This window comes from Cibotium barometz, chromosome 18, assembly GCF_041138505.1.
Source record: "Cibotium barometz isolate CiBa-2024 chromosome 18, ASM4113850v1, whole genome shotgun sequence".
Taxonomy (NCBI): domain Eukaryota; kingdom Viridiplantae; phylum Streptophyta; class Polypodiopsida; order Cyatheales; family Cibotiaceae; genus Cibotium; species Cibotium barometz.
Window position 1 is genome coordinate 20,669,533 of NC_141063.1, and position 124,651 is coordinate 20,794,183.

At 43.6% G+C, this 124,651-nt stretch overlaps 2 protein-coding genes across 9 annotated transcripts; one reads left to right on the forward strand and one right to left on the reverse strand.

The window, feature by feature from the left end:
• Positions 1-18,876: 18,876 nt before the first annotated feature.
• Positions 18,877-21,941, reverse strand: LOC147629056 (uncharacterized). Of its 7 annotated transcripts, XM_086812284.1 has the most exons (6): positions 21,081-21,824; positions 20,240-20,984; positions 19,961-20,128; positions 19,814-19,879; positions 19,598-19,666; positions 18,877-19,380 (listed from the first exon to the last, which is right to left on the reverse strand). In XM_086812284.1, the coding sequence occupies exons 1-6, from the start codon at positions 21,473-21,475 to the stop codon at positions 19,312-19,314; spliced, it is 1,512 nt and encodes a 503-aa protein (XP_086668410.1). In that variant the 5' UTR covers positions 21,476-21,824; the 3' UTR covers positions 18,877-19,311. The 7 variants fall into 7 exon arrangements, with proteins under 7 accessions (XP_086668410.1, XP_086668407.1, XP_086668411.1 ...); XM_086812281.1 differs by having other exon boundaries at positions 20,291-21,941; XM_086812285.1 differs by having other exon boundaries at positions 18,877-19,444; positions 20,291-21,850.
• Positions 21,942-64,373: 42,432 nt separating this feature from the next.
• LOC147629057 (uncharacterized) lies at positions 64,374-114,692 on the forward strand. 2 transcript variants are annotated; one of them, XM_086812288.1, is made up of 8 exons: positions 64,374-64,628; positions 65,170-65,351; positions 65,438-65,690; positions 88,274-88,426; positions 89,662-89,712; positions 89,830-90,031; positions 113,895-114,223; positions 114,323-114,692. In XM_086812288.1, exons 1-8 carry the CDS (start codon positions 64,530-64,532, stop codon positions 114,596-114,598), a joined length of 1,545 nt encoding a protein of 514 aa, XP_086668414.1. In that variant the 5' UTR covers positions 64,374-64,529; the 3' UTR covers positions 114,599-114,692. The 2 variants fall into 2 exon arrangements, with proteins under 2 accessions (XP_086668414.1, XP_086668415.1); XM_086812289.1 differs by lacking the exon at positions 88,274-88,426.
• The last annotated feature ends 9,959 nt before the right edge of the window (positions 114,693-124,651 follow it).

A 124,651-nucleotide genomic window follows, 5' to 3' on the forward strand; every position in this document is an offset into this window, starting at 1 on the left:
GACTACACACTATCCCGCACATTCGACGTCCCGATGGTGGCGAAACTTTGCTGAGTGGAGGATTAGCAGACCCATGGAGCCACTCGTAAAGTTTCACCCACATTGGACGCCATACAAGTGTGATGCCCCACCCAAACCCGCTATTTTTTGCATAGGGGACCCCTTGGGCATTATGCAAAAAATAGAATAGTGGGTGTGGCAATGCACCATCCCAGCCAACCGGCGTCCACCAATGGTGGTGGTGAAACTTTGCAAGTGGAGGAGTAGCAACCCCATGGACCCACTTGCAAAGTTTAACTTGCACCAAATGCCATACGAGCGTGATGTCCCACTGAAACCCACTATTTTTGCATAGGGGACCCCTTGGGCACTATGCAAAAAATAGTGGGTGGTAACACACCATCCCACCCACAGTCAATGGTGGTGAAACTTTGCGAGTGAAGGGGTAGAAACCCCATGGACCCATTTGCAAAGTATCACCTGCATCATATGCTATACAAGCGTGATGCCTGACCCAAACCCACTATTTTTTGCATAAGGGACCCCTTGGGCACTATGTAAAAAATAGCGGGTGGCAAAACACCGTTCCATTGAAACATTGCGAGTGGAGGGGTAGCAGTCCCATGGACTGACTTGAAAAGTTTCAGCCCCATCAGACACCATATGGGTGTAATGTCCCACCCAAACTCGCTATTTTTTGCATAGGGACCCCTTTGACACTATTTAAAAAATAGTGGGTGGCAATACACCATCCTGCCCATCCGGTGTCCACCAATGGTGGTGAAACTTTGTGACAGTGGAGGGGTAGCAGACCCATGGACCCCCACTTGTAAACTTTAACTCGCATCGGATGCCATACAAGCATGATGTCCCACCCAAACCCGCTATGTTTTGCATAGGGGACACCTTGGGCACTATGCAAAAAATAGTAGGTGGCAACAACCCATCCTGCCCATCTGGCATGTGATGGTGGTGAAACTTTGTGAGTGGAAGAATAGAAGTACCCACTTGCAAAGTTTCACCCGCATCATCGGATGCCATATGAGCGTGATGTCCCACCTAAACCCAATATTTTTTTGCATAGGGGATCCCTTGGGCACTATGCAAAAAATAGCGGGTGGCAACACACCGTGGTGAAACTATGTGAGTGAGGAGGTAGCAGCCCCATGGACCCACTTGCAAAGTTTAACCCACTTCAGATGAAATATGAGTGTGATACCCCACCCAAACCCGCTATTTTTGCATAGGGGACCCCTTGGGCACCATGCAAAAAATAGCGGGTTGGCAACACACCGTCCCACCCATCGGGCGCCTAATGGCGGTGGTAAAACTTTGCAAGTGGAGGGGTAGCAGCCCCATGGACCTACTCGTAAAGTTTAACATGCATCATATGCCATACGAGCGTGATGTCCCACCGAAACCCGCTATTTTTTGCATAGGGGACCCCTTGGGCACTATGCAAAAAATAGTGGGTGGTAACACACCATCCCGCCCACAGAGCGGATGGTGGTGAAACTTTGTGAGTGAAGGGGTAGTAGCCCCATAGACCCATTTTCAAAGTATCACCTCTATATGAGAGTGATGCCTGACCCAAACCCGCTATTTTTTGCATAGGGGACCCTTGGGCACTATGCAAAAAATAGCAGGTGGCAACACACCATCCCGCCCACCACAGAGCGAATGGTGGTGAAACTTTGTGAGTGAAGGGGTAGTAGCCCCATAGAACCATTTTCAAAGTATCACCTCTATATGAGAGTGATGCCTGACCCAAACCTGCTATTTTTTGCATAGGCGACCCTTGGGCACTATGCAAAAAATAGCAGGTGGCAAAACACCATCCCACCCATTCAGCATCCAATGTCGGTGAAACTTTGCAAGTGGAGGGGTAGCTGCCCCATGGATCCACTCGCAAAGTTTCATCCCCATCGGACACCATATGAGCGTGATGTCCCACCCAAATCCGTGCTTTTGTGCATTGGGAACCCCTTGGGCAGGCACTATGCAAAAAATAGTAGGTGGCAACACACCATCCCGCCCATTCGGCGTCCAATGGTGGTGAAACTTTGCGAGTGGAGGGGTAGTAACCCCATTGACCCACTCACAAATTTTCACCCATATCTGAAGTGATACAAGCATGATGCCCCACCCAAACCCGCTATTTTTTGCATAGGGGACCCCTTGGGCAGTATGCAAAAAATAGGGGGGTGGCAACACACTATCCTGCCCATCTGGATTCCGATGGTGGTGGTGAAACTTTGCAAGTGGTGGGGTAGCAGCCCCATGGACTAACTCGCAAAGTTTCACCCTCATCGGAGGCCATAGGAATGTGAGGCCCCACTTAAACCCGCTATTTTTTGCATAGGGGACTCCTTGGTCACTACGCAAAAAATAGCAAATGGCAACACACCATCCCACCCATTCGGCGTCCGATGGTGGTGAAACTTTGCGAGTGGAGGGGTAGCAACCCCATGGACCCACTCGTAAAGTTTCACCCTCATCAAAGGCCATATGGGCATGATGTCCCACCCACTCGCAAAGTTTCACCTCCAAACCATTAACAAAAAGATACAAAATTTATGGGCACAATTGAAAAGCCAACTCATAATATATATGGGTAGAAGATACAAGCTGAGAGAAAGATACAAGATAAAGGGGAGTAAATATAACAAATAAGTGGGAGGAGGCTCCAATATGAATCCGCAGACTCTCTAGCTTTGTGGGTCTCCAAGATGCTCACATGCTTGTGTTGGGCTAAGGACCACCATGGGGGGCCTCTCGCCTTGCTATTAACTCACCAAAGCATGAGTTTCACAACAAGAACTAGATGAAAGTATATAATTGCCTCCTTGATCCACTTGTACTGTACAAACTCAATGTAACCCTTACGCATCTGACCCTGCGCATAGTAGTGACCTGCAACTATCATGCCATGGGCATCAAATGAGAATCTATAATCTTCAGTCACATCACACTCAAAGGTGCACTTGGGCCTAGTGCACCTCAGAATGTAGTAGTCCACCTCCTCCTCATTGCCCTCCTCGACAATGACAACAAAAACATCACCCACTGTCAAAATATATGTCAAACAATCATGATCTTCCCCCTCAGGTGTAGTGTGAGAGGATCAAAAGTGGTGGAGGGTAATGCTCCTCGCTCTGGCCTCAACACCTTTTGCAACCAAGGATCAACCCACTCTCTTATCTCACACAATGAGTAGTTACCATCGATTCATGGCTTGAAAAAGCATGAACAACGCTGTGTGAAGATGGTGGGGTCATCATAGGATGTGATCCTACCATCCACTGTGGCACAATCTAGAGAAGCACCATCAAGGACACTACTGTCAACACACCAAAAGAACCTTTTGACAATCCTAGCATCTCATTGAGGGAAGGAAGAGCTAGCACACTAGTGTTCAAATGCGGATTGCACCAATCCACTACATGTTGTGCATCTTGAAAGCGCTCACTGTGCGGTGGAGTTGGTCACGTCTGAGGGCGCATTTGACACACGCACACTTGCACCATCGTGCTCCCCCTTTCCATGCCCTGTCTCAAAGCATTAATGTACCACACACACATGCACATCATCTTAGTGATATACGTGCACATGATGTGATTGACACATATGCACATGATGATGGTATACGTGATACTTATGTGTGTGAGTCAAATCATGTGGGCATGATCTAAAGGTAGAGATGGCAGCAAGCATCATCACTTTTATGCCTATCATGTTTCATCTACGGATCATGTGGACACTCTAGCTGATTGTGGTGACATTCTAGAGGATAGTGTGTATTTGATTAGTGATTATTCATTGCACACTTGAGGTTACAAACAAGCCACGAAAGGCATCATATAAAACGTGGTACCTTACAAAGACACGTGTCACGCTGCCTCGAGTAGCGCACTAACCAAGGCTTGGAAGCCTCAAATGAATGCTAGATGATGGTGATCTCAGGGTGTGTAGACTTGAACTCAAAGTACAACTCTATCTGTGTCATCTCAAGAAAGACAACCCCATGCACTATGTAGTCCCCAATGACAAACCCTATGTCGCAATGCCTTCTTGTACTCTGGCGATGCATGATAATACTCCTCCCAAAACCTCTCTATCATCTCCCTCATCTTAGGGGACCAATAAATGACTGCATCTAGGTGCATGGCCACTACTAGCCCATAGAGCACTCTCAATCCCACTGTCCAAGCTCTGTCTCCTCACAAACCTTGCATGAAGTGCCCGATGACAAATCTGAAGTATGCAAGAAGTGGTGCGCTGGTAGGACACTACTGGAATCAAACGCTATAAGGGCACGTCTTGCAGCCAATCAAACCCGCCATGCATTGCAATGCTCGAGCCCTTACTTTGCGCTCATGATCTCTTCTTCTCCTATCTTCCAATGCAAACCCTTGCTTGCTCCTCATGAATAAGGTGGATCGGGGGATCCCATTGCCTATTACTTTTTCTACTCCTATGACTTTGTGAACCCGTGCTAAGATGTAGGAAAAAAGAGATTAAGCATAAAATTGAAGATAACTACATTTAAAGTAATACTAGAACAAGATTAACATATGCTTGAAATGGAGCTATCTCCAAAATTGGTGAAGCTCTAAGAATGAGGGAGACTTAAAAAATTGGCTATATATACCAAGCTAGTTAGCATTTCATTGGTTAAATTAGATTAGAAAATCTAGATTAGAAAATCTAGATTTCTGCCAATTTAATTGGTTAAATCTAGATTAGAAAATCTAGATTTCTGCCAATTTATCTAATCTTTTTATAGATAATGATATTTTTTTATTAAATACTAAAAAATATTAAAAGATAATTATAATTTTTAGAAATGATGAATGAATTAATTATTTTAAGTAACAAATATAATTTTTTGTTTATTTGATAAATAAAATTTATTTTTTTAATACATCAAATATATTTAATTAATAAATAATATTAAAATTTCTTTAGACATATTTCAAGTTTTCTTCCAAAAATATTTTCAAAATACTTATTTTTTTAAATAGTAAGAATTTATTTAATTATATCATAATATTCACTTGATTGAAAAATAAAAAATCTTTTTTTAATAATATATTTTGTTCACTAAATAATATTTATTTAATAAAAAATTTATTTATTTTTTTCTTTTTTTGGAGGAGAGCCTTAAAATTATATTACATAATTTTATTTTGAATGTTTTTATTAAAAATATTTTTTAATAATGATTATTATTTATTTTATATTAATAAAATCATGAAATATAACAGTGAGGTGGCAGACATTTTACCACGTGGCAAAATTTTGTTGACAATATGGCCACATTTTAGACATATTTGTCTAACTTCTCACCATTGGATCTTCAATGATGAGCTTTGTATTTGCTAAGATCTTGAATAGAAAATCACATGTTGCTTTACAATATAAAGGAGTGAAAAAATATTTATAAAAAATAGTTAAGTAGCTAAAAATTCCCAATAAATCAAGTTAAGCTCTATGCAATGTGTTACATTCATGTACGAATTGGGATGATCATTGGGCTTGGGATGCATAAGTACTAAGCATTGTATGTGTGACATATACTGCAGTAAAGAAAGTTGAAAAATGCAAATGCCAAAACTTATGTGCAATGAAACAATTGCTAAAATAAATTGGATTTCCAATCAGGGGGTGCCATTTGAACACCCACTATATGTATAATGTGCCCCAAACACCATGTCACTAAATTCTAAACATAACTACAAGAGATTGGATCTTTAAGTTGTGAAGATGCCTGTTTTCAGGCTAGCTTCATAGAATCTAGCTGTCAAAAGTGGTGCCCCTTATCTTGCAACCACTCATTACTTAAAACAAATAATACGTATGTGCATATCCATAATTTATTTAATCATACTAAACATAAATAATTATAAATTTAACTTAATCAACAACACAAAATAGATTCATCTAAAGAAATCGACAAGTGAGAAGCAAGCTTCAAGCACAGGATGCCAACTTCTTTATCAAAATTTACTGAAACACTTAATCCTCCTTTGCCAAAAGGCAAAAGAAGCCAAAGGTTTCATTTTTTTTATTTTAGCTCTCCATAAAGACTAGACCAAGGAATACTATGACTTTTGAAGCCAACACTATGAGGAGATGCTCGCAAACCATTGCTTGTATATAAAAAGTTTTGTATGAAATCTTTTTTTGCATGGAAGGCTTTTTAACAAAACAAAAAAAAAATCATATACGAAAGATCTTTTTGTACCAAAGCCTTTTGCATGGAAAAATTAATAACTTTTATTATTCTAAATTTTTGAATGCTTTTTTGTGTGGAAGGCTTTATGAAAGTTTTTTGTATAAAAAAAAGTGAACATTATTCATAATTCAAGCCTATACTTGAATAACAAAAAAAAAACATAAGTAAATTATTCAAGCCAAATAATGTAACTTAAGAGTATAAAAGAGGGGCCAACTTTCCAATGTGTAGTTATTAGTAGGGCCATCATCTAGCTTTTTCTTAGACCCTCCCTTTTTTTCAATCTTGGGTGTGTGTGTGTGTGTGTGTGTGTGTGTGTGTGTGTGTGAGAGAGAGAGAGAGAGAGAGAGAGAGAGAGAGAGAGAGAGAGAGAGAGAGAGAGAGAGAGAGAGAGAGAGAGAGAGAGAGAGAGAGAGCTACTAGGAAGAGGTAAGGTACTCCATGCTATTGCCAATGGTATCATGCCACCTTGCGATAACCTCCTTGCATAACCCCACAAGAGTATCTTTCAATTGTGTGTACTCAAGGAATGTGTACTATTGTATACTCTTGTTTACATCCATGATGGTTATGCTAAATCAGGCTATTTTGCATCCATTAAAAGTTAAATCCATTGTCAAGTTAATTTTTTGCTAATGAAAACTTTTTGGGACATGCACTTGATCTCTATGCTCACCTTCTCCCACTTCACCTTTTATTCACCTCACTTAGCCTCCAAAGTGGTATAACCCATGATGGAGAGCTATAATGCATATAATAATAATCACAATGGAGAGATGCAATGCATATTACAATAATCAGTGATCATAAATATCCATAAAGCCGAATTAATATACTAAGCCTCTCTCTCTCTCTCTCTCTCAGGTTAGCAAAATTAAAGGTGTACTCAAAGAAGAAGGGTATTGTCTGGCCACTTTAAAGCCCACTCTAAATGAACCTACCATTGATTGAGAAGAATCTACAATGGAAGCTTAAGTCATCTTTTATCATTGGAAACTAAGTTATCTTGGCACTTCTAATTTGTGTAAACAATAATGTGTGGCCATAAACTTTCATGAAACAAAACAATGGACCAAAAGTGAGGTTCTTAATAAATCATGGTGTTAAAGAAGTGGGTGTGTAGACATCGACTAGGATCGAAGAGTATCTTTGGATACTGCTCATTTCTTAAGTGAATAAAAGTGTGATGAATGCTTGTTGCTAATCACTAATCAAGTTCCTTAATCATACTTTTTTTAATCTACTCAAATCTATAATTTAAGTTTAAATTGAACACAATTAAGTGTAGAGCTCCCTTAGCTTCATGTTAAAATAGGCCTATGCTATTGACTCCTTTTTGTTGATTGAGATGCTTTAGCCACTAATATAGCCTAATCAACCTTAATCATGATGTTAATCTAGGGTAAATTTTTCAGCAAAAAGAAGGCATGAGGTTAGCTTACCCTTTCCCACCTTGCTTGCATAAAACTCCTCAACACACAGTCAGGTCTGAAGGCAAATGGGGCACAATAAAATGACCTTTTTTTTATTTATACACACTTTTCTTAGTTATTTGACGACTTGAAATGTGGGAAGTCACATAGTAAACAATGGGCTCATAGTCCAAACCTTGTTGCATGAATAAGGGAGGAGACAATGGCCAAAATAAATTGTGGTCTGTTAGGGATAAGTTGGTAAACGAATACAGGGAAGGGTTGCAACTTGTAAGATTATCTCATAAAGGTTCGTAGAGGAAGATGAAGAGTCAAAGGGTATTCTCAACTTATCCATTGATTTGATAAAAATTTCAAAATGGTAGGTAAAGAGCATGTCTAAAAGAAATTTAACCTATTAAACGTAGCCATTTATATGGTAGTGATGTGTGGACATAGGCTAATAATGGGCCGAGGCATGTTTTCCCTCCTTAGGAGGTTTTTTTCCCCAAGTGTCTGTATACACTCTTATGAGTGAGTCTATAAGTGACCTTATCATGTCACTTCACTTGTACTCCACTCATGCTCATCAATCTACTTTGAGTTTTGTGCTTCTCTCTCTCCTTACTTGTTACACACGTGTGTGTTACTACCTTTATCTTCACTCTCAACAAGTAAGGCTACCTTTTTTGCTTCATTGAAAATCAAGAGAAATTGTACATGTTTACTAAAAACAAGTTAATTAAAAAAATTGTAAAAAATGAAAGTTATAAATTTAATATAACTTACTTAAAAATAAATATTTCTTATTAAAGAAACATCAACATGAGGCCCCCTTGTGTACTAAGGAGACCCCCTTGTGTACTAAGGAGGCCCCCTCATGTACTAAGGAGACCCTTCCTTTCATGTGGGAGCTCTTGACAGGTGAGGAGATAACCAAAATCGAACAAGATAGATCACCAATAGGTGGTTTGCCTCCTATAACACATGAATAGATCCGTGGAAAACCTGCACTAGGTGTTTGCATTATAATCTAATTAAAGTACCAAAAAGTATTTAATCCACTTACATTTATAATCTATTTAAAGTTCCAAAAAGTAGATAATCTACTTACATTTATAATCTACTTAAAGTTTCAAAAGTACATAATCCACTTATATTTGAAGAATTAATTGTGTATTCTCTCTCTCTCTCTCTCTCTCTCTCTATCTATCTATCTATCTGTGTGTGTGTGTTGGTATCTCCCTCTCTCTCTATGTATGTATGTCTCTCCATACACACACATGCACGCACGCACACATGTACATGTATATGTACATACACATACATGCACACGAACATGCATGCGTGCATGCAGATAAACACACACACACACATACATGTACACGAACATGCATGCGAGCAGGCACACACACACACACACACACACACACACACACACACACACACACAATGTATGAGAAAATAGAAAATGCCAAATGGTGATTTTTATCATGCTTGAATTTCTTTATTATTGGCCCATAACTAGTAACACGCTAACATATCGAGAGATGGGTGGTTAATTTTTCAATTGAAGTAACAATCATCATTTGCATGTGCATGTTTGGTGCATTTGAATGAGTCTGGAGAAATTTTGCAAGAGTTTGGGGAGTTGAATGTTAAGAGATATAGGACTTCAAATTTTAAGATATGTTTTGCATTTTTCATGTGTAATTGCTTGAGCATAAAAAGGAGTATATTTGTAAGGGTAGGTAGTATTAATAGGGTATATAGGCTATTGGCTAGTTTATAGCTTATTAGGATTTACTAATATAATTCTATGTAGATAGCTTGAAGAAAAGCAAATATTATATGGTATGTTAAATGAAGCTTTTTTGCTACTTAAATGTATTGTATACTACTGGAGCTATGCCACATGGTGATGCATGGCATGCCTCCATTCCTTTATTATTGGCCCATTAGTAGCAACATGCATGGGTGATTCATTTTTTAGGCGAAGTCTCAATTAACATTTGCACATTTGATGCATTTGAACGAGTTAAGCAAATTTGGAAGAGTTTGGAGAGTAGAATTCTAAGAGATAAAAGAAACGAATCTTCATTAAGATTATAGGGGGTTATAATATAAATACAAAGGTACTAATTGCACTTTTACTAATTTGAGAGAGAGAGAGAGAGAGAGAGAGAGAGAGAGAGAGAGAGAGAGAGAGAGAGAGAGAGTTTAAATGATTAATAAATACTTATCTAGTCTATAATCTATCAACACTTACAACTTAAACGCATACAGATACAACAATTGCTTGGCAACCCATCACATTCAAGTGCACCTCACTCCCACCTAGCTACCCACTTACCCTTCCCTTTCTTTCCAAACCCCACCTACCCTTCCCTTACTCTCTTGTGACTCTCTCATGCTAGGGTAGCATGGCATGTGTAAATGCTTTAATCAAAGAATAAGGAAGAGAGAGAGAACTTGTAAAAACCTTATTGACCTTATATAACCATCTTTGAAGGGCATTTTCTCTTCTCTAATGCCACATTCATATAGACTATTATACAAGCTATATCATGAGAGGTGAAGTCTTACTCTAGGATTGGCTTCTCAATACAATAATAAAGATCCCAAGTTTCATCTTTCATGGTTAATATAAATAGGGCTATTGAACCTCTCTTTACAAATTTCATTTGACCTCCTATGATCAATTTTTGCAAAGGTGATTTGAATTGTTCTTAACATCAAACTTTGTGCTAGTTGCTTTTGGTTATGCATTGCTTTTATCATCTTCTATGTGTAATTTAGAATGTGGGAATAGTTCCATAGCATTTCCACATGTTTTATAGTGGGATGTTTGTGTGTGTGTGTGTGTGTGTGTGTGTGTGTGTGTGTGTGTGTGTGTACGTGCGTGCAAATATTATGCATGGAGAGAGCTCATGTAGCTTAATAACTACTTTTCAAATGCCTTATTATTAAAGATCTCTTTAGGAGGATTCTTCAATCATCGTGTAGTTTTGTAATTGAATTCTTTGATTCTTACATGATTTTTTTGTTGTTCATTAAACACCAACAATACACATGAAAAATGGTCCATATTTCAAAACCTTCTCAAAATAAGTTGATTAGCTACTACACATTAATTTTACATACTATATTAACATGTGAACAAGATTACAAAGGTAGAGGGAAATAATTTCATGAGAACATAGAGATATCCTAGTAGCTATATAGACTCTTGTGTAAGCACAAGGCATCATAAAAAATGTTGCCTACTAAAAAGGAACCCTTTGCATTGTTATTAACATTGTGGTATCAATTCATTCACGTGACTACTTATAGCAATAGTTACAAGAATTATAATTAAACGTTACTGGCCACTTTTGACAACTCACATAACATCAATTTTTATTATGTAACATATAAATAAGATAGATCATTATTGATGTAAGCTAAATAGTTGTAAGTTAACATTTGGGTCAAATTCCTATCATACAATTGTAATTATATTGACATTGTTAAATGCAATTGTACACATGAAGTTGTCAATGAAGTTTGACAACTTCATGTTATTGTTTGATGAAGATCTTGGGATTTTTTTATGTACTATAAATCTTTCCCTCTTTTAGAAAGGTGCTCAAAATAAGATACTATTTCATAGCTATATTTGTACACACTTTAAAGTCTTGGGATTTTTTTATGTACTATAAATCTTTCCCTCTTTTAGAAAGGTGCTCAAAATAAGATGCTATTTCATAGCTATATTTGTACACACTTTAAAGTCTACAAGTAGTTCATCTTAGTTTTACAAAGCTTGCAAAATCAATCACATAGTATTTTGAACTATTCTTGCATCTTCTTTTTTGATTTCTAACATTTCTTTAGGGGTCTAACTTTTCTTTCAGGGGCCCAAAGGAATAGATAAAGGAACACCAAAAGTCTTTGCATTTCTTGAAAAATAAATGTTGACCTAAATAGACGATGGCATTTAAGTTTTAAATTTGAAGCCTAAAGTAAGGTCTCATCAAATTTGAAGCCCAAAGTAAGGTCTCATCAAATTTTTTGAAATTTTCCCTCTTTGCCCATGCAATGAGAAAAAGTTGATTTTGAACACTTGTAACAAGTGTTGCACATGTGGGTTTTATGGGCAATTTTGAGGTGGATGCTTCAGCATTGTGCATTTGCTTTACCTCTTTTGGAGTTGGGTCTTCTACATGTCTCTTCTTTACCTCTTTCGGAACTGGGTCTTCTACATGCCTCTTTCCCTTGTCATGGGAGGTGCCTTAACCTCATCACCTTGTGTATCTTTAGTTCTTTATGTATTGTTTTTGGGTTTTCATTTTAAGATATTTTCCTCCATCCATTGTGTAGAGTCATTTCTTTTGTAGACTTTTTGGTTTTTTGCTTGCACCTTGGCTTGTAACCAGGTGAACACATTTAATGGGACCATGGACATAACTATCCATTTTGCACACTTAAGATATTGAGTGTCTAGTATTATGACGTATCTTGCAATAAAGAAACTCTCCCCAGGTAGTCTATGAACATGTGATCTCGATGGCACATCATTCACATAGGATTTATAAGGTGCCAAGTGCTACAGGTGTTGAAGTACTGTAAGTAAGGCAATTTGCCTCCTTAGCAATTTTATTTAACCCCTTGGATTGTTTCTATTTGGGACAACGAAACTTGATCTTTGTATGAGGTTTCTTGGATTTGACATGACATTTGTACAATTGTTGCATATTGTGATATGCCATGACCCAAAATTTTACAATGATTATAGTATAGACAGAGTTTCATGATGAGGTTGTTTAATCCCATGAGGAAAAAACATCGCTTCATATGTGTTGCAAGCGTCTTGAGTTTTTCCTAGCCCTCAAAATGTGAGTTTAGAGTTTTCATGTGCAAGATGTAATCCCTTATAATTTCCTCAAAATTTCACTATATCATGTATTGTGTCTCGCTGCACTTCACCAAGGCCTAGAGAATCCATAGATAAAGGTTATCTTTAAAGTTCTAAAATTTACCTTAACTATAGGTATCAAAGTGATGAACAATCAACCGAGCTTTCTAACTAAGCATAGATTCAATGTATGTACCTTGGTGGAGGGTAGTTCATATCATTAGGAAAAATTTACACCAAAAAAGGGCCGTCTAAGAGCTTTATCTCGATAAGTAAGAGAGAGGTAAAAAATAATGTTAAATATTCTCTCTCTCTCTCTCTCTCTCTCTCTCTCTCTCTCTCTCTCTCTCTATCTCACTCAGACTCTTTGGGATCACATTTTACTAGAGCTTTCTCTCTGCAGGTAGAGTAGTAAAAAGCAATGTTAAAATATTGACTCTCTCTCTCTCTCTCTCTCTCTCTCATGTAGACTCTTTTTGGGACCACATTTTACTAATATTATAATTTAATTTCTAATGCTACTGACATTTTAACTATCTTAAATGTCTAAATTTGAACAATTTATATAATCTAGCTTAGTATTTTGAATTTTTGATAGATTGAGCAATTCTATGAGTATTCTTTGATTACAGGTTTATTTTCGATAATTATGTTATTTCTTAGTGTTTTAATACTAACAACTTCATATGAATTCCTAGTTTCCCTCATTCTCTAGCTATCAACTTAGTATTCTTGGTATTTTATATAATCTAGCTTAGTATTTTGAATTTTTGGTCGATTGAGCAATTCTATGAGCATTCTATGATTGCAAGGTTTATTTTTAATAATCGTATTTTTTCTTAGTGTTTTGAAATACTATCAACTTCCATAAGTATGAATCTCTAGTTTCCCTCCTTTCTTTAAGGGTATCTCTCTCTTTCCCCTACGTTGTCACATTAATGGTGATAGATGTTCCTGATCAATATAGATTAGGGTGGGAAAAATGGATTAAAGAGACGAAGAGTGTGTTGGTTTTCTGGTGCCACAGAGTTGGAACCAAAAAACCATCTTACTGAAGAGTGTGACAAGAAAGATTAATGAAGAGTTTGTTGGTTTTCTGGTGCCACAGAGTTGGAACTAAAAAACCATCTTAGTCTTCATTAATCTTTCTTGTCACTGCAAGTTCAAAGAAGAACACATCTTCTGGGATCAATATTCTATAATTTTTTATAATTCTTGAAAGTTTCCTCTATAGGTTTCTCAAACTTGTATAAGAATTGTAAAATTGTAGTAATTTTTCAAACCATTGGCATAGTATTGTGTTAATTAATTAGAGTACTGAGACCAAGATAAGGGTTTGTATGTCAAAATGGATAGAATTCATCCTCTTGTATATTGTTGCTCTAATATCTCTCTTGACTCATGCTCTCTAGGTGCGAATCTCTACACCTCTTATGTTGTCAATTCAAGGAATTGTAAACCTAACAGGTATTGCTAAGCTTATCATTAGTCAATCAGGGAGTTGTAAACCTAAGAGGTACTGCTAAGCTCATCATTAGTAATGTTACCTCTATGTCACACAATGCAAGTGACGTCGGAAGTAAGTCGTCTGATTAAACCAGCTATACACTATTTATAGCTCAAGTAGTGCGAATTTTGAATTTCCCCATGTAAACTTTCCCTATGTAAGTTTTTAGTGCCATCCTTTTGTACATCCTTTTGTATACTTTTCTCACTTTTTAGCTATAGCAAGAGCTATTTTTTAGGCAATGTAATCTTTTTGCTTTCCCCATACTTTTCTTTGCTCCATGCAAACTTTTCTTTCATCCATGTGAATATTCTATTGTTCTTTTCTTTTTGCTATCACCAGTAGAGCTACTTTTTGGCTTTCCCAATACAAACGATTCTACAAACATTTTGCTTTCCCAATACAAACTATTCTTTTCTTTTTGCTATTACACATGTAAAGGGGGGGCATGGTTTGATGACTTTAGATTTCATAAGGAAAACCAAGCGAGTAATGATATTATCATAAAGAAACTTAGCTGTAGCCGCAACGTCCAGCATGCTTAGCCCTGGTAAGGTCCAAAAAATTCAGAGTTGCCTGCACTAGCTTACACAACATTTGTAATCTAGGATTGTCCATAAAAATGCCTTGACCTTGTTTTTACCAAGTCCTTGTCCTCATAAAAGTTTGTCAACTTGTAAAAACAATCTAAAAATCAAGACCATCTTCAATAGATATTAAGATTGCTAGCTACCACACAACTTGCCCTATCGAATCTACTCATGAATTTGATCAACCTTGAGGGTTCCACTAAAGAATAATATGTAAGTAGGCCAATCATAAAACTTTTGTTATAAATAAAATTCTTGTACCTAATGTAGTGGTTTGGGATAAACCTTGTGGTAGATGAGGATTTTTTGTCTCTCAACTTTCTTTGCCAAAATCAACCATGTTCTCTAATGCTTAATGTGTTGATAGAGGATGTAGCCTCACAATACAAGGGCCAATGATACATCACTTAGTGGTGAGATATATTTATGTCTCATATTCCCTATAAAATCAAGGGCTGCCCTTTTGCCCATGACCTTTTAAGCAATTAGAAAGGTGCCATGTAGGGCATCAATGGCTAGCCTTGGAAAATTTGGAAGCGTGAGGGTTCCTTTCACGCACAAAGAAAAGTCCCATTGTGGCTCAACCGTGCCTTTGACAAAACCATGGATGCACTTCTGCTCTTCCCAGAACCTCATTAACTATAAATTGGAAAGCATAAATCCTCCCCCAAGAATGGAGATGAGCACAAGACAAAAGGAAGATTTCCATCCTGAGTGGATCCACTAAATTATTATATGTTGCATTATGTGATTGTGGACAGATGTATCAAACCTGTAGCTCGTCCCTAGATCAACTAAGGAAATGGTGGAAAAATACATTCAGAAGAATTTGAAAATTACCTTTGCCCTTCTCATGATGATTAATGAAGGATAAATGTCTCAACTCTTCCCACTGATGAATGCTAGAATAGTGTGATCAGCCCATATGTAGCATTCACATAGAGAACATGAGTCAATGTTTCGAGTCTTGTTTTTGGTCCATTCATATATGGAAATCCATGTTCGCTTGGTTCTATAAAGCATTTGGGTTTAATCTATCCGATATTTAATGATTGGGATTTTAACTCTCAAGAAAATTTTAAGAGTTGGAACCATAACTTATCTAAGGAAGATTTTTAAAGATCCAACCATAACTTTATTCAAGATTTCTATATCTCAAAGGTTGAAGGACACAAATCTCATACAAAGGCAGTGCAAAATTCAAAATCTGAACCCGCAAAGATTATGGACCACCCCTTTAGTAGCCCTATACCAACTATATAAAGGATATAGGTGAATGCATCCAAATAGAAAGCAGATGGGGGGATCATCATTTCATTGCCTTAAATAGAGAGGATATGAACGGTCATCATTTCATTGCCTTAAATAGAGAGGATATGAACGGTCATCATTTCATAGACTTTTTCAAGCATTAATCACTACACATGGGGGGTCATCATTTCATTGCCTTAAATAGAGAGGATATGAACTGTCATCATTTCATTGACTTTTTCAATCCTTAATCACTACATACTAAAATAAAACCTCTAATTCTCGAAAATTTGACTGAATTTATTTAATAGAAATACAAAAAAAACATTTTGGTGCCATAATAAATTACATACATGGGTAACGACCTGCGTGTGTGTCCCGCATGGGTGCGACCTGCTATCAATTGACACGTGCATATCGACTCTTCGTTACGTGCGTATTGACCTGGTACGTGCCTCGAAGAGATGGATGGATATGTAAGACAACGTTTTTATAACCTTGTCCTTGGAAGCCCCACCATGACCAACAGATGGACATAGCTACTTGGGGTTGGGCATCCATTGTGGTGACATAAATGTCCCATGGTTAGGTTGGGTGCAAGTCCCGGGTTCAAGCCCCACCATGAGTAACAGATGGACATAGCCACTTGGGGTTGGGCGTCCATTGTGGTGAAGTAAATGTCCCAAGGTTAGGCTGGGTGCACGTCCCGGGTTTAAGCCCCACCATGACCAACAGATGGACATAGCCACTTGGGATTGGGCGTCCATTGTGGTGAAGTAAATGTCCCGAGGTTAGGCTGGGTGCAAGTCCCGAGTGATTTTGACAACATAGATGCCCTCGGATAACACGGCTCTCGCAGTGCTTATCCAAGAAAAAACCATTTTTATAACCTTGTATAAAGGGATTCCCAATTATATAAATTTGTAAATATATTGTAACATTTGTGATTTAAAAAAAGACAGACTAGAAGATTTTGTAGGTGTGTATGCTCACTCAGTCTCGAGACCTTGAATAATGATCATTAGATCTTTTTTTTCCCACTAGTGCCACACCTGCTTTTGATGTACTTAGCTCTATGCCTTTATGCTCATCCTTAAGAGTGATCTTGCTTCAAGAAGCTCTAAATGGTTTTTTTAAAATTCCTTGCAAGACATTGAAACTCCTCCAATGCTAGAGTTTTTTTATTCCTTTGATTACACCACCAAGAAGCATTTGCTTTTCTCTTACTTTTCTCTTTGCTTTCTGCCATAGCTCTAGCTACATTATATGGGGTTTCCTTTCCATGCATTATAGATCAAGCCAAAACTCCCTTTTCAATCCTTCAACTTGTTTAGAAAAGCCTTCCAACTTTGATTGGCAGCTCTCCCTCCATTGCTTTTGTAATGCAGCAGTTTCCTTCCAATCCCTCCATGGCTTCTTTCTTTTCACCGATGTTAAGGAGTCCCTCTTCTAAGCCTCCTTTCAGAGCTCATCTACTTGCACTCTCTTTCACTTCACTTGGTCATTCATTTCCTCGTTCTTTTTGCTCTTTTGCACAAGGATACTACCATCTTCCCATAACTTCCTTTTTGCACAAGGATACTACCACCTTCCCAGAACTTCCTTCCATGGCTTCTTTCTTTTCACCGATGTTATGGAGTCCATTGGACTCATCTCCACCCTATAGGTTGTTGCACTAACTACAAAAATCAATGAGGATGGATCTAATGTAGATTATGTTGACACACTCAGCAAGCATTGAATGAGCTTGTAGCTAAGGAGTTGTAGTGGATACAGAGAGAATCCCCCAACAAGATACCAAATCATGCTTAAGCTTGTTACTTTAGCTTCACTTTTTGGTTGTTTTTATCAAAGTTCTCTACATGTGAAGAAGTACTACAAATATTACTAATGTAGAAGCATGTGTCGTCTCAGTGTTATGATGCTCTTTGGGGATGAGATAAACCTCTTCCCTTCATTGTTGGTATTTCAAGTATAGTGTGTTTGAAGTTTGATTCATCTTACTACCATAAAGCCTTGTATTGTATAACATGCTTAAGCAAAAAATGTATCCTAATTAAGGTACTTACCCATGGAGAGTCACTCAAACAAAGTTCACTAAGATTACCACTCCACTTGGTATATGCTGCCATAATCTTTTACCATTCCAAAAAATATTTGGGGGGGTTTTATTATGCATGCTTATGTGATTTGTTTGAAGAGTACCATCCAACAACACGTCATTAAGATTGATGCTAGCTACCTTAAAACTAACAAGACTTGCTACCTGGCTAAGGTGCAGAATGTTCTCTCCTATAGGAGACAATTTTAAGTCCATTTTACATGAGTAACGAGCTATGTCATTTGATATGATATGCTGGACTGAAGACTTTTGTCATCCTTATGAGCTTAAATCAGAAGAGATAGTTCTGAAAAGGGAGCCTTAGGGTGGCTGCAGAGTGTTCTCACCTGCCCTGGGGGCAGGCAACTGCGTTTAGCAAGTCTAAGGCTTTCTTTTTATGAACACAATGGGACGGGTAGAGAACTGGACAGGCAACCGTCCATTGGGGTCATTTGCCATAAAAAGGATGAATATATTTGGTGCAAAATGGCTTCCACAAGAGGACTCTGCAATGCAAGGATGCCAAGGCTTCCTATGCCTAATGTGAGTGCCTTGGAATGGTCTCCTTACATTTGCCATCACTAGATGTGTTTAATTAGCATTTGCCCTGACTAGATGTGTTTAATGGACCGAGGAGCATTTGTCATGACTAGATGTGTTTAATGGACTGAGTTAGTGTCTAGCTTTGGCAGGTTCAAGCAAGGCCTCAGTTAAATGTAATGCCAATGAACACACCAATGTAATGCCAATGAACACACCAAGGGCAGTGACCACCTTGCAGCCCGGAAAGCCGGTGAAGCAGAAGAACTGCTATGATCATTTACAGTAGGTTTTCTCATGAGCAATGATGAGCACAAGGAAAGAGAAGACATACTCAGACTTGCCATGTAAGCTTACAACTCATAATGCATTTCTGCAAAATCTATCACCATTACAACTGATGCAACTGTGCCCGAGGGCAACAGGCCTTTTTGTGTATCGTCAAAGAAAAAGCCAAGTACAACTATGGGGAGTGTGGTATTCGACCTAGCAAAGTACCCGCAACTACACAGCCTTTACACATACATCACTGTTATCAAGCAGCCATTCACCTAGTCTTGTGGAGGGATATCAAGCTAGATGCTCATTGGATATATAGCATCATAGCTTGAATCCATACATCAACAGCCTGCCACTGATTTCACAAACTAGTAGGCTGTGACCCTATGGGGACACGTTTGTTATAGTTGTTTCTACAGTTGGAAAATACAGGGTTTTCCCAAGAGCTCCATGTGTAGTAGTATGCACAAATATTTCCTGAGATGCACCTTGGAAACTACTGTGATGAGGTTTCTTTATGTCTGCTGCAAGAGCATTCACACTTTGATCGACTCTCTGTTAACTCCTGTGCCACCAAGAGGTAGAGAGCATAACATTGAACACCGCACAGAGGAAGAGAATCAAAAACTCTACACACAAACAAACAAGCACGCATGTACATGAACACATGCGCACGCACAAACACACACACTCTCTCTCACACTCACACTTGTGACTCAACGACAACCTCCCTTTCTTATCATTTTTAAACTGAGACTGGAATAAAGGCATCTACATGATACCTGAACCTGGCGTTGTAGATACTTCACATATTCCACAGCCTCATCAAGCATCTCTGCAGTATTAGTTTGCTGTAGATAGCCATAAATGGGGATAATCAGTAAAACTAAAGCCTGCAATATGCTGAAAGGCAATCATAAAACTTGTCTCTAGGCTTATTGATAAAATAAGGCCTTGATCCCTTGAAGGACAATGCACCTATTATGAACTATATTAACCTTGTCCATGTTAGGTACAAGCTCCTGCAATCGCTTCATACGCTCACTGATCTTAGTCCTTCGAACCTGTATGATTTCGCATGCATGCACACATTGAGAAACTACCCGAGGATGGACAAAACTTGTGATGAGGGGAAGAAAGCAAACCCGCTCAGCAATACTCCGTGGATGAGTAGCGCAACCGCGCTTTGCTCTGGTACGGCAGGGTACAGAATCAGGTGACAACTTGTCTGTAAAGTACACATTCTCGGGGCTGGTAGCTGTGGGCAGCCCAAAGTGGTTTAGTAAAGCACCATGCTCAAGGGCATCGCCTTTCTGCCACACACCAGACAAAACTACTCATCCACCATGAAAACAGATGCATGGAAAACGCACAAACAATGAGTAGACCTAATGCATTACCCTAAAAATAAGGTGCTGTACTACCATAAGGGAAAATGTGCCAATGCCGGAAGAAACATCAAGGATTTTGCTTGCCTGGGATTCCATCAGCGTAGAGCCTGCATAATACTTTTCTTCTGAGTCTCTGACCCTCTTCCTGGCAGCGTATGATGCATTTGCGGATCCTGCCATCACATTACCAGCTTCATCCCAGGCATAGTTTCCAAAAAAAGGCGGCCCTCCTCGTCTCTCAAAGCTGCCTTCCTCTGAAGAATTACCTGATGAGGAAGGCATCATGAGCCTTTCATTATCATCATTCAGCTGTGAGAGAAAACCTGCAGGAGAACTACTGTGCCGCAAGAGACCGTTTTTGGTTACATGCGCCCCGTGGACAAGCTCATTGCCATTCTCTGAAGGTATGTTGCTTGGCATTAAGGAGGTCCTTACAGAAAAACTGGAAGCCAACCCTGGGGCTGCTCTGACGTTCTCTATAATACAATCAGATGCTGGATGTATGACAGGTGTAGAGAAGCAGGAGTTCGAGTTTTCCACGCGTTCACCTTTAACATCCATACCCATTCCAGGAAGGAGCTCCCCCGGGATCAGGCTGCCATTGGCTCTGGCGGGCTTAAAGCGGGAATGAGGAGAGATGAGCCTGCCGTTGCGGTCCGAATCGTTGTTGGCTCCAGCAACCACAACACCCCCGGCTGGTCCCTCGTCTCCATTACTGAGGGGGTGAGCTCTATCAATGGAGTGGAAAGCCCCCTTTGACTCTAACTGTGAGACATCACTTGGGAAAAACCGGCCAAGCTCAGCATCTTGGTTTAAGAAGGTACCCCCCATTCCAACAATGCTAGCAAGCATAGAACTAGGTGCAGAGTGGTACCTCATGAGGCTAGGGGTGGAGACCCCACGAATGTTTTCATGCACAAAACTCCGCAGTGCTTGCCCCAAGTGTTGATCATCTTTGGGAGGCCCGGGCACCATGCCCGTGTCATCGCTGACTCTCCGGGTGTCTGCTGGCATGGCGGCTGCGCTGCTGCCATTCTGCGACCCTGCCTGCTGCTGCTGATGCAGGTAGAACTGCCGTACCGTCTGCTGCTGCTGCATTTGAAAGGCTGCTTCGTCCGGCATGGCGGAGCTCTGTGCAAAACGCTGAAGATGAGGTCTGGCATCAAACCCTAGCCCATTAGCAGGTAAATGGGCCATTCCTTGGCTACTACTACAAAACCCACTACTAAAGCCGCCATGTGGAACCTCAGAAGACCCAGATTGCGCCATCAAAAACCGAAGATCAGTAGCCAGCAAAGCCAAAGCCAGCACCGCTACAGCAAGAAAGCCATCGATGTTTCAGCCACGGCGAAAGCTCACAAAGCCTCGAATGCACGTTTCGCCTCTAGATTTGGCGACCAGTTAGCGGAGAAGAGCTGGTGCTAGGGATTACACATCATTACAGAGTGCAGTTCGCCACAGATCTCCGCCGGACTAGCGGGGAACATAGCGGGATAGGAGCCAGCGGAAGGGGAGGTGATCCGATCTCGGTACTCAGCGAGTGTCTCCAATTTGGCCGGGCGTTTGGCGGCTCTCCAGCGACCGGCTATCGCCATGAAACCGCTAGAGTTGACGGCAGCGCGACCGGGAGAGGAATAAATTGTCAATTCAGGATTTAGCTGCTGGATTCTTTTTATGGGCAAAAATTATGGCAGCATGCCAGTACTGTCCTCGTCAGTCCTTCGTTAGCAGAAGCGGTCAGCGGTGCCGTTATATAAATATCTTTATTTTTTCATTTTCACTTCAATAAAACAAAAAGTGTTCACGTTGATAAAAATATTTCTAAAATTCTCTTTTGCAACAACTCCGGACCATTTTCCCACGTAGGCGTCGCGCCACCTCAGCAACGTATCCAAGCTGCCAGCGTGGCAAGTATGGGCGGCCCTCCGCCAAATTTCGCGGCGCGCTAAATTTGGCATGCACACGCCCTTTTGACTGTGTCCAATCAAATTAAATACACGAAATAAAATTATAAAATGGTTAAATCAAATAAAATACCCTATGGGTCCCACCACCCCTTTCGCTTTTCGCAGTTTCCACTTGGTTGACTTGGCTCCACGTGGGTGCCATTCCGTACGTTCGTTCCTACGTGGCGTCGAGACTCAAATTCTCAATGGATGCTGGCCTAACGTTGTAACGTTGGCAAACCCCTATATATTTTAGTCATTCCCCCACGTGCCCCTTCACGTTTATCTGCATGTCTTCTTAGGGATCTTGGCTTGAAAGTACAGAATACAGTTTGTACACACGTTATCGCCCACATATACAAGTGCCATCGCTTGCACAGGGGAGATTCGACCCCAGGTTAATGTTATCGCCCCGCCGACATATACAAGTGCCATCGCCCTACATAGGGGAGATTCAAACCTATAACCTAGGGACTCCATCTAACACGTTGTCGACAACTTATCTACATTTCTCTATTCCGCCATTTTCAACAACAATAAATAATAGCACCCACAACGTTGTTTTTCTCCCTTGAATATAGCTTGAAATCTCCCCTTGAATATAACTCGAAATATGATGCGAAATTTTCCCCCCTATCCCAATGAGAAAAAGGACAAGGTTGGAGTATGGTCGAGTTTCCTTAATCAAATATTTTTGATTCGCCGATTTGATAACTAAAAACAACAAAATTTAAGTCTGTTTTCTTCAAGATGAGGTCGAATTTTTGCCACTTTTTTTGAATTTCAATCGATGCAAAATACACTAAAGGTTGGTTTTTTCCAAGCACTAAAGTAATGCAGCCTTCACTTGCTCACTTTAGTAAGAGATCTATTACAATCTTGCTTTTTTAGTATTGTGGGCAGTTGTTTAAATCATATGCATGCAAAGCGTCCTTTTGCACAACAAGTTTATCCCCTCCCTCAAAGTAGGGCTACGACACCAAAGGGACTCAACCTTTCTCTCTATGGCTCTCTCTCTCCATATGTCTTGTCCTACAAAGTTAAGGAGAATAGGGTGATGCTCTACTGGGGAAAGCCCTCTCTCTCTCACACTCCAAGGAGGACGGGCAGCTCAAAGAGAGTCCCTTTCTCTTTCTCTACAAAAGGAATAGGGGTTGCAATCTCTCTCTCTCTCTCTCTCTCTCTCTCTCTCTCTCTCTCTCTCTCTCTCTCTCTCTCTCTCTCTCTCTCTCTCCGTAGGTTGTACGATGATGATGGTCCCACTTTGTATCATATGGCTCGGATTTGACATTCCACGCTCATAGCTCTAGTCTTTGTTTTCTTTTGTACCATGATGAGATTACACGCTCATAGCTCTAGTCTTTGTTTTCTTTTGTACCATGATGAGATTACATGGAGGACAATATTTTATCACTTTTAGTCTCATAGACCCACTGGGTCTTTTGAAGCCGTATATAACTTTCTTTCTTTCTCTCTTTGATCCTTATCAGTCTATGTAGATGCAAAGGAAGGGAACACATGTTGCCAGAGAGAAGCTTTCGTTTTTCTTCTCTACACTTGTCTCTTCTCTTCGCTCTCGTATATCAAAGAAGAGAACCACTTTCTCTTTCTACGGCTTGGAGGGAAGGCATATACATGTCAAGCAACTAGAGAGATGGGGATTCTAGAGGTGGGTGCTACATCAACGTAGGACTTTTCCCTAAGGTCATAGGTGTGGGCTCGAGGTGTGTGTGTGGCTAAGGGAGGAGCCAAATTTGCCAGCCTTTTGGAAAAGTCTTAAGAGGCTAAGATTTGACCTTGGTTTCCATTAATTAATGCCCATTTTTTGAGCATCAATTAATGCATTTTCACTTTTGAGTAAATAATGCTAGTGAGACCACTTCCTCTTTATTATACTAGGGAATATACTAATGAGATCAATTCCTCTTGATTTAGCCTTGCTTATTGAAAATTCCACATAATTATTGGAATCCTGCTCAATTCCAATTAGAGAAGCCTCAACTAACCATGTTGAATTTTTAATCCACTAGAGGATAAGATAAGGGGATGGGGATGAGGCTACCCTTTCTCGAACACTGACTCTTCCCCCACTTCCTTTCTACGAACTTTATGAGACAATCTTACAAGGCGCCACTCTTCCCTCCATTTTTTTACTCACTCATCTCTGATAGACCACTATATATTTTGTCCCTTGCCTTTTCTCTTGTTCATGCAACAAGTTTTGGGCTCTAGTCCCAATGTTCACTACATGAATTCCCTTACTTTAAGGCCCGAAATAACTAAACAAAGCATGTGCAAATAAAAAAATAAACAATTTTAATATTCATCAAACTTTTTTTTCACTTAAGTAGTACACTCTATGTTTCTAGTTGATGCATGCACACCCACTTCTTTAATGTCATACTTTATTAGAAACCTCACTTTTGGTCTGTGGCATGGAAGTTTGTGACCACACATGACACAAGTTAGAAGTGCAAAGTTAAACTTAGATCCCCATGATGAAAGATAAGTTTTCCTTCCCATTTGAATTCCTCTCAACGGTAGCATAGATACAAAGATTAACCCATGTCCTTCTAAGTCATTTTTCAATATCGTACATTCATTATTCTACACTTAAAGAGTGTCGTACTACGTTCGCCTTCAATACATATGAGATAATGAATACCTTATAAGATGCAGTGTATCGTGTATGCACTTTTTAGTGTGGGCTATTGATGACCACCAAAAAAATAAAAGGCATTTTAAATCATGGAAGATATGAGAAAAGGCCATAATTGTACCAATAAAAGTAAGTGTTCTTTATATCTTCACACATTTATAACCATTCTTCTTAGAAGATATGAGAGAAGGTCATAATTGTACCAATCAAAGTAAATGTTCTTTACATCTTCACACAATTATAACAATTCTTTAAGCTTTTTTCTCACAAATGTAGAGTTACAATATCAATATCAACAAGGAGCGTCACATTTTGCAACCAACGACCAACAAGTGATGTTACATGTAGACAAAGGGTTCAAGTCTTCAAGATAAAGCCCATTGATTCCACCTTTGTACTTAATTTATGACTGTATATGCCAATTCAAGGTAAGTGTGTTAATATTAGATAAGAACATGTTACATTTGGTTGAATTTTGATATAATGAAAGATTATAACTATTTAATTGGTTACAAGGTAGTAGGCATTCTATTGTACGTTAGAGCTTTGAGATATATGGTGGACTGAAAATAAAGTTATAAACAATCATAGCCATATTTCTAATTTGAAAATGCCACCTTAGCGTGAGTTTAGATTAAGTTTTACTCAAGAACATTGTGTTTGCTAAGCTTTCTTTTTGTGCGCGTACATCATGGCTATCTTGAAATCCTAACAAACTATCATGCATACAACTTTCATAATTTTATGATGTCATGCCCCTCGCACCATGATCGTGCATGGCACTAGCATTAAAAATTTACGATCTTTTTAGTTCGCATGATTTTGATTATGAATCATGTCAAATTTTCACAATTATAATACACAAAATAGGAGAGTATGTGATGTTTCCAAGCAATAATTTTTAAAACTTAAATTGGAGCAACTAGAGTCCTTGTGTTTAGGCTAACCATGCTAATACAAAGAAGAAAAGCTTGCAAGAGTCAAAAGTGAGTTTCTTTATCACAAGATCCTACCATCAATTCTTAAATTTGAAGCCCATTTCAAGCTTTAAAAGGCCTTTCTATGCCTCAAATGTAAGTTGAATATCTACCAAAGGTCATAATCATAAAGTACATAATTACTAAAGCATCAAATTGAGGCCAAAGCATAATATGTGTAACATTTTAGAGGATATAAGATCTCTCTCTCTCTCTCTCTCTCTCTCTCTCTCTCTCTCTCTCTCTCTCTCTCTCTATGTGTGTGTGTGTGTGTGTGTGTACATACTAAAAGAGATTTTTTGATATAAATATACATATCTCTCTTTATTCATATGTGTTTATTATTAAACACATATGTGTTTATTATTAAACACATATGTGTTTGATATAAATATACATATATGTGTTTATTATTAAACACATATGTGTTTGATATAAATATACATATCTCTCTTTATCCATATGGATTACATATAAGTCATGTAACGTATTGATTAGTGAAGCTAAAATATATGGGAAGGCCCCTAACAGTCCAATGAGGCACTAACACGCAACCCATCACCCCAGGATGAGAACTGCATGAGTAATACATTAAGCAAGCTCAAGAAACTGTGCTTAGGATTTGTAAATGTCTGACTGGATCACCTCTTCTATTTGAACAACATAATTTCAAATCAATAAAAGCAATCCAAACACAAAAAGAAGAGGAGTACCGATTTCCCTTTCAAGTGAGAGAGTTACTATTTCCCTTTCAAGTGAGAGAGTTACTATTTACTGAAATTAATCCTTTGGGAAAAAGTCAAAAGGAAAAATTATGGGGATGATACTACAAGCCAATATTTACCAGAGCGAAAAAGATGAAACACCTCATCATAGATCTATATTGGGCGATTAAACTCTTACCTTGTGAAGATGATGATGTAGCTTCCATCTTTGCATAACTACAATGAACCCAAAATGTCAAGACTTGAAAGGCTCCATAGAAGAAGGGTATATTCTAATGCCACACACGTGAACCTTTGAAGGATTCACAAGCTTCTAAACAAGTCTCATTAAGGATGGGGAGTGGACCTATAAAGCAATTATATACACTAGGTGACATATTAAGAATTCTTGGTATTGTTGAGAAAAGGAGTGAGGATAATTATGCTTTTGACCAGTGAGTGAACCAAGGAAAGAAGATTCAATGATTATATCTAAAAGTGAATGGGAAATTGAAATTGAAATTGAAATTGAAACTAAAGCTAAAACTAAGACATCTAGAGTCTATATCAAATTTTGGCTAGATTTCCTAATAGGAGAAAAATTTGAATGAAAAAAAGTAGTAATTAGTCATAAAAGCAGTCACAATGTCGTATCCAAGGAAACTTGAGTATCTTTTGGATAACCCACAATCAACCCTAGGTACATTACCATGATAGTGGGGAATACATTGAAATTTGGGGCTATTTCACGATTCTCATTGGTTGAGGGGATAAACATGGAATGTGAGTCCTCGGTTAGTCTTGATGACCTTAAGGAAATAATGTTGCATGGCCATTGGATAAGTAGTTCTACTCGATTGACCAATCAATGTAAACTATCACCTTAGAACACCTAGTGATCACATTCACACTACTCTTATGAGAAGAAGAGCCGTTTGGAAGCTTCATAACATGAACACATGGAGTTTGAATCTCCAATGCTTGAACTTGACCTTGATCTAAGTCTTCCTAGAATAAAGGTTGGGATCAAGGCGTATAAGCTCAACTTTACCCATGGTGTGAACATAATCTCATGATATGTGGGAATTGTTAGGCTGCCAACCTACACTCTACAAACTCATCTTAAATAGACTCCCTTCACAATGGAGATGACCATGCCATGTTTGGAGTACTTTGAACAAACAATCTATATGCAAACTAACCCCTTAAAATGTAAGTTCTTTGTGCTTGAGTATGTGTTGGAAGCATATTTAATTTTAGGATGTGCATGGATTATTGCCACCCACTAAGCATAAGTGTGCTTCCTTCACTGGCAATACATTCACCTTGAACGTTAATAATACAGAGTTGGTGGTGGTACCATTTTGTGACAATGAAGATCCAACACTGAGATCTAACAATGAATGAGCTCTATGATGCTCAATGCAAAAGAGGCTACTAGCTTCTTAGAAAGCCCCTTTATGTGAAGACACATTTTCTCCATCAACAACCCTCTCTAGAAAATTCATTATTCGTTCATTCTGACATTAGCATTGAAGAAACATGCTCCCATTTCCAACTTAATAACCCCTCAGTCCAGAGCCATTCCTAAACATGCCCCACCAATCATGTTGACACCAACAAAAATCATGTCTTACTCTGCAAGGGTAATCCTACAAAAATTAAATCTTACTCTGACAAAGGGTAATCCTACAAAAATCATGTCTTACTCTGCAAGGGTAATCCTACAAAAATTAAATCTTACTCTGACAAAGGGTAATCCCACAAAAACCTCTACATCAATGGAAACTCTTCCCAAGAATATAGCATCTTTAATAACTGCCTATTGCAAGACCTACCCCCCCATGATGATGCCTCTCTCTAAGAGCCTTGACCAACCTCACCAAAGGAGAAAAAGGTTTCTACACCAAAACTTCATCATCGCTAGCCCCTCTTGTAAATATCCCAAAGTATCAACGACAACCCCGAAGGTCGTACAAAGGTAAATCCTCGGATGTTGACATTGGTAAACCCTCTATAGACCCAAGCCTCATCATCAACACCACTACACAAACCCACCAACACTAATGCTTCCTTGCAAGCTCATGCCAAGAAGGGTACCAAACCTTCATCTCCACTAAAGAAGGTACTCCACCACAAAAAACATTCTCCATGTATCTACAAAGTATAAAAGATAGGTGGAAACTGGTTGTAGCCTGAAGGCTACTATAAGGATGGCAATCCAATTTGGCTACATCGCCACTAACCCAAACGTAGGCCATTCTCAAAATGCAAATCTCAAAAGTTTGGGAAGAAGGGTACCCAACTACCACTAAAACACACAAGGGCCTGACCACCTCCTCTCAAAAGAGCTCCAAAGAACTTGTTGTTGCAAGTTCAAGGATACTATGAAGATAATGTTGAAATGTGGACTCTAAATAAATCCACAAGATGCCCTAAGATTGCACAAAAAAAGATAGCATGGCACCAACTCCCAATCCAAAAGGTTTAGAAAGGACGGGTGCTCATGTGCCTACTACATGATCAAGGGTCTCATGAAGACAATTCCTTCATATACAGGTGCCTAAATAAATCAGCAAAAAGAAAGCCTCACCACCAACCTTAGCGAGACAAGAGAACAAAATCATAACATGGTGTGGAAGCCAAAGCATAACAAGAAGTAAACCATATGAAATCTCTCCCAAAAATTGAGGAACCACAAGAACCTACTTACACTTAACAAGGGAAACAACATGTAAACTTGCATGCTACCTCACCACTTGATGAGGGGCAACTCCAAGCTTTAATATCCTTGTATCTATCCCATCCATAATGGAGTTGACCTCATACATAATGTATATTAACCCACTTTTTGAGTCAACTGCAAAAACTTATTCTCTCTCAAAGGAGGGTAGCCACAAGAACACAATTTTAGGTGTGCAACGAATATTGTCATGGTAACTTAATAGATTGGATGGAAAAGGACTTAAAATATACAAAGGATGAACGAAAAAATGTTCTTTATCTACATTTTCACCATGAAAATTGTCATAAGGAGGGTGATAAAGTTGATGGTCATCTATAAATTATACTTTAAACCTCTCCCTAGCCTCATCATCAAGCCTGATCTTCAACTCAAATCTACCCAAAGTAACCTTCATGAGTTTTTCATGTTATGAAAATCACCCGGTTTTTCACATCGTGAAAAATAAAATTGGTTTTCATGACATCAAGAATAAAATTGAAAAAATGGTGATGCACACAAATTGTCATTCTATGCAAATAATTCCTCATGTCAATTAACCATTTTTCCAAGAAATTATTACCATGTTAAACTCTAGTTTTTCCCAAGAAATTATCACCATGGTAAACTCTAGTTTTTCACATCATGAAAAATTATCTTGGTTTTTTAGGTCAACATCAATCATGGAAGAAACACTAAAAATTTGATTTACCACTTCTATATAACTTACCTGATGTTAGAATTAGTCAACAATCAAAAGGGGACGAAGTCTTAGCACCATGAAAAACTACCGTGGTTTTTCACGCTAAGCTATATTATCTAGTTAATGATATATTATCATAATGTGTTGTACTAACATGGGTCATACAAATAGCACCAAAAAGAAAGCAATTGGTTCACTGCAAAAAACACATGTTTTTCATGTCGTGAAAAACTAGATCTAGTCACGTCACAAGGAGGTATACATTAACTAAATCTAGTCACGTCACAAGGAGGTACACATTAACTAAACTCTTGTCACGTCACCAAGGAGGTAACCATTAACTAAACTCTTGTCACGTCACCAAGGAGGTAACCATTAACTAAACTCTTGTCACGTCACCAAGGACGTAACCATTAAGCATCAAAAAGTGCATCTACATGGATATCTCTCTTCATCATGCCCAAATAATATTAACTTAGACACCATAAAAAACTTTGGTTTTTCACACCACAAAAACTAGACTAGTCTTTCACGCCACAAAGGGTCTTCCAAAAAATCAACATACTGACCAAGGGGAGTACTAACATCATATCAAGAAACCTCCACAAGTCATGCCCAAGGTTAGGAGATCAATATTTGACCAAATAATATCATCTACATGGATATCTCTCTTCATCATGGGGGTACAAAGAATCCCAAATAATATTAACTCAGACACCATAAAAAACTTTGGTTTTTCACACCACGAAAACTAGACTAGTCTTTCACGCCACAAAGGGTCTTCCAAAAAATCAACATACTGACCAAGGGGAGTACTAACATCATATCGAGAAACCTCCATAAGTCATGCCCAAGGTTAGGAGATCAATATCTCACCACATAATATCACCACGAAAAATTATGGCCCGTTTTTTTCCTCTCCAAAACTCAAACCATTCACAGAGAAACACACTTTTGGGTCTCTTGAAGCCATCCAAGCCTCTAACTGATGGTGTCATCTTCTCTCCTTCAAGCCCTCTCTTCCTCTTTGTCTTTTAGTAATTTGCTTCACCTTGCTATAAGGACTCACATATCTCTCACACAATCTACTCTCTCTTGTTGGTGGTTGGCCAACCAACCCATTTGGCCGCCGCCTAGATTGTCCCATTTTGTAACAAACTATTATGGGTTAAGCTTTGTAAAATAACTTATAATAGTTTCTTACTAACGGTACCCGGATGGATGTAAGTAGCAACAAAGGGGTTTATTCCCAGATGTGGATTAGAGGATGGAGAACTTAGTGGATAATTGAGCTAAAGAGTTCATGAGCTAAGTTTTGCTAGTGTATTGTACTATTGGGAGTTCAAGCTATACTGAAGAATATCTCATGGGTTGGTCTCTAACTTGTCTCTATTATGCACTGTATAGTTTTTATCTATTTTGTCTCCATTGTATGTTAATTGGATTTTTGTTTGGATGTGAACTCCTATCTGGAATTATGAAGGACATAGGAACTAACCTGCTTGTAGTCACGACTAACTCCCCAAGTGTAGGCAGACTGGTAGCTCAACAAGCCAACGTTAGCTTATCGCATTGGGCATAGTTAAATTAGTCGGCTACTCTTCATCAGGAGGTGATGAAGGTGGTCCAGAACCATGCAAGTGTTAGGTCTTAACCAAACTTCGACACTTTTGGCAATCCTGCTAGGGAATGGTATGCCATGAAGGGGAGTACAAAGGTAGAGACCAGTTCTGAGGTTAGCTCTGCATAGGAAGTCTGAATAGAAAAGCTAGTCAAGGTAGATCAAGAGAGGAAATGCAGATGTCCTTGTGTCGGGTACGTTCATGAGGGAGTCATAGGACTGCGATGGAGAGTGCATGGAGAATGAAGAAAGCTCGAGTGGAGTGATACGATACCACCGCAATTAGAGGCCTCACGAAGTGAAGGGTGATTGCATTGTCCAAGAAGACTTCCAAAAGGAATGCCGTGCTAGTAAGAACGGAAGAATTAGCAACCTCTGAGAAATCAAGGGGGAGAGGGAGAGCACCAGGAGGTTTAAGATAGGAGGCAGGAAGATCAAGAAGAAGAAGAGCTAGTAGAGCTGTGGGAAGGATGTCTCCTCTCAAATACCCAAAGTTTAAGGGAGAGAGTGAGGAGGATCCGGATTCTCACATCTTTGCCTTCGAGATACCTTCTCGGCCACTCGAGCTTCACTGCCACACCACAAAAGACATAGTACTTTGCGGACAACTCTAAGGCCACCAATAGGTACGCCCAATATGGTATGGAGCACTTCCAGATGTTTGAAGAATTAAAGAAGGATTTCCTAAAAAGATTCAAGAGAGACAAGACCATCACGGAACTACTGGAGAAGCTACAAAGGCTGACTCAGAAGAAGAGGTCAACAGAGGATTATGCGGTAGAATTCAGAGCACTGCTAATGTGCCTAGACCATCCCAACAAACCTTTCCCAGCCACACTGAGTCAGTGGTTTGTGAGAGGATTGAGGGAAAATCTCTAGACGGTGGTAGCCTTATATGATTTGGAGACTCTCACCTTTGGACAAGTGGTAGAGCAGGAGCAACCAGAGCTGAGGGGATCTTGAAGCAGACAAGCAAAGACCCTAGGAAGGACAAAATAAAGAAGAAGGAAGAAGAAACTTCCGAGTCGGATTTTGGAGAAGACACCTTAGAATGAGATTCCAGCCAGAGATCGGATGAAGAGAGAAATCACTAGAAGAAGAAGAAGGGCGGGAAGCAAGTGGTGGATGTTCAATAAGAACTAAAGGCTGTCCTAGCCAAGGTTGCCAGAGGACATGCAGGATTCGGACTGAGACCGGATGTCTGGTACACGAAGTGTAACAACCAGGGTTATACAAAGGAAGAGTACCAGATGAAAAGCACGTAGCAACCATGCGCTATCTATAGAAAGAGAAATCACACCACTAACACGTGTTTTTACAACACTTGGAGAAGGAATCCGAGAGTGGTGGAAAGGTAACAATGTCAATCACACAACAGGTCATCCCAGTTGTCAACCAAGTCACCACCGATTCTCAACACAACAAATCCTGTGGAAGAGGAGGTGGAAGATTTGGACAGAGGGGAGTCGGGGGCTGATATGCTACTACTGCAGTGCCCTAGGGTATAGACAAAATGACTGCCCCATATTACAATGCCATTAGTAGGAACTGTAAGAGGCACGGCCGCAAAGAGAGGCAAACCCAGCACCAACAACGAAAATATCAAGAAAAGCCACTAGTGATGGTTGTGACAAGATCACAAGGACTTATCAAGACAGTGATGGGTGAGAATTTCGAGCTGAATTAGAAGCAGAAGCCATAATAGTGGGTAGGGCAACAGAGGGTTCGAGAGAAAATCACCAAGCTGGTAGAGTGTACAAGGAATGGTGTAGATAATGCATGAAAGCCCGCTCTTGTGTGGGCATGCTAACAAGGATCCAGATAGGACAAGCCTGGTTAAGAAGAGGGAAGAAATTGCAGCAGGCAAGAAGCGGCTATGCAATGATCAGACGATTGAAGAAAGGATGTCGAAGTGTCAATTGGAGTCCATTATAGCCCAGAGCAGCAGAAGCATCCTGTAAAAGGAAATGGAAAGAAATTCGGACCATGTCTAGATAGGAAAATTGACAAGGGAAGGTCAGGAAGGGGAAGGTTAGGAAAAAGAAAGAGAAGCAAAGGAGGAAGAAGGAAAAGTGTAGAGAGGCCAGAGTATGCCTAGTGAAAAGGAAAATTGACAAGAAAAGGTCAGGAAAAAGAAAGAGAAGCAAAGGAGGAAGAAGGAAAAGTGTAGAGAGGCCAGAGTATGCCTAGTGAAAAGGTGTGGAGCAGCAACCCCGTGGAGGAATACAACATATGGGAGGATCTTAAAACAAGATGAACCTGAGACATTACATTGGATAAAATGTTGAATATGGTGCCCAATTATAGGCCAGAGTATGCCTAGTGTGACAAGGTGAGGAGCGGCAACCCCGGGGAGGAATACGACGTATGGGAGGATCTCAACAAGATGAAGCTGAACATCACATTGGATCAAACTAGTATTGGACCCGCACGTTGCTATGGCATCTAGGGTTCCAAAAAAGAACCGGTTCACTTTAACATAGAACCATCTTCAAGAACCGGAGAAAAAACAAGCTTGGTTTCTCCAAGATTTAGGCCATGTTTTCAGTAAACATAATACATCATTTCAAGTGACCTCATATATACATATCTCAAAATAACATCCATGTCTCATAAATTTATAGTGAGAACAAATATCATAGTAATGTAGCATACAAAGACACAAAAAAGGGCCAATATTACATATTCACAAAATGCATCACAAAATTATCTAAGTCAACTATATAAATATCCATATAAGTCACCAATCTCAGTCTCGGTAATGTCAGAATCATCAAATTGAATTCTTCTCCTGTGAGAAGGATCATTCATCTATATCCTCACAATACGCTCTCTATTGTAAGGTGGTGATCCATCCCCCACATGCTCTACTATCGACGATGAATGAAAAGGACCTGCACAAACAACACAACGATAAATAAAATCTCAAAAGGACCTGCACATAACGACACATCGATAAATAAAATCTCAAAAGACCATATAATAAAAAAACATAATCAAAATTACCTTGTACAATAGAACATTGAGAGGATGGTACATGAGGAGCTCTAGTATAAAACTCATAACGAATACCAATGATCATGATGGATGTAAGAAACAGCCAGTTATCATTGGGTATTGAATACCCCTCAAAAGATGCAAAGAATCTCTCTCCGAAAAAAACAAATGCCCCACTCTTCATCTGGAACACTAATTCTGTACATCTCGATGCCTTCGTTGTCGACAACTCTTACCATAAAGGTATCAATGTCATGCAACGTCCTAAAATCAAAGTATAACAAATAGGTTATACAATTATCAAATAGGGTATACAATTATTTATACATAGGTTTAAAAAATATTTATACAATGTCTCCCTGGCCTAATAATTATGCTTATACTTACCCATCCCTATAGGCATCAATCATAATCCCTCCTACGTGACCTGCAGTAATAGGAGCTGACCATAGCGGTGGCTCTATACAGATAGACATCAGTATAGAATGTCATGTTCCATACTTTGTAATCAAGAAAAGTTACGCGAATATAGAGAATAACTAACCTACTATCCTTGACAAAGGCATGTCCAATGTAAAGATAATCTCAGACATGTATGTCAAAACATAAACAACAAAAATAAGTACTTTTACCATGGACAAATATGTATAAAAAAAGAAATCACAACAAAATTAATCAAAATGCAGAACTTAAATAAGAAACCTAACTTGTCACTCTGAAGTCTTCAAGATCTCCTTATAAACAATGTAGTTTGTCGTAGGTGTATAACTTTGAAGATCATCAAATGAAGACTCTACATTAGCATTATCCTCAAGTAACACCTTCGCAACATGAGGAGATCGTGCTTATGAGACAATGCAACATACAATTTCCCATGAGTGAACATTGGAGTCACCAAATACAACCCCAAGACATTTAGGGTTTGGCCTTGCAATTTGCTTATTGACATGCCAAATGCCAGCCGCACGGGAAAGTGTCCCTGTCTCATGGTGAATGGTAGTTGGGTCTCGGTGCATATAAAGGTGATCCAGGGAAGAAATACTCTTGCACCAACTTTAGTACCAGTAAAAATGACTTTAGTCTCCAAGACTTTAGAGTGAAAGGCCTTACATATCATCTGTGTACCGTAAGTTATGAAGCAAAATAAGAGGAACTTCTAACTTTAAAACCAAGTAGTGAGGTGGATATCCACATCGAAGGTCGATTGCTTTAAAAAATTCCGTGGAATATAGGAATGAATTTTCATCATTTTCAAGAATTGAATTTGCACTGAAATATTTCTTAGGCTCACCAGTCATCATTGCATCCAAAGTTGTCTTATTCACAATATCCACTTGACTGTTTATCGAAGCAAGAATAGCACGCTCACTAAAGTATGAAGCATATGTCGTAGTGATAGCTAATTCAGAGTATACCCAATGTACCAAGTCTTTAAGGGTCAATCTTGTAAGACCATATTACTTGATAGTGCCACCATCGGATTATCATCACTACAATCCACTCTATTCCCAATATTCATGATCCACTATTTAAACTCATTGCATCCATTAGTATTGCTTGATTGAATACACATATTTCCAGTTAACTTTAGAACTTTGATAGAGTTCCATAGAAAGGAATGACAATGATGCATTAACAATATCCTCACATCTTCCCTTCATAATAACAGGCAAGATTTGTCTAAAATCTCCCCCCATTAATACAACCTTTCCACCAAATGGCTTATCTGAGAATAATACATCTTGTAAGCTCCTATCCAATGCTTCAAAAGCATAACGATGAATCATTGGAGCCTCATCCCAAATAATGAGCTTACAAACTCTCAAAACCTCTGCAAGTTGTCCATGTACAAGGATTTTGCAAGTTGAAGAATTATTTAGCTCCAGAGATATCTTGAATCTAGAATGTGCAGTACGTCCATTCGCCAAGAGTAGAGAAGCAATACCTGACAATGCAGTGGCCAGAGCAACATGCCCTTGTCCATATAATCATGCAAGCAAGCAATTATACAAATAGGTCTTGCCCGATCCCCCTGAACCATCTAGGAAAAAAATGTCGCTTGCATCTATCGCTCGCAATTACATGCATTACAACATCAAAAGCAATACGCTGGCTATCTATTAATGTTGACTCCATAGCACTTGACAGGTTAGATTGTTCGACAATATCAAAAGCTCTCTCTTCCAAAAGCAATCTGTTTTCACCCAAGACTTCCAAATTAGTTCTGTTTAGTTCAAGCATTCCTTCAAAATCTACCAATGTCCATCTCTGAGCACAAAGACTTTCTTCTAAATGCAGTAGCATTTGAGTTATAGCTAATTGTTCTCAATACTAGTGAACTGACCCTTGCTTCTCGATAACTGGTATAGAAAATCTTCTATCATTGCTTCTCGAAATATCTCCCACAATATTCCTAGATAAGAAGGCTCACAAAATAGCAATATAGTACCAAAAAGACATCTCAATTGCAAGGCATTTTGCATGGATGATGCTTCCTCCATACATGCAACCCATTTTGCATGGATGATGCTTCCTCCTTACATGCAACCCATTTTGCATGGATGATGCTTCCTCCATACATGCAACCCATTCAGAATCATCTTCCAGTATCCCTCTAGAAATGCAAATTGCCTTGAAGGAAGGATAGATGTGACCATTGAGTGAATGCAGATCTTTAAATGACTTAGATCCTTTGCATATTGTAAGAAGTAGGCGAACATAGTATGCCTTGCCTAGCGAAGGAGCTACAAAGCACATGCACCCTATAGTGTTTCCAATCTTTCTTTTGGTTCATTTCTTGAACCCGGAGTTCCAAACCCATTGTTGAGGGAAATCAATATACAGTGTATTGTTTGCTTTAGGATGTTGTTGATTACAGGTAAACCATTCAATCAAAGTAGTCTTGCCTACATTTTCCCTCTGAAAAACATTTGCAATATTATCATCATCTTTGAAGATAACATTATGAACCCCATCTTAAGTGTATCTACAACCGTTGCACATCACACTTCTCATTGTGTAAATCATTCTCAAAGAGTCTCCAACATACCTCCGATGTAGAGACATAACGTGCATCCAAATACCTCTCAATCTCATTGACTACGCAAGTAGAATTCACATCACCAACTTGTACAGTGCTAAATCTTATTGTTGCTCTGTCATGCCCCTTGTATATGTACTTGTAAAGATATTTCATTGCTGCTATTGTTGAGCATATTTCCACATTTATATGAGCATTATATGTGACTCAAAGATAAGGGTTATATGGCACAACCCATCTATTATCAACATTACACGTTTTCACCACAGTTCTTCCATCGTTTTTCAACGCATATACACAGGGTAACCACTCTCATCCACAATAGTCTCTTGTGCAAAAACTCATGGATAGTCCCTTGTGCATTTCCCTTTATCCATACAAATTGCACTTAGATTGAATGGCCTACATGGCCCATGGATATTACAATGCAACATGACATCATGCAGTCAGGAAACATTTTCTTGTCAGGCAATTTGGCACATACTAATCTATCATAGTCTTGGACAGTCTTAGGTTTATGGGCACTATCCAAGATCAATAACGTGTGTGAATGAGGCAATCCTCTTTTTTGGAACTTAATGACACTCACATAGCCAATCATCTTACCAATAAAGAGCTCCTTATTCATGATATTTTTCATCATATCTGAATGTTTTTGGTGAAATACTCTAGTAGTCAAGTCAGGCCGGTCACATGCATTTTGCCTTAAGAGTAAAGCATGTAATGCCTCTAGCCACTTTGGGTTATAGGTGAAAGTAATGAATAAATTGGGCTTGCCCTTTGAACGAACAATTGCCACTTTGGGTTATAGGTAATGAATAAATTGGGCTTGCCCTTTGAACGAACAATTGCCATAACATCCTGATAAAGCCGATACATTTGTCGTGGCCCACCAATAAAACTGGAAGGTAACACTATTCTACTTCCCACTGTCCTTCCTACGATACCACTTCTATTTCCTTATACATAAAGCATGTCCACTAAACCACTATAAACCTCTGAATGTAAATTTTTTGTTTATGGCATAGCCAAGATAACCGTGACTCTTTAATAGTGCAATAGGCATCAATCATAAACTATTGCAACAACCTTCCACCACGTAGCAAGTATGCATTTTTATACTGGACGAATTTGCCAATCGGTAAGCATAATATTGTCGTTGAGTCACACAGTGACCATTTCTCAATGCACTCACTGGTACATTAGCATAAGGGATTTTCAAGTGCCATCTGTCCTCCCCTCATGAAAATAACATAACATACAAAAGAGGCATGTAGCACCTATGCACATTAGAGATGTGTTTGCATGTTCCTTCTCGAGTATGCAATAAAATATCACGATGACCAACATTATGATTATCACCTTGACCAATCATGATTCCAACAATTTCAGAAGCTATTGGCATTGAGTAGTGCTTAGATGTGGATTTTGTCTCACATATAGTCATTTTCAATTCCAAACCCGGATTGTCACTCAACATTCTTCCCAAAATCTTGTGCAAATGGATTAGAAGTGTACATCATGGATTGAAGTGCTTCCAGGGTCGTGGATTCCAATCCATTCATGACACCTAATAGATTTTATAATTCGTGCTTAGTATCAAATATATACAATTGTACAAACTGTGGCTTAGGATTGTACATATTATTGGAGACCAAGGACCCAATCAAATGATAAACACTCCCATGCACCTTGAAAGTATAGACACTACTATTGCGAAAGAGAGAGTCATCTATTCGTGCACCCAATGATGCAAAATCCAACACACTATTATAAGCCCTAATGTTTACCCGAAATTTTTTACTTGTAGTGTCACTACCAATCAAAAGAGACCTTAATGGCTCAAGTGGTTTAGTGAGTGAAGGAAGAGATACACGCCCATGCTTACAAAAATATTTGCCAAGAACTTGTCCACAACTCATCTTATTTTAACTTGCCGATAATTGTGCTCCACAAAACCCACACTCATGTGTCATCCCTCCTAATGAGTGGCTTAAAGTGCACGAATATGCCAAGGGCCAAGTAGCTGCATGTATACCTTGTACGGGCGGGAGTTCATGGAGGATAGACAAAATCCCTCCCTTTCTTTTATCAAATACATAAGAGGGAATTTCTCTAATACTCTCCCTTATTATTATATTAGCAAATGGCACTTCTGTTTCTTCATGGGTAGAAAAGGAAGACATTGTAATTGCATTACCCGCATTTACCCTTCTAGCCGCATTATAAGGGGTCCTATTTCTAGCAATGGAGTGACAATACCTTCTTGTAAGTCTTAAACTTTCAGCCAATGACATCCCTAAATAAACTCCACTTGCCATTTCCCTTGTTATTTCTTTCAAAAGAGTCCTATTCCTAGCAATCTCACGGTGGAAACTTCTACCACTCTTGTTGAATATCCTTTGATCTTCACCCAAGGCAATTCAAGAGCTAAGATTATCTCTTCTTATTATAGTAGCAAATGATACTTCTCTCTCTTCATGGACATAAAATAAGGACATTGTAGTTGCATCACCCTTATTTGCAAATTATAATACACTCTCATCCTCTGCCACTACTCTCTAACCATCTACCAATATATAATTATAAATAAATAGTTTATTTCTTTTATTTAAAACAAAACAAATCGTTAAAAAAACCCAAATCATTTTACACTTTCTCTCTCTCTCTCTCTCTCTCTCTCTCTCTCTCTCTCTATATATATATATATATATATATATATATATATATATATATATATATATATATATCTTTATATATATATATATAAAGATATTTTTTTAAAAATGCCTTTATTAAAGAATTTAAACTTGGAGCATGAGACCAACATGGAGCTGAGAACGTGAGCAGGAGACCAACGTAGAGCAAGAGACCACATGGAGAAGCAGCAGCAGAGGCGACCTTGAGTTGGCATTGCTCGCAACATGCTGGGCTGGAGGAGGCAATGGAGCACTGTGAGTTGGAGTAATAGGTGAGCACTGGACCTGCGAGTGTGGAGTTCACGACCAGAGCACTGGACCCGCGAGTGTGGAGTGACAAATGGAGTTGGAGCAGATGGTGAAATACGTGGACCCAAGAACGTGGAGCTGTGCTGGAGCAGCATGCAAAATGGATTGGACCTGCGAGCGTGGAGCTGGAACAGCAGGTGAAATGGACTGGGGACCTGATGAGACTGGAGCTGGAATAGATGGCGAAATGCGTGAACTTGCGAGCGTGGAGCTAGAGCAGCAAGTGAAATGGACGTGACCCGCGAGCGTGACCCAGCGACTAGAGTTGGAGCAAATGGAGCTGATGGCAAAATGCGTGGACCCACGAGTGTGGAGCTGGAGCTGCACGTAGTGTAAAGCTCACGCTTTTTGGCCACGTGGACCGTGGTAAAGGAGCAATAGGCGTGAAATTCAAAATGGTAAAATTTCCTCCTTTTTAAATGAACGCCTCCTCCTTTGCCCATGTGGAGGGAGGGCCACTCTCCCTTTATCTTATATAGATGCTGAATCTGGTGCCCAATTATAGGCAAAACCTACTCTAGGCCATAGTGCCAAGAAGATGCTTGCGCAGGAAATGGAGAATTCGGTCGCCCCGCAGAGTGCAGTAATGTGGAAACAGTCTAGGACGGTGACACAATCGTTTCGGAGGTGACGATAAAAATCCGAGGGGAGACATTGTCAAGGGTCACTCTCTTGACACATGGAGTTTGAATCTCCAATGCCTGAACTTGACCTTGATCTAAGTCTTCCTAGAATAAAGGTTAGGATCGAGGCATTCATGGAAATCAAAACAATATACGCTCAACTTTACCCATGGTGTGAACATAATCTCATGATATGTGAGAATTGTTAGGCTGCCAACCTACACTCTACAAACTCATCTTGAATGGATTCCCTTCACAATGGAGATGACCATGCCATGTTTGGAGTACTTTGAACAAACAATCTAAATGTAAACTAACCCCTTAAAATGCAAGTTCTTTGTGCTTGAGTTTGTGTTGGAAGCAGATTTAATTTTAGGATGTGAATGGATTGTTGCCTCATCCACTAAGCATAAGCGTGCTTGCTTCACTAGCAATATATTCACCTTGAAGATGGGCCTGAAGCAGTTTGTAGAGCTGCCTTGGGAGGAGCTCCAGCACAATTTCAGAGTTGGGGAGGAACAGTTGGAGCAGTTCCACAAATCCAACATTATTACAATTCCCTCGGGAGAGAAGAAGGAATTCAGTCCCTTATATGTTAGCAGAGGTATTCCAATTGTCGATAGAGGGAGAAGTGAAGATCAAGCCTACAATGGATGATAACTTGATCAAAGAATTCAGCCCACTAGAGGAGTACAAAATAACATGCACATCGGACGAAGATAGGCAAAAGCAGATGCGGTTTGTGGTGGAAATGATAAATCTCACCAACAAGCCTTATGGCATGTCCAGGAAAATCGTTGGAATGGTGAAGGCTGCTGAAGCTAGCACAAGAGTGACATGGGCATAAGTACTTTATCACAACCTTAAGAAACAAATCAAAAAGCTCACAAAGCCCAGCACAATGACTAAGATTGGGCCGTATCTCAATGCACTGTTCAAAGCAAAGGCCTAACCAGGAGCTGAGAAGGATAAGGAGGAGGGCCCAAAGGAGAATGCACCAAGCTCAAATCCCTCTGGAAAACCTTAGGATCAAGCCACCTCAGGACAGGGGAAAAAGAGATTGCTTAAGTTTGGAGATAAAAAGATCAGCAAAATAAGAAGGGAAGGATGTCTAAGGAGGAGGTGAGCAGAACTTTAGAAGTGACAAGTGACCAACAATTAAAGGAGGACTTGGCCGAGCTGGGTAAGTCTACATTGTCCTAGAGGTTGGATCATTTGTAGGAGGTTACCTTCACCACAACTCCACAGCTGGAGACATAGCCTCGACGGCCAAAACTCTCCACACCTATCTTGGCACAGATGATGCCAGCTTATACAAGTTCTCCAGACACAATTGAGATGGAATGGGTGCAAGGAGCCCTTAATTATCTATAAATATGCATGAATGATGGGCTAAAAGAAATGACAAAACTATAATCCATCATCAAAGAAAAAGATGCCTTACAAAACACGATGAGCCAGCAGGAACCTCTGAAAAAAGAGCTATGTAGAAGAGGGGCATAATGATATGCAAAGACAAATCAAGGAGCTCCAGAGTAGGCCAACAAAGGAACGAAGACAGAGGTGGAGGAGATGAAGGAGAACATGGCCATGAAGAACCAAGAAACAATGCAGATGTGCAAGATGAGCTAAATCAAGCCATAGAAAAGCAGGCAAGGATGGAAGGACAAGTCACCTTGATTCGCGAAAAGCACATCAAGATCAAAGGGGCGTCTAGAACAGGACCAATAAAGACAAGGTAGAGCTCATGAAAGCAGAGGAAAGATTGGCGGTACTGGATGCATAAGAATATCCATAAGTTTACGAGCTGGACACAAAAAGAATGGAGCAGTGGGAGGGTCACACAGTGGATGACCTTAAGGAGGTGTGGAGAGCTTATTTAGAAAAGCTGACAACAGTAATGCAAGCACCCACTAATTCTTGCAAACAGTTCGCTCCCCACACCATTCAAGAGACGAAAATCTAGACGAAGGGTCTAGACATCCAGATCTAGCTTCAACCTCAGGCCTAGAACCAACAAAGGTATTAGAGGCACTAGCTATTGGTGGAGTGGAAAAAGAAGCTGGTAGCAGCAGTAGGCATAGGAGGCATCATCAGAGAAGAGGAGCTACACAAGGGAAATGAGTAGCTGTTAACAGGACGTGGAGACTTGGAAAGGAGGTTCTTTGTCCTGAAAGGAGAGGGGAAGAAGCCGACTATTGTGAATGAGATGGGAAAGGGAAGGAAATTATACTATGGACCAGCTGCACAATGAACCTCATTCCTGCAAATGAGCTAAAAGAGCATGCATGGGCGGCCACAAAGAAGCTGGATAAGAAGGCAAATGATGAGGATGCTCCAAGGGTCGAGATAGAAGAATTTGAATCCCTCATTGAAGAATTCAAAGAACAGTAAAAGTAGGATGGCAAAACCATCAAGGCACTAAAGAAGGAGGTGGAAGCAGGTACACCCACCACTAGGGTAACTAGAGGCAAGGGTGGAAAGATGAACATTGCATTGACAAGAAATGCAAACATTAGGAAGAAGGCAGAGCAAATGGATTCTATGAAGAAAGCCCATGCTAAGGAAATAGAGTCCAAAGAACAGATGCTTCAAGACTTCCAAAGCTGGGTCAAAAGAGTGAAGAGGGCATGAGAAGACATGAAACGGAAGCTACAGGAAGAACTGGGCCAGAGGAGCCTAAGTGTCTGGAAGGAAACTACTCTAAAATGCATGTAGAATTTGGTGTAATCGGCACAACAGGCAGGTGCCATGAGGCCTTCCAATTGGGATAACGTCGCAAAATTCATGAACTAGTTGGAAGTGCCTAAGGTGGTAGGACAAGGCCAAAAGCGAGTTCCCGAGCAGCAGCAGTAGCTGGATAAGGCCAAAGCCCGTCCCTCAGATCCAGAGCCATGCAGGGAAGCAGTGGGATCTTATGACTCATGGATTCGAGTGAGGAGGCAACGACTCATTCAAATAGCAATGCTGCTAGTGCCCCTCACCAACGGAGTCATCTAGAAAATAAAGAAAATGGGGTGCCATGATTAGAACTATCTGGAAGATTGCCCTATGGCGAAAGTGGAGCTGAGGCGGTAGAAGGGGGCCAAAAGAGTCAGAGCAGACTATTTTTAAAGAGGATATTATCACTCCAGAATAGATAGAGCCTTGGCTGGCATGGCAGTAGATGCTATGAAAAGGGCCAAAGTAAAGTATCCAGAGCCACGACCCATCGACGTACAATTTAGACGAGCAGATGAAAGAACAAGGCTCACGCATGCCTGGGTGAGCAATAGGAAAAGAGCTTATGAGTCCAGGTATGCCCAAGACTGGCCAATAAAATTTGTTTTAGTGGCCTTGCTGGACAGGCTAAACCAAAAGAAGGTGGATGAAACATGCCATAGCAATCTGGACAACATGCCATAGCAATCTGGACACCATCTGGATCTGAATTTTTAAAAAAAGAATTCAAAGCTGCAACAGGAACAATGGGCTTCACTGGATGCAGCATCCACCGTGATGGTCGCTAAGTGTTAGTGAGACCAACTAGCCTGTTTGGCCACCCATGCCCAGGTCACCGTGCCTAGATTGTCCCGTTTTGTAACAAACTGTTATGGGCTAATCTTTCTTGCTTTGTAACAACTGGTAATAGTTTCTTGCTAACGGGTAGTACCTGGATGGATATAGGAACAAAGGGGATTATTCCCAGATGTGGATTAGAGGATGGAGAACTGAGTGGACAGTTGAGCTAAAGAGTTCATGAGCTCTAAGTTTTTCCAATGTATTGTAGTATTGAGAGTTCAAGCTAATGTCTCATGGGTTGGTCTCTAACTTGTCTCTATTCTGCACTACATAGTTCTCTCTATTTTGTGTCCATTCTATGTTAATTGCATTCCTGTTTGGACGTGAACTATCTAAAATCATGAAGGACATAGGAACTAACTTGCTTGTAGTCACACGACTAACTTCCCAAGCGTAGGCAAATCATTAGCTTAATGCGCTAGGGTTGGCTTATCGCATTGGGCACACTTGCATTAGTCTCACTGCTCTTTAGGAGCCAACTAGGTGGTCCGAAACCACGTAAGTGTCGGGTCTTGATCGGACTCCGTCATCTCTCACACATAGAGAATGGATAGGAACATGTGCTAAGTAATTATCTAATCTCTACTCTCAACTCTCTCAATTATTTAATCTTTACTCCTAACTCTTTCTCTCTAGAAACAATAATAAGCAAAGAGAAAGTAGAAAACTAGAGAATACATCTAGCACAAAGGGGGATTGTGTGCATTCATTATGAGACAATGTATTATATACAATTGGAACTTATTCATACTTGGGAGCCCAAAATGCCTAATATAACTAAATGAGTTTGTCTATGGTCTAATTTCTCATAAATGTTAATTTTATAGTGCCTTTGCATGACCTTTGTTTCTTCACTCTCTTATATGTGGTGGAGAGCGTCTAGTTAACCCAAAATAGGGTTAACACACTTGTGATTTTATAATGGAAGATAAAAATTAAGTATAATAGAAGAAAATGATAGAGAGGAGAAGAATATCTTGCACTAGGAAAAGATACAAGGATGCCTACATTTTACAAATGTGCCTACAATCATACATTACCATATAGAGGGATGCCTACATTTTACAAATGCCACTGAGGTAGAGAGGAAAGCTTTATTCAGCCCCACTAAGTTGGCAAAGCCTCACTAGACCAATGTTAGGCCATTATACCTCGTCAACCCTGCCAAAGCAATTTGCACATATTTCTCATTTTACAAGCCCAACCCCTTTAGAGGTAGACACAAGAGTATTGCTTAGACTGTCATGCTATTTATTTATTTTTTCTCATTAAGAGTCATGATGAATCAAGATTCAAGATGTTGTGACCATTAATGGAGTCTTTGTATCATCTACTTCAACATATGTTATCCTCAAACTCCTTGGCTATCTTGCAACAATATTTAAAGATTTTGGTCTCGATAAAAGCAGATGGTTATGCATCTTTGGGTGTTGTACTCCCTTACAAAAGCATGGCAACAGTTAGTTATTAGAACTCTCCTCCTGAAGTTTGCATTGAGAGATCAGGTGTTTAAGTCAAAAGGCATAATCTCTCATTGAGTCATGCTCTTGTTGCTTAATGTTATGGAGATATGCCATTGGACTTCATTTATTAGCACTTGATGTAAAACTTGGCATGAGCAGGTTTTAAAGCTGCATCAAGTTAACTTTATCCTCAAGCTTCAAGGTTTTATACCATTGGTGAGCCTTACCATCAAACGTTAAGGAGATATTTGTTAGGTCACCTATCGCTCCCCCACATATTTCACATGTTGCCTCAATGATTTTTATATACTAAATTGGGTCTCTGTCACTCGTAAATCTTTATATCAACTTTAATATATGATGTGGCTTCATTTATGTTGGCCTTGGTGCATGAGCTATGCTTAATTCTCTAGCCATCCTCTTTCTATTTCAGTAGTCATTCTTAGTAGATCGACCACTCCATAAGCTGTGCTCAATTTCCTAGCCACCCTGCTTTCTATTTTGACAACCATTCTTAGTAGATTAGCTGCAACAATAGCTATGTCCATTGATGGGTCTGGTCTTAGACGACCAGTTGTGTTGGGTCTTTGACCAAGTCTTACCGTATTAATTTCTCCTCTTCCTTATCCTCTACGCCTCCCTTGGTTATGCACATATAGAGGAGTGCGGTATATTGGTTCTTAGAATTCTTCAATTGACAGAGCTCTTACATGTGATTTTGCAACAATGTTGTTAGCATGTGTGAGGAAATTTGCATCAGATAGACAACAAGTTATTGATGTCTTCTTTTGTGTACAATTGGTCGACGGTCCTCTTAGTGTGTCAGGATTAGAGTCCACAATGTTCGATTGTGTAGCTATCTCTCAACACTCCCTCCTTCTTCCGAAATTGGTTTTAATAATGGTGGCATACCCTCTTCTAGGGCTTGAACAAGTTCTTGTGCTTGTGTAGCCGCGTCTTCTCGAAGCTTTAGCTAAGGCTTTGTTAGCTCTAGAAATCATAATCTCTCACTGTTTCTCCATTTTGCATTGACTTACCTCATCTTCTCAAAGCTTTAGCTCAAACTTTGTTGGCTCTTTCATGGGAATATTTTAGTAGAATGTCATGACAATCCAAGTGCAGGGCACCCGGGAATTTCTAAGACCTATGCACTTGTTAAAAGACAGTTTTATTGGGAAGGTTTAAAGAAGGACATCTAGAATTATGTTATAAAATGCCCTAAGTGCCAAGTCAAAAAAGATGAGTGCCTAAAAGTAGGTGGAATATTACAACCACTACAAATACTTGAGGGTAAGTGGGAAATTATTTTTATGGATTTCATACTGGGACTACCTGAACAAATAGAGGGCATGTTTCGGTGTGGGTAGTAGTGGATAGGTTAACTAAGTTAGTACAATTTATACCAACTAAAAAAGAAGTAAAAGCACCAGAATTGGATAGAATGTTTATCCATCATCTATACAAATTGTATGGATTACTAGCAGATATAGTAAGTGATCGAGATACAAAGTTTACAAGCCATTTTTGGAAAGAAGTGTTCAAAAAGTTGGACACCAAACTTAGCATGAGTATGTTTGAACATCCAAAAAGTGATGGGGATAGACATAAAGGGTTAATCAAGTCCTAAAAGATATGCTTCGAGCATATGTTAATCATAAGCAAAACAATTGGGATGAGTATCTTCCATTATTAGAATTTGCTTATAATAGTGCTAAACATTCTGCACCAATTTTAGTCCATTTATGCTAATGTATGGATTTCGACGTAGAGCACTCATAGCAGTTGGGTTACTAAAAGAAAAATTGTAGAGTGTAAAAGAATTTCTCAAAGACATGCAAGACATGTTAAAATGTTGCAAGAAGCAACTTTAAAAGGGCACATGATCATTCTATTAGTTATGAGAAAGGTAAAAGAAGACCAATTAATTTTGAGGAAGGTGATTTAGTTTATGAAAAAGTCAGAAACTTTAAAAGTTTCAAAGTTAAGTCCAAGGTATTGTGGTCCTTATACAATACTTAAAAAAAGGTATTGTGGTCCGTATAATACTTAAAAAAATTGGAAGTGTAGCTTACAAGGTAGGTTTTCTTGAAGGATCCAGAGTACATCCTATGTTTCATGTTAGTAGACTGAAACACAAGATGAGATACAATGATAACATCATTGGAAAAGAAGAAATAGTTCATTTTATAGAATCACCTATTCTTCCACAACATGAGCCTAAAAAAATTCTTGAATATTGAGAAAAGAAAACTAGGCATTCTGTGCTTAAAGAATGCTTAGTAAAGTGGAAAGATAGACCAGAAGAGGGATCAACTTGGGAAAGAGTGGCGACATTAAAGAAAACGTTTCTTGAGTTTGTTTTCGGACAAAAAATTTTCTTTCAAGGGGTAGGAAATGTTATGAGATTGATAGGAAGCACTGAAAGATAAGACTAAGAAAGATTATTTATATGTAAAAGGCTGCATATAAATAAGGTTCAGGGGATTTCAAATAGGAAATACCTAAGCAATGGTTAATAGGCATTAAAGCTAAAGTAAAAAGGGAAGTAGATGGTGCACAATGGAAGCCCAAGGGACACAGAAGTAGGCGCCCCCTTCTTCTAGGGGTAGTTAAAGAGGCATTGGACAAGGTAAAGGAAATGTCTAGCCAATGAAAGATCAAGGGGGTGAAGTTGGAAGGTCATGCATCACTTAGGCCTATATAACCATGAGTTTAGGGTCTATTTGGGATATGGTTGGGTGGAGAATTAAAGTACTAGTCTTACAAGTCCTGAAGTTTATAATGCAAGTAACATTACAAGAGTCCCCGCTGAAGAGATCTAGTTCTTTGCAATAGCGCTAGGTGGCAAAGCGACTAAATCGTATGCTCAAGACGGTCTGGACCACTTCTAGACCTTTGAAGTGTTGAAAGATGTATTCTTGAAGAGATAAGACAACCACTTAAGTGATGGTGTAAAAGCTGCAAAGGTTGACTTAGAAGAAGTTGCCAACTGAAGATTATGCATTAGAATTTAGGGCATCACTCATGGATCCAGTAGCCACACCTGGAGCCAATGGATGGCATTTCACTTAACATTCTCGTCTACAGTAGCATTAGTTGATTTACGCACTCTAAAATTTGGGAAAGTGGTCGAGAGAGTTTTAAAGAAGGATCCCAAGAAGAAGAAGAGGAAGATTGCGAAGGCCAAAGAAAGAAAGAACTATCCTCAGATTCAGATTTTGGAGAAGAAACTTCTAAAGACACCAGTTCATATTCGAAGGGCCATGAAGAAGAGTGAAAGCCCTTAAAAAAGAAAGAGATTTTCATGAGGAATTGAAATCTGCCCTAGCCAAGATAACCAGAGGACATGCAGGTAATAGTGGATTTAGATTGAGACTGGATGTCTAGTGCACAAAGTGTATGAACTAGGGTCATACAAAAGAGAAATGTAAAATACCTCCTACCCAATAGTGTGCCATCTCTAACAAGACCAATCAAAAAAATAACTGGTGTTATAACAACACTAGGAAGAGGAACCCAAGGGTGGCAGAAAGGCAGCAAGGACAAGCTCAGCTTGCTAGATGTGAACTAAGTAGCAACAACAACACCATAGAATGCCCATCAATTTAGATGAGGAGAAGGTGGAAGGTTTGGGCTAAGAGGAGCAAGATTGACGTGCTATTATTGTCATGCACCTCGGTGTAGAAGGATAGACTGCCCAATCTGGCAAAGGCATCAATAAGAATTGCAAAATGCATGATAACAATGTGCCAAGAGGACTAGTGCCAACTGTAAACATGGTAAGAGTGGATGCAACACCTTGGAGATTGTAAGAGAATTCCCTATAGGTGATGGTTGTAATGAGGTCACAAGGGCATGCATTGAAAAATTCAAGAGACACTAGAACCAGAGAAGTTAAAGCCAAAAGAATGGGTGAGAGAGTAGAGTAGGTCACCAAGCTTGTCAAAGAAGCACAAGGAGTGATCCGGATGATGTAGGAAAACTCACACCATCTGGAGTCTTGTTGGGAGAAATCCGTGACCTGACAAGAAGAAAGGAAGAAATAGCAACTGGAAATAAACCACTTTTAAGGTAGAATTGAATACTTGGGTCACATAGTCTCAGTCGAGGGCATTCAAGTAGATCCAAAGAAGATGGAATCCATTATTACTCGGCCTAAACCTTGTGATACACATGATTTTTACGATCATTCCTAGGATTATGTAGCTATTATAGGAATTTTTTTAAGAACTTTATATACATTGCATATGTGTTGATAGATCTCCTAAAGAAGGCTAAACAATTTCATTGGACCGATAGACATGATAAATCCTTTCAAGTTTTGAAAGAATATCTTACTCATGCCCCTGTGTTACAACTTCATGACTTTACTAGACCATTCTTTGTAGTTGTGACCAATGCAAGTGGCTATGGCATTGGGGTAGTCCTTATGCAGGATGGCCATCCCTTAGCTTATGAGAGCTACAAGTTAAATTCCTAATCAATAGAGTATTAGACAATTGATCTCTCAACCCTCAATTTTAGACACACATTAAATGGGCATCTTTTATTTAGAGTATTAATCCAATTACAGAATATCATGTGGCAAGGAAAATGAAGTGGCTGATGCTCTAAGTAGAAGACCTAGAATCAATAATATCTTTGCCATAGACACCCTTTGAGCCATGAAGGATTCATGGCTCAAAGGGTGATGCTCTAGGTAGAAGACCTAGAATCAATAATATCTTTGCCATAGAGACCCCACCCTTTGAGCCATGAAGGATTCATATGAGCATGATTTGGATTTTTTGGAGCCTTGGAACTCTCACTCGACTGTTTAGACAAATTATTTTAGAGGAGATGCATGAGCCTCCAAACATGGGTCATAGAGGGGTATTCTCTACATTACATGTTGTAGTTAGAGAATTTTATTAGCCTATGATTAAAAAGAATGTAGCTAGATTTGTTGCCGAGTACATGACTTGCCTCAAAACATCAAGAGACACAAAGGTAAGACTCAAGGCCTATTGATGCCATTACCCATTCCTAATGAACCATGGGAGCAGATATCAATGGAGTTCATTACAAACTTTCATATGACTGTGAGACATATTGACATGATTTGGACTATAGTGGATTGCTTTAGTAAACAAACCTATTTTATTCCATGACATTGATGTCATAACAAGCCACACATTTGTTTATCAAGAAAATCTTTGTACATCATGGCCTTACCTGAAGTCATTGTGTCTGGTCATGATTCAAAGTTTTACAATCATTTTTGGACTACACTCTTTGATAACTTAGGCACTAAGTTGAATTTCATGGCTGTATTTCATCTAAAGTTTAGTGGACAAATAGAATTTATTAATAGTATGATTTTGGACTTACTCAGAGCCTATGTTTCATCATCCCAACTTACTTAGAGGTTGATTTTGGACTTACTTAGAGCCTATGTTTCATCCCAACTTAGAATTTGGGATAGCACATTCACCTTCTTCAGTTTGCTTACAACCATACACCTCATTTAGCTCTGGGGGGCCATGCACCATTTGAGATTATTTATGGGAAGTCTTTACACATTCCTACCTCTCTCCTTTCTCATAAAGTAGAGGCTGCTATAATGAGTTTACTCATCGAGATTTTGAGAACAAATCTCAAGAAGCGTATGCTAAACAAGCAAACAAGAGGAAGCATAAAGCCATATCTTTTAAAGAAGGTGATTATGTTCTCTTAATAATTGAAAAGTGACATCTCAAGAGTGTTGAGAAAAAAATTGGCACCATGATTTTATGGACCATTTAGGGTAACCAAGAAGATTAATAACCTTGTACATCGATTATATCTACCATCACACTTGCCATTCACAATTCTTTTCACATTAATTTGTTGAAACCATTTCCTTCACATCCTACTTATGAAGAGCCACCTCTAATTGTTAAATCAAGAGAAAATACTTAAGCTTGACAAAAAATCATTGACCATACACACTACCACACATGGGAAACACTTACACCACTATCTTTTGACTTTCAAGGACCATCCTATTGAAGATGCTTGGCGAATACCTTAGCGATACATTTGCACTTGTCCAAACCTCATCCGCTCATATAAGCAAATATGTAATTGAGGATAATTGCAAACTCAAGCAAGAGCAATGTTAGCTAGATCCTTCTATGGTAAATTGGGGACGCATGAAATACCATTGCACCATGCTTGTATTTGATATCATGAAGATGAGTGATTCCATTACTAAACGGGCTATTTTTATTAGTATTGTGGGTGATTCCATTATTAAATACTAACGGGCTAGTGTTATTGGTATTACAGGGGTGATTTCATGTTATATATTAAGCTAGTGTTATTGGTATTACAGGTGATTTCATGTTATATATTAAGCTAGTGTTATTGGTATTACAGGTGATTTCATGTTATATATATTAAGCTAGTGTTATTGGTATTATAGATGATTTCATGTTATATACTAACCTAGTGTTATTTAGATGTTATTAGTGTTTATGTTTGTGCCTATTGTATGCTATCATGTTGGGATTGATTGTGAGGATTCTAATTGATTCTATGTAACTAACATGGTTTAGTATTATTAAGTAATAGTAGGTAATGAGCACTATGACTGTGACAACTAGGATATCGTATGGGTGTAGGTGCATAGCATATATCATGTAGAGTTACTTGATTGTGAGGATTCTAATTAATTGTATATGTATCTAACATGGTTTAGTATTATTAAGTAATAGTAGGTAATGAGCACTATGACCGTGCCAACTAGGATATCTTATGGGTGTAGGTGCATAGCGCATATTTATCGTTTGTAATATCATGCAGAGTTACTTCATTTATGCCTGCCCATTTAATAGTTGGGATGTGATATATTTTGTGAACATGTGAATGCAATTAATTATGGTTGCATCCTTAGTTACAAGACTTATGGTTATTTTTGTAACTAACCTTGTTTAGCATTATTGAGTAATAGATGATAAGCACTATGATAGTGCTGACTAGGATGGCATATGGGTGTAGGATTGTGCATAGCACATATTTATCATTTGAGATATCATGTAGAGTTACTTTATTTATTGTCGCCTATTTCATATTATTGGGGCGTGATATATTTTGTGCACATGTGAGTGCAATTATTTATAGTCACAACCTTAGTTACAAGACTCATGGTTATTTTTGTAAAAGACAAGCCCAATTTTGTAAGAAAAGCTATTTATGGCTCCTTGGGCTATTTTAGAAGGAATATAAAAAATACCCTTGTGTGGGAAGTGGCACCACTCACATCAACAAGAGCAAGGGGGGGGGGGGGGGATGGATTTCACCCAATGCTTGTCTTGTATCAATTTTTCTCATGCTTTCATGTTCCTTTTCCATGTTGATTTATTTGCACACATCATTCTAGTTTGAAAGGCAAGTGAGTGGTGAGAGATTTTTCCTTGTACCAGGATCCTATCAATACATACCAAAGGTCTTGGCAAACCATCCAAGCCCATGTTAGATTATGGTGGAAAGACATTGCTACCATTCATGATTAGAGAGAGAGAGAGAGAGAGAGAGAGAGAGAGAGAGAGAGAGAGAGAGAGAGAGAGAGAGAGATATTAAGTGTCTACTAAAGACTCGAGACCCCATAAGACCAAAGTGATACAATAATGTCCATGGCATATCTCATCATGGAATGGAAACTAAAATAGAAACAAAATATAAACATAGCTATTTCACTGGGGTGATACAAAATTGTCCATGGAAACCCATCATGGAATACCAAGAACATAGAAATATGAGAGCAGCATCAGCCCCCCCCCAATAGATTCTCCAAAATACCAAGCATGGGGCTAATGAGGATGACCAAGAGGTCTCCCTCAGCTATGTCACGTGGAAAGGTAGCTCGATGGCGGTGGAGCATGTCTTGGATGTGGAGTTGTTGAGGGGATCATGGTTGACGACCAAGGGCAGGGGGCGTCGAGCAGGCGGGATTGCGGAGGCCTTGTCCAAGGTAACTCCTCTTGGGCGAGGTGGGTTTGGAGCAACTCAAGGTGGGTCCACAAGATCCACTATATCGGTGTCCTCATGTTATGTGCACATTATGTGCATATACCAGGAGACCAACCCACCCTAGGCATGTGAGCATGGGAGCATGGGAACATGCTCTAGTGGGGCAAGGTTTAGACCTAACCTTGGGCTGAGGTTAGGGTCAGGCAACCAAGGGTCACACATGGAAATGGAAGGCCAAGAGTCACTTTGGAAATGAAAGGTCAAGAGTCACTTGAGTGCTTTCCTATATAATAGGAGCATGGGACACTCTCAAGGGATGTTCTCTTGTGTGTAGAGCATAGTATCTACTCTCTTGCCATTTCATGCTAGAGCTATGTGTGCTGCTGGATTGAAGGCATACCTCTTAGTGGTATGGGACACCAAGGTTAGGTATGTGGTTCTTCATTATGTTGATGTGTGCACCCTTGGTGGTCAGGTGAATGAGTATATGCCTGGATTATGCGTGTTTATGCATAGTGATTAGCTAGAGAGATCTATGGGATATTAAGAGTGGTATCAGAGCCATCTCTAGTTAATTTTTGGTGTTTTTTCTCCTCTTAATTCTCTCATCATACCAAAATTTTAGCATTTTTTAAAAGTACTTTTTTTTCCCAAAAAGAGACTTCTATTAAGTATGAGAAAAACATACAACAATCACAGCTATAAACCGGAAAAGAATAGAATCACCCCAATATGTAAGGTGATTTCAACCACTGAGGAGCATCATGATGTCATGTAGACCTGTGGTTCTAGAGGAAAAGAAGATGCCATGGTCCCATTCTCGCATAAATATCACACGCTTCATCTGCACAGAACGAGAGGGCCCCTGAATGCGAGCCCAAGTGGCCATAAGAGTGTGGATGATATCACCCCATATAGTACTAATGCACTGAGACCCAAAAATCTGGACACCCTCAATAGCCTCCGTGCATCTAGCTCTCCAGATTTGCCATGCTGTAATACTGGCAATAATCTCCCAACTGGTGTCAATCCTCTGTCTAGAGGGTGTATAATCAGAGTGAGGAGGAACATCTTACAATAAACCATGCTTGGCAATACCTCTACGAATGAAAAAAGCAAAATCTGTACACTGCCCTCATAAAAAAGCTACGGACCGGCGGACTGGGAGAGCCAAGCAATTGCCCCCCAAGTCACATGCATGGCTCGGCCACTCAATTTGCCCATAAGTTGGGCTACTGGACCCCAAATCTGCTGTGTGCAATGCTGCATCCCCATAGACAATGTTGTACGGACTCAAAATCTGCCGCACATCTAGGACATGAAGGTGCTACACCGAAAACTGATCTCCACTGATTGGTGGGGAGACCACCATGTAAGAATAACCAAAAGAAATATCCTTCTGTATGAGTGCCAAAGTCTATGCCAATATCTACGCTGTATCACTGGAGAACTATCATAGCTCTCCCAATGAGGCCTGAGAGTAGGAATCCTATGCATCTGTCGAGTGAGGAGAAGCCTGGCATTCCGAATGGTGAAACTGAAAAAAGGAAGGCTTTTCAAAGGATCGAAGGCATCAATCCACTCCCACTCTCCTAGATCCCATTGAAGATATCTGATAGGACTGTCATATAGCCACAAACACCAAGAGCCACGAGTCACTATCTGAGGAGAGAAGGGTCAATGAACCAGTGCTTCCCCGAGCGACCAACAATCCTCACTAGACTAAGCTTAGTATTTGGGATGATCTCCTCCATACTACATCTCCTCAATCTCCCACCAGGCATGATAGAATAAATGAGGCAATCTGTATCCTCCTGGCCCGCGGGAGAGCAATGACCTCTAGAGGTATGCCTATCCTCGAAAAAACTCCTAGCCAACTCGGATGATAGTCTCCGTGAAAGGTCCCAGAAAGCCACTTATGCGGAATAGCTGCATTAATCTAATCAATACGAATGTGAGAGCCCCTAAGATGCTGAGTGGATGCAACTCCGGAAGACTCTTAAAGGTTTTCCAAGCAAGAACTGTGTATGTGCATCTCTCCCATCCTGACCATTGCATATAACGAGATGCACCAAGTGGCCGACCAACCTCATCCCTAATGAACTCGTTCCACATAATAGGTTGTCAGTCAGCCTCGTCCAAAGACCTAGGAAGCCTTTGTCGCAAAACATATCTCATGCTTCTCCATGCTCTGACAATGGCTGCAATAAGAGGGGAAGATGGTGCCCTAATATCAGCCTCAGTGAACAAAAAACGTGTGCTGGGCATCCATCTCTCTCGACCCTCGATGTACATCTGGAAATCTGAAATAAGAAAAAATCCTTCCAAGGCTCCTCTGACCACAAGTTTGCAAAGCAACGCCCTGCACTGAACATCTGGATCGATAATATTCAAGCCCCTCTCTCCTTTGGGCTGAATAACTGTGAGCCAAGCTACCCTGGCACGAGTGTCTGAGGTGCCATCCAAGCCCGACCTGAGAAAATTGCGGATCAATCTCCGCAATTGGCCAATGCACGCACAAGAGAAGAACCAACAAGAGGTAATAAACCAAGCTGAGGCAAGCAAAACCTGATTAGCCACTAAAGCTCTGGAGGCTAAATCTAGTCTCTTGGAGATCCAATGGAGCTTCTTTCGGATACTCATAAAAGTACCGAAGCAAACTGCTGTGCAGGAGAAATATCAATCCCAACTTGGCATCCCAAATATCTAGCAGTGCATATCCTCTGCTGATCCAAGTAAAACCAAGCTCTGCACCACCCCAATCAATTCTCAATGAATCACTAACCCAAAAACCAACAGATTTGTGCCAATTAATGAGTGCCCCTACTGCCAAACGAAACTCCTCTAGTGCTACCTGGAAGGAACATAAGCATATATGTGAAGCTTCCAAAAACAGGGCTGTGTCATCAGCTAACTGAGAGTCAACCAACTCCTCTTGACTACGAAGAGGCAACCTCAATCCTAAAATACCAGCAGTGGAGTGGAGAAAGATGCTCATGGTCTCTGTAACTATGATATATAATAAAGGGGCTAATGGGCTGCCCTATCGTACTGAGCGAGAAATTTGAAACCGCTCTCCTCTATCTCACCGCAAGCAAGAACTCTACTATGGGCATCACGATACATGCATGAAACTCCCTTGATCCATCTTTGAGAGAAGCCCATATGACTAAGAGTACCCTCAAGGAAGTCCCAATCCACTCTATCATAGGCTTTCTCAAAATCCAAGAGCAAAATGGCTAAGGGATGATTGCTTGCTTTAGCCCATTCGACGGTCTCCCAAAACAAGAAAATGTTATCAAAGATGCTCCTACCATGTAAGAATCCATTCTGGGTATCATGAATAACATCCTGCAAAATTGGCTGCAACCTGATGCTTACTGCCTTAGCAAGAATCTTGTAGGCAGTCCCAAGTAAGGTGATAGGTCTCCACTGGCCAATCAATGTCTTATCCCCGCTCTTAGGAATAAGATAAATAAGCCCCTCAGTGAGAGAAGAAGGCATAGAACCTATGTCCCACATCTCCTGCAAAGCCAATGTGATCTCAGCCCCATATCCATAGGTCCACCTGTGACTGCACAATGAAGCTGGGTTTTTACGGTTTGTTTCTGTCGACGTGGAAAAAAACCCCCAAGACCCTGAATGTTCCAAGAGACAATCCTCATAAAGAGTTAGAGTAGGAATGACCAGATCTCATGGTCGACGAAGGAGCCCCTTTAGAGGCGGAAGTACGTCTCACATAGGTAAGGGAGGGAAAATCTGACGATGTAAACCTTACCTCTCTCTCCCACTCTGGGGAAAAGCCAGGGCTAGTCCTTAGAACTGGAGAGGTACCATGATAATGCGAATGTGCAACATCATCCTCAAGGGTACAATCATCCTGTAAACTGTAATGCAGCATCCTCCTGTGAGGGATCCAGATCATGTGCCTGCAAGGCCTCATCCTCCAAAAAAGGATCAACATCCTGTGAGGCAAGAGCTGCATAGGGGTTAGGGTGCTCCACAGGGGGTGTGGGTGAAGGGGCAAGTATAGGGGTCCGAGGGTGCCTGCCATCCCTAACCACAACCCAACGTTGTGTGGTCTGTTGTGGCAAGGAGCAGCTGGAGTCTCGGCATCTGCAGAAGGCCTCTGATGGGTAGGACCACGCCGCCTCCTAGCATGGCCCCTCGATCTAGGACAATCTCTAGCAATGTGACACTGTCTCGATGACAAATCTGACACTGGTAAGGTCTGCCTGCAATCTCCATCCTCTGGTGGAAATGAGATCCGTCAGGTCTCTGAAGCATAACATGATCATCAATAATCGATGGATCAGGAACAAGCATAAGGACCCGAGGTACAGCCGCGAAAGCTGAGGCGAGAGAGCTCGGGAGGATTGGTACCTCTTGAACCTGGCCAAAGGATGCTCTTATGGAAGCTAAAAGCTTCCATTAGGACTGAGGAAGAGCAGGAAATCATAGTGAGATCGGGGTAAGGTTTGATTCTCCACCACTGGATCAAAGCCCACCTGGTACTGAAAGAAGAAAATCTTCCTAGGACCAAGAGGAAAGGGGCTGCTAGCCAAAGCCTGAGAAGTAGCTTCTAAAGAATGAAAGTCCACCTGGAAGAAGCCTTGACCAAGTAAACGAGTATCCTGAAAGTGCACAATCAGCTCCGAAGGGAGAGCTGCTAGAAGCCATTCACGGGCCTGCAAGACGAGAGGAGTAGGAACCATAAACTCTCGCAACAAGGGTAGTCTGGGACCTTAAGGTCAATGTTGTGCTGAAGAGAGGTGAGCTCGTCTTGTGAAAAATTGATGATTCTCCCGGCCAGTGGGGGTGATGAGAGATTGGCTGCGGGGCGGCAGAAAAAGCCATAAGACCAATCAAGAAAAGTGGGCGGTCGACTTGAATCCAGATAAAATAGCTGCTGGGAAAACAGGAGCAGAGAAAAGGGGGGCAAAGGCGGGGAGCAGTTGGGGAAACAAGGGCAAAGGGGCAGGCAGAGGGAGCAGAGGGGCAGGCGGGGAGCAGTTGGGGAAACAAGGGCAAAGGGGCAGGCAGGGGCAGCAGAGGGGCAGGCGGGGACTGAAGAAGGTTGGGGGCGGGTAGCAAAGGGGATGGCGAGGCAGCAAAAGGGGCTGGCAGGGGTAGCAAAAGGGGCTGGCGTGGGTAGGCGGGGGGCACCAGCAGAGGGGCTGGTGGGGGCAGCTGAAGGGTAGGCGGGGGGCAGTTGAAGGGCAGGCGGGGGGCAGCTGAAGGGCACGGGGGGCAGCAGAGGGGCTAATGGTGGGGGTAGCTAAAGGGCAGGTAGGGATTGAAGAAAGGCTAGCGAAGGGCAGGAGGGGACTGAAGAAAGGCTAGTGAAGGCTGCAGAGGGACATGCGGGGGGTTGCAGGAGGGCAGGCGAAGGTAGCAGAGGAGGCAAGCGGGAGCAGCAAAGGAGCAGGCAGAGGCAACAGAGGGCAGCAGCGCAGGTTCACGTCACTTCAGCACATCGCAAGCGCAGGTTCACGTCACTTCAGCACATCGCAAGGGCAGATCCAAGCTTATCTCTTTGATTGTCACACTATCTTAAAAGTACTTTTTTAACATTTACTATGCAAAAAATGTGATTTTTTAATTTGTTTTGGTGGCCTATGCATTGGGAACGTCAATATGGCGGTTAGAACGCAGTGCTACTCGACTTGGATGGATGTATCGACGTTGCGGGGAAATTCCGTGAGTGAAAATGCCATTTTTCTCTTTTATGGTTAAAATAAGCATTTTATGGATTTTTTAACCAAAATACCGCACATGCTATTGTGGGCATTTTTTTGGTAGAAAGGATTCTCTACATTCCTACAATTTTTAGGAGTTTATCCTAAATTTTTAGGACATTTTTGAGCATGAATGTGGTAATTAGGCTTTTTTGTCACGTTTTTATAGGTTTCCTGTGCAGGCGTGTGGGCTGAATTTTGCTGAATTTTCTGTTGAAAATCAGTAATAGATTTCATACTTGCGCATTGGGTTCTCTCCCATGTGTGTCACGATGGATTCTTCACTCTTTTCTGGATTTTCTCCCTTCTTCCTTCTCCTCCGCATGGGAACACCCCTTATGTGGGTGAAATGGATTAATCTCTAACAGAGGAAGAGAAGAAGAGATGAGAGTAGTTGAAATGGGTGATGAGATGGAGAAGTGGAGGGGAAAAGAGAAGCTTTTGCTTCTCCTCCCTCCCTCATACAATCGTGCACAGCCCGGGGGGGGGATTTTTTCCTGGCCGGAGGCAAGCCTACACCCCCCCCCACATTTCTTCAAAAAAATAAAAATAAAAAAAGCTTTGTTAAGCTTTGATTCAAAGCTTTTAAAAAAAATCTTCAATTTTCATATTAAAAAATAAATAAATCTTGAACCCTTTGGCCTTTAGGGTTCAATTTTTTTTTGACCTTTCAAATTCCAGGAGTTACTTGTCTTTTCGGTTTTCGCGACTTCCGAGGTGTCTGTTCGGGTTCCGAAATGTTTGTCCATTAGTATTCTCGTGCGTTCGGGGTACAATTAAATTTCTGAGAAATTTCTAAAAATTTGTGAAAAATTATACAAACGTCTTTTCCAATTTTTGGAATATTCGGGTTTGTCCTCTGGCATGTGGCGTGTCCGTTTGGGCGCCCGTGATCGTTTGATTTTTGTAAAAATCTATTTTTTGCCCAGAAAATTAGAAATTCCATTAAAATTATAGATTTTAATTGGATTTAAGGATTGTCAGTCGAAATTAAAAATTTCATGATCCATGGGATTCTTGGGGTATTTTTTTTATAATTACCAGACTTAGGAAAATTTCTAAAAAATATTTTTGAAATCCTAGAAATTGGTATTTTTTGTATACCAATTGTATTTTGGTGAATTTTATTGCTAATTGTTTTTTGGAAAATTTAGATTTGGAGTGCCATAAGATAGGATTTTGTGGAGTTCAAAACTAGTAAATTTTGAGGCCCTAAAAAAATAGAAAAAAATCATGATAATTCTTTTTTCTCGAGAATTTAATATTTTCGGGGTTATTTAGTGTTAAAGTACGTTTTCATGTGCTGACATTAGATAGATGCGGGTTATTCACATATTATTAATGCGAGTATGCCTCGTATTAGTAGTTATTTCTGTTTACTGGGTAGTGGCATATGTAATGCTCCTCCGTCGTCTCAACCTCTATGTGACATAATTGACAGATCCTCTCCTCTTTGGGTCTCTGTATGAGCTTCTCGGCTTTGAAGACGCGCTTAGCTCTACCTATCTCCAGTTTGAGATGACAGGATGAAACTCGTATCTAGCCAATTGCAATCCGCAAGGCATGGGACATGTGAACACTCAGGTAGCCCAACTGTTGGATGAATCAATCCTCAGTGAGCATGAGCACGTGATCTCTGTAAAAGTGCATCTTCGTTGGGAGTAAGCTCAAGGCTACATATCCTTGTGTCACTCTGGCATGTGTTGTGGGAAGCATGGTGAAGCGCGGGGCACCGAAAGTGACCCCAAGGAAGACATAGGATGAGACAATCTCCATAGGATCCTCTCTGTATGTGAAGCTCAATCTCGATGTGAAGGGGGGGCGAGAAGTATTGAAGACCATTACCTTGGTTTTACCAAGGTTAATAGATAGGTCCTGTTGAGTGCAGAAGTTGTGTAAGGCATCCAACTGTCTCTGAAGCCCCTTGGATGAATCTGAGAGAGAGAGAGAGAGAGAGAGAGAGAGAGAGAGAGAGAGAGAGAGAGAGAGAGAACAACAAGCTAACAATTTTCTTGCATTATTCGTGAAATGAATACAATGGCTTATATAGGAGTTGGGGAGGTTACAAATGACATAAGCAATGATGTTTTTGACAAATGATCTTCCTCCTATGATTTCTCCATGTTTCCACCTCTTTAGGGATACTTTTTGACCTTCTATGGATCATACACCTCATCTATGGGTGATACATACCATGTTTCCACCTCTTTAGGGGTACTTTTTGACCTTCTATGGATCATACACCTCATCTATGGGTGATACATACCATGCTTTACACATATTACATACCTTAGGCGTTAGACGGAGACAAGTTTTGGCTTACATTTCTTACACCCCCTTAAGCCAAACTTGTGGACAATGATTTTTTTGGTGCCAACAAAACTAGCCAACAACAAGATTTTTTTGGCTTGGCCTGACAAAAGGGTATACACACATGGTAGGGACACAATTTTTGACAAGACCCTCCAACAAGAAGTGTTTCCCAACAACAAGGCTTGGGCCAACAAGGGTAGACAACATTTATGTACTACATTGGGTAGGTCTTCATGAGAGAGAGAGAGAGAAATGAAATGAAATTTTATTATTGTCTTCGAAGGACCATAATGGGTCCATGAGACACATGTCGAACATACATGAGAGAGAGAGAGAGAGAGAGAGAGAGAGAGAGAGAGAGAGAGAGAGAACAACATGCACTAACAATCTTCATGCACTATTTGTGAAATGAGTACAATGGCTTATATAAGAGTTGGGGAGGTTACAAATGACATAAGCAATGATGTTTTTGACAAATGATCCTCCTCCTATGATTTCTCCACATTTCCACCTCTTTAGGGATACTTTTTGACCTTCTTTGGATCATACACCTCATGTATGGGTGATACATACCGTGCTTTACACATATTACATACCTTAGGCTTTAGACTTAGGCTTAGGGAGACAAGTTTAGGCTAACACCCCACAACATGAGGGATACTTTTTGACCTTCTTTGGATCATACACCTCATGTATGGGTGATACATACCATGCTTTACACATAGTACATACCTTAGGCTTTAGACTTAGGCTTAGGGAGACAAGTTTAGGCTAACACCCCACAACATGAGGATAGGGTTGCGTGGAACTATCTTTTTCATGCCTCATTGCAACCTAACATGGAAATATGAATCCCTACTTGCGTACTTGCATCATGTAACCTATCTAGCATTGTTGTGCCAAATCTACTTAAGTCGTCTATAAGCCGTCTTGTCTCCACAACTATCATCCAATGTTCAAATTGGGTATATCAAGGAACTCCTCAAACATGACTATACTAGAACATACACAAGGTGGAACATTGATTTTTAATGGGACCAATCAAGTATCTCCCCTTTCCTTAAAGGTTTCAAAAGACAATAAGAGGTGGATTTAAAACTTTTGAGAAAAAAATATCATTTTAGATAATAATAATTAAATACCAAACTTTCTCTCACCCACGACCCACACTTATAAATGTTAAACTTCAGCCTTGCCATACTTTAGGGAAATTCACCCACCAACAATGTGTAATATATGATGACAGTTTAAGAGAAAGGACTTTGTTTCATAAAATTACAAAGCTTTTACACACATAAGGGTTTTTTTAATGAAAAAATAGCTGTGAAGAGATGTGTCAAAATTCAAAATTCAAAGATTACGGATTTTGAAAATACAACTTGCATGAATGTGCTATCCCGAGGATGGCATTTAGTAGATTTCATGTGGTTATAAGCTTTTCACAATCTGGCATTGTAGCCATGCTCATTGTCTATATCATCATATCTACAAGGAACCTCCTATAATCAAATCCTTACCCATATATGCAAACATTATCTTAAAGGGAGACAAGTCACAGCAATGGCTTATGCTTGTTTAATAATGCTCACTAACTAAATGGAAGCATTCATGGCTCATTATAAGCATTGTGTACTCCCTTAAGCATGTGTGTGCATGTCCGATTTGGTTGGGTGTATAGGGCCTTTACACAATTGCCATGGAAGAAGGGCTACGATATAACTGTTCTATTATTTTTAAATTAAATGGTCTAACTAGATGTTAAAAACAATAGGGTTGGCTAACATTTAAAAGTGGCAAATATAGAATCTTTCTAATTAATGAATTTTATTTTTCCACTCATTGTGTGTCCCTACTTTTGGTGAGAAAACAACTATAAAGGTCAATCTTGATAATTCGCCCGTTGGTTCATGAGGTCGAAAAGGTCCATCCTGTAAATTACCATCGCCATTCAAAACAGGAAAACCGTTCACTCTATCGAAACTCAAAGGTTGAAAAAAAAAGTTAGGGGATTTACAGACTCATGAGTATGCCACAAAGGGGTAATCTCTACCACCAATGATTATGGACAAGGGATTCAAAAGGCCCAAAGGGCCCCTTTCACCCTAGCCATTAATCTTGCCCGTCCATCCCGAATGAACACACCCAAGTGTGAAAAGACGAAGTTTTTATGGCATTCCACTACAAATAGCAACGAAAATAACCGCCACTGGAAGGCCGGCTGAATCAGGCAGTGTGTTGACAGTCCTGAAGCCAGCCATGGCGACCACCAGGTCGATTCTGCATGTCCTGGAGATCTATGAGCAGTCTCGCGTTGCCTTCGTTCAGGCTGTTTCCGAGCTTGCCACCAAACCGCAGGTTAGTGTACAACTGTTCCTAATGACATTTTTCCATAAAACTTAAAACCCTAGTCTTACATACCATGTTTTGCCATATATTTGGATACCCTTGGATGTCATGGGTTCATTTTGATTTTTTCCATATAATATTATGGGTACATTTGGATATTTTCCATACCATGTCATGGGTACATTTTAAAAATTTCCATTTTAATACCTATGGATATCATGGGTACGAAAAATCTACGTTGCTGGTTGGATGCCATGGGTACATTCCCATAAATGTTGAAAGCCTAGATTTCAAATTTTTGCATACCTTGTTATGGATGCACTTGGGTGCCCATGGATGTCATGGGTACGTTTTTACATGGATGCTTATGGATGTCATGGTTACATTCTGCATTTTGATATTACCCTAGGCATTTCCCTGTGATTCCATGAATTTTTTTCCGTGTCATGTTGCACTTGGATGTCATCTTCTGCTTCTGAGCATCAATCTACCACATCAGTGATTTTTACATTAAATTTTATCAATGAAAAATGAAGTTTTTTTGGGACAGAATGTGGAGGTGCTGCACAATGCCGGGGCAATGCAGTTTCTCAAGCCCCTCTTGCTGGACAGTGTTCCCCAGGTTCAGCAAACTGCTGCTTTGGCGCTCGGGCGTCTCGCAAATTACAGCGAAGAAATTGCGGATGCAATCGTGTCTCAGAAAATCCATCTTCAAGTTGTTCAATCGTTGAAGTGAGGAGCCTCCTCATATCACTGCTCTTCAACCAACAATTTGTTACCATAGTTTTGTGTACCTTGGTAACAGTTAGTGCTTTCAGGGAGCAGAATAGGTACAGCAAAAAACCAGCAGCTCATGTGTTAAATGCTGTTGCCAAGCACACTCCTACTCTTGCCCAAGCTGTAGTGGACAGTGGCTCCTTGGAGCAGCTGGTGTTTTGCCTTGAGGAATTCGACCCTGCTGTGAAAGAAACAGGAGCTTCTGCACTGGGGCATATTGCTAGACACAATGCCAAGCTTGCTGAATCTGTGATAAATGCTCGAGCAATACCGCTTTTAGTCCTCTGTGTGCAGGTCAGATTCTTTTTTGACTCCTGCAATCCGGTTATTTGTGGAGAGAGAGAGAAATGAAATGAAATGAAATGTTATATTAACGTCTTCAAAAGGCCATAATGACCTATGAGACCAAAAAGTTACATCATGGTGGATCTGATACAATGTCTGGATAAAAAACCAGAAAATGAAAAATAAAGATGATACTACTGGCACCTAGAAAATGAAACTGGAACTGGAAGGTAAACAGAAACCCTTATAGGGTGTGAATATAGTGAGGGGGGGGGGGGTACGCCATGGAGGTCAGTGGAGTACAGTGAGGGGATACAATATCATGTGGGACAGGGGGGTACACTATGGAGGTGCCTCCATCTCATAATATGTGCCGCATCGGACGCTGGCAGATCTCCTAAATATCCTCTGTGGTCAGCACCCTGACTGGGTGTCCCGCATGTCTCGCAAGAATAATCCGAATCTGCCGCTGCAACCTCCGTCTATGCTGGGATGCCCTCCTCCGTAGTCGTGGGCGTCTGGACCACCCAAGCTCAATTGCACGATCAATCAGTGTACCGCTGGTGTGGGCGGTATCCATGTCCTGTTGCTGCTGTGGTCCATCTGGCGTAGTGATGGCTGGACTAAAGAAGTCTGTAATGTGCCTTTGAGTCTGGCTCTGTGTGTGCCTAAGCAAGCTATCTCTATATCTCCGCAGCTCAAGCAAGAACAATCCCAAACACCTCTGGTCCTGGTACCTCATGACTCTGGAAAGTGGTCCAAAACCCTCTCTGAATAAACAGTGGAAACGACCACGTATCTCATAGTATGCAGTACAATGGCATATATAATGCAGCTCTGTCTCTGGCTCCCCATGGCATACTCGACATATCCTGGCCTCAGCTGGTATACCTCTATATCGGCCAATCTCAATCTCAAGCTGGTGTGAGGATATGCGAATCTGACCAATAGCACATCGTACTGCATGAGACAAGTGTACATCCATGTAACTGGGTCTGATCACAAAACCATCTGCTGTGAGCTGAAGAAAATGCTCTCTGGAGAAAGCCATCTTTGTGCCCAGCTCCTCAGTCGGCTGTATCCATGTCCTCCTAATGTCCAGCTGAACTAAATCCTGACGGATGAGTCTGGTAATCTCTGTCCGTGTGAGAGTGAGAGAGGGTGCCTCCAGAGAATACTGGAAGGGAGGCAATCTGTCCATGCTAAAACCATGTGCCTGGAACCAAGATGTCATCTGTCCATACCAACAAGCCGTGTCTCCCTGTAAAGCTAACTGTCGGGAGGACTCAAGGGCGAGGCGTGCATATCTGTCTCGGGGGAGATCCCACAAGCCATGTATGTAGGAGACTGATCTCGTAAGAGCCTCAATCACTGGAGGGGAAGCTGCCAGCTTTGCTCGAATAATCTCATGAGATACCAAGGCCTTGGCTTTAATAATCCTAGCAATCATAGATACCAAAGGCCTCTCCATACCTCTCCACCCGCCTGCGCTGTGATGGCCCATTGAAGGTCCCCATATCTGCACTCCATAAAGCATAGCTGATGTCACTAGAGTGTCAAAAAGCCAAAGTTTCATTCGAGGTTCCTGAAACTAAACTTGCGAACACATCCTCTCCAAACCACCCAGGGCTGCATGTGCTCTAGTCAATCTAGTCTCTGCTGCTCTCCTCATCGAAAACACTGGCCCACTGAATACTATCCCAAGATATGTATATGCATCTGTATACTACACAATCTCCTGCCCATATGTAAATGTGGGAGCTGATCGCCTAACCCACTGTGGCGTGGTGTTAAACACCATAACCTTGGTTTTGCCAAGGTTGACAGACAATCCACTATCATGTGCAAACTCATGTAAAGCATCCAGATGACGCTGCATACCCTCAGGGGAGTCAGAGATCAACACAATATCATCAACATATAACAATAGTGGGATCCATGTACCTGCTAGCTGGGCTCCTCTATCCCCCAATCTCTCAATGTAGTCAGAAGCCTCATCCACATACATACCAAACAATGAAGGAGATAACGGGCAACCTTGCTTCACTCCTATAGTGGAGTGAACCAAAGTAGAGACCCCCTCTAGGGTGCATACCTTTCCTCCAACAACTGATCTATATAAAGCCGTAATCCCCCATATGAGCTCTGTGGGTACCCCCATCTCCTGTAATCGCCTCATCAATCTGGCTCTGGGCACTGTATCAAATGCTTTGCGGAAGTCCACAAAGCTACAATAAATCCATTGCCCATGTGACCTGCCCTCCTCAATAATGGCCCGCAGAGTCAAGATGTGGTCAAGAGTAGAGAAACCTCTCCTGAATCCTGCCTGTCCCTCTGCTCGAATGCCCTCTCTCTCTGCCCATCTACTCAACTGCTGCTCAAGAATGGATGCATACAATCATGCTAGTGTGTGACTAATCATAATAGTGCGATAATTCCCTGGCTCCATAGGGTCCCCTGACTTGAAGAGAGAGAGAGAGAGAGATCCAGCCAAATACGACCTATGGGACCAAGATAATCTTCTTGAATGAAGACATTTCGGACGCATGGTGCATACTTGAAGAAAAGAAACCACCTACGTTAATCACATATCATCTAACATGAGAAGCCAATTTGCGACGTAACAAATCAGCCCATACCATACTATCACACATTCCATGCCCCACTTCAGCCATCCTCTTCAACACTACAATGTCACCAGGGCCCTACGAAAGCTGCACGATGGTCGGGCTGCCATGAGGATCTTCGTGAGGAACACTTTGCACATGGACATAACATCCTAGCTCCCATTCCTGCAGAACTCTTTATGATATGGCCTTGTGTGGAGGCTTCCTCCCTGCTTAGACCACCAACACTATCGTCCCTATCCATAAAACAGGAGATCCCACTGACCCTACAGCTACAGGACCATCATGATAGGCCAGATGATGGCCAAAGGTTTATGGGGCAGTAATGGAGGCTGAAATGAGTTTTTTGGTAGAGAGGGACAGAGAGCCCCAGGTCAGGCAAGCTTCAGGAGGAATCTACTCTGGATAATATCTGCACTCTCTCTGAGCCATTATCAAGGCGGCAAGGGCACAGAAGCAACATGTGTATTGTTGTTTTGTGGATTTCAGGCAGGCCTTTGACTCCGTCTGTCGATTGACTGCCTAGGGGGGCTTCCATTTCCATTGGACATGATATTGGGGGTGATGGTTTTATATGAGCCCGTGAATGGTAGGGTCGGGCACCAAAAGGCCTCTTAAGGGAAATCAACAATACTATTGGGGTCAAGCAGGACTGTCCGCTATCTCCTACATTGTTTTGGCTGTATATAGATGCGATCTCATCATTTGTGGACAGGTTTATGATTGGCTCAGACAATTGTGCCCTTTTTGGTATATGCGGATGACTTAGTCTTGGCCTCTGATTCTGCACAGGGGTTACAGAGACACCTTGATGCATTGCAGGTTTTGTGATGAGAGAGACCTCACGGTCAATCTCGACAAAGCCAAGTTCATTATTTTTAGCATTTCCTACCGAGCTGGCTGTTTTTTCTATATAGAGCCAAACGCCCCCACCATCAGGGATCCCGACCTTCCACTTGTTAGCTACAGATCCAAGACATACTCTGGCATCATGGAAAGGCCCCACCACAGGATAGGGACATCATCATAGCTCTGTGCTTTATTTTGGAGGAGGATGGTACTATTATTGGATAAGGCATGCATGCCTCACATGTATTAGCCACATGGCTACTTGTACTACTTTCTGCAGATGTTCACAGCATAGTTTTAATTCTAATTTTCAGTTTTATGGAGCTATTGTGTTACTTTTGGTCTCATAGGTCCTTTGGGTCTTTTGAAGGCATTAACATCTCTCTCTCTCTCTCTCACGCGCGCACACACACACACACACACACACACACACAAAAGATCGTAATTATGTTTGTTGCTAGTTGTTTTTTCCATGATATGGTTACTTCATGGAACTATTGTATCACTTTTTGGTCTCACATACCCTTTGAGTCTTTTGTAAACATTAATGTAACTCTCTCTCTCTCTCTCTCTCTCTCTCTCTCTCTCATATATCTGTATGTTGTTTAGGTAGCCAGTTTGTTCATCTTTTCTTCCATACAATTACTTCATGGATTTATCATAACACTTTTTGTCTCATAGAGTCACTCACTTGAACAGCCTGGGTTGTAATAAAAGCACACCTATAATTCACTTGGACGGGTGTGAACACTCTCGGACACGCCGCCACTTAACTTTCTTTGGCTTAGGAGTGTGGCATTGATGGCTTGGTTTTAGGGCCCCACACGGAAGGGTTCTCTTCATAGTAACCTTGAGCTACTAGGATCCAGCAGGGCTCGGGTTGTGGGTAAAACTTTGGTGCTTTTGGGGATCCCGCTTGGCATGCTTCTTCTCATGGAAAGGCTTTTGGTTAAACAGTGGCTGCTGCCAAGTTTTTGCTTGGACACCATAGATTCCTATGCTTTGGGTATCCACTCTTGCTTAGGGACGCCCCTGAGGGGTTGTTGAGATTCAATGCTTGGAAGGTGGTCTTCATCTTCCCGGCAAGGTTTTGGATCACCATTAAGGTTTGAGGGGGTAGTCGACGTGGCGAGGCAAGAGGAGAGTTGAGTTTGAGGAGTTACCTGTCACATGATTTTCAAGCACACACATTAGGAAGTGCTGGACAGAAAACTGAGGGCACATTGTTCTCCAGTTGCGGGGCCCGTTTGAGGGTCCATACGGTCTCAGTGGCACAAAGCATGCCTAGCCTCTCATAAAGTGACACTAGACTGGGGAGGACCACTTGGGTGGCCAAATGGTGACATCACCTATTAATAAATAGGTCCTTTCACATTGGTATAAGCCTAACATCAAATATAATGGTCTATTATGTGAGGCCTAGGGGGCACCTCCAAGCGAAAGCATCAAAGAGCTGAGTGGCACTATCACTTGTGGAAACTATTGCAACAATGCCGATGGTGAGAATCTATCGGAGATGGACACCCCTCCTGAGCCATGTACCCCTCCTAATGTGTGGGTCCTACCTCGGAAATCTGTCTCTCACTCATACCTTGCTATGTATGGTAAACCCCTCTTATGGCTCTGATGAGTCTCTTTATAGAAAATGACACCCCTGCCTGTGAGAATCTCGCTCAAACCTCCTAGATTTGACCACAAGGTGCCATTGCAATTCCATATTGCTAACGTGAGGTGTTTGGTCTCATAGACCCACATCCCTATTTGGGATAGCACTTAGTGATAATGACCCTACCATCTCTGTAGATAGCCCACTTGCCCACTCTATGGCCCTCGTGAATTGTCACCATCACCTCACGCCGGTGTGCCACCTGTGCTAGGATGAGATCATCCCCCATATACACCTGTGTGCCCTTGAGGGCAGCCCATCTGTCTAAGAAAGCATGTCTGCTGGTGGCATCATGGAATCTAATGATGAGGGGCCGCTCTTGTGTGATATCCTTCCCTGCCCTCCATGTATCTACAAAGGGGCGGGGGGTAACTCGGGCATACCATTCTCTAGGGTGGCCCTCGAAATGGTAGCTGTCTCGAGGACTCTAGGGAAAGCCTTGGGTACCTGTGGGGATCCACAAAATCTGCCCGGATAATCTACGGAAGACTCGAAGGGTCTATGAGAGAGAGAGAGAGAGATTTAAGTCTACGAAAGACTCAAAGGGTCTATGAGACCAAATGTAATACATGTGATCTGTGGCTAATTGTATGCCAACAAAACATGAAAGGAAGAAAGTTAGCTATCCAAAAAACATAACCCACGTACTACGTGAGTCTTGCATGTACAATGTGATCAACCCAACCAGCCATGTAATATGCTCATCCTATAATAGTACCATCCTCTTCCATGACAGAAGAGCACAGGGCTGTGATGAAGTCCACTGCTAGTGGACCATGTCTCTAGAGAGTGTCCTGGATCTGCAATTGACAGGTGGAAGGTCCGGATCTTTGGGGGCGAGCTGAGAAGGTATTGGGGATCTCTCTCTAGTGACTCCACAGGTCAGTGGGGGGGGCAAAAAATCATGTGTTCTGGTATGGTGATTGCCTGTGTGCTCCCTTTGTCCACGTGGGGCCTGAGTGGGCTCCTCTGTTGCAGGCTAAGGAAGTCTAAAGAAGTCTATAATGGGAAGAAAGAAGAAAGCAAGAAAGAAAGTTGTATTAATGTCTTCAAAAGGCCAAAATGACCCATGAGACCAAAAGGTTACATCATATCCATGAGGTACATCATCCTGGGTACAAAATAGTAATAAAGAAAGATAACAAAAATCTAGAACTATAAAATCTGATCTAGGTACATGAGCAGAGAGCTCTCATATCACCCTAATACATCCCTCATGGGCCATTGTGACATGGTGCTCAAGGTGGTAAAACTGAGTTGGCGTGAGAAGGTCCTGCGATGATGGGAGATGATGGCCCGGATCCTCCTGTGGTGGCGTGGCCGTGGACGAGGGCCATGGCGTATGGGGCATCGAGCTCTGCATAACTCAGTGGCTTTGTCGAGTGTCACACCTCTCGACCAATTTCCTGCACTAGCCTGTGGTTCAGGTATGATGGGTGGATCGGCCCTCGGAGTGCTGGTATGGAAGAAGTCGGTGAGAGCTCTCTGTGCTCGTCCTCGAGCAAGTACAACTGATCTGGATCTCACTAAGGACTCCCTGTGTCTACGGAGCTCTAAACCGCTCTCCGACGACTTCAGTACCCCATATGACTCCATTTGAGGCATACTTTGGCAGGAAACCCGATGTCTCGCACTTCCGTGTCTTTGGGAGTGATCATAGTAACCAGAAACGGCGTTTCCGCCCCCTGGAAACAGTTCGGACGTTTCCGGAAACGGCAGACCGGCGGAAACACCGTTTCCGTACATTTTTTTTTGCAGGTTAAATGGGGGGGGGGGGCCGCGTGCGTTTTTTTCATTTCGCTCCTCCTTTCCTGCGCTTCTGCGAACCCTGCGCCTATCACCACAAGGGCCCAAGGCTCAAGGCCAAGGCCCTAAGGCTCAAGCCTTTGCCCCCACAAGGGCCCAACTTCCAAGGCCTGTACTCTGCAGCAGCTTGCTCTCTAGTCTCACACGTGGCTGCCGGGCAGCCCATTCTTCAAGGCTTCAAGGCTCAAGCCCAAGCCTCCAAGGGCATGTTTTTTACATGTCTAAAATAAATTCAAAAGAAACTCCGTTTCTTGCCGTTTCCGACCTCGCGGAAACTCGGAAACACCGTTTCCAACCCGGTCCGAACCGACCCAGGTTACTATGGGAGTGATGGGTATGTACATATTCCGAAGAAGCAGAGGGGGAAGCTTGACTCCAAGTCCCGCAAGCTGGTATTTGTGGGGTATAACTCTCTTTCCAAGGGATACAGGTTGTATGATCCAGATAGGAATGAGATTGTTGTCAGACGGGATGTGGTCTTTGACGAGCATGTTCCAGCATCCACTGTCGAGGAGCCGCCACTTCTTGGAGATCTAGAGGAGTCTGATGATGATTCCCAGTCTATCATTCCAGTTGATCCACCTCAGTCCTCACAGGAGGTTGAGCCCGCAGCTGAAGTAGAGCCCCCGCGACCACAGGAGGCTCCACGATCTGTTCGAGTACCTAGGTGGTTGTTAGACACCCTTCGGGAGTCAGGTGTCACGGAGCTACCCTCCGAGTGGACCACAGAGGACGGCCCTCGAAGATCACATCGAGTCCGAGATAAAAGCAACACAGCGGAGCTTCTTCAGGTGAACTATGCTTTGATGTCTCATATCATGCGGGATAAAGAGCCCACTTCCGTAAAGGAAGCCCTTTCACAGGATACTTGGAGGAAAGCCATGCAGGTGGAGCTTGATGCCATCGAGAAGAACCACACTTGGGAGTTGGTACCGAGGCCGTCGAAGCGGTCAGTCTCATTGGTGTCAAATGGGTCTTTAAGACAAAATATGCGTCTGATGGGTCGGTGGACAAACACAAAGCCAGGCTTGTGGCTAAAGGTTATGCTCAGCGGCCAGGCATCGACTACGAGGATGCCTTTGCACCGACAACGCGGATGTCCACGATTCAGACTGTTCTTGCCCTTGCTTCTTCTCAGAGGTGGCCCGTGTATCAAATGGATGTAAAATCTGCGTTCCTTAATGGTGACCTGCAAGAGGAGATGTACGTTGAGCAGCCTCCAGGCTTTATTGTTCCAGGATCGGAAGGGATGGTTTATAGGTTACGTAAGGCCTTGTATGGTCTTAAGCAGGCTCCCAGGGCTTGGAATCAGAAGATTGATTCCTTCTTTATTCGGACTGGATTTCAGAGATCGGTTGCAGATCCGAACCTATATCTCTTTCGGGAACGCGGCATGGTCACGCTTATCATCCTTTATGTGGATGATCTCATTCTCACCGGCGGTCATGTGGAGCACATTGGAGTGACGAAGGCTGCCTTGTCAAAGGAGTTTGAGATGACCGATTTAGGCTTACTCCACTTCTTCTTGGGATTGGAGATCTGGCAGACCCAGAGGGGGTTTTTTGTCTCTCAGCAGCGGTATGTTCATGAGTTGCTTGAGGCCTTTGGGATGGAGAACTGCAAGCCTATTACTTCGCCGATGGACCCGAACACAAAGTTAACCGTTGCAGATCCTTGTGAGCCAGTTGATGCCTTGCAGTACGGAAAGTTGGTTGGTTCATTGATCTGGTTGCTGAACACCAGATTGGACTTGAGCTTCTCCGTGGGGCTGTTGAGCTCTTTTATGCAGACGCCATTGAAGTCTCATTGGGACGCAGGATTGTGGATCTTGCGGTATCTGCAGAGTACGAAGGATCTGGGACTCTTTTACACAGGAGGGAATGGAGTCAAGCTCCAAGGTTGGAGTGACTCAGATTGGGGAGGAGATCCAGACACGAGGAGATCTACTTCAGGATACAGTTTTACCCTCGGCTCAGGAGCAGTTTCTTGGAGCAGCAAGAGGCAGCCAACTATTGCCCTTTCTTCGACAGAGGCAGAGTATCGGGCTGCTTGTGGTGCTGCTTGTGACGTGAGAAGATCTTGGCTGGTGACATCTTGCTACTTTATTGTTCGACGGAGGACAATGCGGCGGACCTCTTCACGAAGTCTCTACCTCAGGCTACGCTCAGGCGGCACTCCAGCTCCCTTGGGTTGGTTTCACAGCCAGGAGCTGAGAGGGGGTGTTAGAAGTCATCTCCTGTCTATATTTATACACTAGGGCCTCTGTTGTGGGTGTGCCCGCCCTGTATAAGGTGTTTTATCATTTTTCCACACTCCCCGTATTTTTCCCTATTTTTTTCCATTTTTTCTAGTGGTGGGGAGGGTTGCCAAAGGGTGGCAAGAGCACTCCAGGGCTGGCCGACTGTCCCAACAGCAATCCTGTGGCTGGCCGACTGCACACAGGTGATGCGTAGGCCTCTGGACTGCTGGCCGACTGCATTCACACAGTCGTGGGCATTTTTCTGCTAGCCAACTGCATTTATGCAGTCGTGGACTTGTACAGTGCTGGCCGACTGCTCTCCTAGGGGCATATAAATAGGCCCCTTGCCCCCACCACTTCCTCATTCAGTTTTCTCGGGATCTTGTATATAGAGAAGAGTTTACACACCTATCTCTCTGTGTTTCTTGTGCTGTTTATTTTCTGTAGTCTACTTGCTCTTGTCTACCCAAGTTTGGTTATCATTTCCGCTGCATATTCTGACATTTCTCACACTCGGGAGTGCACATGGGTTGGTCATATACAATGGCTTATCGAGATGGCAAGGATCAGATGCTCTCACACACTGGAACTCTAAAGGGGGAGCGAGAACAGTGGACTACTTGATGGGATCTCCTTCATTCATACATGATGTGCGGGGTTTCACGATTTCCAGTAGGCCCATTGGCATAGCAGCTAATCATGCATAACTGAGTTTCACACGAGTAGGTAGATCCCCGAGAGATGGGCCAGCCACTCATCTACCTAGGTACCCGAGATATCAGTTTACACGTGAGAGTTGGGGTTTACCGAGATGCAGTATCTGATGGCTTGTTCGCTTTAGACCGCATAGCCCTCTAGACGAGATCACGAGAGGATTGGCAGGTGTACTACATGCATCCACCCCATATGCGTTTCCCTGCACTATGATCCCTTCCGCTCACCCCCGCACCACTGCCCCACAGAACAATTGGTATGATGATGAGTGTCGTGAGACACGAGCACAGCTACAGCGTGAGATTGCCATTGGGTCTCACACTCATAGACAGGCCAGGATGATCTGCGGAGGAAGAAACGAGCCTATCTGGCTAAGCTAGAGGAGGAGATATACCAACTCTTCCTGGGGAAGGATAGCACAAGGGCATGGAAGATGTTTCAAGAGAGACAGCCTGGTACTCCGATTACTGCACCTGAGGCATGGCATACTTATGCTAGAGAGCTATATGATGCACCACGACAGCCCCCCCACCCCCCCTCCACTGGGAGCTAGACCGCCGGCTAGCAGCAGCTTTTATATTATGCGGATGGTGCTAGATGCGATAGACATGTTACAGAATGGAAAGGCACAGGATCATGATGGGCTGGTTGGAGAGCACTTCTCATATGCACGAGACACTTTGGCTCCGCTCATCGTACATGTGTTTAATCGTGTCATTTGTGAGGGTTTCCCGACAAGCTGGACAGAGCATATCATTGTACCACTCTTTAAGAGTGGGGACCCCATGGTACCAGGCAACTATAGGACGATCATGATTGGTCATTACTTGGCCAAACTATATGGCTCTATATTGGAGTCAGAGCTGAGCCGATGGGCAGAGAGGCATGGTCATCGAGCACATGGACAAGCTGGCTTCAAGAGAGGATTTACTACCTTGGATCACATACTGACACTTCGGGCACTTATTGAAGAGGGCAGGGCACAAAAGAGAAGGATATACTGCTGCTTTGTGGACTTCCGCAAAGCCTTCGATACCGTACCATGTGCCAGGCTTATGCATAGATTGCATGACATTGAGGTACCCGAGGATATGCAGTGGGGGATATATGCTTTGTATGAGTCTGTGATAGGCAGAGTCCGAGCTCCACAGGCGGCGGACTATCTGAAAGGGTGACCAGCACGATAGGGGTGAAGCAGGGATGCCCGCTATCGCCCACCCTCTTTGGACTGTACATTGATGCGGTCTTTGATTATGTATACAGATTGGGAGGCCCAGGGGCATGCCTGGCAGGGGTGTTGATACCCATCTTGTTATATGCTGATGATATTGTTCTAATCTCAAACTCTCCGGAGGGATTCCAGAGACACCTGAATGCATTACAGCCTTTCTGTGTGGATAGAGATCTAACAATGAACCTTGGGAAAACCAAGGTTCTGGTGTTTAACACCACAGGCATGGGTGACGAGATCAGAGCCTCAGTTCACTTTCCGAGGGGAGCCGGTAGAGTACGTCAGGTCATATGTCTACTTGGGAGTTACTTTCACAGGACCACGTTTCTCCCTAAAGGAGGCAGCAGCAGCTAGATTAGCTCGAGGGCATGCAGCCTTGGGGGGCACTTGAGAGGCAGTGTGCACACATACAGTTTTAGGAGCCACGCACCAAATTGTGGCTATTTGATACACTTGTGACACTGACCCTCCTGTACAGAGCTCCAATTTGGGGGCCCAGTATACATCACAGATCTCAGAGAGGGACAGATGAGGGATGGAGGCAAATGGAGAGACCACTGATTATGATGATTGCCCGCATGATTCGGAGCAAATCAGCAGTACCACATGAGATTGTTCGGGCTGAGTTGGGTGCCCCACTGGTAGTGACCGAGGCCCTATTACCTTTTTACAGCGGCTATGGGAGCTCCCTCAGCAGAGGTACTCCCGATTGGCATTGACCTCATCCATACAGTTGGCAGAGGATGGAGATACTCATTGTTGGTACGCTCAGATGAGATCATGGTTTGACCTACATGGTTTGCAGATAGAGGCACTACCACCCTTTCAGTACAGTTTGGATTGTCCATTTTTGGATCTCACCCGCTCAGATCAAAACCGCGTGATCAGGATGGATATCATCAGAGTGGACACAGAGAGGACATGGACTAGCCCCCTTGAGCCCTTAGGCGAAAATGGCTCATTACAAGAGCCATTTTCTACACCTCTCACCAGATGATTTTATCACCCGCCCGGCGTACATGGATGTACACCTATCACATGGGATACGTTGTGCCATTGGACAGATCTGGACCTCATCACACCAGCTGCGGATTGAGACAGGGCGATATGTGCATTAGATCTTGGATGACCGCATTTGTCAGCTATGCTACCAGGAGGTAGAGACAGAGGAACACTACATTTGCCGATGTATAGTCTATTATGAGATCCAAGGGAGATATCACTGCCTCTTCCGAGAGGGTTTTGGGCCATTACGCAGGGTCATGGAGTTTGAGGATCAGAGATGCTTGGGATTGTTTCTACTTGAGCTGTGGAGACACAGAGAGACCCTCTTGGCAGACAGGAGGCCGAGTCATGATGTACATAGACAGAGGACCCTGACAGATTTCTTCGGCACCAGCACCAGCACCCCAGCCCACACACCTCCTGATACCTCCTCCATTGGGCCATCAGGGCACCAACCACGCTCCCAGGGAGTCACCACTGATAGAGCAGTTATCTTATGTCGTGCTCGTCGGCCACATCCACCAGGATCCCAACCACGGCATCCTCACCATCGCCAGATCAGAGCCATTATTGCTCGGCATTGGAGGCGCCTACCTCGCTTCTACTACCTCTCCATTCTAGATAGCCCCATGGCGGAGATACCTGATCTAAGGAGAGGGCAATACTTCAACTGATCAGCATACATGGATCTACCTGATATACATTTTTCAGTATTTTCCAATATTTTCTACTCAGTATCATCTCAGAGTCTTACAGTTCTGTTCTTATAACTATAGGACAATCAGTTTATTGTACTTTTTAGTCTCATTTAGTTGTTCTCTTTGATGAGACACCAACTTCACATGTACTCTCAGTTTTGGTCTCATAGGCCATTATGGTCTCTTAGAGACGTTAATATATCATTTCATTTCTCTCTCTCTCTCACTTAATATGAGATACGGGGGAGATTCCATTGCCTCTTCCGAGAGGGATTCGGACCACTCACACGGGTGATACAATTTGAGGATCAGAGGTGCCTGGGCATGTACTTGATGGAGCTCAGATGACACAGGGATGTAGTGTTGAGGCAGCATGCTGAGAGACAGCCCCGGCTCCGACAGGACACCTCACAGAGAGCCATCACAGATTTATTTGTGGTACATACATTCACATTGAAATCTATTGCCCACAACAATTCCTCTACTACATCAAAGGCCACCACCCGTACCCACGCTCCAGAGGAGTTCTTAGTGACAGAGCTCCATCCATTCTGCGAGCCAGACGTCCCCGACCCAGAGCATCAGGACCCTCCACCACACAGAGACAGATTCGTGAGGTTCTCTGCCGACATGTCACGCTCCCATCACAAAGGCCTGACATTCACTCCACCATCAGATGGGTTCTAGCTGAGGCAGGTATCGACATTAGCTGATCACAGCATATCTCACTCTACACAGGATCATCTGTTGATCACATGTACTATCAGATGTTTTCATTTTACTTTTTCTTTCAGTTTTCCATGGCTCAGTATATCCATATGGTACCATTGTATTACTTTTGGTCTCATAGGCCCTTGGGGTCTTCCGTAGACGTTAATATAACTTTCTTATTGAGGAGGGACGAGCATGAGGACGAAGGATATATTGTTGTTTTGTGGACTTCCGCAAAGCATTTGATACGGTACCACGTGCCAGGCTTATGAGGAGATTACAGGATATTGGTGTCCCTGAGGAGATGCAGTGGGGAGTATACACTTTGTATGAGTCAGTGATAGGCAGAGTACGTGCCCTAGGGGGCTTGTCGGATGCAGTGAACAGTACTATTGGGGTGAAGCAGGGCTGCCCGTGTTCACCCACGCTCTTTGGGCTATACATTGATGAGGTCTCAGACTTTGTGGATAGATTGGGTGGCCCAGGGGCGAGCCTAGCTGGGGTGTTGATACCCATCCTACTATATGCAGATGACATTGTGCTTATCTCAGACACTCCTGAGGGACTACAGAGACACTTGGATGCATTGCAGTCTTTTTGTGTGGACAAAGATCTCACAGTGAACCTTAGTAAAATCAAGGTTATGACATTTAATACCACACAAGCATGGGTGATTAGAACACAGACGCAGTTTACGTTTAGAGGAGAGCCAGTTGAGTATGTCAGATCCTATGTGTACCTGGGGGTGACCTTCAGAGGGCTGCGGTTTTCTATGAGGGAGGCCCGCAGAGGCTAGACTAGCACGAGGATTTGCAGCTTTGGGGGCACTTGAGAGGCAAATGGACTTATTTTGTGCAACACGCAAGGAAACCTTGGATGCATGCAAAAGCAGCACTTATTGAAAGAGAAAGGAGTGCCTGTAATAACAGACTGTCCTTGTGTGACCAGCAGTGAATAAGCAAAGTCTTTCTGGGCTATGCTGGGGGCCAGTTTACAACCAAGAGAGTATCAGCGTTTCGCCCAATCACAGATGGTCTCTCTGCATTTCCTCAGCAGCATGGAAACACACCATTAATGGATTGCAACCAGCCTTTAATAGGGGTTTGAAGGGCAGAGATTTGGTGGACTCTTGAAACGGTCCCACGACCCAGTTGAGCCTTGTACTTGGCCCCCAAAAAAAAAACCTGTGGGAAATAAATCCCGGGTCTATATGCATTTTCAGCGGCTATCTATTCAAAACTGTCTTGTGGAAAAACTTAGAGAGTGTCAAGGGCCATTGTCTTGTGGAAAACTTTAGCGCAGACATACAGTTTCAGGAGCCATGCACGAAACTATGGCTATTTGACACTCTGGTTACATCGACACTTCTCTATGGAGCAGAGATATGGGGGCCTAGTCTTTTCCATAAGAGGAGGGAGCCATTGGCAGGACAGGACGGACAAGAGAGAGACTATTACGATGGATGGCAGCATATGGAAAGGCCATTAGTGATGATGATTGCACGCATGATTCAGAGCAAGTCATCTGTACCACATGAGATCATCAGGGCAGAGATGGGGCTGCCCCAGTGGTTACTGAGGCTTTGTTCCGTGCAGTTACTTTTCTTCATAGAATATGGGAGCTCCCTCAGCAGAAATACACTCGCCTAGCACTCACTTCCTCCAAACAGCTTGCAGATGAGGGAGACACCCAGTGTTGGTATGCCCAGATGCGCACATGGCTGGCCTTGCATGGCATGAGTATTGATGCACTCCCGCCTTTTGCTTACAGCCTGGACTGCCCGTTCTTAGATCTCAGCCGTTCAGAGCTGAATCGGGTGATCAGGATGGACATTGTGAGACTAGATACAGAGAGGACATGGGTCAGGCCCCCGCAGCCATTGGGCACGAAAATGGCACACTACCATAGTCATTTTCTACACCTCTCTTCGGACGAGTTTATTATACGCCATGCTTACATGGACACACAACTCTCACATGGTATTCGGAGTGCTATTGGACAGATTCGCACCTCTTCACACCAGCTGAGGATAGAGACGCTAGAGGACCGCATATGCCAGCTTTGCCATCAGGAGGTGGAGTCGGAGGAACACTATATATGTCGTTGTACTGTCTACTATGAGATCCGAGGGAGGTACCACTGCCTGTTCCGTGATGACTTTGGACCTTTGCGTCGGATCATGGACTTTGAGGACCAAAGGTGCTTAGGGCTCTTCATACTTGAGCTTAGATGCCACAGAGAGAGCCTATTGAGGGACAAGAGGGCAGTGGGACCAGAGCCGCCTACACAGAGAGCCCTCACAGATTTTTTCAGAGCCAGCACTGTAACCCCACCAGCCTCTACTTCCCCATCTACAGGCCTACCTGGCAGACCACCCTCCAGAGGAGTCACCTGGACAGAGCCATTGCCATCTGTAGAGCGAGATGCCATGACCACGAGGATCGCGTCCACAACTCCCTCACCATCGGCAAATTCGAGCCATCATTGCCCGCCACCGGCGGAGTTTACCGCGACGATTCAGCGGTTCAGCTTTCAGCTCTTAGCTCTCTTAGGATGTTACTATTTTCATTCTTTCTTTCAGATTTGTTATGATGAGACATCATCATCATCAGTTGTACCTTGTTTTGGTCTCATGGGCCATTTCGGCCTTTAGGAGACGTTAATATATCTTTCTTTCTCTCTCTCTCTCTCTCTCTTGGGGTAAAGGCGTTATGCCCACCCTTATAGTGTGTACAAGCCCATAAGTTATAGTACATAGTGCACTTAGTACATGATATGGCCAAGATTCCGTATGCTTCAGCTTGTGGCAGTCTCATGTATGCCATGGTTGCTACTAGGCCAGACATTGCATTTGCAGTGGGAGTGGTTTCTAGATACATGGCCAACCCTGGCAAGAAGCATTGGGAAGTAGTGAAAGGTGTCATTTTGCTATGGCAACCACAGGTGAGAGCTCTTCATTGCTTCACATCAAGAAGCTTGAAGGCTCGCATAATTATGATATTTGGCAAACCCAGTGCTACAATGTGTTGCTCCAGAAAAAGCAGCACAAGCCTATCAAAGAAAGGGGTGTAATGCCCGCTTCTCTTACTGCTGAAGAGTGGGAAGAATATCTTGCAAGTTGCTAGAGAGTGCCGGCTTGCAGTATTCGTTCTATCCGACGCCTTCTTTCTCAACACCAAGAACCCCATGCTCGAACTCGTCGCTGCAATCGACTCGGAACGAACGCTGCTGCCTCTGTTTTATGGGCTAACAGTAAATGAGTTCAAAGACCAAGAGCGGCGTAAGTCATGGTTCAAGCAATAGCGGATCTGGGAGAAAGAAGAGGTCGACTCTGCGCCTGGAGATGTTGATCTCAAGGTAGACATGGCAAAGTGGGAGATGGCATTGAAAATTCTGGGCAAAACTAACGGAGTTGAGCTCGATAGAGGGATCCAAAGTGAGAAAGAGTATCGGAAAGCGGTGATCGAGTGCATAACGAAGCTCTCCCCTCCTAATCTACGCTTGGATGATTCCTACATTCAAGGCAGGGACGAGCTGTGCTTGGTAATGTAAACCTTTACTAAGGAATCTATGTACTATAACTTATGGGCTTGTACACACTATAAGGGTGGACATAACGCCTTTACCCCAACACTCTCTAACTTTCTCTCTCTCTCTCCCTCTCTCTCTCTTTCTCTCTCTCAGATTTTTTTATTTTATTTTATTTTTCAGAGCCAGCACTGTAACCCCACCAGCCTCTACTCCCCCATCTACAAGCCTACCTAGTAGACCACCCTCTAGAGGAGTCGCCCTAGACAGAGCCATTGCCATCTGTAGAGCGAGACGCCCACGACCACGAGGATCACGTCCACGACTCCCTCACCATCGGCAGATTCGAGCCATCATTGCCTGCCACACCGGAGGAGTTTACCGCGTCGATTCAACGGTTCAGCTTTCAGCTCTTAGCTCTCTTAGGATGTTACTATTTTCATTCTTTCTTTCAGATTTGTTATGATGAGACATCATCATCATCAATTGTACCTTGTTTTGGTCTCATGGGCCATTTCGGCCTTTAGGAGACGTTTCCAATTCACCAGAGGGGCTGTAGAGGCATTTGGATGCATTACGGGCCTTTTGTGAGGACCGCGACCTCACTGTGAACCTTGGAAAGACCAAGGTCATGATCTTTAACACCTCCTCACAGTGGATAAGTAGATTTGCAGTACAGTTTACATACAGTGGAGAGCCTGTGGAGTATGTTACCTCATATGTATACCTTGGGATCACTTTTGTTGGACCTCAGTTCTCGATGCGGAAGGCGGCCGAAGTTGGATTGATGAGGGGATATGCAGCCCTTGGCTCGCTAGAGAAGCAATGCTCATAGATACAGTTTTAGGAGCCAAGGACGAAGCTTTGGCTATTTGATACTCTAGTTACACCTGCACTACTGTATGGTGCCCCCATCTGGGGTCCTAGCTTATAGCACAAGAGGAGACAGAGGAGAGAGCCGGTCGAGACAGATACAGAGGAGGTATATGATGGGTGGAAGCCGATGGAGAGGCCCCTAGTGGCAATGATCTCATGCATGATTAGGAGTAAGCCATCAGTGCCACATGAGATTGTGCGGGCAGAGATGGGGTCTGCACCGATAGTGACAAAGGCTCTATTCCAGACAGTGACATACTGGCACAGGCTATGGGAGCTTCCACTTGATAGATACCCCCGGCTAGCCCTGGAGTCCTCGAGACAACTGACACTTGACGGAGATACAGAGTGCTAGTATGCACAGGTAGGCACTTGGTTTGGCATGCACAGTATGTAGTATGTAGATGGAGGCACTCCCCTCGTTCTAGTACAACATAGAGGCCCCGTCATTTGCTCTTAGCCGCACAGAGCGGAACAGGGTTATCAGGAAGGACATTGTTAGACTGGATACTCAGAGGACATGGAGTTCACCTAGTCGTCCACTAGGGACGAAGATGGCCTTCTACAAAGAGATCCCATGCTACATGGACACACACCTATCTTTTGGGGTGAGATGTGCAATCGGCCAGATCCGTACCTCGTCGCACCAGCTGAGAGTGGAGACTGCCAGACATGGGCCCAAGGCGGCCGCACCACAGGACAGGATAGGCCAGCTCTGTCACACAGAGCCTGAGGCAGAGGATCATTACATATGACGATGCCTTGTATACTATGAGATTCGGGGGAGGTTCCACTGCCTCTTCTAAGCTGGGTTCGGACCACTTTCCAGGATCATGGACTTCCTGGATCAGAGATGCCTGGGACTATGGTATGGACAACCGTTGCCACAGCCTCACCCCAAAGTGGACGAGGAAGATCACGATGCTCCAGCATGGTCCTCGCCATCTCCACCACAGTCCTGTTCTTGCGTTCAACAACTCCATTCTCCGAAGGCGATCCAGTATTGGCCAGTTCCCTTTTGATGCCATGATCTGCACAAAATCTGAAAAATACAGTCGAGGAGAATTCACCTCCTTTATCAGCCCTGAGAGTCTTAACCTGATATCCAGACTCTTTCTCCACCATCACGTGCCAATCCTTGAACCGAGCAAAAGCCTGGTCCTTCTGGGAAAGAAAGTAGACCCACGTGAATCTGGTACAATCATCAATAAGCAGCATAAAGTAGAGAGATCCTCCCAAAGATGGTATCTGCTGAGGTCCACACAAGTCAGTGTGAATCAACTCCAATGGTTTCGAAGCCCGCCTGGAAGCCTGCTTCGGAAAGGATTCCCTGTGTTGCTTACCACGTATGCAAGAGCTGCAACGTCCTTGCCTACTACCAACATCTAGCAAGCCACCACCATCTAGTCCCGGAAGGCGCGCCTCAAAGCATCCACATTTAAGTGGCCAAAACGAAAGTGCCACAAATCTCCGACCTGAGAACCTGTCAATGTGGAGAGTGCAGAGAGCTTGTAGATACCATTCTCCACACCGCCTTCCCAAACAACCTGGCCAGTCTCACGGTCCCTTAGAGCAACTGAATGCTCCTCAAATTCCACCCAAAAGCCAGTCTTGCATACCTCATGCACTGACAGAAGATGAAAACCCAGAGCAGGGACATAAAGAACACGGGAAGCATGCTTGCCCCCCTTGCCATCGGGAATAATCTCCATCCGGCCCTCACTATGTATCGGAATAGTGGAGTTATCGCCAATAAAGATGCGACCTGACTGCCGTTTCAGATCCAGAAAGAAGTCACGGGATGGAGTCATGTGCCTGGAAGCACCACTGTCGAGAATCCATTCCCGGATATCCTTCGCGGTGAAGCCAACTGTCTCCTCGCTTGAAGATGATGAAGCATCGGAGTCCACCATCTCTAAGTGCACAAATGCCAGAGTCTTTGCAGCTGAGGCTGAGGAATCAGCACTCTTCCCTGTCCGCTTAGGGCACTTCCTCCAGTAGTGGCCTTTCTCGCCACAATCATTACAAGATCTTTCCGCCTTCAGCTTCTCTCGTTCTGAATCAGGCTTCTTCTTAGAAGACTTCTCCGGTGAAGCCTTCCCTTTGCCCTTGTTGTTATTCCGGCCTTTCGACCGTTGGCCAGTTAAGGCCTCCGAACCTCCGCTGTGAGGAGGGTTCGTGAAACGTTCCTCCTGGTCCAAGACCATTGGCACAAGCTCCTCCCAGGTTATGGTGCTGAGCCTGCCACTTGTAATCAACGAGGAATAGAAAGCAGAATACTGACCAGGCAAGTGGGATAGCAAAGTGATGGCCATGTCTTCAGATGATATCTCTTTCCCAGCTTGTAGGACTTCCTGCTGAAGGGCCTGCAGCTTGTTAATGTGTTCCCGCATCGTCGAGGACTTTGTAGGGTTCATAACCCGCATCTGCACTTCCAAGGAGATCCGTTTCATGGGTGATACCCTGTTATACAAAGAAGCCAAGTGCTCCCATATGCCTCTCGCTAGCGTCATGTGCTTCACATGATTGATCACTTGTGGTGTGCAATTGAGGAAAATAAACGACCGGACCCTGGCGTTGACACGATCCCACGTGTGTGCCTGTGCCTCTCGGTCCTTCCTCGTCGATAATAACTCCCCTTCCTCAGCTTCCGGCCGTGGAACCCCGATGATGATAAAATCAGCAAGGTCATATGACTCCAGCACCGACTCCATCATGACCTTCCAGATGCCGTAATTGGACCCGTCTAGCTGACGATCCACTGGGAACGTGGAGAGAGTCGGAATCTTCACGTGCTTCTCAGCCATCTCTAGTAAATCTGCCATCGCGGAGAGTAACCTGAAAGGGTGGGTGGGTGGGGAAAAAAAAATCTGTAAACCTGCAAGTGGCTGTCCAGCACCTTAGCCCGCCTTCCTCTTGCACCTTCTCTTCCCGTACAGCCCAAAACAGTCCACCAATCAGCAGCCTAACGCTCCCCCCCTTGCTCAGAAAAACTCCCAAGATCTATCTCGAGACTAGGGCTCTGATACCATGTCAGAATATGCAACGGAAATGATAACCAAACTTGGGTAGACAAGAGCAAGTAGATTGCAGAAAATAAACAGCACAAGAAACACAGAGAGATAGGTGTGTAAACTCTTCTCTATACACAAGATCCCGAGAAAACTGAATGAGGAAGTGGTGGGGGCAAGGGGCCTATTTATATGCCCATGGGAGAGCAGTTGGCCAGCACTGTACAAGTCCACGACTGCATAAATGCAGTCGGCCAGCAGAAAAATGCCCACGACTGTGTGAATGCAGTCGGCCAGCAGTCCAGAGGCCTACGCATCACCTGTGTGCAGTCGGCCAGCCACAGGACTGCTGTTGGGACAGTCGGCCAGCCCTGGAGTGCTCCTGCCACCCTCTGGCAACCCTCCCCACCACTAGAAAAAATGGAAAAAAATAGGGAAAAATACGGGGAGTGGAAAAATGATAAAACACCTTATACAGGGCGGGCACACCCACAACAGAGGCCTTGGTGTATAAATATAGACAGGAGATGACTTCTAACAAGAAAATGCCTGTTATAATCTGTAATCTCCCCCTCATCCTGTGCTAATCTCTGCAACCCTACATCCTCTGCCGTGATCTCCCAGTACATAGCCTCTTGAGTATCCTACAGCTCTGTCTGCTCTGTGCCTGTACGTGCATTAAAGTCTCCCAATAGTAATATGTCTCCCATGCTGGCAAACCTCATGATATCATCATATAGTGGTATATAGGGCGACTCTCCTGATGGTGCAAACCTGGAGTGGGTTGGGGAAAAGTAGCATACTGCCATATATAGCTCGCGGAGCCTCTCTTTGCATATTCGGACCCACATGTACCTCGCATCTGCATCTCTATGTACCACATGTATTTTGTCACGAAGCTCCTCCCTGTAAAGTATTGCCACTCCTCCAGATCCTTTGGTACCTCCCACTGTGTGTGGTTGAGGGCGGAAAACTGATTCCCATCTATAACCCCGTACGTCAGGAAGCCTCTTGTTTGTGCACTGATGGGTCTCCGTATACATAGCAATATCACTGTGTCTGAAAGTATCCTCAAAGTATCCTGCATCTGTTCTAAGGGCTCCGTTTTGCAATTCCACACCGTGAATCGCAAGGTCTCATAGGCCGCGCACCGTCAAGCGGGCCTCCTCTCCGTAATGATGACTCGGCCATCTCTGTGTACCGCCCATTTCCCCTCTTTCCTTGCCTCAAGCACACGCGGCATGTGTTCCTTCCGGTGTGCTATCTGTGCCGGTGTAAGGTCCTCATCCAAATAAATCTTTTCCCCCTTAAGGGCCATCCTTTTGGAGGGAGAGAGAGAGAGAGAGAGAGAGAGAGAGAGAGAGAGAGAGAAATGAAATGAAATGAAATGTTATATTAACGTCTTCAAAAGGCCATAATGACCTATGAGACCAAAAGTTACATCATGGTGGATCTGATACAATGTCTGGAGAGAGAGAGAGAGAGAGATTAATATTTATCAAAAGGCCACAAAGATTTTTGAGACCACATGTTACCAAGATGGGATAACAGACGAAAGAAAAAAACAAGAACTGTGTTTATGTGACTACTTCACTTTCATGGACTGAAATCAATATTTTTTCTCCCTTCAGGAAACAGATTTTGCATTAAGACGTGCTAGTGTGCTTGCGTTAGCAGACATAGCAAAGCACACTCCTGAGCTTGCTCAAGTTGTGGTAGATGCAAATACAGTGCCTTTGGTCGCACCTCTTATCACTCATCCTGATGCGAGGTTGAAACGACAAGTAAGCATTCTATAGATCTATCCTTATTATCTGTACAATAGTACATATCCTGAGTGTTGTGCTCCATTAAAGATACAAGAAAGCATTGCCTATGGTGAAATCAAAGGAAAAAGAGGTAGGAAGTTCTCGAAGGGATCCCATCATCATGTGGTCACAACCACTTAGATGATGCCATCATGGCCCAGCTTGTCACTTCAGTGATGCCGTCTTGGCTTTACTCCAGGTGATCTCTTCCAAGCACCTCCCAAAGAATTCTCATGTCTAATTCTCTTGAATGCACCAAGTTCTTGTGTTGTCATACTATTTTCTAGATCCTACAGGATTTGCATGGAAGAGTTGGCTTCCTATTTGCTCTACTAGATGAAATTCTATATTTAAGTTCTTGTGATCATGCCTTGGGCATACTGTACGTCAAAATTATGAGACTTACCTTAGATAGCTGCTCACATCTCATGGGCAGTTTTCCCACCATGTGCTTACATCTCTTGTGTATCTTATGGGTTGTCTCCTTCAATCTTCCTGCATGGGGAAAAGAAAGAGAAACATAAACAAGTGGTGGATACCAAAAGGACCCAGTTAATTATAGCTATCCCACCATGGCAGCTAAGATATATTAAACCCTGGCGAGTCCAGGTGCCCATGTTATACCAACCAGCAGAGTGGATCTGACAGCTAGACACATGATCTTTTGGGGAGCCTACAAATGCTGAAAATTGGCTTTTAGCCTGTCCAAATTAGCATTTTGTATAATTTGCAACCTCAACATTTGCAACTCTTCCCCTTCACCAATTTGTATCTTGTGCTTCATGTCCTATGCCACCATGAAGTGGCTTGTTGCCTTTGCCAACAAGAAGAGGAAGAGGTATGGTGCAAAGGGGCGGCAATGGTGTCAGACAAATGTGGAGACTGCAAAGCGTTCCCTGCGCACTTTGTGGGTTGTGTGTTTAGAAGTAGAGAGCTGCTATCCCAAATTCATGTGCAGTAAACATTCAATATTTTGAGAAATGGATTCCACACTTAGAGAATAACTAAGAGTAATCTTGCTTCTTTTTAGAGGGAGTATCTAGCATTAGTATATGGTGCATGGTATAGGGGAATAGTATATACTTTATACCATGGTTAAATCAGAAACCAAGGGAATTTTTTTATTTATGGTCTACGGAGTATTATTGGTTAAATGTGAACACGTGGGACTTCATATTATCTGACAATCTGTTTTGATTTTATGTTTAAAGGCTTGCTATTGCTTAAGCTCAATTGCAAAGCATTCCGTGGACTTTGCAAAGGTAATTCACCCATGCAAGTTTGGCGTGTGTCTATTGCTCAAGGTTAATTGCCATAAATTTAAGTTGGCTTAACAAGTTTACATTTATAACTCGTAATGTTTTTTACTGTTTGTACAGACTCTTGTTGCTGTTGATGTGTTTCCCAAGATCTTTTTGTCCTTGAAAGATACTGATCCTCAGGTCAGAAGAAATACGGCAATAGTAGTTCGGGAAGTTTGTAAGCACACAAGAGAGCTTGCCCACGTGGTTGTAAGTGGTGGTGGTGGTGCAGCCATTGTTGAAAATGTCACTGAGACATATGGGAATGAACGTCTGCCTAGTATGAGCTCTTAACTAGAATGTTTATATTTGATTTGATGTGATTTACATGGAGTCTAAGAGAAAGAGACCAAAATATCATAATCTTAGTTCACTGAATGCTTGTATTTAAGGGTTAGGAAGAAGCCCATAGAACAAAGCAAGATCTTGACTGTTGCTTGCAACCATCACAACACTAAGGTGTCAGTCATCACACAGAAACTTGAGCCTCTGTTGTTGTTGACACCCCACAGAGATGACTCGCCACGTTGCCTGCATTCTACTGCCACGGGTTCTTGCTGCAGCTCAGGAAAGCTGTCCACATAGAGGAAGTCGCCTGCTGTTGAACATTGCAGCTCACACACAGGAGGATGGCTTCTTGCCAACACAGAAGGTGAAGTCCTCACACAAATGACGTCTTGGTCTAGCCAGCAGCCGGTTCTGCCCACACAGGGGAGAGGTGCTGCTGGTCTAACTGATCTCACCCACAAAATTGACAATCGATGCTTGGATGAAGAACAAGCAAAGTGCTTCTTAAATGGTCGCCCTGCCATTCACAGGATTCTCCACTCCAAACCTTCTGAAGCTTCTGACAGCCTCGCAAATCTCAACATCAGCAGCTTATGGCTTGCCATTCACAGTGCTTCTTAGATGGTCGCCTTGCCATTCACAGTATTCTCCGCTCCAAACCTCATGAAGTTTCTGATAGCCTCTCAACAGCAGCAGCCCATGGCTTATCAGATGCAAGGGGCTGAGCTAACAAATCTTCCCCAGGTTCTATCCTACGTAAATCCTACGTAAATTGGACAGCCCACATATGCAGGCAATGGGTGATGAGGCTAGTATGTTCATTACCTTTGGGCTGGAGTGAACTGATCAGATTGCGATATGAAAGAATAGCTGGTTGTGCAGGTTTATTTTAAAAGAAAAAGTAAGATGAATTTTTTATATTAAAAAATGCAAGAGCATATAACCCTTCACGGATGAGGAGAGGATGGGTGATGAACTTGAAGAACTCACAGGTGAAGTGTTTTAAGGAGGTGTCTAAGGTGGTGATTTCCACTTGTGAAAATCATGGGGGTCCTTCCCTTTGATGTTGGGAGTCCTGCTGGGAGTCCTGCTATGGTCATGCAAAATCTGAGTTCTAGCTAAGTAAGCTTGTGGACAAGGATGGTGTGAAGTCTCTGCCTTTTGACAATGGCATGGTGATGCTAGAAGAGGTTTGCTTGGCTAGCAATGAACTTGTTAGCTCTCAGCTTTTCTATACCGAACGAGATTAAAGTTAAGAAGAAAAAGGGGAAGCATTGAAGTTGGTTCTTGTTGTATGAGATTGTATGGCATCTGAAGGTTGTATGGTCTAAGACCTGCCTAAGGGCTCAGTTGTTCATGATATAAACAAAAATTACTTCCCAAAAATAACCAAGATGACTTTTTGTTTCTTTGTGGTGAGATGTGAAGCTGTCCATACAAGCTGACGGCCTTATTGATCAACGTAGCCTAGAGCTAATGTCTACGTGACTGCAGAAGGCCATATATGGACAAATGTACTGATGACTGCGGTTGGCTGGTCATGGCAAGGTAAGGCTTGGTTTGGGGCTGTTAAATTTGGCCAAGGTGCACAAATTTGTTGTTTGAATTGTTATTTTTGGCAACATAGGCAGGCTGCAGGTATAGGGCTCTACATGCTTTTTAGGGTGAGTACACAGATTTTGGGCTTTGAAAAATTGTGGGGCATAAAGCCTGCACAAGAGCAACCAGTCAAAAGCAAAGGGCACCCTCTTATGCTTGTAGATTTTGGGCTAGTCTTCCTCGTAGATTTTCGGCTAGTCTTCCCCAAGTGGATCCTTCTATAGTAGCAACTTGAGTGCCCACCCAAAGGCGGCTTGGTCTCCTGCCCGAAGGCGGTGCAATTATGGCCACAAACAGCCCGGATGTCACCGTGGAGCCCGCAGGAATTTGAACTCCGGACCTCCCCCTTCCCAGTCAAACCCACACCACTAGGCTACACACCCATAGCCTTGTCTTTACAATTTCCCGTGTGCCTTGCAAGAGTTTGATTTCCACTTGGTAGGTGGCTATTTGTGGCATGCCTAGGCTTCTTTTTGAGTTCATTTTAGGACTGATCACGGTAAACCCTCATGGAAAACAGCCACGGCATGATATGGTGATGTGCCGAGGGATGCTTCATGGACATCTGGTGTCCATACTCCTTGATGGAGGAGCCTTAGAGGACATAATTAGAGACCGTGTGGTTGAGCAGTTGAAGCTGCCTACGATGGTGGACACTCGTGGCATAGTCCTAGCCACCACCATGGGAGGCATTCGGAAGAAATCGAACTACTTTCGGGTTGCAGAGACCTTGGAGGATGCCCCATTGGATTTTGGGGAGTTTTTTGAACATGGCACGTTCAAGGTGGCACCTTTGGATCAGGTGGATATTATTCTAGGTCACCCATGGTTGTATGATCATGCGGGCGTTCACAAGGAGCACAAGTTGACTTTCTAGGATACTTCCAGCCGCTCCTTAGAGGTGATTGGGGAGTCCTTACTGTCTCACACATGCCCTGTTGAAGTTATATCCACGCTTCAGATGAAACGGGTGGGTATGCAATTGGTGGGCATACATGTATGGTATATGTCCGAGCTATTTTTCCAGACGACTTGGAGGATTTGGCGACAGACACAACGCATTTTGGATGAGCATGAACACCTTTTTAGTGCCGATTTTCCTGAGGAGTTACCTTCGTTAGCTTGAGGACCACCACATTGATCTCATTCTTGGTGTGCAAAGCCCATGTAACTATTTGGCCCTCTTAGCTCTATTCACATGATGAAACCCTTGCCCGGACATTGACCAGGTAGAAGAAGGCATGGGGACAAGGACCATAAAGTTTGCACATGGAAAAGCGCCAGTCTTGGTCAAAAAGCAGAGAAAAGCAGTCAAACTAAGTTGACTGTGAGCCAGGAGCACCACTGGCAAGAGGAGACTGAGCCGGACCAAAAAGCAAAAAGCTGCTTTCTCAAAAAACAGCTCTAGGCCCTAAAGCCAGAAAAGCAAAGCACAAGAACTTTGGGAAAAGCTGGCCATATTTGAATAATATTTATTGTATAAAGTGAAAAAGATAAAAGCAAATTAAAAAGAGGGAAAGCAAGAGCCTAGACAGTTTTTTGGAAAAAAGTAGGACTCCCTCAAGTATAAAGCTAGCATGAACCCCTTCCTTCTCTTCATCGTGGAGCTCATCATCAACTTGAAGGGTGGAGCTCTTCATTGTCAACATCTTCAGCCTTGAGCGTGGAGTTTCTTGCAGCTGCCACCATCCGTACAGTGCCTGACAGCGCCGTCTCTTGGCTGTTGTTCGTTCTACGCAGTACCACCTGCCTACGCTGTTGTCCAGCGCTGCCACCGCCAGGCTGCACTTGCTGTGCGCAGCCACCTGTGCCGCCTGATCCACCAACGCTTGTTGTCGCCCATATGTGCAGCCGCCGTCAACTTCTGGCCGCCACCTGTAAGTCCCCCCCCCCCCCCCCCCCGCGCGGCCGTTTGTATGACTGCGTGTGCGCCAGTTGCTAGGTTGCGCCATCGCCGCCACCAGCTGCTACCAGGCAGCTGTCACCAGCCAGTGTTGCTTTAGTCTGCTACCAGCTGCTACCAGGCAGCTGTCACCAGCCAGTGTTGCTTTAGTCTATATGGGAAAGCGCCGTCATCTGCACCGTTCAACCGCCTGTTGTTGAACCGCCACCTGCTAACCTGCTGTACTGATTGTGCCATCCAACTGCCACCTTCTGGCCACTGCCGCCGCTAGCGCCATACACCGCCGCCACTTGACTGTTGCTGGCTGAATCTGCCTCTGCCTGTATTGTGTACCATACAGCTATCATACAACTGTTGTACGACTACTGGAGCTGCTGACTGCACCTTACGTATCTGTTGTTCCTTGCTGTGTTGCCTTGCTTGGAGAGCCAAGAGGGAATAGGACAAAAGAAGGGCTCAAATGTTTGAAGACTTCATCAAAGATAGAGCCATCGAAGCCAAAGGTGTTGAAGCTGCTAAAGCTTATCTTCATATTGAAGGAATCATCGTTGTGGAAGCATCTAGAACTACCAGGTATGCTTCCCGCAAAGGAGACAGGGAGGCTACCCAAAGGCCTCCTATCTCAAATGCAGCCTCTTCAAGACAAGCAAGAGAAAGGAAGACAACGGAGCCTATATCTACTGGCAAAATCGACTTCAAGCCGGGAGAGAAGAGTGTCAAGTTCGATGCTTTCTATGGAAAGCAGGATACACAAAAATCTTTATCCTTTGTTAAGCAATTTGATGCCGCTTTTGGAGGAGAGGACTTCTCCGAAAAGTCCAAGCTTCGTATGGTTTGCATGCACTTGAAGGATGCCACCTTGAATTGGTCGCTACTAAAAGTGGTACGAGAAGGAACCGAGCCAAAGACATGGACCGACTTCAAGGTTACGTTTAACAAGAAGTTTCTACATGCAAATTTTGAAGCGGATGTGCAAAAAGAATGGGATGAGGTAAAGCAAAAACTTGGTGAGAATATGGCTACTTACCTTAACAACTTTTTCAACTGTTTCATTGAAGTTTACTTCTTATACTACTATTCCACCGCTAATGGAAATGTATAAGTTTGTGAATGGACAACCTAAGCTTATGCAAGCAGTGTATATGGCTAGTCCGAAATCTTTGGAGGAATCCCAAGACAAGGCTTTGCAAGCCGAGGCTTTGTACATGCCTTGGATGGAGGGCAAGACAAGGAACGATAATCGGGATCCACCTCAAAAGAAGAAGAATAAAGACCAATCCCCATCAAGAGCCGAGCCTCAAGAAAAGAAGGATATGAGTGAGCACAAACCTCCACTCTGTCATGTGCACAGTGTGTATCTACCGTGTGCTACACGCACACAAGACTAGCTTCGAGCTTGGGGATGCTTGGAGCTAGGCAGGCTGATTGACGAGCTGAGTTAGGGATAGACTAATGGGCGGGCACCCAAGTATGGACGGGTAGGCATCCAAGTGTGGACGCCCAATGACTGGCCAAGAGCCTATAAAAGGGTGGCCAAGGTTAGTCATTAGTCATATAGAGTCTCGCGTGTCTTTGTGAGAGCTCTATGGTCAGGAGCCTGGATCTAGTGCAAACGTGCACCTGCTTTATGCAGCCGAGGCCGGTGTGTGGCTAAAAATAGAGGCTGATAATGTGTGCATATGTGTGCATGGCGCGTGTGAAGGTTTTACTTTTGAGGGCGTTGCCAGGTGTAAAGGGTGGACGGTATTGGTTTTGAGCTTGTTGCAAGCCTGTCGGGTGAGAGGTCAGATGTTGGAGAAGATATCAGCTACTTGGCATCGAATGTGTGGGCGCGTCAAAGAAAGAACGGGCACTTGAAGCTTTATTGAAGTGTGTATGGAAGGAAGGGCAGAAAAAGTAATGAGGGGCCATGTTGCCTTGGGCATTTGGTGTGAAATGAAAAAACTGGTGGCTTTAATAAAATAAAATGATGGAAAATGTGGCCACTCATAAGGTAAGCGGCGTGGAGGCAATGAGCTGCTGCCAACGTGGATTCTCGAAGGCTGGCGAAGTATGGAGAGGCGGCGGGTGATACGTGAGCAGCAGGAAAAAGGTGAGTGCGCCGGAATACTTGTGGAAGGAGGCCACCGAGTTGTTGAAGCGGTGAGAGGGGTCTCGTTGAATGCAGAGGTCTGGGGCCCCGTGTGTGTTGCTGTGACTAGCTGCAGCAGATAGGCGCAGCTAGCGTAGAGGGCTGAAGCGTGGAGCTCACGTGTGTAAGGGAGAGACGAGCTGCTGTGAAGACTGGTATGGCTGGCGCCAGAGTGGAGTGAAGTCGGCGAGCAGGTGGTAGGCGCAGCTGAATGGCGATTGGGGAGGTGCCCTGGTCATAGAGAGAGGAAAGCGAAGGTATACGGGCTATGCAGAGGAGCTGGGTGCTTCTCGTATGAAGAGTAGATAGCGCTGGAGCTGGCGTTAAGAAACAGAGTGCTGGCGTGTGGAGCCCGGCGCAGGAAGGCCGCAAGTGGGAGCCGCCTAGGAGCTATTTTGGGTGCAGTTGGACAGGCTGCGTGTGGCGCTGATTGTAGCAGAGAGGGAGTCTGAAGAGAGTGTTGGCCGCCAAAGGTACAAAGGGACAGCAGAGGAGATGCTGCGGGGACAGGCAGGGTGGAGGCCTTGTGAGAGAGTGATCGTCTTGTCATGGTGAAGAGGCTCTGGTGATTTTGAAGGCTTTGGATGCAAGGAGCCCCTTGGTACTGTGTGGCTTGGGCTGGTTGTTGGCTTGGTGATAAGGTCAGAAGGGTGACTGGTTCTATGCTTGGGGAACTGGCAGTGTGCTGGAGGTGTAGCAGAGAGTGGACCTCAGCTGAGGAGCAGTGCAGAGAACGAGAAGGTCGGCTGCAGAGAAGCAAGGAGCAAAGGGAACGGATTGGGAGCGACCAGGAGCTGGAAAGGGCTGTTTGCGAGCGGGTGCTTGGTGTAGCTGGTGTCTGGGATATTTTGGGATATCCACCTCTGTAAAGGTCAAGGTCCTTTCTGAAATATAAGTCTTGTTCATGCTCTCTGGTCTGGTGTTCTGGTGTGTTTGCATGCGCGTGTGGAAGTGTGGCATGCTATAAGGGCGTAAACAGCTTTACTGCTTCCGTGCCATCACTTTTTGGTGCCTCCACAGAGGAGCAGATTTCCTCTGGTTTGTGAAAGAGACAGGGGCTGTGTGAAGCAAGATTTGGAAAGATGGCTCAAGATTTTCCAAAGTATTGGGGATTGCCACAGGAAAATGCAACCAGGTTTCTGGAGAAGATGGAGTTTACAGCCTTGATGAAAGACAGGGCAACCCCGGAGATCCTTTCTCAGATTTTGGCTTATTGCTTGCAGGGTGATGCAAAAACCTGGTTACAGATGTTTGTGACTACACACAGGAACATTCATCAACAGGATCCTGAGTACCGTGTAGTCAGAGCCGCATTTTTGGCACAGTTTGTCCATGTGAAGAGTCCGAATGAGGTGTGGAAAGAGTTGTGTAACATTCAGCAGAAGGATGGTCAGGATGTGGATTAGTACCTGATAGAGTTTGGTAGACTGTGGAGTCTATGGTGTGAGGCTCTGATTTCTGAAGTACCCCCGCAGATGATAAAGAGAGACCGGTTTGTGGCTGGTTTGGAGCCAACCCTCCGTCTGAAGGTGGAGCTGAAGAACCTGGATAGCTTTGAGGAGGCTGTCAGAGTAGCTCGTGAGAAGGAGTGGAAGGTGAAGCGTCTGAGGCAGATGGGAATGCAGGAAGAGCCAAAAAGGTTTGTGAAGGTGCCAGAGATTGAGAGTATGCATCCTGGAAGAAAAGCTGCTGTTGTTCCTAGACAGGAGGATTCTTTGAAGAGGGAGGTTCATGAAGCAGTGGAGCTCATGAAGTCTTTAAGCGTGAATTGGATAGAGTCCGCAGGAAGAGGACGAGGCATGGGTGATAAAGGAAAACTGATGCATCATCTGGTTCTGGAGGAAATTCAGCAGATATTGGAAGAGGGAGAGGGTATCCGAGTGATGTGCAATGCCGGAATTGTGGTGAGTGGGGTCATATGAGTCCGCAATGTGAGAGACCAGCCAAAGCTAAAGGTGGCATATATCAATTGTCTTTGGGAATAAGTGATAGGGTGATTGGCCCTAATATGCAGGTGAAGGATGTAATCCAGCCCAAAGGCCCATGAGGTCACATTTGCAGAGCAGGGTATGGGACACATTAATTTGTTAGAAATGAAGAAAGATGAGGTTTCTGGAATCAGCCCTGAAGAGCTTTTAGAAGGTGAGGAGGAGAAGGATGGGAGTATTGATGGTGCTGTGGATTGTGAAAGTGATGCTAGTGCTGTGGAGCCTGATGTGTTTGAGTATGGATATAACTTGGATGATTTCTTTGATTCAAAAAAGAGTAACGACTTGCAGGTGCCAGTACTTCAGCAGTCAGGGTAGAGAGTGATGATCAACGTGTTACTAATGAAGATGCTATGGATGGAGTATCTCTAGATGATCCAGGTAATGAGTTGGATATTACAGATGATCTGTTGAAGTTGGCTTCCTTGGAGAAGATTACTTGTATGCCAGTTGTGCAGGAAGGGAGTGATGGTGTGACTGATGGTGAGCTGGATGCTCCTTTGGATGATGGTGCGATAGATTTCGCAGGTGCGGATGCTGAACATGAGGTGTGTGTTCCTTGTCATGCCCAAGAGAATGAGTTGGTGGTTGTCAGTGGTGAGGATGCATGTGAGGCTATTGTTGTTGGTCAGGGGGACCAAGATGCTTTGCCTGGGAGTTTGGAGAGCTTAGACTTGGTAGAGATGCCTGTGCAAGATGTGGAGAATCTTGCAGGATCGCCAATGGTCTTGAAGCTGGAGAAACTGCAGGAAAGCGACAATGATGAGTCTGCAGTGCACGAGGTTGCTGTGTGTGATGTTGATGGGCTGAAGGGAAGTGAGTGTATGGTGGACACACCACATGTGGATGCTCAGCATATAGATGAGTGGTTTGGTTATAGTTCGAGTCTGGCAGATTGCCCAGAGGAAGGGTTGGAAGCCAATGATGTGGGTTACAAATTGGATTGTGACCGTGAGATGGGAGTTGATGATGAGATATGTGTTATTTCGATACATAATTATGAGTGGCAGTCAGATATGTCAGAGGGGAGTAGAGGTGAGGAGTGGTGGTCTCCATCACAAGGTTATGTGAGCAGGCGTGGAGGAGGAAGTGCAACAGTGGATGGTGATGATGCCATATATGAAGAGCCAAGGGGGTTGCTGAAAGTAGGCTATGGCAGGGTGTATCAATGGCTGTTTGATGGAGAAAAATGCTTGAAGGATTGGAAGGTAGATGCACCGAGGTTTTTGTTTGATCCAGGAGGATAAATGGTTTCTGTTAGTGCAGCTGCTGGACATAAATGTCTCAGCAGAAGTAAGGGGGTTGCTAAATATGTGTGGCTAAAAATAGAGGCTGATAATGTGTGCATATGTGTGCATGGCGTTTGTGAAGGTTTTACTTTTGAGGGCGTTGCCAGGTGTAAAGGGTGGACGGTATTGGTTTTGAGCTTGTTGCAAGCCTGTCGGGTGAGAGGTCAGATGCTGGAGAAGATATCAGCTACTTGGCATCGAATGTGTGGGCGCGTCAAAGAAAGAACGGGCACTTGAAGCTTTATTGAAGTGTGTATGGAAGGAAGGGCAGAAAAAGTAATGAGGGGCCATGTTGCCTTGGGCATTTGGTGTGAAATGAAAAAACTGGTGGCTTTAATAAAATAAAATGATGGAAAATGTGGCCACTCATAAGGTAAGCGGCGTGGAGGCAATGAGCTGCTGCCAACGTGGATTCTCGAAGGCTGGCGAAGTATGGAGAGGCGGCGGGTGATACGTGAGCAGCAGGAAAAAGGTGAGTGCGCCGGAATACTTGTGGAAGGAGGCCACCGAGTTGTTGAAGCGGTGAGAGGGGTCTCGTTGAATGCAGAGGTCTGGGGCCCCGTGTGTGTTGCTGTGACTAGCTGCAGCAGATAGGCGCAGCTAGCGTAGAGGGCTGAAGCGTGGAGCTCACGTGTGTAAGGGAGAGACGAGCTGCTGTGAAGACTGGTATGGCTGGCGCCAGAGTGGAGTGAAGTCGGCGAGCAGGTGGTAGGCGCAGCTGAATGGCGATTGGGGAGGTGCCCTGGTCATAGAGAGAGGAAAGCGAAGGTATACGGGCTATGCAGAGGAGCTGGGTGCTTCTCGTATGAAGAGTAGATAGCGCTGGAGCTGGCGTTAAGAAACAGAGTGCTGGCGTGTGGAGCCCGGCGTAGGAAGGCCGCAAGTGGGAGCCGCCTAGGAGCTATTTTGGGTGCAGTTGGACAGGCTGCGTGTGGCGCTGATTGTAGCAGAGAGGGAGTCTGAAGAGAGTGTTGGCCGCCAAAGGTACAAAGGGACAGCAGAGGAGATGCTGCGGGGACAGGCAGAGTGGAGGCCTTGTGAGAGAGTGATCGTCTTGTCATGGTGAAGAGGCTCTGGTGATTTTGAAGGCTTTGGATGCAAGGAGCCCCTTGGTACTGTGTGGCTTGGGCTGGTTGTTGGCTTGGTGATAAGGTCAGAAGGGTGACTGGTTCTATGCTTGAGGAACTGGCAGTGTGCTGGAGGTGTAGCAGAGAGTGGACCTCAGCTGAGGAGCAGTGCAGAGAACGAGAAGGTCGGCTGCAGAGAAGCAAGGAGCAAAGGGAACGGATTGGGAGCGACCAGGAGCTGGAAAGGGCTGTTTGCGAGCGGGTGCTTGGTGTAGCTGGTGTCTAGGATATTTTGGGATATCCACCTCTGTAAAGGTCAAGGTCCTTTCTGAAATATAAGTCTTGTTCATGCTCTCTGGTCTGGTGTTCTGGTGTGTTTGCATGCGCGTGTGGAAGTGTGGCATGCTATAAGGGCGTAAACAGCTTTACCGCTTCCGTGCCATCACCGGCAGCAGTCTCGAGGCCCGCGAGGGTAGCTTCGTGGTGGTATGGGACGTCACGAGGTAGAGATTGGTGAGTACGTTCATCTAGTTAGCTCAGCTCGTGGCTCGGTGGGGACAACCAAGACTTGTGGGCTTGCCCACGACTGTCAAGGTTGGGTGGTGAGTCAGGCCTCCACCCCCATCATGTTTGTTTGGTTTGTTTGCAGGTTTCGAGTCTTGTACCAAGAGCGTTCCTCGAGGAGATCCTATGGGGATTTGACACACTCTTTCGAAGAAAATTGTTCCTCAAGCAACTTGAGGATTATGCCAAAGAAGGGAAGTGTTTTCAATGTGGAAAGAAGGGACAGTTGGCTGCAAATTGTCCCGACAAAGCAAGAAGACAGAGAGATTGGAAGATCAACAGACTGATATCATGCCAGGGAGTTCGTCAAGTGGTTTGCAGTGGTGGCTAGTCCATTGCATGACCTGACCAAGAAAGCCGTGGGATTTTGGTGGACCAAAGTTGAAAAAGAATCCTTTCAAGCATTGAGATTTTATGCTAGCATAGGACGAGTGTTAAAACACAACAAGGTAGCAGATGCATTATCTCGAAGACCCATGAACCATGCAGTTTCTATGGGATATCGTATGGATTTTACTTTGATAAAAGATCTTTATGCTAACGATATCAAAGATATTTGGAACAGATTGCAGAATAGAGATTTAGTGACCTCCTATGTCATCAAGGAAGGTTTCCTTATGATGCAAACTTGTTTATGTATATGACAAAAGATTTAAGGCTGAAAGTGATGGAAGAATGCCATGCTCCACCCTACATGGGGCATAGAGGCATATTGACTACAACTCAAGCTCTCAAGAGCTACTTCTATTGGCCTAGCATGAGAAAGGACATTGAGCTATATGTTTGAGAATGTTTGGTTTAGGACATTGAGCTATATGTTCGAGAATGTTTGGTTTGTCAGAAGGTCAAGTTTGATCGACAAAAGCCAGCCGGATTATTGCAACTATTGCTAATTCCAAATATTCCATGAAAGAATACTGCTATGGATTTTATCTTTGGATTACCCAAAGTCGAGAAATGGAAATGATGGTATATGGACCTTTTTCATATTACCAAGAAGATCAACAATATATCTTATTGGTTGGACCTTCGAGATCATTGGAGGACACATAATGCCTCCATGTCAGTTTATTGAAACCATATACGGGACTACCCCTAGAGGATCTACTGGAGGTGGAAGAGCAAGAAGAGATTTTGCAACCAGAATAGATTGTGTTTCATTCTGTGAGAAAAAGAGAAAAGTCTGTGGTCAGAAAGTTCTTGGGTGGCAGCGATGCCAAATAACCCAAGGAGTGAGATTTGTTTTTGGGTGGCAATGATGCTAGATGACCCATTGGACGGTCTTTGTACCATATATCTTGGATTTCATAGTCGGGTGGTCATTGCGACCAGATAGCCCAGATGACTATTGATGAACAGTCGGGCAGTCATTGCGACCAGATAGCCCAGATGACTATATTGGATTTCATAGTCGAGCGGTCAATGTGACCAGATGGCCGAGATGACTATTAATGAACACTCGGGCGGTCCTCATGACCAGATAGCCTTGAGGATTGATTGAGTGGTTTCCTTCGGGAACTAGATAGCTCAACACTGGTTTCCGAGAAGACGAGACAGGAAAATCCATGAGCAGGAGGATCTTTACTTGTGCACTGCATACTGATGTATGTTTGAATTTCTTTGACTTTGTATGCTGTTTTTGATGTGTGGACAATGCTTGGATTTATGGCATGTGATAGTCCACTAGGCTCCAAACTACGTGGCTAGTACCTGGAATACCTAGTAGACACGAATGATGCATATATGTAACAGGTCATGAAGAAGAACCATCAAGAACAAAGCCATTGGTCAAAGATAAAGCATTGAGAGGTCGCCAGATGAGCAGATGACCCCACAGATCTGGGGAAAGACCAGATGCACAAGCTCACCAGATGGGATAGTACTTGGAACATATGGATATGCTTGAAACCCTTGTGTTCTGCAGTTGAGGACAACTGCGATATAAGAGGGAGGGAGGGAATGTAACTATTTGGCCCTTTTAGCTCTATTCACATGATGAAACCCTTGCACGGACATTGGACAAGTAGAAAGCGGCATGGGGACAAGGACCATAAAGTTTGCACATGGAAAAGCTCCAATCGTGGTCAAAAAGTAGAGAAAAGCAAAAAGTCAAATTGAGTTGACCACGAGCTAGGAGCACCACTAGCAAGAGGAGACTGAGCCGGACCAAAAAGCAAAAAGCCGCTTTTTCAAAAAGTAGCTCTAGGGCCAAAAAGCAAGGCCCTAAAGCCAGAAAAGCAAAGTACAAGAACTTTGGGAAAAGCTGGCCATATTTGAATAATATTTGGCTTTATTGTATAAAGTGAAAAAGACAAAAGCAAAGTAAAAGAGGAAAAGTAAGAGCCTGGACAGCTTTTTGGCAAAAAGCAGGGCTTCCTCAAGTATAAAGCTAGCATGAACCCCTCCCTTCTCTTCATCGTGGAACTCATCATCAACCTCATCATTGAAGGGTGGAGCTCTTCATCGTCAACATCTTCAGCCTTGAGCGTGGAGTTTCTTGTAGTTGCCACTGTCCATACAGTGCCTGACAGCACTGCTGCTTGGCTGCTGTTCTCATTCTACGCTGTACCACTTGCCTGTGGTGCTGTCCGACGCTACACCGCCAGGCTGCACTTGGTGTGCGTAGCCACTTGTGCCGCCTGATCTACCAGCGCTTGCTGCCGCCCACATGTGCAGCTGCCATTGACTTCTAGCCACCACCTGCAAGCGTTTGCGCCCCCCCCCCCCACCCCCCCCCCCCCCCCCCCCGTTTATACGACTGCTTACGCGCCAGTTGCTGGGTTGCACCACCCACCTGTGCCACCTACCAATGTTGCCGCCGCCACCAGCTGCTACCAGCAGCCGCTGCTAGCCAACATTGCTGTAGTATGTATGCCGCCAACTGTTGAAAAGCGCTGTCATCTGCGCCGTTCAACCGCCTGTTGAACCACCACCCGCTAACCTGCTGTACTGATTGCACCATTCATTGCTGCCTTCTAGCCACTGCTGCCAACGCCATACACCGCCGCCACCTGGTTGCTATTGGCTGAATCTACCTCTGCCTCTATTGTGTGCCATATAGCTATCATAAAACTGCTATACGACTACTAGAGCTGCTGACTGCACCTTACGTCTATCTACTATTCCCTGCTGTGTTGCCGTGAACCTGTTATGGACCATACTCCAACTGGTTGACCTTTGTGGACTATTTTCTACTCCGGTTTGGGCAGCAAGCTTACAGTCAAGCACCAAAAGCTTCTACCTGTGTACCTTGTTTACAAGCTCGGGGTTCGTTGGTCTTGGATTTGGACTTAGATCTAGACTTGGATCTGGACTTAGATCTAGACGTCTATTTGGACTTGAATCTGGATCTGGATTTGGATTTAAATTTGGATTTGGATTTGGATTTGGATTTGGTACTAGCCCGGTGAGAGATTGTAAGCCCAACAGGGTGTGCCATGACAGACTCAACCACATTTCCAAGAGATAAAGATATAGAGAGAGGGGAGAGAGAGAAGGGAATAGGGATCTTGCACAGTACACCACACTGAGCAGGGAACAGGCCCTGCCCCCTTTCAGGAATTTATTCAGGAACAATCCACGGGCATGCTGGCTAGGATCAAGACAATCAATGAATACAAAACAAACAGATATGCCGATGTAGGATATCCAAGTTGATGTCGATGTTGATGTCGAGGCATAAGATCTCTGATGCCGAGCACACCACGGGGATGACCCACAAGTATCTCTCACTGGGCTAGTACCAGATCCAATATCAAATCCAAATCCAATGAATCCAAGTTCAAGTTCCAAGTCCACATCAAATCCAAAACCAAGTCCAAGTCCAAAATCCAAGTCCAGATCCAGATCCAAGTCTAGATCCATGTCCAAGCCATATGTCCGAGTTCCATGTTCATGTCCAACTTCCATGCCCAAGCTCTATGTTCCATGTCCAAGTTCCATGTTCATGTCCAAGTTCCATGCCCAAGCTTGTAAGCAAGGCACTCTGGAGATTCGTGTAGATGACGAGGTGTATGATGTTTAGTGCTCAATCCGGAGTAGAATCAATCCTCAAAAAAGCTTGTACTGGGGTGTACAAATGAGATCAAGTATTCGTGGGGTGATAAAACAGCCGTCAGCTGTATGGTGCATGGATCAAATCAGTTGATTGGAGCTCACAACCAATGCTGATAACAGTACCGTATAGTATTGTCAGCAGAACAGCTGGTGTACGGCTGCAGGTCAACTGTTGCAGGAGGTGCTGGTACACAGGCGGAAGGCAGCGCAAGTGGTTGGGGCAGCCAGTCAAGGGGCAGCACTTCAGAAGGCAGAAAACAGGGCTGCAACCTGCGGCGCAGATGGTGCTGGCCAAAACAGTGGGCAGCGCTGGCAAAAACAGTAGGCAGCGCTGGCCAAAAGCTGTAGGCTACGCTAGCCAAAACAGTAAACTGGGAGGCGACGTACATGTGCTGGAGGCAAGCGCAAACGACTCTGCTGGTGGCACTTCTGGAGGCAACAACCAGTACAGCAGGTGGCTGTAGGTGGCAGTGTACAGCGAGATGGTAGACGGACAGCAGACAGGCAATTCAGGTGGTTCCGTACAATCCAGCAGCCGGGTGATGGTGGGCGGCGCTGGTAGAGTTGGGTGACGATGGAGTTTAAGGCATCAACGATGGTGAAGATGTTGATGACCACTTTGCTTTTGTAGATGATGGAGATGATAAGCTCTAATCTCCAATAATCGTGTTGATGATGTTCAAGAGAGACTCATGGTTCTTTTATACTTGAAGAGGAGTCTTGCTTTTTGCCAAAAAGCTTGGCTAAGCTTTTGTTTTTCTCTTTTTCACATTGCTTTTATCTTTTTGACTTTGCTTTTGTCTTTTTTGACCTTTAATAATAAAATATTACTCAAGTTCTTTAGCTTTTGCTTTTCTGGCTTTAAGGCCTTAGAGGTGCTTTTTGAGAAAGCATCTTTTTGCTTTTTGGTCTGGCTCAATCTCCTCTTTCAAATGGTGTCCTTGGCTCGCAATCAACCCTGTTTGACTTTTTACTTTTTCTTGCTTTTTGACCAATAATGGTGCTTTTTCTTAGTCAAACCTTATGGACCCAGTATCCATTTCTTCTTCCATCTGTCTGGTGTCCGGGCATGGGTTTCATCAAGTGAAATAGAGCTAGGAGGGCCAAATAGTCATAGAGATCTTGTGTGTCATCCCCGTGGTGTGCTTGGCATCAGGATCTCATGTCTCGACATCGATTACGACTTGGGTTTCTACATTGGCATTTTTGTTTGCTTTTGTATTCATTGATGTATTGATCCTGGCTTGCGAGCTCGTGGATTGTTCCTGAATAAATTCCTAAAATTTGGAGCTCTAGTCCTCTTGGTCAAGAAGGAGGACGGGAGTATGCATCTGTGTGTGGACTACCAGGTACTCAACATGCTCATTGTGTCAAAACAAGTTCTGCTGCCCCGCATTGATGAGTTGTTGGATCAGCATGCATAGGCGAAGTGGTTTAGCAAGTTGGATCTGAAATCCGGATACCATTAGGCTCGCATACATCTAGATGTGATATTGAGAAGATGGCTTTCCGGACTTTGTTCGGTTTGTTCGAGTTTCTTGTGATGCCATTTGGGTTAACAAATGCCATGGCTACCTTCATGTCCCGAATCTTCTAGCCTTTCCTTGGGATATTCATCATTGTCTTCTTGGATGATATCTTGGTCTTTAACAAGATTAAAGATGAGCATGAGAAGCATGCGGAGAAGGCCTTGCAGTTAATTGATGCCCATAATTTGTGCCTTCACCCTTGAAAGACAGTTTTTCATGGTCAAATTTTCTTTTTTGGGGCATGTCATCTCCAAGGATGGAATCTCGATGGCTACGAAGAAGAAAGGCCCATTCAAGATTATCAAGAAGCTCAGTGATGTAGTCTTCAAGCTGGAGATACTGATCCGTTGCAAGATGCATCCAGTGTTTCATTCGACAACCATGTAGAGTATCATGGGCTATAGCTAAGCACTCCACCGGATGAGGATGAACCCGAGTTGGTGAGATCTAAGTACTGGAGCAGGTTGTTTTCCACCAATACAAGTGAGATTCTTGTCGAAAGCAGCTCCAACTATCTCCTCAAGTTCAAGGGCTACCCAATCCAGTAGGCAGCCTGGTTTGATGAGGATCGGTTCATGGACGAGTCTCGCTTGTTGTTGAGAGCTTATCAAGAGGCCATGCAGCTGAGGACACACGTAGCATTGCCACCACACGTGGCATTGATGATGTGGCAATTGGGTACAAGTGGCCAACAGCAATACTATTGGCCAACTAGGAGCATCGATGAATATATATACATGGGTAGCCAAATCGTCATATTCATCTATGCAGCTGATGACACACGTAGCATTTCCACATGTGGCATTGATGATGTGTCAATCGGGTACAAGTGGCCAACAGCAATACTATTGGCCACAACGGAGCATCGATGAATATATATACATGGGTAGCCAAATCCTCATATTCATCTATTGTAGCAAACCTTGATGCCCGGCACGCTAGGGTTGTGACACTAGACAGTGTCACGGGTTCACTCTACGCACTCACACAACTCTGCAAGACGCCATGCTTATGGTGTACCCAAGACTAGACAGTACAACTAGCAGTTGGCAAGATGACACTTCAATAGAACACACTTGAAGGAAAGAGATACAAAGTACAATGTACACAGACAATGAAGAATAAGAACAATTGCGTTCGTTCACTAAAACTCATTGATTCCCTTAGCAGTCCCGAGATTGCTCATTTATACAAGTGGTCCAACCACCATGAGAATGTGCACTGTTTGGGCCATAAAGTGCTGGCCACTGCACGTGGAGCATGACTTTTGTGCAACCTACCATTGATTGCCAATATTAGGGGCGTGCCACCCACTTGTTGATGGTGTGCAAGTTGCGGTCCTCCAAGGTAAGAGATAGACCTAGTAAATGCCACGGAGCGCACGTAGCCGATGAATAGGTTGGTAGTGTGGCTTCCCCCCTCCCCCCCCCCCCCCAAAAAAAAAAAAAATGTAGCTTCCCTCCAAGAGTGGCCAGCCATGGCCCTTCATTTCTTCACTTCTCTCAGACAGGTTTTGTACTGCACCTCTTGGTGGATTTTTTAAAAACTTATATAAGGATCTTGGAGATTGTGCGGTTCCCTATGTGTTGAAACAGTCCATATATTTTCGATTTCATAGTAATAACTCACTAGTGGGGTTCCAATCTAGTCAAGGTAAGAGCTAGGAAACTTTTGTGGATGCTATGGATTAATATAAAAACTCAAGGTTAAGCTTACAGTTAATTGATTGTCTCCTAAATTCTAGAGGCAATGAATCCAGTTGAAGCGGAGATAATGCTACATCGAAAACTGGGTTGAGGCCAGTATTAACCAAGGGTTGGTTCAGGGGATGGACTAACCCAAGATCACGTAGGTAGGGTTAGGGTTAAAAGCTAACCTAGGATTAATGCTGGGTTTAGGGGCTGATACGACCTGCCCAATGAAAGAGTGCACAGAGCGGAAGCAGAGTGGCACTAGAATGTGCTGAACAGAGAGTGCAAGAGAGAGAGAGATATGGAGCAAACTATGCTGAATATACTGAACCAAAACAGTCCCAAGCAAGAGACAGTGATAGTCTCATAAGTGAGGGAGCAAATAACTACAAGACTCTATGAAAAATGAGAGGCCAGCACCCACTATTTATAGTGGGGAAGAGCTGGCCGACTGGAGCATGAAAACAGGCCGACTGGAGCTGTTGGACATGGCTCCCTAGAAAAATGCCAGAAAGGCTGGGAAAAATCCCAGAAAAATACTAAAAAAGGGGTGGCCAGCCCACAAACAAGGGCCATGCAAAAGGGGACCAAATGGGCACCATACAGAGCAGAAACTGGGGATGAAAGTGCTAACACCCCCTCTCAGCACCAGATGCTGAACAAACTCCGAGAAGCCGAAGATGAGGAGCCAAGGAAGCCTGAGAAACCGGCTTGGTGAACAAATCTGCAGCATTCTCCGCGGAAGGACAATACTCCAAACGCAAATCTCCAGCAAGAACCCGTTCACGAACATAGTGATACTGAATCTCAATGTGTTTCGTACGAGCATGAAACACAGGGTTCTTGGCGATGGCGATGCAACTCTGATTGTCACACCAAAGAAGAGTAGATCCGGTAGGAGGACAGCCAAGCTCCTCCAATAATCTCCGCAACCATATCGCCTCACATGCAGCATAGCAAACTGCACGGTACTCCGCCTCGGTAGAAGAAAGCGCCACAGTAGGCTGCTTTTTACTGCTCCAAGAAATGGCTCCAGACCCAAGTGAAAAAACACAACCAGTGGTCGAACGCCGTGTATCTGGATCTCCAGCCCAGTTTGAGTCAGACCATCCAACAAGAGTGCGTCCTTGGCCATAAAAGATGCCAAAATCCAGAGTGCCACGTAAGTACCGAAGAACTCTGAGAGCACACCGCCAATGCTGCTGACGGGGTTTGGATGAGAAGGAACTCAATAAACTGACTGCGAAGCATATGTCCAATCGGGAGTAGGTCAACCATACCAAACAACCGACGAGAACCCGATACTGTCCCTGATCAGTCCCTGGAGAAGCATCAAGGGAAGAAAGCTTCTCACCAATATCCAAAGGAGAAGATACTGGTTTGCACCCAGTCATCTGAAATCTGTCAAGAATCTCCCGAGTGTACTTCTGCTGAGAGAAGAAAATGCCCTTCGAGGTCTGCCAAATCTCAAAGCCAAGAAAATAGTGCAAGAGGCCCAGATCCGTCATCTCAAACTCTGTCTCCAAAGCATCCATAACAGAACGGATCCGCACAGAATAAGAACCTGTAAAGATGAGGTCATCAACATAGACCACAATAATAACAATCAACCCCCTCTCAAGGAGGATATAAAGGTTCGAATCTGCATGAGAACGGCGCAGGCCGAGCTTCTGAAAGAACTCATCAATCCGCTGGTACCAAGCCCGCGGAGCCTGCTTTAGACCATATAAAGCCTTCTTCAGCCGGTACACATGATCCTGTTTACCCGGAACAACAAATCCTGGCGGCTGATCAACATAAACCTCCTGTGTAAGCTCTCCATTCAAGAAAGCCGACTTGACGTCCATCTGGAAAACGGGCCATCTATGATGTCCTGCAAGTGCAAGAACGGTGCGAATGGTAGTCATTCGGGCCGTTGGAGCGAAAGTCTCATCGAAGTCGACACCAGGGCGCTGAGCATAACCCTTGGCAACCAACCTCGCCTTGTGCTTGTCCAAGCTGCCATCAGCTCGGAACTTTGATTTGAAAATCCAACGCACACCAATCACCTTACGCTGCAGAGGCCGAGGCACCAAAAGCCAAGTGCCATTCCGTTCGATAGCATCCAGCTCTGTCTGCATAGCATGACGCCAAGACTCATGTGAAAGAGCCTCGTCTACAGAAGTGGGATCAGAAGGACCATTAATGATTGTAGACATAAGAGCATAATTAACAAACATGTTGCCCTCATGAATTTGTTTCCCTGAAACTCTGGAAGAACGCCGAAGAGAACCAGGCGGAGGAGCAGAAGGAAGCTCACGTAACCCAGAGTCACGAACTGTCTGATAATACCAACCAGGTACAGATCTGCTCGAACTCGCCGGAGGAGGAGCAGGGTCATCATCATCTGACTGAGAATCCTCAGCTGGAGGTGTAACAGTAACAGCGGGAGCAGGAGGAGGAGTAGGAGGAGGAGAAGGAGGTGCAGGAAGAAGAAGCTCACCAAGCTCACCACCCCCCTCTGAAGATGTAGGAGTCTCGTCGAACACCACATCACGGCTCACAATAACTTTACCGGCTTGAGGATCATAAAGACGATATGCCTTGGACACAGTGCTGTATCCGAGAAAAGTCATGCGCTGAGACTTCGAGTCCAACTTGGAGCGGTGCTCCTTAGGCACATGAACATACGCGGTACATCCAAATATCCGGAAATGAACAACAGAGGGCTTCTCACCATGGAAAGCCTCATATGGAGTTTTGTCGGGAAGAGCAGCAGTAGGAGACCTATTCTGAATGTAGACAGCAGTGGAAGCCGCCTCAGCCCAGAAGCGTCGAGGTAATGAAGAATGCTCAAGCATAGCACGGGCCATCTCCATAATGGTCCTATTCTTCCTCTCGGCAACTCCATTCTGAGATGGAGTATATGCTGTAGTAAGCTGTCTCCGAATGCCATGTGTCTTGCAATATTGCTTAAACTCCTGGGATGTAAACTCACCCCCTCCATCGGTCCTGAGAGCCTTGACCGAGTGACCGGTCTCTTTTTCCACCTCGGCTTTCCAATCACAGAAGTGATGAAAAGTCTCATCCTTGGTCTTCAGAAAGAAAACCCAAGTATATCTGGTAAAATCATCCACCATCACGAGCATGTACAACGCCTTACTCAAAGACGCGGTACTCATAGGACCACATAAGTCTGCATGAATGAGAGCAAGTGATGTCGAAGATCTGTGTGTCGCCTCCTTCGGAAAGGCGGCTCGGTGCTGCTTCCCCTGTAAACAAGAGGAACAAGGAGAAGACGGAGCCTTGATGGTTGGTAATCCATCAACCAACCCATCCTTCGAAGCTCGCTGTAGAAGCTGATAGCTCAAATGGCCAAACCGAGCATGCCAAAGAGCAGAAGAAGCACCAGAAGAAAGCAGAGCGGTCAGTTTGTAGAGACCACTATCTTGGACTCCCTGAGCCAAGATGCTACCAGTCGCTTTATCACGAATGGTAATCTCATAACGAGAAAAGATCACCTCCGCACCCTGAGCTGTAAGAGCACTCACTGACAAAAGGTTAAATGCCAAATCTGGAATATACAGAACGTCAGAGAAGTACCTCTTGTCCTCTTCAGAACGGAAGATGGGGATAGTGCCATGACCATGCACTGGCACAGAAGAAGAATCACCCAGAGTGATCTCGCCTGATCTGGCAGTGAAGTCCTCGAACCAATCTCGATGGGGTGTCATATGAGCAGTAGCACCGCTATCAACAATCCAAGACCGTGACTGAGAAGTCACAAGAGCAAGTATACGCCGAGTACCTGCTAAGAGAAGTATTCCATCATCCTTCTTGGGTTGAGACACCGCCGTTGAGGAAGAGTTCTTTGCTGCTTCATCACGCTTCTTCTTGTGACATTGGGGTGACTTGTGACCCTTCTTGCCACAATAGTGACATTCAATGTCTTTATTCTTTGAAGATTTGTTGTCTTTATCCTTATCGGAATCCTTGGAGTTCTTGTCAGAACCCCCTTTACCTTTCTTTTGTTGAGACTTCCCTTTATCTCGTGCTGCCAAAGCTCCATCAGGGCCACCGGAGGTGCCAGTCCGCTCCTCAAAGCGAGACTCTATCTGCATAATGGAGGGGAGAACATCCTCCCAAGTAACTGGAACAGGACGAGGAGAAGAAACCAGAGACTGAAAGTATGCATCAAACCTCTCTGGAAGTTTGGAGAGCAGCCGAATAGCCATATCCTCTGTGGAGATGTCCTTGCCACAAACAGCAAGCTCGTCCCGGAGATCTTTCATCTTCGAGATGAAAGCAGATAAAGATGGAAACGCAGAAACTGATAAGTTCATAAGTTGCTTTTCCAATGCCAAAATCCGACCCGGAGACTTAATCTCATAGAGATCTGCAAAAGCCTTCCAAACTTCATGTGCAGCATCAGCTGTACGCACATGAGAGAGAACAGCATCCTGACAGTTCAACATCAGAAAGGAAAAAACACGTCGATCATTCGACTGCCAAATATCAATATGTGCCTGAGTCACACCACCGGAAGCAAGGGTGGGAGGGGTGGCATTGGCTGGTGTAACAAGCCAATCCCAGAGATCCACGCCACGCAAGGCCGATTTCACCTTCACCTTCCATAGGGTGTAGTTGGAACCATCCAACTTGGCAGACTCTGCAAACATATGAAGAGAAGTGGGAGCAGCCATCACAAGAGCTTGGGCTCAATCTCAAGAAATGCACAATCTCTGAAAAAGGTGTCCTCCACAGGTACCAAGTGTGCCACCAAAGCCTGCAACACCACAAGCCCCCTCTGCAAAGGGAAAGAACCACTGGAGAGGAAAAACGCAGCAATGAAGAAGTGCTGTCCTGTAGAAAACAGGCCGCCTGCAGTCCAATCTCCAAGTGGGCAATGAAACACTGATCTCCAAGAGCCAGACGGCTGAATCGGTGAAGCCAATCTGAAGAGGAACCGACCAGCAGAGTGCTGTCCAGAAAACGCAGCAGCAAAAAGCTATGGATCTGGAAGAAAACGCAGAGGAGAAGTGCTGAAAACAGGGCTGAACTGGGGCAGCAGAAAGGTTGCTAACCTAGAGCGATGATACCATGAAAGAGTGCACAGAGCGGAAGCAGAGTGGCACTAGAATGTGCTGAACAGAGAGTGCAAGAGAGAGAGAGATATGGAGCAAACTATGCTGAATATACTGAACCAAAACAGTCCCAAGCAAGAGACAGTGATAGTCTCATAAGTGAGGGAGCAAATAACTACAAGACTCTATGAAAAATGAGAGGCCAGCACCCACTATTTATAGTGGGGAAGAGCTGGCCGACTGGAGCATGAAAACAGGCCGACTGGAGCTGTTGGACATGGCTCCCTAGAAAAATGCCAGAAAGGCTGGGAAAAATCCCAGAAAAATACTAAAAAAGGGGTGGCCAGCCCACAAACAAGGGCCATGCAAAAGGGGACCAAATGGGCACCATACAGAGCAGAAACTGGGGATGAAAGTGCTAACACCCAAGAGGCTAGGGCTAGCAAAGATAATGTCTGGATTGGCCTTGGATTGCGTTAAAAGCAAACTAGTGGCTAAAAAGAGCAAAAAGTCCCAGAACAAGAATCAAAGGTGCACACCCCCCCTCCCCCCCCCCCCCCCCCCCCCTCAATGACACAATGTCCATCACTATAGTCTCCAACAATTGGAGCCTACACAAGATTGATTCTATTCTCTTCCAGCTTATAGCTGTGATTGTTGTATGTTTTTCTCATACTTAATAGAAGTCTCTTTCTGAAAAAAAAAAAAATCAGAGCAGAAATCAAAGCCTTAAAAGTAAGGGGAAGGGGGGAGGAGTGTATGCTGGTCTGCAGCAATGGGCAAAGCGGGTGCAAGATGGGTTGTAAGCAATTTGGGCGACAGTGGCCAGCAGCCATGGTGAGCAAAAGAGATCAGTTACAGCAGTGAGCGGCATTTTGAGAGAGAGAGAGATTATATTAATGGACCCAACATCTATGAGACCAAAGATAACACGTGATCCATGAGAGAGAGACATGCGTTCTGGACTGGTGACAGGTATCATGGCGCTTGGATATATTGCAGCATTTGATGAGACCCTGGCAAATATCATCATAAGATTGAATGGAATACCTCCTCTTCTTGATGCACTAAGTAATGAGCAGGAGGATCACATAAAGAGTGCTAGTGCATGGTCTCTAGGACAGATTGGAAGACACAGCCCTCCTCATGCTTTAGCGACCGTCAAGGCTGGTGTTCTTCCAAAACTAGTTTCGACATTTCTTTCTCCTAGCAGCAGTGAAGACTTGCAAAACAAATGCAAAAGAGCACTCAAAGCAATGATTGATCACCTTACTCATCTTCCCGCCCTAGACTCGTTGCTGCAAGTAAGTGATTGCAATACATGATATTCCATTGTTATGGTTATTTGTAATTTGTATGTTATAATATTTAAATGGTTTCTAAGTGTTTGTCTTGGTTTTCAGGGTCCAAGATTACCCGAAGATATTTTAAAGTTTGTTGTTACTCAGTTGGCCAAGGTTCTTTTAAATGATCCGGATGCAAGGACTAACTTTGTGACATCGGGAGGTTTTGAAAAGCTGCAGCGACTACCTCTTGAGCCAGGGAGTGAATTGAAAGAATGTGTGGACCACATTAACACCTACTACCCTATTGAGATTGTGCAGTACTACTCCCCAGATTACTCTGAGATGCTATTGCAGAAGCTAGCAGGAAGCAAACCTGCAGTTGCAGCTGCTTAACTGCATGCATTTCATTAAGTGACTTGTAAAGGTCTGAATGTTATGAAGCAGGAAGAGTTGTGTAATATAGCCTTGTCAGGCAATTTGACACTTTGATAAAGCTTTGCCCTCGTCAGAAGCTCAGTATCAACAGCATACACACACCCTTCTGTGTCTTGTTGTATTGCCATTGTAGCTTTCAGTCCACAACAACATCCAGATAAATGATTAATCGTGCTTTTGTACCAAATTTTTTTATGGCCTTAACCACTCACACACACAGCACCGCTCTCTACCTTAGTATCTATCCTCTCTTTTTCTCTTATAAGATGATCACCTTATATTACATAAAACCAAGGCCGGCCTCACACTCCCCCCCCCACCCCCACCCCCAGCCCCTCCCCTCCGTTCCCCCCCTCCCTTTCTCTCTCTTGGCCTAAGGCAGGAGGCCTTACCTGTGTTCTTCATGTTGGAGGCTACAAGATAGTTCATTATGATCTTGGGCCTTTGTCTTGGACATTGGAGGTGACCAGTTTCAGTACATCAAAAAGCCTAGTCACCTACATGCAGTAGTCCATAGTACTCCATACACAGGTTATCTTTGAACATGGCTTGAAGGATATTTAATATGATCATGCCCTCTGCACTATCTGCTGCTTTCCTACTGGAGGACAGAATTTAATAACTCACAAACTTGAACATGATCAGTTGGAGAAACATAGGACTGAACTACACGTGGACTGAGGTGCAGAGAAGCACAGGGACAGACTGCACTTTCTTTCTCTCTTTCTCTCTTTTGTGGAGGGTGACAGGTTGTAGGAGAAACAGAGAAGAGGAGTGTTGCGGAGAAAAGACAGCCGTCTATTGTCTCTTTCTCTCTATCTCTTTTTACAGGCTTGTGGGCGGTGTCAGATGCACACGGGTTCAAACTCCTCTTTCTTCTGGCTCGTGGGTTGTCCAGGAGTGTCTCTCCTGGTCCCTTGTGAGAGGAGGGATTTGCAGCCTAAGAGGGCAGAAACAGGAGTAAATTTTGGCATGTTTCTTGGGAAGAGTTTACGGGCTGATGTATGGCTGTGTTTCTGGCTATGTGCATGGGTCAGTTAGAGGCGTATTCAAGGCCTCGTGGATGTACTATCTTGGCTGATTAGAGGTGAATAATAGTGTAGTGTTTTGGGGCACAGGGCTGTGTGAACCCTCCCTCTATGCTAAGAGGTCCAGAGGACTGGCAGTTTGGTCATGCATATGAATAAGCCATGAATGGCCATGATGTATCCAATTAAACTCTTCCATTGAATGTGAATAAAGAAATACCGAAAGGGGTGGCCAACAAGTGTCTCTACGTGTAGGAGCACTCTAGCTCCCTTTTATTTGTCTTATTTGCTGGATTACAACTGTGTTTGGGTGACTGGTAGTCTACCGCACTTTTGTTTCTACCAGAGGCCGGTTTCAAGGTTCTGTTGCCGGGACCCATCACCAACTTTCTTAAGGGGGTAAGCTTGTGGTTGTCTTGAGGAAAGTCGTTGCTGAAAATTTCAGCAAGATGTCAGACTATGAGGATGACTGTGACTATGATGATGAGGAAGAGCAGGAGACCACTCCTGAGAGGACTAAATCTGAGGATGTACTTGCAGGAGAATAGGCTACAAAAGATGCACGTTATGAGGATGTAACGTAGCCAGAAGATATGCCAAGTAAAGAGGAAGATGATGCCCAATTCAAAGCCCTTTTGGCAGGGGCAGTGGATGTGCTCATGTAGCTCACACAAAGTGAGAAGTTTGCTGAATTTATGAGAGCCCCTTCTGAGCCTAAAAAGAAGAAGAAGAACGTGCATTCTAGGAACCCACCTCAGGGCAATAGTGGTGCCTTCGGAAGAGCAAAAACCGTGCCAGGAGGAGCCTGCGCTGCTTTGTCCTGTCCCGCCTGCCCCTCTGCTGCCCCCGCCTGCCCCACTGCCTTTGCTACCCCGACTGCTCCCACCCTTCTTCTCCCGCCTTTGCCCGCCTTCTTTTGCACCCGCCTCTTTTTCAGCAGCAATTTTATCTGGATTCAAGTCGGCCGCCCACTTTTTTTTTATTGGCTTTATGGCTTCTTCTGCCGCCCCAGCCAATCTTTCGTCACCCCCACTAGCCAGGAGAATCATCAATTTTTCACAAGTCGAGCTCACCTATCTTCAGCACGACATTGACCTTGAGGTCAAGACCACCCTTGTTGCGAGAGTTTATGGTTCCCACCCCTCTCGTTTTCGCAGGCCCGTGAATGGCTTCTAGCAGCTCTCCCTTCGGAGCTGATTGTGCACTTCCAAGATACTCATTTGCTTGGTGGAGGCTTCTTCCAGGTGGACTTTCATTCTTTAGAAGCTACTTCTCAAGTTTTGGCTTGCAACCCCTTCCTTCTTGGTCCTAGGAAGATTTTCTTCTTTCAGATACTAGGTGGGCTTTGATCCAGTGGCGAAGGATCAGCGCCTTACCCCGGTCTCACTACGGCTCCCTACACTTCCTCGGTCCTATTGGAAGCTTTTAGCTTCCATAGGGGCATCCTTTGACCAGGTTCTAGAGGTACCAGTCCTTCCGAGCTCTCCCACCTCAGCTTCCGCGGCCGTTACCGCCACTCTTGATGGTGTACCCCGGGTCCTTGTGCTTGTTCCTGATCCATCGATTATTGATGATCATGTTATGCTTCAAAGACCTGACGGATCTCATTTCCGCCAGAGGGTGGAGATTGCAGGCAGACCTGACCACTGCCGGATTTGTCGTCGACGACAGGGTCACATTGCTAGAGATTGTCCCAGATCGAGGGGCCATGCCAAGAGGCGGCGTGGTCCTGCCCATCAGAGGCCTTCTGCAGTTGTCGAGACTCCAATTGCTCCTTTGCCCCAACAGACAACACAGCGTTGGGTTGTGGTTAGGGATGGAAGGCACCCTCGGACCCTCGTACCTACCCCTTCACCCACACCCCTTGTGGAGCACCCTAACCCCTATGCAGCTCTTGCCTCCTCATAGGATGTTGATCCTTCTTTGGAGGATGAGGCTTTGCAGGCACATGATCTGGATCCTTCATAGGAGGATGTTGCATTACAGTTTCAGGATGATTGTACCCTTGAGGATGATGTTGCGCATTCGCATTGTCATGGTACCTCTCGAGTTTTGAGAACTAGCCCTAGCTTTTCCCCGGAGTGGGAGAGAGAGGTAAGGTTTACATCGTCAGATTTTCCCTCCCTTACCTATGCGAGACGTACTTCCGTCTCTAAAGGGGATCCTTTGTCGACCACGAGTTCTAGTTGTTCCTACTCTGAGTCCTTATGAGGATTGTTTCTTGGAACATTTAGGGTATTGGGGGTTTTTTTCCGTGTGGGCGGAAACAAATTGTAAAAACCCAGCTTCATTGTGCAGTCACAGGTGGACCTATGGATGTATTGCTCTTGCAAGAGCATAAATTGGATGCTAGCCAGTGTGGGAGATCAGGAAAGCTTCTCTCGGGACACACCTTTTGGTCACCAGCTGTTGGTACCAAGGGTGGTTTTTGTATCTCTGTTTAGCTTTGATCTTGCCTTGCATCATTGGACATGGTGTCATTTTGCCTGCGAGAGCGTAGTGGATCCTTCTTATGCAGGGTACTACAGGCATTGGTATTCTCAACCTCTATGCTGCTAACCATAGAGGTGAGAGAATTGCCTTTTGGAAATCTCTCACTACACTGATGCCTCTTGCCGACCATTGGATTATTGGTGGGGATTTTAACATGGTTGAGATGCCAACGGATAAAAGAGGTGGATATGAGGGCTTGGTGCATCCTCTTGAAAGAGCGTCTTGGGAGAGGTTTATACTCTCCATTCATGGGAAAGATTGTTGGCATGAGGATGACATTTTGAGGAGTCCATCCACTCTTCTTTATTCATGGTCTAACAGGAGAAGAGATGCAGGATGTATTTATGCACGGTTAGATAGATTTTATGTGAATGATTGGGTGCTTGACAGAGGTGGGCATACTTTTATTGCTACAGGCACCTCTAAATCGGATCATTGCCCAGTGGTTTTATGTATTAGAGATCCGAATTGCCATGGATCAGCACCCCATGTATGCATCCTTGATCATTTGTTTTCAAATGCAAAGCTATCGCGTCATATGCTTGATATTTGGAGATCTCATGATTTCTCACAGGCCTCTCAAAGCCTGGCCTCTGCTCTCTGTGATATTAGTGACTTTTATCACACATGTGCCCTGTCTAATAAGAGGCAAGAGGCCTTGGATTTAGAAAGGGCTATTAGACGTAGATTGGTTGCCTTGCAGAAAGAGCACGAGAAACATCCTCATGCTCAATGGGTTGCAGATTCTTTATGTATTGTTAGGGCAAAACTTAATCACTCTCTTGAGCAGCGCGCGGAGTACTGTTTCCATGCCCAGAAATCCTTTTGGACACAGATGGGTGGCACATGTAACAAACATTTCTTTGCTACTCACGGCCCATCTCATGCCAGAGATAGTGTCACGCTGTTGTAGGATTCACATGGCACTCTTCACTCAGATCCTCTTATGGTTAGACAGATTGCCACTGATTTCTATCGCCAGCTTCTTAGTGCTGAGTCGCACTCTGATTTGAGACATAGGGCACAGAGGAAGGTTTGGAATGCATTGCCACATTTGATCACTGAGGAGATGTGTGCCGCTCTGGATGCCCCTTTTTCTATGCAGGAGTTCAGTCATACTCTTCATGCCTTACCTCATGGTAAGCGTCTAGGGGAGGATGGCCTCCCCTATTTTTTTCATCACTTTTGGGATGAGATTGGGGCTGAGATCACATCGGCTCTGCAGGAGATGTGGGACACAAGTTCTATGCCTTCTTCTCTCACTGAGGGGCTTATTTATCTTATTCCTAAGAGTGGGGATAAGACATTGATTGGCCAGTGGAGACCTATCACCTTACTTGGGACTACCTACAAGATTCTTGCTAAGGCAGTGAGCATCAAATTGTAGCCAATGTTGCAGGATGTCATTAATGATACTCAGAATGGATTCTTACACGACAGGAGCATCTTTGATAACATTTTCTTGTTTTGGGAGGCCGTCGAATGGGCTAAAGCGAGCAATCAGCCCTTAGCCATTTTGCTCTTGGATTTCTAGAAGGCCTATGATAGAGTGGATTGGGACTTCCTTGAGGGTACTCTTAGCCATATGGGCTTCTCTCAGAGATGGATCAAGGGAGTTTCATGCATGTATCGTGATGATGCCCACAATATAGTACTCGCTTGCGGTGATAGAGAGGAGCGGTTTCAGATTTCTCGCTCAGTACGGCAGGGCTGCCCTTTAGCCCCATTATTATATATCATAGTTGCAGAGGCCATGAGCATCTTTCTCCGCTCCACTGCTGGTATTTCGGGGTTGAGGTTGCCTCTTCGTAGTCAAGAGGAATTGGTTGACTCTGAGTTAGCTGATGACACAGCCATGTTCTTGGAGGCTTCACATATATGCTTATGTTCCTTTTGGGTAGCACTAGATGAGTTCTGTTTGGCAGTAGGGGCACTCATTAATTGGCACAAATCTATTGGTTTTTGGGTTAGTGATTCACCGAGAGTTGCTTGGGGTGCAGAGCTTGGTTTTACTTGGATCAGCAGAGGATGCACTACTAGATATTTGGGATGCCAAGTTGGGATTGATATTTCTCTTGGACAGCAGTTTGCTCTGGTACTTATGAGTATCCGGAAGAAGCTCCTCCATTGGAGCTCCAAGAGATTAGATTTAGCTTCCAGAGCTTTGGTGGCTAATCAGGTATTGCTTGCCTCAGCTTGGTTTATTGCCTCTTGTTGGTGCTTCTCTCGTGCGTGCATTGGCCAATTGCGGAGATTGATCCGCAATTTTCTCTGGTTGGGTTTGGATGGCACCTCAGACATTCGTGCGTGGGTAAGGCTCATAGTTATTCAGCCCAAACGAGAGGGGGGCTTGAATATTATCGATCCGGATGTTCAGTGTAAACTTGTGGTCAGAGGTTTCCTACCAGGCACTGAGCCTTGGAAGGATTTTTTCTTGTCTCAGATTTTCGGGTGTACACCCAGGGTCAGGAGAGATTGGATGCCGAGCACCCGTTTTTTGTTCACAGAGGCTGATATCAGGGCACCATCTTCCCCTCTTATTGCAGCCATTGTCAGAGCATGGAGAAGCATGAGATCTTTTTTGTGACAAAGGCTTCCTAGGTCTTTGGATGAGACTGACCGACAACCTATTATGTGGAACGAGCTCATTAGGGATGAGGCTGGTCGGCCACTCGGTGCATCTCGTTATATGCAGTGGTCAGGATGGGAGAGATGTGCATACACAGTTCTTGCTTGGAAGACCTTTAAGAGTCTTCCGGAGGATCGGAGAGCTACATCCATTCAGCATCTTAGGGGCTCTCGCATTCGTATTGATCAGATTGATGCAGCTATTCCGCATGAGTGGTTTTTTGGGACCTTTCACGGAGACTATCATCCGAGTTGGCTGGGAGTTTTTTTGAGGATAGGCATACCTCTGTAGGTCATTGCTCTCCCAGGCCAGGAGGCTACAGATTGCATCATTTACTCTATCATGCCCGGAGGGAGATTGAGGAGATGTAGTATGGAGGAGATCATCCCAGATACTAGGCTTAGTCCAATGAGAATTGTTGATCGTTCGGGGAAGCATTGGTTCATTGACCCTTCTCCTCAGATAGTGACTCATGGCTCTTGGTGTTTGTGGTTATATGGTGGCAGTCCTATCATATATCTTTAGTGGGATCCAGGAGAGTGGGAGTGGATTGATGCCTTCGATCCTTTGAAAAGCCTTCCTTTTTTTAGTTTCACCATCCGGAATGCCAGGCTTCTCCTCACTCGACAGATAGGATCCCTACTCTCAGGCCTCATTGGGAGAGCTATGATATTTCTCCAGTGATACAACACAGATATTGGCATAGACTTTGGCACTCATATAGAAGGAGTCAGATCTCTCATTTCTTTTGGTTATTCTTACATGGTGGTCTCCCCACAATCATTGGAGATCGGTTTTCAGTGTAGCACCTTCCTGTCCTAGGTGTTCGGCAGATTCTGAGACTGTACAACATTGTTTATGGGGATGCAACACTGCACAGCAGATTTGGGGTTATGTAGCCCAACTTATGGGCAAATTGAGTGGCCGAGCCATGCATGTGACTTGGGGGACAATTGCTTGGCTCTCCCAATCCGGTCCACAGCTTTTTTATGAGGGCAATGGTACAGATTTTGCTATTTTCATTCGTAGAGGTATTGCCCAGCATGGTTTATTGCAGGATGTTCCTCACTCTGATTATACACCCCCCAGACAGAGGATTGACACCAGTTGGGAGATTGTTGCCAGTATTACAGCATGGCAAATCTGGACAGCTAGATGCACGGAGGCTATTGAGGGTGTCCAGATTTTTGGGTCTCAGTGCATTAGTACTATATGGGGTGATATCATCCATACTCTTATGGCTACTTGGGCTCGCATTCAGGGGCCCTCTCGTTCTGCGCAGGCGAAGCACGTGATATTTATGCGGGAGTGGGACCATGGCATCTTCTTTTCCTCTAGTACCACAGGTCTTACATGGCATCATGATGCTCCTCAGTGGTTGAAATCACCTTACATATTGGGGTGATTCTATTCTTTTTTGGCTTATAGCTGTGATTGTTGTATGTTTTTTTCATACTTAATAGAAGTCTTTTTTTGAAAAAATAAATAAATAAATAGTGGTGCCTTCTAGTGGTGCCTTCCCACAGGTCACAATGTTTTTCAACGAAAACGCCTTTCAAAAAAGAGCTTTTCCTGAAACACATCTCAAGATAGACATGAGAAATACGCTCCACTTGCGCAAACAAGGGAGTTCAACATGTACAAAATTCCAAATATTGGCAAAAGAAAAACATTAAACATAAATACTCATCTCGATAAAAAGCCTATCGCTAATATTTTTATGTACAATCAAAATTTATGGGACAATATCCCATAAATATCGAGGAGAAAACCAAAATTTTCAACTCCTAAAATAGTGTCTAAGTTTCCTCCGAAACTTCGTTCTTTTTGTGGTAGAAACATTGGCTCCCAAAACAATCAGGCTTGGAACAACCCGTTGGTCCATCTTCCACTAGAGGAGCTTGCATCTTCCGTTCATTGTGCTCCTTCTGAGACATCTTCCGAGCCATCGCCTCCCTAAAAGAATGCATGTCTCCGCCTCGAACTATAGGCAGTTCCGGAACAGGAGCCATCTTTCTCTCTCGAGAAGAATATCTTGAAGTTTCCTCAGCAACCACCGATGAGGTTCAGCCAACCCCAGATCCGGCTTTACCTGATACTTGCCCCGTGCATCAAGGACAATATCCCCTTCCTGAAGAAGATAGTGAAAAGCTAACTTCTTGGGATTCATTTCTAGCATTGATGCCAAATCTAGGAAAACATCTGTTAACTGCCACCCTCGCACTGGCATTCCCAAATAGGGTATGAACAACTTTAATAAACCTTGGCCCTATACCCATATCCTGGACAGATTGCAGTACAAAATCCCATTCCAACCTATCATAAGCTTTGTCAAAGTCAATTTTGAAGAAGATGAAGTCTTGATTAGAACTTCAAGCATGTTCAAATCCCTCCCAAAGGTCAATAATGGCATCCAGAATGAACCTCCCCTTGACGAAACCTTTCTGTTCACTTCTAATCCAAGCATTGAGGTTGTTAGTAAGATGAATTGCAAGGGCTTTTGCAAGAATTTTGTAATCAATAGAGAGCATTGTGATGGGCGTCCAGTTTTTTACTGATTTTGTCTTTGGTTCTTCTTTTGTGAATTAGCTTGATAACACCCAAGTTGACTTGGTGAGGGAGACCACCAAAGCAGAGAGATTCCTGCCAAACCAGAATCTGATAAGGAATCAAAATCTTTTTAAAGCATTTGAAAAATTCACTAGAAAGACAATCAGTCCAGGGCTCTTTCCATTCTTGAGAGAGTCTATGGTAAGTTCCTCCTTAGTTATATCCCTTTCAAGTAAGACAGCCAAAGGAGGGGGAACTGTTTTGCTCCGACATCTAGCTATTTTAGCACAAGCTTCTTGTTTAGCAGTTTCTGAGACTGGCCTTCTTCCTGGCAGACCTATATCTATCCCTATGGGATTTGGTCTGTCTTAGAAAACGTTGGGTTTGTTTGACTACTTGGGACCAAGCTCGAGCAGGTGGAAGCTGGGAGTGAAAAGCCATGAAGAAAATAACCTGGATTTCTTCTTGCACAATAGGGAGATGGAACAGGGAAGGGTCGGCATGGAACCACCCAACCTAGCTTTCCTCAGGTGAGAATCAGCTCTGCCATTTGACCATGTGAAGTCTGGGCTAGTCGCTATATCTATCAGGTCATGAAAGCCTTTACAAGACATACATTCTTGACGCTCTTGACCCTTTAATGTAAGACCCAAACCAAACATTCTATCATGTTGGTATTCAACCATATTGAAGTCCCCCACAAGGATGATTGGGAGATCCAACTGGAGAAGAGCTAGCTGATCCAGAGGCATACAAAGAGACTAAATACCACACAGAATCTGTTACCATCTTGACAGCAATCCATTTATTGGAGGAATCAACCGCAGTACCTTTGATGGAGCTATTCCACTTCTTGTGGATTCCCATGGCAGTGCCTCCACTGCCCTGACTATGGTCAGTACAAAACCATATGAGATCCTTTGAAATCTTCTCGAGGTTGGCCTTAAGGTTAGGACCATAGGCTTTGACCTCTTGGAGGCAAAGACAATCTGTAGATAATTGTTCCTGAAAAAGCTTTATTGGGTTCTGTAATTCCCTTGATATTGAAAGATATAATGGACTTAAACATCATTTCCTTTGGGTTTTGGTGACATGAGCACTTCTGGTCTGGGCCAGTTTTTCCTCTGAGATGCATAGATGCTGGAGTGATCGGTAGCTTTCTTAAGCCTATTACACACTTAAGGCTCTTTATAAATATGTTATTACACCAACTAACTCACACTAAGGTGGTCTCCTAGCAAACAAAGGCTTGATCAACAAATATTTAGTTATAAACGCTGTGAAGATTGGTTGGCCATATATATATCAATG

Coding starts and splice junctions, on each gene's coding strand:
- LOC147629056 (XM_086812280.1), bottom strand. CDS start 21,475: ATGGCGCAATCTGGGTCTTCTGAGGTTCCACATGGCGGCTTTAGTAGT. Junction 20,129..20,239: donor TTGGCACATTTTCCCTTATG/GTAGTACAGCAC, acceptor GGTGTGTGGCAG/AAAGGCGATGCCCTTGAGCA. Junction 19,381..19,597: donor ATCTACAACGCCAGGTTCAG/GTATCATGTAGA, acceptor TTGGTGGCACAG/GAGTTAACAGAGAGTCGATC.
- LOC147629057 (XM_086812288.1), top strand. CDS start 64,530: ATGGCGACCACCAGGTCGATTCTGCATGTCCTGGAGATCTATGAGCAG. Junction 89,713..89,829: donor ATTCCGTGGACTTTGCAAAG/GTAATTCACCCA, acceptor CTGTTTGTACAG/ACTCTTGTTGCTGTTGATGT. Junction 90,032..113,894: donor TGGGAATGAACGTCTGCCTA/GTATGAGCTCTT, acceptor GACTGGTGACAG/GTATCATGGCGCTTGGATAT.